The sequence below is a fragment of the Botryllus schlosseri genome, chromosome 2 (genome assembly GCF_051294905.1).
Source record: "Botryllus schlosseri isolate E-star chromosome 2, Bs_hap1, whole genome shotgun sequence".
In the NCBI taxonomy this organism is placed as follows: domain Eukaryota; kingdom Metazoa; phylum Chordata; class Ascidiacea; order Stolidobranchia; family Styelidae; genus Botryllus; species Botryllus schlosseri.
In genome coordinates this window covers 28,132,917-28,277,095 of record NC_137237.1, presented here as the reverse complement: position 1 = coordinate 28,277,095, position 144,179 = coordinate 28,132,917, and the positions used below count along the sequence as shown (strand labels likewise).

Below are 144,179 nucleotides of genomic sequence, written 5' to 3'. Positions count from 1 at the left end.
GCTTTCTTGACTACTTTGACCACCTCTGATCGCTACAGTGAATCAACTGAGATGGTGGTAGAGCCACTGGCGTAGCAGCATGTGCTGCTGCCCCTGGCTTTCGCTTAAAATGCCGCCCCCTAAGTAGACCGCAACTAATATCAATATAGATCAGGGGCGGGCAACATACGGCCCGCGGACAGTTTTCCGTCTTACATGATGATGTGGCCCGCGGCCCCAGTCTTCCGAGATTCCCCACTACCTGCTTAGTGCTTACATACGTTAAATTTTAGTTACTGTATGTCATTATACACATGTATATACGCATTACGCAGCAAGCGAGGGTGACGCTAATACGCGTCAGTTCGTCGAAGCGAGAAGACTTATTGCATTATCGGCATTTACGATGTACTGAACCCTAATGACATTTGTGGTAATCATGGTGTCTGTCGACTACAATGGTCATTTACACCAGGCCGATATTTCTTATTTTTGATTCTGTAACCGTCGACTTGTAGCACAGCACACATGCAGGCTTCTGTAAGACACCGTTTGCCACTTTCAAATTTCGTAGAGGCCGCCGGCCGCATGAATTCAATATCGAGATAAAATAGGCAGTTGTCTCGTTACCTACTAAACCCCAATGAATTGATATCTTAGAACATTTGGGGTACCGGGCTTATCGAACGCCTTGAAATCCTAATTGATGATTGCACCGTGTGTTGATTGATCAGAGAGAAGCAGACATGGTGGTGCTAGTATGACAATGCTGTTCTCAAATCCACATTGTCTTAGTCATTATTGGCGAGAAATGGCTTTAAAGTTACATTGGTGTCGTTAAAATACCGTCATTAAATACGATTTATTCCTTGTATATGTGGATAAATGGGCGGATAATGTATCGATTCAGAAATCCGGCCGACAAGTTCCTAATTTTCCAATATCTGGCCCGCCGACTGAAGAAGTTGCCCGCCCGTGATATAGATTCATGTTCAAACAATCTTGTCAATAAAAATAATTACAAGTAATACGCCGCGTCTCAGCCTCACCGTCTCAACGTTAATAAGGTCAAAAATATTAAGGACAAGAAATAGCGAACGAATGTATTGTGCAAATAGAAAATCAATAGCCTTAACTTTTCGGGCTTTGCCGATGAAAAATCAGCGATAATATCCTCAAATTCAAGATTTTGAACGTAGTCTCTTTCTATAGACCAGTGGTTCTCAACCGGGGATCCGCGGACCCCTGGTGGGCCACGAAGCATTTTCAGGGGGTCTACGAAGCCTCTGGTCATTGTAAAGTCATAAGTAACTTACTTTACATTTTTTAATTAGGAAAAGCATGGGACAGTTTTCGCTTCGCTTCATAATTACTAAAACTTTAGGACTCACGTCATTAAAATGTTCGTCTGAGATGAAATATCCGACTGTGCAAACTCATTTTATTGTCAACTTACCAATGGCATGCCGATGTAAACATATATTGCTGTTTATAAATGTTTTGTTAAGGTTTCTGAAAAATTAAATGTTGAAGATAGCAATTTGGATTTGCAGTTGTCAGTCGCAGCAAATTTGTAAACATTCGTTTGAAATAGAAGTTCCTGAACTTGTTTCCTGATCTGTCCCAATGAAGGAATTGAAACCGCGCCGCCACGAAGTCCATTTTCTTCTGTGATATAACCACTAAATGCCTTCAAGATGAGATGCTAGATAGAATTGACTATATAGGCTGCGTGGACAATGGACATGATATGTTCATTACAAACACACACCAAAAGCTGTCGTCATGCAGAAGCGTTACGCGTTGATATTACATTCGCCACCAATCTATCTTTGTGGAAATGGACTTTCGGCACTCGTTCATATCCAATCAAAGACGGGAATTTTCAAGACAATAAATACAGGTGGAGAATTCGTTTCGAAATATTAAAAGTCTACCCAATTTCGACATATATAGTGTGATGTTATTTTGAATAAAATTCATTTTCTGGCTGTTTATTACTAACCTAAAATCAATGTTTGCACGAGACAGTTGGCGGTTGCACGATAATTGAGGGTGTCCACGGGGGTCTGTAGCGGTCAAAGTGTTCCGCGAAGACAAAAAGGTTGAGAACCACTGCTATCGATAGAGATGATAGCCGATCATCATTCTAGTGCGGGGCGGATCGACAAATTCTCTGGTCCGGCTCCGATCCGGTTGTTCAATTCTCTGGTCCGGCTCCGGCCGTATCCGAAAAAGTACTGATCCGGCTCCAATCCGATCCGGCCAAAAATGAAAAAGTCCGGCCAGAAATCCGGTCCTACTCGGTACGGAGGTTCCGTGAATTGATAAATATGCCTCGTTTATGTTCACACTGGCTTGGAGGTTACTTACGTGTGGTTGGTTGGTAGTTATATAGTTATAAAAGTCATGCTTATCCATATAAAAGTCATGCTTATCCATATAAAAGTCATGCTTATCCATAAAAATTCTGGCCGGATCAAAAAAGTAGTGATCCGGCTCCGATCCGGCTCCGGCCGTAAGAGAAAAAGTACTGATCCGGCTCCAATCCGGTCCGGCCAAAATTGTAAAAATCCGGCCGGATATCCAATCCGGCTCCGGTCCATGCTCCGCACTACATCATTCATGGTAGAACGTAAATAAGACTTAATCAGTTTGAGCTTTGAGAAGCTCCTCGCACAGCCCTCAATTGAAACACCAATGGTCAGATGAAGTTCCAGACACGAGTATATATAAGGTGTCGCATGCAGTAGCTTTGCATTAACTAACCAACCATTGTTAGGAACACGCGCCCTTGATGGCTATTTCGGAATGGTTCCATTGTCATGTTAACATATTAATTCGTGTTTTCGGAATTAGCGTGACACTAGCTTTCGTTTAAGACCAGTTTGATTAAATTTTAGCTCACGGGACGCCAGCTATAGGACTACCAAATACGCTGCTTTAACCAGCTGTGTACATTGTGTTAGCCTCATTTTGCCGCCCCCTTGGAGCCTGCCGCCCCTGGCGCAGAGCCAGAACCGCCAAGTGGCTGCTACGCCACTGGGTAGAGCTAGAGATCTTTGGTCACATTGAATTTAGTACTGAGTTCATGAATGTATTCCAAACAAAACAACCCATATTATACAACGTTCATGTGAGATTGCGGGTCACAACACTACACGGCATCATCCTTTATGACAGGGGCTGGCAACATACGGCCCGCGAAAGGATTTTGTCCGTCCCGCGGACAGTTTTCCGTCTTACATGATATAATGTGGCTCGCGGCCTCAGTATGCCGAGATTTCCCACTACTTGCTTACTACGTCAGATTTCGGTGACTGTATGTTATTATATACGTGTATGCGCAGCGTGCGAGAGAGGAGCTTACGCTTAAGTTCGTCGAAGCGAGAAGACTTGCATTATCGGCATTTACGATGTACTCAACCTTAATGTAGTTTGTGGAAATCATGCTGTTTATCGACTACAATGGTCATTTACACCAGGCTGATATTTCTTATTTTTCATTCCGTAACCGCCGACTTGTAGCACGGCACACTTCTTGGCTTTTGTAAGACGTAGGGTTACCATATTTTGGAAATCTAAAAAGAGGACACTTTTTCAAAATTTTCAGACTTGCAAAACCGGAGGAAAATCCTGAAAATGGTAAATTTTTCCCACTTCGTGGTCGGTTGACAAAAAAAGGGTCAACTTTCTCGCTCAGCGCCCAAAATACCGTTTTCCCTTTCACATTATCAGTTGGTTGACTAGAAAAAGGTCAACTTTCCAGCTCAGCTCCCGAAATAGCCGCCGGAGCGTTACTTCAGTGCTAATTTACTGTCTCTCAGTCGATTTTGCCATATATCTGACCAAAATTCTAAAAAAAATAGGACATTTGGGCGTCCTCCGAGGACACTTTCAAAATAGTCAAAAAAGAGTTCAAATCCTCTTAAAAGAGGACGTATGGTAGCACTGGCGTAGCAGCATGTGCTGCCGCCCCTGGCTCTCGCCTAAAATGCCGCCCCCCCCCCCCCCCCCTAAGTAGACCGCAGCAAATTTCGACATAGATTCATATTCAAGCAATCTTGTCAATAAAAATAATTACAAATAATATGCCGCGTCTCAGCCTCACCGTCTCGACGTTAATAAGGCCAAAAATAATAAAGACAAGAAATAGCAAACGAATGTATTGTGCAAATAGAAAATCAATAGCCGCCTCAAAGCAAAATCAGCGATAATATCCTCAAATTCAAGTTTTTGAACGTATAGTCTCTTTCTATAGACAGAATGGATAGATCTGATAGTCGATAATCATTCATGTTAGAACGTAAATAAGACTTAATCAGTTTGAGCTTTGAGAAGCTCCTCACACAGCTCGCAATTGAAACACCAATGGTCAGATAAAGTTTCAGACACGAGCATAGATATGTTGTCGAATCAAGTAGCTTTGCATTAACTAACCACTGTAAAACATCAAACGCTGTTGCGCTACGATCAAACGTGGTTTCGCTGCTCCGCACCAGCCTCTTAACCAGGGCTGTGGAGTCGGTAAATTTTACCACCGACTCCGGCTCCGACTCCGACTCCACACATTTTCAATATACCGACTCCGACTCCGACTCCGACTCCTGAGTCTTTAAACGTACCGACTCCGACTCCGACTCTTGGGTCTTTAAACGTACCGACTCCGACTCCGGCATTATTACCAATTTACTTCGAAAATTATATGCGACATTGTCGGTTGAATGACTATCATACAACCATTAAACATATGCAAACATATGATTAACGGTGGCATGCTAAATTGTTTCATTGTGACACAGCGCGAATTATCCACTATCTATGCAATTAGCATAACATTTGCTAAATATCCTTCCTTTTTCGAATTTTTATAACATGGACTCTCTAATATCCTGAAATGTATGAATCATTCAAATATGGCAGATATCCAATCCTGAATAATAAAAATGTAGATAAAAATACAAGTGTAGCTCTTGTGTATGAGTCAGCAACTAATAAAGAGATTGTGCTAACTAATTTTTTCATTGCCCACTATCCCGATTACAAGCACACACACTCTTACTACTAACAGACATTGGTCATAAAGGGAATTTAGTTTAATAGTCAAAGACCCATAGCCTATGTGTACATGTACTTAATCAAGTATTCAAGGATTGGGACTTGCAGTCTTACTTAATCATATGTTCGAACCAAACAGCTAAGCTACACTGCAAATATTTTTAATTCTGTAAAGTGGGAAGCATCGTTTGGTCATCTTTACATAATTTTGACAATTTTAAAAAAACAGCCGATGCATTTGCTATGTCACAGTATCAATGGCATCAATTTTGACTGCATCGCGAAAATGCATATTGCGATTTTCTTCCCCTCTGCAACTGAGTTGTAATTTGCAAGTAATGCCTAATTTTGTCTATATCCGGGGTGTGCAACGTTTTCGGCCAAGGGACACATGAGATTTAGGAACCATTGCGCGGGCAACTGTTTTGTTGATAACCTTTTTTTAGTCGTCCGATAGGAGCGAACCGAATTAAGTAACATTGCAAACAAGGCTTATATTAATACGCTCTAAAATTGATAACAATATGTCATGCAACTGTGCAGTGCGGAAGTTGGCCCTGGTCGCGCGAAGCGCGAAATTTCTTTGCAAGATAATGACTGAATTATATCAATAAATATGTTGCTAATATACATTGGGGGTCGCATCTGTATACCACTGGGCTCATTTGGACAGGACAGGATTATTCGACGTTTAGACATAGCAAAATCGAGGGTATCAGCGAACATGCCTCTATCATTTTGTGCAAATGTTTTGTCGACGATCTCGCTGCAAGTACGCAAGCGATGCCGCATGTTGGACGACACGTTACTCTTAACTGGGAATATAGTTAGACTCAATTCTGTGAATAATAAGTATTTATAATTTTTAGAAGGGGGCTCAAATACTGAATGCAAGAAATCTAGTGACAATGGATCATGCGAAGCACCGAGAAAAGTTTCAAGTCAAATAAATCTGCTATGAAATATTCTACTTTATGGTCATATATGAAGATCTGGGATAAATGTGGCTGGCCCTTGTATACCTCAATGCGTCAGAACTGTTGTTTTAGTCATCATCAAATTTCGCGGTCATGCTAATCAAATTTTGGTTGACCTTGCAATTGTACCTGATGTCATAAATAATTTCGAGAATTACCTCCCAGGTCACACCTAACCTTCTCGTGAGCCAAATTTGGCCTGCGTGCCACGGGCTGTCCGTGCCTGATTTGTATGGTTAATAATAATAGTGATTGGTGGTACATAAAAATTATTTCGAAAATTTTTTGAAAGCAAATGTTTTCATGATAGAAAAGTTGGAGTCGGAGTCGGAGTCGAAGTCAGGGTCATTCTCAGAAACTCCGACTCCGACTCCAGTCAGTATTTCCCTCTCGACTCCGACTCCGACTCCGACTCCAGCTATTATAGTTTTCACGACTCCGACTCCGACTCCGACTCCATCAAGCGAAAATTACCTAGACTCCGACTCCGACTCCACAGCCCTGGTTTCAACTTCTACCCACCCGGTCAGCTAACATATCTTGGTTGTACGGCGGAATACCTTTTCGTATGATGGCCAATGTTAAACCTTTGTAATAAATAATAAGTACCGTACCGGCGCAGTTTCTCGTTCCGAGAAATACGTACTGTACTCGGTTAACCTTTTCCCATCCCATGATGACGTAACACTGGTCTTAGTGAAAAAGTGAGATTATCGCGAGTGATGTCGCTAGTGAATATTGTACGTGTGGCCTACGCTTTAATGAATTAATATTTTCGCACTATAATTATTACGTCACCAAAAGCCTGATTTAGAAGCTGGTGTAGTTGCAGACATACAGTATATCAGCCCGTCTGAGCCTGCGACAGGCTGAAAAAATGACGTCAAATTGACTGTCTGCTTTTTTTCGCTAAACAATCATCATACATTCGTAATAATTGTTCGATTAGCACGAGGCACGAGGATAGTATAGTAAATACCAGCATTACAGACTCACATTTGCGAGTTACTGTTACGCAAATTTTTACCCGATCAAGGTTTAATAAAATATGGACCACAAGGGGTATAATTTTGGGTCGACACGGTGCCAGAGTTATCTGTTAATATGTATGTAGTTTTTCTTGAATTTGTTGCAAAAATCCTCCATAGTTTTTACATATCCAAGGTCGATGTGTTGGGCACTGTAGCCAATAAGCGAGACACGCAAAAAATATGGCTTTTTGATGAGAATTCATGATAAGATTTGTCCGACTGATTATTCTGAAAAACATGGTCGAACACCGTTGGTATCAGTGATGTACGGCCCAATGAGGCAGGTGAGGCAGTGCCTCACCAATCGTCTGGGTGAGTATGTGAAAATTATGAAAACCCTCGATGAGTCGATGATTTTATTGATATTTTACATTGATGTTCATAAATAACTAAATTTGAACATTTTTTCACCCAACATCGTAAATTTGCATAATTATTATTAAAAAAATACAGCGCGAAAGGAGAATTGAGGCACAGGTCACAAGATCGCTCTGGGCACTGTATAGCCGTTAACTGAGACACGAGGAAAAGTGGTTACTACACAGGCTTGATCATGTAAGTGTGTTGACCTTTCTATTAGACAAATTGGTTTAATGTCATACCTATATATGTTTGAGTTGTTTGACAGTGGTTTCCCTGGAAAGGGTAGTGATGATAGGGTGATGTAGGCGGTGATAGGGTAGTAGGGTAGGGTGCCAGGGTGATGATAGGGTAAGACACGGGTAGGGTAAAGGAAGGCAAAGGGCGCCGCCTGAACTGCTGCACCCGATATTTTTTGAATACAAATAATTTACAGAGATGAATCCACTTAAATCACAATTGTGTAAGAGTGTTATATTCCTGATATCGCTTAACGCCGTCGTTGACCGTTGGGGTGCTTTAGTCTAGGGGTGTGCAATGGTATTTGGAGATCACCCTTTCCTCCCGCGCAAGGACACATGAAGACATGAAGCTTTGGCCTACACGCAGCTGGTAATATTTTAGGGGGTTCAAGAACAAACACCGTTACAGCAGGCAGTATATAAGCCTAAATTATATGCAATTAGGGTGGCATTTAAAACAAACATCAATTTAAAACAAACGCGCGAAAGGAGAGGTACGGTAAGGCATATGTGAGGCACGGCCGGGCCGTGCCTTACCTATGACACCGCAATTCGTCGTAACTATCTTGGAATTTATGATGACTGAAATTAATCGAATGTAATTGTCGAACTGATCTCGATTCGATTTCTGAATTCTCAAAGTATTCGGCAGTAACATAACGTTTCGCCATTCGCCTATTTTTTAACAGCGACTACAGAGCTACGTTATCAATCGATAACGTGAAGCGCTATGGGGTTGTTAGTAATTTGAATTTGTAATTGTGAATGTCACTTCCACCCACGACAGTTCATTCCTCGCCGTAGATCAGTAAGAAAATGTTTATTTTCAAAACTGCACTGTGATACAGGCGCCGCCATGTCTCCTATTGTCTCTTTGATCAATCACCGTATCGTGCAATCCATGATTTCGTGGCGGGTAAATCGAAATCCGGAGTGATATTGATACAGCAGCTTTAATTTGAGGATTTTGGAAAGGGGGTTCGAGCCCCAAACCCTGAATACGCAACTGTATAAACCTCTCATAGACATGTTTATACTACCATAAGAATAATTATGCTGGTGGTGCTGAAGATTTAATAACAAGTTGCTGCAGTTTTGACAAATTATAAGCAAAAAAACAAAAATTTCGAAAAGAGCCATATCTTATGCCCAAAAGAGCCGTATATGGCTCGCGAGCCATAGGTTGCCGACCACTGCCATATGGTATACGTCGGCTATATCGGGTAGTAATGGTCTGTATAGGCTCATAAAACATGTTTTTTCGGAAATCATTTACACAACTATGGCATAATTATGCAACTTAAAAAAACTCTTTTGTTTTTTAGAAGGGCTTTGTTAAAAACATGAAACAAAGTGTTTTAAACAACCATTTGTTTTAAATGCAACCCTAGATGTAATGAACAGATATAGAAGGATGTCGAAACGGCGAAGTACGGTGTCTTTCACCACGGCCGAATGCCCGGACCTTCGGATCTTTCGCCTGTAATTCTTTCAAACCCTTCTTCTCATATTTTCATCCGCGTCCTCACATTCGTCCATCACAAGGTCTTTGGTTGGCCTTTTTTCTAAATACGTCGTAAAACTCGAGGTATGAGGGGCGAAATATGCCACTGTGATAGTTCTACCCGCAGACTCGCAACTACAGCAGTTTTATATCGCGTTTTAAGTGTCACATAGGCATATGCTATCCAATACCAGAATGATTTATTATTCCATGATTGAACCTATTAGTTGCATTAGCACTGCATATATGTCCGTGAATTGAAAATTGCGTAAAGAGCTTTTTCGTATGATTCCGATCTTCTCATGCCCATATCTCGCGATGTTCACTATTCTAATTTGTCAGGTTATATATACTTTTTTAAAAGTAAATTGGTCTCTTCCTTACAATAACTTAGCTGAAAATACATATAGTATTCATGATCAGTGCATTTCGTAATTTCCATCTCGACCTTCATACCTTCTCTTTGAATATGTAGGCTACTTGTACAATAAAGATAAGACCCCATCATGAAGAACTTCGGATGGTATGCTCTTGGTCTATAATAAAAACCTGTGATAGTTATGATTGATGCAATAAAAAACCTTGATTTGGGCCCGAAATGATGGTTGCTGTAAATGTTCAGCGATTCCCATATACTGATAATCAACCGTAGATATAGCTGCCTATGTTTAAAGTTAATACCAAGCCAAGACGGCTTCTTATCTTCTTTTGCAAATTGCTGCAATGGTCGACGAAGCCCCGCTTCTAAATAAACCCGTGCGCTTAAGAAGGGTTGATTTTGCTAGCTAGCTATTATCTGTACAGGACGAAGCTTATAGTTACTATTAGCAAAACGTTCTCCCAGCTTCGACTCAGCGATGCAACGGTAACCCGGATATAATCTTGCGACAATAACATCATAGTAATGACTAAACCTATAATATAATTTCTTGTTCGAAAAAAGATGAACTGTGTTATAGCATGTCTATCGGTATATAACACTGTAGTATGGACTAAATCGAAAGAAAACTTGAAACAAGGCTATTAGCTATCATATATCGCAGCGTGAACTTATGCTTGTTGTCATAAGAGAAGTCATTGATCTCTCGCGTATCGCATCCTTTCGAGTGTCTCTGAAGGATAGAGGCGTAGAGGGTGATGTAACGTTGAACAATATTTTGATTTCTTGGCTGACGCAACTGACTGTCAGTCTGTCACTCGTGCCCTCAAGGCGAAATCTGCCGAATGATTGTTGTCTAATAGTTATGTAAACCGCGATAGATCTATTTTTATAGTTTCTGTACTTTTTAGCAAATCCATGGTATTTCTAAATATATATAGTTGAATATAGCACGTCACTTGTGCTGCGGTGGTACGAAACTGAATGTTCCTGTAATGATAATATGACCTGTAATTGATAACCTATGTTTATAAGTTGTCATTTTACCATGTTCATTATTCAATGCTCATTGCTCTGCTTACACTTATTGGTAGCCTTTGAGTGTGACAGATTCATCCCGAGTCTTCTTTCGCAATATATTTGCCTCATCTACTTGAGTAGAAAACGACCACAATTATATCTATATTCGTGTTTCTCACCCCGTTTTGCGCTATAATACTTCTTCAGTTTCCGTGAAATTTTCTGGTACCCCCTGTCTACAATGATTGGCAAAAGTAAATACAATTGTAGTGATAAAACAAACACTCAATGTATTTAGAACTTGCGTGTTGAATGCACAAATTGCATATGTGCATTGCTCACACTAAAACGGCCTTGCCAAGTTTAACATAATTCACAACACACAAATAATAATTAGTCATTCAATTTAACCTACTAGGGCGTTTTTGTCGTAGATTTTCGTCAATGTTGGGTTGGGCGAAATGGAGTACCTGAGTGATTCAATTGCTAATCGAGAATTAGGCTTCGAGTCGAGTGTCACTGCTTTTGACGTCATAGCGATGTGGATGACGTGTGATAGCTCGACCTTTCATGCGACCACAAAGGAAACAATAACAGTTCTACACCACGTTAAAGATAATCTGGTATTTTTCTACTCTACCTGTGTCACTGCACTTGTTAACGCTGCCGTATGGACAGCCTATAATTTTACACTGCATTTTAACCCTCTTCTCTGGTGCTTCGTACCTGTACCCCTCGTTAAGAACCCCTGATGTTATAGTTCTTTTAAGTTTTGCAGCTGAGGTAATGTGATACCATGGAAAACTGAATGGGATAGAACGGTAACTGCGTGGCCTGTCAATCATTTCCGGTCGGGTGATAGTGACCTCACGAGTTGAGCAAATTCGCGCTAGTCACAAAACCTTAGCATTGAGAAAGTTTCTGTTTTCTGTTAGTGATCTTTTGTGACATTTGACCTTATAGTAGGTGTTTTGCAGATATGTATTGGTGATTCATTACAACTATCGAATATTGGAAATGCCTGGTTGTAATACTATAGTCGGAAAAATAGTAATTCAGTACTGTCATGGGATCTGTCTTATTATTATTATAAATATTTTAATGTATACTCATTTATACAGTATATCTATTGAAATTATGGCCTCGAAAGTCAGTGATGTTGTTGAGGAATGGTACGATATTCCTCCGGAAATTGTCCATGAACTGCTCTTCAACGACTTTGACGAAAGCAAGGACACCATATCTGTTCCAAATATTATACAACAACCAGTTGATCTTGCACCGTTGCTGCGCTCCATTTGACCGTATATCTATATCTTTTGCAGATCTGTATTGGTGATTAAATACAACAATTGAATATCGGAAATGCCTACAAACCGTTGTGCCGTCCCTGGTTGTAATACTAGTCGGAAGAATAGTAATTCAGCACTCTTTATCATTTACAGGGTGGATCTCGCGAAGAACGAACAGGAAAAGCAGCACCGATCGCAACTACGTCGTTTTATATTGTCAATGCGTGATTCTACTGATAGCAGAGATAATATAATCAGTCAGCTCGATAGAGAATCGTGAGTTACGGTATTTACATTGTTTTAACAGAATATGATCTACCATATATCTATTGGTGGTATGGGAGGTGTACGGCTATATTGCCGGCATGATATCAAAGCTGGTAGCTGGAATCCTGTGACTGATAGGCTCTGTTGTTACTGGCATCATGCTATGATTCTTTTATGGACGATTTACTGTGTTTTCAAGAACCCAAATATGTGATCGACATTTCCGACCAGAAGATATTATAGCGGCAGGTGCTTCTGAAAAACGTCGGCTGAAGTTGGGAGCGACACCTTGCCTCAATTTGCCTAAAAAGTCTGCATCATTTTCTTTCCCGCCAAGGAAAGAGCCAGCGCCCAGTAGTAAAACTGTAATCCCCACGAGCCACGACCTATGTTCCGCCCTGCGTATGGCTTGCTCCGATCCTAACCCTTGTCCAGTTCACTGATTTACAACCACACCATGTGCTGCCGTATATATTTATTTTTCAGATGCAGTTGGAAACGGGCAATATTGACAAGCCGCAAGACCACGGACCATGCAACGATGGATGATGAATATCTTTAAACTGTCACTGACATCAAACCCATTTGCTAGCTATGAAAGGGTCACGGCGACCCGGAGATCTTTCATTTTAACCGGGTTTACACTTTGGTCTCCACGGTGTCTTCATGCACCAAGCAGTCACTTCCAGTTGTGCCCCGGATAGTTTTGCATAACAGGCTAACATCTAGCAAATGGTCAATACACAATACCACAAATAACTGTTGAAATGTGTTTATTTCTTGAAAGGATTGCATGAAGTGAGATATAATAGCAGTTAACAATGCCTTATGGCTACATAGCCGGAATGTAGTAATATTGTGCCCTCCGTTTCGTATGGTAGAGGGTTAGCTGATATACTCATCGTCATTGAACCGTCATACTTGTAATAACGTTTCTTAATGACCTGCGATGTTAAATGTTAGCACCGGAGAGAGAGGGAGTCAGCGGTGCAGGCAGAACGTGTAACCTGAAAAATAATGCATAGCGTATTAGAAAGCATCCATGGCACTGGTGCTTATCTTAGGTCATATTCATAGAAACTAGATGGGAAGTAATTAAAAGGCGAGATACATGCTAATGTATAACTATGAAATTGCAAACAAAACAATTCATCATTCTTTACTCAATATTGGTTTTCCCTTTAAATCACCACGAGTACCCTGGCTTTCTTTATTCGACTCTCTTCGTTTTCGAAGTTTACTAACTAGCTTCTTCGTGAAGGAGTGACCCAACACTCTGAGAAATAAGCTAATGATATAATCTATAACTAGTTTGGAATGGACATCAGAACATGTCGCTCTGTTGATGCTGCTTGTGAAGTTGAATACGTACGAACTTTTGATAACTCTGTCCTGTAAAATTGAAAAGTTCATTAACTTTGGGGATTTGCTGCATTCCCTTGTAAACTCCCTGTAGACTCTCCTAAGAAGAAAGAGCAGCTCAGCGCTTGGATAAATAAGTGCCCTGGCCTTCCGCTCCATTAGGGGGATCAACTTGCCAAAGGGCTTACCAGTGTTATTTGTAATATATTCAAGCAAAGATCGGTCTAACTGGTCATTGAATTTTCGAATCGCCTTTCTCAAAGTAAAACCAGCCATGTATTCCAAAATATCACTCTCCCTTCCAGAAATACTGGCAGACACTAATGACTCAGGCTGCGGTGCCTTTATTCCATTATCAATAATTCTTTCCATGAGCTCAAGTAAAAATTTGGCAGAGAGAAGCCTGTCCTTTGATTTTGTGAATGATATTGGATCACCGCAAACCTTACTGTAACTCATCACAAGATCATCAGGATTTCCGTTGGAGTTCATACTGATAATCCAACCCGTAGCTAGTTCAATACCTTTTTCAGAGAGTACTGGCGGGTCTTTGAAATCCAATGAGCGCAGCAGCGGTGCAAGATCAACTGGTTGCTGTATGATATTTGGAACATATATGGTGTCCTTGCTTTCGTCAAAGTCGTTGAAGAGCAGTTCATGGACAATTTCCGGAGGAATATCGTACCATTCCTCAACAACATCACTGACTTTCGAGGCCATAATTTCAATAGATATACTGTATAAATGAGTATACATTAAAATATTTATAATAATAATAAGACAGATCCCATGACAGTATTGAATTACTATTTTTCCGACTAGTATTAAAACCAGGCATTTCCAATATTCGATAGTTGTAATGAATCACCAATACATATCTGCAAAACACCTACTATAAGGTCAAATGCCACAAAAGATCACTAACAGAAAACAGAAACTTTCTCAATGCCAAGGTTTTGTGACTGACGCGAATTTGCTCAACTCGTGAGGTCACTATCACCCGACCGGAAATGATTGACAGGCCACGCAGTTACCGTTCTATCCCATTCAGTTTTCCATGGTGATACGATACCAACGGTTATTATCATTATTACAATAGCGTCCGGCTCCAAATAGGCCGTTCAGCGATCATTAGTGATCGAGCTAAAATACGGATAGAGCGAAAGTGATGACGTTTTTAAACGGGAAATTTCACAGCCACATATACATTGCGCAGACTGACCGTCAGATGACAGTGGGGTTTGGAAAGTTGATCTTGCGCAGTCAAGGTGTGAGCTAGCACACCCGATTTAAATTGTAACTTCATTTATCACCTCTGTTTCATTCGTACTTCAGCTATCGTGCACTCACATGACAATCAGCGACTGTGTTACTTTGATGCCTTACAAACGCAGAGTTGCTAAATGAATTGTTATTGTACAATGTACAATGCACATGCATTAAGACCAGTAGTTCATAAATTTTTGGAGACGCACCCCTTGACGGCGATACAAAATTCCAACCTTGCCCCTTATTGTCAAGTCACAAAATAATCAAAAAGAGCAACGTACATGGGTGTTTGCAAAAACAGGTATAGTATCGCGATATTGATGGATATAGCTGTTGTGGGCAGACTTGGACAACTAGATAATTCTAGTTGTCTAATTTCACTGAATTAGAATGAAATGCCAGTAATCTAATTCTAATCTAATTTGGAAAAGCTGAAAATTTTCTAGTTGTCCAAGTCTGGTTGCCGGAAGCCTAGCCAAACGCATCCGATCCCATACTGAATTTTATTTTATTCGAAAGCGCCGAAAGTAGAACAGTGCAGAAATGCATGCGAGAAATTTTCCAAGGGTTTAAGAAGCGATAGGTAGAGATAGGTAGAGTGCACAATGGTAACTTCCGTGAAAATCTTCTAGCTGCACTTCGAGTACAGTTGCTTTTTGAGGAATATATGACTGTTGCGAAAATGTTTTTCACACTTTCAACTTTGATTTCAGACCATATCATATTAAGAGCGCAGTGACTCCTTCGCAATTATAAGCAGAGGTGGTCAGTAACGAAGTACTTCTACTTTTTCGAAGTACTCAAGTAGTTTTCTTCTACTTCTGGTACTTACTCAAGTAGAACTGAATTTCATTACTTCTACTTCTACTTCATAATATTTTGTGATCTACTTACTTACTTTTCGCTATTTTCAGTTTGTCAAGTAGAAGTAGTTTAATCCTCCAATCAGGAAGATAGCCTGAGAAATTTCGGGGCTGTTTTCACGGAGTATCGACATTTAATTTTCATAAAAGTTGAGTTGTTCCCAGAATTTTCGTCGCGCTTCGCGCGCAGAGAAGCGGGAGTAACTAGTATGATTTCACGAAAGTATTGGTGAATATAATTTAGTAGCGGATTGGCGTGGTTCCGTTCACACCGCATTGTCGTCCTTCGCCATATCAAGTATTTCATCACAGTATATATGGCTTACCATAACGTTTGAAACTAATGTTTCGCAATCTAGCATTTACTTATCATATTGTGATCAAGCTGTCCATGGCGTGTCCTAATCTCGAAAAGTGGACTTTTTTTGTTTTTGTTTTAGAGCTGTTTTAGCATACCAACCTTCGAAACTTTCTGGACTAAAGACATTAAATACATGTTCCATTTTTAGATTTATATTTCACTTTCATTTTCCAGTACCATATATTTTGATTTCTAATTTATATCAGTTCTTTTGTCTGGATAACGTACATGTTGAAGTAGAAAAACAAGTGTGGTAATATCTTCAATTTCCATAAATAAAGCTACACAATATAGCATTTTAACGTTTACTAATCGCACAAAGTGTTTGCACCGTATCCAACACAACATCTCCGTATTGCTCTTCGACTAAACTGCAGGCCTTATAATATGGGTGAGTGCGCAATACCATGATATTTTCTAAAACGTGCTTTTTGAGTAAACAGAGGATTAGTATCGCATTTCCATATCAATACTATCATTTTCATCCCATGATGTGGACGAATGCTTATCGAAAATTGGAGACCTGCTGGCATGCATCAATATAAATCAAGCTCGACACCTTTTCGCATAGCTCAATTTGCACCTTTTTACCATGTGAGCGAATCACGATCGTTTTCACAACTACTTACTTACTTGAGTACTTTTAAAGTCAGTAAATTCTACTTCAACTTCAAGTAGTTTTAGGTTGCTCATGGAATAAGTACTTCTACTCGTACTTGAGTAGTTTTTTTCGTCGCTACTTCTACTTCTACTTGAGTAGCTTTCTTGACTACTTTGACCACCTCTGATTATAAGTCACATAGACATCACTATCCATGTAAAAGTCTCTAAGCCGATACTTCAAACTACCTGATAATAATCCGTTTTGAGACAAGCTATCTCAAAAATACATCTCTGGGTTCAAAAAAGTTTAAAATGTAACATGCTTACCATTGTTTTGAATTATGACGGAGTATAAATATTAATTTTGGTAATTAATCGACACTTTTTCATTGCCTAATTTCAATATATCCACTGATCGCCATGTCTTAATAATGTAATTCACTGCTTTCAATTTAGAAATACAATTATTACGCCACACAATATAGGTAAAAAATGTTGACTCAGCCCGCTAATGTATTTTCTACTTCCATTTGGCCCGCGGGGAAAAATAATTGCCCACTCCTGGTCAACGGAGTCATCTTCACCGTATATTTTCAATTTTCAATAGCACTCCAGTGTGACGTCACAATTTTAAGACTCGAGACGTCATGGCTAAAACAACAACAAACATTCAGTAAAAAACGTGTTTTAAAACTGGCATTGTTTTACATATATTTGTTTTAAATTGATTTTTGTTTTAAATGCACCCCTATTCACAATGCCTGATTATGAAATTTGAAGATCACTTTCGCTGTTTTGATGAATATTCTGATCAATTCAAAATATGGCCAAATTGTGATGATATGAAACGATGAGAAATAGTCGAAAAGACTTCTTAGAAGTCTAAAATCAGACACAGTTCTCGGCAACAAAAAGAATAGGGGCCTACACATTACTCCGCCATTACTCGTATCATTTGACGTGCGTGAGAGCCACAAAAATGCGTATTGAATCTTGATGAGTTAGTGAATTATGTGATATACTCAACGATAGTGCTACCATACGTACTATTTCAGAAGGATTTGTCCTTTTATTCTTACTTATTTGAACACGTCCTCAGAGGAGGCCCAAACGTCCTGTTTTTTGAGAATTTGTCCTCTTGTTCGAAAATTTCGGTTAAATGTATGCAGAAATTGGACTGAGATATAGGAAATCAGTACTGAAGTAACGGTCCGTCGGGTCTTTCGGGAGTTGCTGCGTTGATGATCTTTTTTTAGTCAACCAGTCAACCAACGGGAAATGTAATAAAAAGCGGGTATTTCTGGAGTTTAGCCGGAAACGTGACCTTTTTTTTAGTCAACCAACCACAATCTCGGAATAAATTTACCAATTTTTCCGGATTTCATTACGGTTAGGGTTGCATTTAAAGCAAACACTTTGTTTAAAACATGTTTTAAACCAGGGGTCGCCAACTCAAAACGGGTCGCGGGCCACTTTTCAAATTTTGTAGCGTGTTGGTGACCCCTGTTTTAAACAGTGTTTTAAATAAAGGCCTTTTTTCAAGTTGTAAAATTATGTCATAATTGTGTAAATACTTTCCAAAAAACATGTCGTATGAGCCTACGGACAATTACCACCCGATATAGCCGACGTATATCGATATGGGATGGTTGGAACCCGCAAAATAGTCGGTTCAACATTAATAGTACAGATATCTCGTCCAAGGAGCTATATTTACCTTATATTTCAATTGTCAATGTCAAACCCCTATGACGTCACAATTGGATATTGGGACGTCATGGCTTAAAAAAACGTGTTTCAAATTAGGGCCTTGTTTTAAACGCTTGTCTTAAATTGATTTTTCTTTAAATGCAACCCTAACTACGGTATATTGTAAGTCTGAAAATTTTGAAAAAGTGTCCTGTTTTCAGATACCTAAAATTTGGTAACCCTACTCAACAATAAAGTTGCATCATTGCGGTTAGAAGTAAATTATGTGTATGTTATCCTGTATTCCTGTGATTGATGCCACATTTGACATCAGAAAAACGAGGACGGGCGAGTGCTCCAATTTTTATAATACTTGGCTTGGTAGTAGGGTTACCATATGTCCTGTAATTGTCCTCTTTTAGGAGGATATGTCCTTCTTTTTAAGAAAATCGAAAATGCCCATCGATAATGCCTATATGTCCTCCTTTTGGCAATTTGTCTGCCTTTATAGCTTTGACAGTGAGGCAACAGGCCACACAGGCACAACAAAAAACGCCCTAAATGACGCGAAATCTGTAATGTGAATATTCGAGAGGCTCTTTTTGATTTTTACTTTTTAGTCAACAGAAGGGTATTTTTATAAAAATAGGTCATGCGGGAGTAGAGTTGGGAAACGACTCTTTTTTAGTCAGCACACGCGGATTTCCCGTGAAAATTCCTGATCAGTATTTCTCTAGTCCGGATCCCGAAGTATGGTAACCCTCCGCTTGGCACGATGAGGAATAGTAAATTACGGTGCATAGCCGGGACACCATATTCCAGAACTAGCATATAGGCCTATACAGCAAGGGTCGGCAACCTACGGCCCGCGGGCTGGATCCGGCCCGCCAAGCGAAATCGTCCGGCCCGCGACGAAATAATTAGTTACCACAAGAATACGGCCCGCCATTTCGTAATGAGTTCCAATCTGCAGTGCAGCACTGCAGCACTGCTTGGTAAAAATGCGGCATTGCTACGATGTAAGTATCCTACGTCGTATTGGTCTATTGTTACGCCATAAAACTGATGCGAAGGCTGTTGATTAGTCGCCTATCTCGTACTAAAAGTAGGAGATGGAGAATGTATGTAGAGTAGACTAGACCAGTGCTTATAAAGCGTGTGTATCGCGAAACCATAGGTATACCATACTTTTTAAGGGGTTGCCACTCTGATAGGGTGCGACATTAAAGGTGCAGTTCCTCTGCTTCAAAAACGCTTGGAACATCTCAGACGCAATGACAAAATCTTAAACTTTCCGTTTCATTTGAGATAACCAGCCTCCGTAGGTTGGTCATCTGCAGTTTAATTCACCAGAAGACATTGTACGCCAAGACAACAAACCTGAATAGTGTTTTGGACACAGTGGGGTAAGCTGATTATGTCTCACAAACTTGATCACCGACAGTTAGCCTACCCCATATATTGCTAGAAGCAGAGAATCAATATGGCGATGCCCTGTATATCTGCCATGTTCGCACATTAAGTCGAGCCGCTATCCTTGCACGAGTGTATGAACTGAGAAACGAATTAGCAACTTTCCTTGAAAATACGAACATCGCCGACTCATAATCTTGTCATCGAAAATGGGTATCTAATCTTGCGTTCGTAGTACATTTAACGTCACATCTAACAAATTGAATTTGCAACTTCAGGAGGAAATAACTGAATACATGAGATGTTGAGGCGCATTCGAAACAAAACTGCGACTCTGGGAATGTCAACAGTAAAAAGAAAATTATGCTCACTTTCCTATACTGGTGGAGAGTAAACTTTTAGTACCAGCACTAGTATACCTTTGTAACTGTGATACGAAATTTAATTACTGAATTTCCACCCACTTTTCCGACATTCGTTCTGTACAAAATAAATTCTGACTACTCAGTACTCGGTTTAATGTCAGCGTCAATACCGTTGCCTGAAAATTTCAAATGGGCCCTTTTGAAATGCGATGGAGTTGAATTGAAAGACAAATTTCACACAACGAGCATATCGCTGCATGACTTTGACAAAGAGTACGTTCTTGAAATGGGTCTTTATCCCAGCTTGACCAACAATGCAAAAGAAATGGCATCGACTTTTGATAGCACGTACGCATGTGAAAAATAGTTTAAAACAATGGAATTCACGAAGAGCAAGCTAAGATCACGTATTCTAATGCCCATTTAGAATGTGGTTTGATTGTTGCTTCATCTGACTTGTTATTAGAAGTTGAAATTCTTTCACAAAGCATGCTGCGCCAAGTGTCACATTTATGCTGCGTTGTTGAAGTGTAAATACATGTGTTTTGCCCTTTTTGTGATTTGTATGATTGAGATTGTAGCAATGTAGGGTACTCAACCGACGTGAGCGTTAAAAATAGTATCAAGAAAAATTCCGGCCCGCCGAAAAGTTGTGCACTCGGAATTTGGCCCGCGACTAGCAAAAGGTTGCCGACCCCTGCTATACAGTAACAACAGAATTATGTACATTATTTTATATCACAGTTTACAAAATTTACGTATAGCCGGCACAGTCTACCTACCCTCTACCACTAACCCCATCGTGGTAAAAGCACTGAATCCAATATTTCATTATATTAATATTCTCTCATTTTTGTTCGGCTTTACCTCGTAGCATTCGCAGCATCGGATCAGGAATCAGTTGCATTGTGACTGTGAGGCTGAAGTTTTGCGTCCGATGCAATTTATGTCGCGATCCTGGCACAATCCTAGACAACACTATATCGCCACCGCGTGTCGCTCAGCCAGACGTTTCATCAGTTCCGTCGTAAAGGTGTAACAAGCTGCGGTATCCTCTCTTAAGACCCGAACTTCATCAGTCGATACTCGACAGTTTAAAATTTAAATTGAATCCGCTAACTTTCTTGCACTCTAACCAGACCGGGGCGTGTACCACTTACGCAAGGTAGGCTGCCTATATATACTCCGACAATCTTTCTCAGGCTACCTGATTTCTAACATCACCAGCAAATTGCAGCGATAACACTGTCATAAAACAATATAATGATTAGAATAAGTACATTACACAACGAAGGGAATCTCCTAGTTAAGACGAGCATAACAAAGAAGACCGAAAAAAGGAGAAAATATCCACCGTTTTAAAACAAACATTTGGGTCGCGATGAAATTCACAAGGCACAGTTGCGTTGTTGGAAGTCCTTCATGAAATCGACTAATTGCTCCGTTTCCTCGATCGTTATCGAGTTATATAAAGAAGCTCTGATTCCGCCGACGCTCCTGACAAAAGGAAAAGGTTTCCGATCATTTCAACAGCAGCGGGAAATTTGATTGTCCCTAAGTGTCAAAGGTCAAATGAGTCACAGTTGCTACTCAAGAAGTAGCCGCAACGCCGACTATTTCTACTTAATCACAAGTAGATGCAACCGTGACGCCACAAGTAGGTGCAATTTTCGAAAATACATTCAGTCATTGCGATACAGGGGACCCTTTCGCTCAGTCATCAAGAAAATTATGCATGTATATTCCAAAAATAGAAATGGAAGTACTCTAAAACACAACCTCCTAGTACGCACAGGAAAACTCAACACTAGAGTCATAGGAAAAAGTATCTATAAATGCTTCGTTACGCACCGGTGGCCCTTCAGCCCCATCATATTCTCGGAGTCTGTTTCCTCCAGAAACTTCTTCTCAAGGGCCGCGTCTCCGCCATTGATGCGAAAAGGTACGTTCATCATACTGCGACAGTTTTCATCGACAGGGCAGCTGAACGCAATAGTTCTTTCAGTATAACGGGTTACACGGTCAACGGCGGCGCGACCCTAGCTATGCTTATATTCGCATTAATGACGGTGTCGAGTACAGCGTAATGGTACGTTCCACCGCCGCACCTTGCAACAATATTGGGTTGCATTTTCATCTCGATCGACTCCAGAATCCCTACGCTGATTGTTCAAGGTATATTGATGCTCCTCGTTTCCCTAGACCACAGCAAAATGAGGTAATGCCAAAATGCGACCGCCCATCAAACATGGAGAATCTCGGTCTGGTGTAAAATGACCGCTGATGTCTATAAACCACGAATACTATAACAACGCATTATATGATTAATCTCCCCGCCTAGCTTAACAGTCACAGACGTTAAAATACTTCCCGTGTCAAAATTACCAAGCTCTTGGTCAAGGGTGAATACAGAATGACATTTTTAGCAGCAGGGCAGAAGGCGGGCGAATTCAATACTTTGAATCTAAATATGGTCCCTGCTACGAATCCAAACCTGGTAATAATGTCATAGCAAAGTCCAGCCCGAGTTCATCATCGAACTACTCGGAATAACTTGAAAGTAGCATGGAAATTTACCAATTATCGAAAAATGCCACGTCCAATAACAGTAAATTCAAATACGGCAAAATTTTTTAAATTGGTTTGTAAAAATTAAAATCCGCGCGCATCCCTGCACTAGGGACATAGCCTACATAAACCAGCAATAACGTGGCGTCACGAATGCGGAATGTGTTACAGTGATGGTCAAAATAATCTTTGCCTTCAGCATTCAAAAAAACTTTGAATGAACGATCTGCAGAAGTCTTAGCTTACTCTTCCCGACAATAGCATTGAGTCACAAATACGCTTATAATCTTTTCGTTTGAAATATTTGCTAATATATTTAGTCGGCGTAAACATTTGACGTAACGGACTAAAATGAAGCTACAATGTGAAAACGAGCCTTTAGGTCTGGCGCGATGTAGCACCAGAGGTGTTAATGATGTCAGTCATTGAACTGAACTGAACTACCGGCGACGCCGGTAACATCGATACGTCACGGGATGGAGGTAAACAAAGTGCCGTACGGAAATGGAGCGCTTTGAAGCGTGGCCGACTGCATAACAACCGTCCGTGTGTTGATAATACGTATTACTTCCGGCGTCTATGGCACAGGTGAGCAAGGATTTGGATTTGCCGTGAGCGGATTCGGATAATGGAAATATTTCTGGATTTATGACTGGAAATATTACATCCGTTCAGCTCTGGCCGACGACATGTGCTTCACTACTTATTCGTACATGAATAAAACGCACGCAGTTGCGTATTTCGTAAGCAGGTGTCAAGATGACTCAGCAGATAATTTATTGCAGAAACTGTTATTGAGTACTGTACGGCTAAGCAGTACGCACTGAATTCAAAACTTCCGCTCATCTAAGCGCAGAGACCCAGCGATATGTTCAATATACAACGGAAAACTCGCCGAGTGAGAATGATCCGAAGACACATCCAGCTTTGGCACTTTCGTGATCAGAAATAATGTTAGTACATAGGTGGTCCATATATCATGCAAAGCGAGGTAAATACAACCCGTCTAGACATTGTGGTTGGGTTGATTGGTAATTCCTAATTACGACGCCAGTACTTGCCGTGATAAGCCATCATCGCATTGCTATCGGATTAGGGAAGCTACGCAATGACACTCTTGCAAATTTCATTTACCTGTAAAATCCATTTGAGTTGTTGATGGCAGAATATAACAAATCGCTTTTGATGCAATTCTGCTTGTATAACCGAGAGACGCCTCCAAAAGATGAAGCCCATTTCAACACGAGGCCCATGATGTAAATCCTGATGTCAATAACATCGCAGCGAGTTAAAACGCGTGATGGAAACATGGTCTGAAGGACGTTATTTACCCGAAGCACGATGGCGTATTGAAGAGGGAGTTAGCGTCGGCTTGCGTTTTGTAATTCAAAACTGACGGGCATTCCGGCACTGCTAAGCCTAACAAGTCCTCGCGTATGATAACAACAGTGACACCAGCGCACCCGATGTTTTTCTGCGCGCCCGCGAATATCACGCCGAACTGCAACGAGACATTGCACAACATTGAGATGGATAGTCGAAAAGTTGTTATAAGTTTACAGTATACCTTGGACACATCGACGGGTCGAGACAAAATGTTTGAAGACATGTCTGTGACAATAGGCACTCCCTTCGTGTCCGGTACATCAACGAACTCGACACCGTGTACTGTTTCGTTTGCGCAGTAGTATACGTACGAAGCGTCTTCATTGAAAGTGCATTGCGGTATTTCTGAAAAATTCCGACATTTAGCATTCTAACAACCCTCTCAATTACACATAACATTTTAATGCATACTTGTGTAGGTATCTGATTTTGGATGAACGATTCGGGCTTTGCCGTACTTCTCGGCCTGCAGAAGAAATGCACGGTGTCATTTTTGGTAACCTACTTAATCAGGAAAAGCTCACCTCTTTAGCAGCTTTCGCTGACCAAGTGCCGGTGACGATGTAATCAGCGGTTCTGCCTGGTTTCCTCGCAATTAGATTCATCGCGACTGCGCTGAATTGCCCACAGCCACCGCCTTGTAGGAAGATGATTTTGTAGTTATCGGGGATATCACTGTTTGAAACGAGAACAGCGAGATTGCAGCATGATGATGACGCGTTCACTTAGCTCAGGGCGTACTCACAGTAGCGTTCTCAGCGAGTTTTTGGCGTCGTTTAGTATTCCGGCAAATTCTGTCGATCTGTGACTCATTTCTAAACGAAAGAAACGGTAAGCGATACAATCATTGCGTTTGAAATTAAGCGAATTTACCGAGCACGCTGAGACCTTTCCCGTCAAAATTCATCATTTCGACTTGCACTCTCTCGAGAACCTACGAACCAATGATTACATTACATTCCTGGAAAGACTTCGACCACGTATGGTACTTACCGGCAAGGGTAATTTCGATGGTCCTGCATTGAAATTGACTTTTCTACCAGCAGCAGCTTTGAGCAAACCGTTCCTTTGATTTAAACAATCCATATTTTCACAAGTGAGATTTATAAACGTTATACAGTACGGTACAGATGATTGATCCTGTCAAAAACATTCGATTACGAGAGGTGATATATAGAAAAACGCTGAGCTTTCGGCGTTCCAAGCGACCTTACTGCTGCTTCCTCACCATCACCTCAGAGAAGATGGTTACAAACAAATGACGAAAGTTTCACAAATGTTTTTTTTTATATAAAATGCTCTGAGAGAAAAGCGGCAAAGACTTTTGTCGTCATAATTGATGCTTTGAATGAAACAGCTGATTGAAAGAGAGAAACAATATCACTCAAGCGAAGCAGTATTTCGTCATGCTTTTCTCATCACGCTTTTGCGGCGTGATCCCGCCGTGTTATATAAATCGTTAAATTTAGGAATGTAAAGGGTAATTTTCCACAGACAGCATTTTGTCTTATGATAATGTCGTGCACAACTAAAAACCAACATAGTAACACTTCTAGTTTGCAAAATGGCATGGTTCTCTCAAAATTTATAAACACGTGAATGCAGCACTCCCATCAACATCGATAAACGATTGATTTATTCTTCTGCGATCAGTCCATAGCATCAACATATCACCACTGAAACGTGTATAAACTGCTGGTGTTGAGGGCTAATAATTATCAAACATGTAACGTCAGGATCACAACGACAAGGATCCTCAAAAAATGCAAAGTCACCGTAACCTGCCCATGTGTTTGCAATGAAAGAGGATATAAATAGATATAGATCGGGATTCTTCAATAAACTCATTTCACAACATTTTCTGACGACCTTTCACTTACATGAACATGGGGCAATTGTTGCGGCTCACCACTATTCCGACATGAGACAATGCAAAGTATCTAATCGATTGTACGTATAAATAAATACTAGCCGGCGCGACCGGCTCACGTTTGTGAGATATCGATTTCGACGACAGCTCGCGAGCTGCAACTTATCTACATTTTATTATTGTTTTGTATTTCGGACGAGGTGCGAAAATATTTTATAACTAATCGTCGTAAGTATAGGACTAGGTCAAGGTGCGCATTTGATTTGCAATCTCCACCAAGGTCTTCAGTTCATTCCCACCGTCACGATCTTATTATGCTTTGAGAAGTGGCAAAGTCGTGAAAATGGGTGTAGGTGGGGGCAGCACCGTAACTGCCGCACCCCAAACCCCCCAATTGGGGGGGCCCGAGCTCGAAGGGGGCCCCAAATAATTTCGAGAATTAGCATAAATTATAGAGTATTTTTTGAAAATTTATGCAATTTTTTCCAAAATTTTTCGCGCTGCGCGCGATTTAAAGTTGCCAAATATCTTGATTATTTGGTACTTTTCCCCCATGAAAAAACACGCAAGATTTATAGAAATGGACATGTCGGCGTTGGCCATTAACACGCCACTACGCACCAAGATATATAACGATTTAGAGCTTATTCCATGCGACTCCAAGAAGTGTGCCAGAACGATCGGCAGCGCGAAAAGCTTGGCCGAAACGGACTGCCCTTACGCAGACCGAAAACTTCGTTATATATATACAAAATAATAGGTTTAATTGTCCATAGGCGCCTAAATGACTGGCGCCATATGTTCCTGCCTTGGCAATCTGAACCTCATAAAACAAATACCATCCAGCAGGAAAAATATATGCCAGTGAAGAAATAGCAATTTGAAATCGTGTGCGTCTTTTAGTTTAGTACGTTTAAGCGATTCTATATTTTTGATATAGCAGACAGGAGGTCACGAAATAAAATCATGTAACGAAGTCATACCAACGGGTCCGCCCGCCCGAAGATGTTTAATTATTATTTACGGGCCCTACAGTTTCCGGTAAATCTGATAACGTGAGCAGAGAGGACAAGATATTGATAGCAATATTATTGCAATTCCCGATCTTATTGACCGATTATATAATGAATTATCGAAAATTTTCGCGCTTCGAGCTGGCTCACTAAACAGTGCAGCTAATTTCGTGGCAAAAGCGAACACTGTGATGTTTATCACCCTATGAGAACCCAAAACCCAATTTTTGTGGGGGGGCGGGCTGATGAAGTGCTGTTTCGTTCGTGCCAACGGGTACGCCCGAAGACGTCTAATTATTATTGGGCGGTCCTACGTTTTAAAACAGACCTCGCTCAGCTCTACCGGTAAATCTGATTACGTGAGTAGAGAGAGGATCAAAATTGATAGCAGTCTATATGTAATTCCCGATCATATTGGCGGATTCAATCATGATTTACTGAAATTTTTCGCGCTTCGCGCGTCTAGGCGGGAAAAGCTGACCCACAAAACGGATACCCAATGCTCAAGTGAAATAGCGTCAAAAAGCGGATAGCCGAAGGGGGGTCTGGGGGGCGAAGCAGCCCCCCAGAAGTTATGTTTATCACCCTATGGGGGGCCCAAGGCCAACGTTTTGGGGGGGGCTGACGAAGTGCTGTTACGGCCCTGGGTGGGGGGACTGTGGGGCTGTGGAGGTAGTCAAATATTTGATGAGTTAATATATGAAACTCCCTCATAAAAAAATGAACCCCGTAGGGTGAGCAGCACAACTACTGGGGGTCATTTCCCCTAAGATCTCCCATACTTCACGGAAGATTTCATCACTGCCCAGTGCCCTTTACACATGGAATTCAACCTTTCCGTAGCGAACAAAGTCCGGCATTACACGATCCACGAGCTAGCTGGAATAGGTAATTGCGCGGGCGCAAGATGATATGTCAAAGTGGTCAAGATAGCAATACTCAAGTAGAAGTAGCAGTAGCGACGCAAAAAGCTACTCAAGTAAGTAAGTAGTCTTTAAATCAGTCATGATACGTTCGCTTGGACTGTCAAAAGCTGCTAATTGAGGTATGCGGAAGGTGGAGAGAGCTTATGATTTATATTGATGCGTCCCCGTGGGTATACTTTTTCGACAGCATACAAGTATTCGACCGCATCCTGGGATGCAAATGAAAGTTTTGCAATCGAAAAGCGAATTATATCTTTTGTTTACCTGAGCATCATGTCAGAGCCCTCCCCCCCCCCCCCCCGTAGTACAAGGCCCGTGATTTACATGAAAAGCAATACGGAGAAGTTCTATCGGATACGGAGTCAACGCTTTACGCCAGAGGTCTCAAACTCAAATGTGCTCGCGGGCCAATTTCCTAGTTTTGGTGACGCCGCGGGCCGCAGTATCAATGATAGGGATATTTAATGGCTTTATTTGACGGGACCTTGCAGACAGGCATTCCAAAAACATCGTGGAAATGTAATTTACTATTGTACTATTAACGCTTTTTGACACGGAAAAAAATCACATTTTCAAATATTTGAATAAAATTGTTTTTGTGCCGGGCAGAATTTTTTTAATGAACGAGTTATAGACATCATGTGAGAGGATGCATTCATGACGTCGTAAAACTGTCGGGTTATAATATTGCAGCTAGTGGACCTATGACGAGCAACAACTTTATTTAGACTATTTTAATGAAGATTGATCTGATATCAGAGCATTTGAGCGGTGTAGCCTAATCCTATGGTTTTGATATCGTCGTGGTAATTATAGGCTATTGTTACTGTCATTGCCAAACACAAATTAAGTAAGCATAAGATTTTGCCTTCGATATATCAATAACAGCTTAAATACACTCATTATTGAGCCATAGTAATAGCATTGCTTCTTAACCATTTTAGTGATCGTACCCCTTGTGCTTCCAATAAGATTTCCCGTTGCCCCTGTCCATTTTCAACACAATTTCTGATGGTACCTATTTAAATCAGAAAGATCATTCACAAAATCGCGCGCAGCGCGAAGACTATTTTCCAGTTGAATAAATTGGCCAAGAAAAGATTCCACAGCATATGGGCCTACAAATTCTTCAATGCATCTCTTACTTCCTGATGATGGTGCTTCGTACCCCGATGGGGTCTACGAGCCCTGGTTAAGAGCCCCTGAAATAGAAATGTCCAATCGGCGAAGAATTCGTTGGTGTTACAGCTGTAGAGCGTACTACCACCTTATTCGCCACCGATAATTACATGGATAAAGGGAAAAAACAACACGCAGCGTTTAACCAACTATATACGTCACGGGGGTAACAGAATACCCATGGTTGCCATACTGACCTGATTAAATATGATAAATACCCTACGCAACGCAAGCTACGACCTTTTGATGTATTACTATTCCCCATGAAAGTTGCATAGATTGATGCGTCCGTAGGATTACCAAGTCCCCATTCCGAGTCGCAAGTCCTTCTCCGATTTCAGCGTTTGACCCGAATCAACTCGAGTCATTTTTATTTAATCACCCAGTCAATCCGAAATCAAGTAATTTTACGAGAAGGTCGCACCAAAACAAATCACAATTTTCATTCGCGAATCATCAACGGGTCATGTTTTATCATCATGAACTAGAAATGTGACGTAATAGCTGATCTTCTACCACATGGTAGCTTTTAAAAGTGATGTGATAGTGATGTTTGTTGGGATTTCAGTGATTTTCATAGTAGTTTTTGCGTGAACTTTAAGTTCTTATATCTAAAAAGATATATGACACTTAAATATATTGTTGATTACTTGAAATTCCAAAATGCCGTCGCGGGCCGCACAAAATACTCTCGCGGGCCGCATGCGGCCCGCGGGCCGCGTGTTTGAGACCTCTGCTTTACGCGATGGGTATACGGTAAAAAAAATATGGCAGATCGTAAAAATGATATATTATTCAATTTTATTGCCGGAAAATAGAGGCAGCACTTGGTTTTAAACTTCAATATATGTTCTCCAGACAGAAGAGCTGAAATTAAATAGCTCGTAGTAATGGTAACTCCGAATTGAAAGAGAAATACAAATACCTAGCCTATAGTATTCCAAAATGCGAAAAATATATTCCATTCTTTTGTCCAAAAAACTTCAACGGTGGTCTGCTAACGCTAAAATAAGTCGAGACCACTTGCTAGATTGCGAAACGGTTATTCCAAAAGTTTTGATGAGTCATATTTACTGCGATGAAAGATGTTATATGGGCGGCAATGTGGTGTGAACAGAACCACGCAACCCGCTACCTAAATTATATTCATCGATACTTTCGTGAAAATATATTTGACACTCGGCGCGAAGCACTACACGAAAATTGTGGGCTTGATTCTTAACTTTTGTGAAAATTAAATTATTGTTGGAACACCGTGAAAACAGCCCCGAAATTGCTCGGTCCCTCCCTCTAAGTCAGACCTGGACATTCTACGGATCACAGGCTAATGCGGCCCGCGACAAAATTCCGATCAGCCCGCGAAATGTTACTTATAATGAAGAACATAAAACCTACTTTAGGACCAAAACCATTGGCGTATAAGCTGAGTCAGGTATATTTTACTTTGAAGCCTGTTTAGTGTTTATTCATGCACCCGGAGTCCAGGATTACGAAGCCTGTCGTATACGTAGTCCAGCTCCAGTCTCAACATAAAGCCAACAATATGTCGTATCAATAAAAGTCACAAGCAGACTTGTACAAACTACTGGATTTTCAAAAAGCGCAACTAGAACTAGAACTAGAACTACTCAAGTTTTAAAACTCGCAACCATAACTAGAACTAGAACTACCCGATTTTCAAAATCCGCGACTACAACTAGAACTAGAACTACCAAATTTTCAAAATCCGCAACTACAACTAAAACTAGTCAATTTTCAAAATCCGCAACTACAACTAGAACTTCAACTACTCAATTTTCAAAATCAGCAACTAGAGCTACAACTAGAACTACTCAAAAAACCGTTAGTTAGTTGACCATCAACTAACTAAATGGGTAGTTTGTACAAGTCTGCCAGAGTAGCTTTACTGAGTCCTACAGATTACAACTATAGGGTTGCATTTAAAACAAAAATCAATTTAAAACAAGCATGTTTAAAACAAGGCCCTTGTTTAAAACATGTATTTTTCATTGTTTTTTTTAGTCATGACGTCACAAATATTCAATTGTTACATCATATTGGATTGACAGTAACAATTGGTGGTTAATATCGCTCCTTTGACGAAATATCTGTCCTATTGCTGTTGGACCGACTATTTTGAGGTTTCCAACCATCCCGTACCGATATACGTCGGCTATATCGGCTGGTAATTGTCCGTAGGTTCATACAACATGTTTTGCGGAAAGTATTTACAGAATTAGTGCATAATTTTACACACATATGGTATGCCCACATGTGGTAGACTTTTGTTTTGTGACTCACTGAAAATTAAGGGTTCTCCGAAGCCTTGTAGATTAGCGTAGGACAGACCTAGGCATTTTACGGCCCGCGGGCCAAATTAGGACTATACGTGGAAAATGCGGATGAAAAAATGGCCCAAAAGACCCTACTTCATGTTGATTTACGAAATAATTTGGAGTCACCTTGGAGCTTTTTCCATTTTGAAAACTTTTGTTCCATTTTTTGCAAGAAACTTGATTATAATAATGCTCATCAAATCATTCAGCGTGCCATGAAAAATCATCCTGCGCGCCACTTTTGGCACGCGTGCCACGGGTAGCCGACCTCTGGCGTATTCTATATTTATAATCAAATCGATATAACATGGATTAATTCAATCGGGATTATGATATAAGCATTCATTTGACTGAAGCGGCGAGAAGACCAATTCAGAAAACCTGCCATCGAAACTACCAAAACAATAGGAAGTGTGTTAACCACGTAATTCATTGCTTTCAATTCATAAATTATTAAAAATACATACTCCGCCGAATATAGGCGAAACTTCTGACTTAGCTAGCCAACGTATTTCCTGCATGTCAGTCTCAGAAAATAGTTGCCCATCTGTGACGTATAGGGGTTCCCAAGTCATTAAAGGTTTAGAACCGCGGTGAACTGGATTTCATTCTAGTCAACACATTAATTTTTATTTTATCCGAAATATCATACATTGAATCGATTTTTCAAAAGAAGGGGGTTTCGAGTTTGAAATGGGAGAGATTTCGACCCCAAGATGGAACCCGCCGGCTACGCCACTGTTAGCAGTGATGGCTCTGTGCAAGCAATGGCTGCACGTGCACAAACATGATTCAACAGAACACCGGCATCTCAATTCGCCCAAAACCACGACACGTGTTGTTTAGTTGTTCGACAGCTAATATTTCTTTCAAATGTGCAACTATAACTACTGAATTTTCAAAATCTGCAACTATAACTATAACTATAGAACTACTCAAAAAATCGTTAGTTAGATGACCATCAACTAACTAAATGTTTAGTTTGTACCAGGGCTTTGGAGCCGGAGCCGGAGCCCGGAGTCGGAGCCCCGGAGCAGTGCATTTTCGCCGGAGCTGGAGCCGGAGCCGGAGCTCTAAATAAAATTCAGCCGGAGCCGGAGCCGGAGCCGGAGCCAGTTATTTGAGGAGTAGCTCCGGCTCCGACGTATTTCATAAAATGCTATTATGCAACAACCACATCTGCTGATTTATCGTAATTGAACAGCCGGCCTGAATTTTAATGCAGTGCACAGCAATGGCATATAGAGTAAAGTGCGTTCTAGTACAACTATGATGTTATCGACAACTGACAAGTATGACGTCACAAGCCAGCACGGCGGCACCTATGTCTTTGTTGCTACATCGGATGTTACTGACGGCTGACAGACTCTAGTCTAGATTACTATAGATAACTAACCAAGGGGTAGATTAGTAATCTATATAGACTAAGAATGGCGAACCTTTTCGGCTAAAGGGGCACATGCAATTGACGAAGGAGTGCGCAGCCCACTAGCCGCGCCAAGCGGGTAAAAATATTCAAAGTTTATAAATAAACTAGGTCAATGATATTATTACTTGAGTATATTGCGGGTCTACTGTATACCGCCCGCTAGGCTCAGTTTGCAAGGACACGACTATTCGGCGTCTGGCCACATCGATATCGAAGGTCTCCGATAATATGCGACAATCATTTTGTGCCTATATTTCACCGTCGACGATCTTTATGCGAGCGCAAACGCGAAAAGACTTTCTCCCGTAATTGCGAATTAAGTTAGACTCAATCGGGTAAATTAGGCTTTTTTTCCATTTTCAGTAGGGGTAGGCTACCAAGCAAGAAATCGTGTGACAATTATAAACGCGAAGCGTGAAGAAAAATTTCGCTACTATTTTAGTTTATTGTAATGTACAACGATTTGCTGAAAATGTGACTGGACCCTGGATCTGCCAATGCCTCGGAACTGATATTTTAGTCATCAACATCCCAAGTGTCGCAGTCAGACTTGTAATTTTTGGTTGGCATTGCAATTTCACAATTTGAGCAATTCATTTTCGATAATATAATAGGAAATTACCTCGCTGGCCACGCAAAACCCTCTCGCGGGCCACATTTGGCCCGCAGGTTGGCCACCCCTGATATAGACAGGCTGTGTGAATATCTCTTGCTGCTATCACTCTCTCTCTACTAGTTTCCTTAAACGCATGAGCGTTCTTGTCTTCTTGTTGTTGTGATTATGCGACGTGCGTGCATGTATGTATTAGCACCCACGTCTTGTGAGTTGTTGGAGCAATAGGGATTAGGCTAGTCGATGCAACTGTTCTTTTGTATTTCAGTTTGATCATTATCATCATCATCATCATCAATAAATGCAAAGTTGCACACAGGCCCATTCGATAATTTCAGAGCCGGAGCCGGAGCTGGAGCCGGAGCAGTGGTAATAATGCGGCTCCGGAGCTGGAGCCGGAGCTAATGTATGATAGAAGAAAGCTCCGGAGCCGGAGCTGGAGCCGTTTAAATTTACGGCTGCTCCAAAGCCCTGGTTTGTACCAGTGTTGGGATGACTCGAGTCATGACTTGACTCGAGTCAGACTCGAGTCACTTTTTTCGTATGACTTGACTTGACTCGAGTCACGTTGCTAAAATGACTTGACTTGACTTGACTCGGCGCATCAAAAATGTGAATTGACTTGTGACTCGGAGCAATATGCACGAGTCAATTTCAAGTCATCAAGTAATCGGTGTCGATAAAAATCACTGTGTCTTGCATATGTCGGATTGCTCGCGAGACGCTGGTGTAACCCATGAGTGCGACCAACCAATCAATAATCCTGCGTTTTACTTAGCCTCCATCGTTCTCTTACAAATGAATTGACCGCAAACGATGCAATCGAAGCTTACAGCTTACGTTGTCCTAAATTAGTAGTAAAGTAATGTAATAGCAAAATGTCTATTTCTGTTCTCTGTTCTTACCTTAACAAAACCTCTTGTTTTAATGAAATTAAATTCGAATATAGTTTATATATTCCTCAACCATTGGCGAAGGCTCGAATTGTATCATATCAATTTGTAAAAGGGTGGTGTATTGCATCTTATCAATTCGTTTCTTTATTTTGGCTGGTAACTATAAACTGAGGCTATGCAATTACTTGCATAGTTAAGCAGTTCTACGTATATGTGATCGATGACTTCTTGCGTGTATATTCAACTATATATTCGTTCATCGGTTCAGAAACACTGACCACTCAATCTGTATTTCAGGCAGCTAGCAAAAGACAATGACGTAATCATGCCTCATACTTTGAAAAGGCAACTTGACTTGAATTATGACTTGACTCGTGACTTGACTTGACTTGACTCGACTTGACTCGAGTCACCTCCAGAAATCGAGTGACTTGACTTGACTCGAGTCACCTTCGAAAATCGATTGACTTGACTTGACTCGAGTCAAAATGTGCAATGACTCGAAATGACTCGTGACTCGAAGGTAGTGACTTGATCCCAACACTGGTTTGTACCAGTCTGGTTCCATGCAGTATAGTTCAAACCTAGGTTTGTTGTCATTGCGAAAGTAGGCTGCCTAATACACCGCGGCCTGTCCTTTAAATAACTACACGTCATACTTTTCCAAATCCCTTTCTTGCGAATCAAGTCAATCAGTAAGACAATGTTGATCAGTGGCTATCGTCATCCAAAAAATTTCAAAAAGTAAGGCGGATGCTGACGGCTGAAATTCAAAGACAATTTGGCGCTCAGAATATTTGTTTACTGAAGTCAGGGGTAAACTCGTGTTTTTGTATGTGTTAAGGGGGCCGCCGAGTGTAATTTGAGGCGGCCATCTCATCAAGGTAACGCATTCTCCGTATTGTTGCCAAGGCCCGAAGGGGGCCTGGATGTGCAACTGATAAATCGCTATTCAAAACTCAAAAGATTTTGTGTTCTAAACATACAAGATATGTGGAAGCTTGAAATTGCCAAGTTTATGTATCAGTCCTCGGAATCGCACAATCACAGCATACACGGGTCCTCGAAGAACAAATGATCAAGACGGAATACAAAGACACGCATCGTCATAAAAAGTATGCCGGGCCTGCAGTATGGAACAGCATCTCGCCGGCTATCCGTATTCAAATCGAAATACAAACACTTTCTACTGAATCAATCCTAGTTAGCCATCAAGATTACCGGACCACAATTTGACATATCGACCTCGCCGACCCACACATGCATCATTCATTTTCGTCGCTCCGTTTTATGTTTATCCTTTCTTAAATCAATACACGCAAAAAGGCGTTGTATCGCTCACGCATATGTATATATATACTTTTAAACTACACAAGTGACGGTGTATAGCCGCAGTCTATAATATTACAGGATAGAATACGGAACATAGAAAAGTTGAAAAATGATATGGTGCAAAACAACACCCACCTACATGTCCAATTTAAGCCTGCTCGAATTGTTGGTGATTAATATTAACGTATAAACGACATTTGTTGGATATAGATCAATCAATCAATCAGTTTTATTAATATTTTCATCATTTCAAAACAGCACAAAACTGCGATACAATGAAAAGATAGGAAGGTGTCGAAATGACTTGAAGTAGTCTTTGAGATCAGACACCCACCTTTGCCTAGGCCAAGTAAAGAAGAGGAATGCATGAAAAGTGAAGCAGAGAATATAAAAGGCAAGCGACAAAATCAGGTGGCATGCGGCGGAAGGCGAGATCGATGTTAGGTCGTGGTCCGGTAATCCTGCCGGCTGACCAGTAAATCATACAATACGGTTTGTTAAATATGCACTGGGTAGTGGGTACTGTGAGCACTGAGTAGTTTATAGAACACAGATACATTGATATTATATCACTTTACTACTTGTTTACGAAAACGCGTTAGCTGGTAATCTCCAATCACTGCTTTTGCGGTCAATTAATTTGTAACATAATGGAGGCTAGGTAAAACGCACAATCATTGAGTAATTCAGTGATTCCCGAACTAACTGCCGCAGCACAGCAGAGTGCTGCCAGTAAGATAATCTCAGGTGTGCCGTGAATCGTTTTTGAATTTCGTATTATTATTTAAAATAAGACACGCAGACCAACACATACTACTTTTGGCGCCGCGACTGCTTCAATAGCTGATAAATGCTTACATGTGCCAGGGCTGTGGAGTCGGTAAATTTTACCACCGACTCCGGCTCCGACTCCGACTCCACACATTTTCAATATATCGACTCCGACTCCGACTCCTGAGTCTTTAAACGTACCGACTCCGACTCCGACTCCGACTCCTGGGTCTTTAAACGTACCGACTCCGACTCCCGACTCCGACTCCAGCATTATTACCAATTTACCTCGAAAATTATATGCCACATTGTCGGTTGAATGACTATCATACAACCATTAAACATATGCAAACCTATGATTAACTGTGGCATGCTGAATTGTTTCATTGTGGCACAGCTCGAATTATCCACTATGCAATTAACATGAAATAAAGATTTGCTAAATATCCTTCCTTATTCAAGTTTTTATAACATGGACTCTCTAACATCCCGAAATGTATGAATCATTCAAATATGGCAGATATCCAATCCTGTATAATAAAAATGTAGATAAAAAATCCAAGTGTAGCTCTTGTGTATGACTCGGCAACTAATAAAGAAATTGAACTTACTAATTTTGTCATTACACACTATCCTGATTACAAGCACAAACACTCTTACTACTAGTAATAGACATTGGTCATAAATGGAATTTAGTTAACTAGTCAAAGACCATAGCCTATGTCGAGTCTACATGTACTTAATCAAGTATTCAAGGACTGGGACTTGCAGTCTTTCTTAATCATTTGTTCGACCCAAACAGCTAAGCTACACTACAACTATTTTTAATTTTGTCAAATGGGAAGCATCGTTTGGTCATATTTACATATTTTTACAAATTTACAAAACCAGCCGATGCATTTTCTCTGTCACAGTATCATGGTATAATTCCAAAATTTGCATCAATTTTGACTGCATCGCGAAAACGCATCTTGCGATTTTCTCCCCCTCTGCAACTGAGTTGTAATTTGCAAGTAATGTCTTTTATCTATATCAGGGGTGGGCAACTTTTTCGGCGAAAGGGACACCTGAGATTTACGAACCATTGCGCGGGCAACGGGAATGTTGATAACCTTTTTTAGTCGTCGATAGGAGCGAACCGAATTATGAAACATTGCAAACAAGACATATATTTATATTACTACGCTCTAAAATTGATAACATTATGTCATCCAACTGTGCAGTGCGCAATCAGGCCCTGGTCGCGCGAAGCGCGAAATATTTTTGGAAGATAACGACTGAATTAGGCTATAGCTATATCAATAAATACGTCGCTAACATACATTTTGGGTCGCATCTGTATACCACTGGGCTCATTTGGCAAGGACAGGATTATTCGACATTAAGACATAGCAAAATCGACGGTAGCAGTGAACATGCCTCTATCATTTTGTGCAAATGTTTTGTCGACGATCTCGCTGCGAGTGCACAAGCGAAGCCGTATCTCCTAATTGCGAATATAGTTAGACTCAATTCTGTGAAGAATATGTATTTATAATTTTCAAAAGGGGGCTCAAATACTGAATGCAAGAAATCTAGTGACAATAAGTCATGCGAAGTACCGAGAAAAATTTCAAGTCAAATAAATCTGCTATGAAATATTCTACTTCATGGTCATATACGAAGATCTGGGATAAATGTGGCTGACCGCTGGATACGTCAATGCCTCAGAACTGTTGTTTTAGTCATCATCAAATTTCGCGGTCATGCTAACCAAATTTTGGTTGGCCTTGCAATTGTACCTGATGTCATAAATAATTTCGAGAATAACCTCGCAGGCCACACCTAACCTTCTCGTCTGCCAAATTTGGCCTGCGTGCTACGGGCTGGCCGCACCTGATCTGTATGGTTAATATTAACAGTGATTGGTGGTACATAAAAATTATATTTAAAATTCTTTGAAAGCAAATGTTTTCATGATAGAGAAGTTGGAGTCGGAGTCGGAGTCGAAATCATAGTCATTCTCACAAACTCCGACTCCAGTCAGTATTTTCCCACCGACTCCGACTCCAGCTATTATAGTTTTCACGACTCCGACTCCATCAAGCGAAAATTACCCCGACTCCGACTCCACAGCCCTGACATGTGCCCATCAGAGTTGGATCAATTGTAATTTGTAATTGTAATTGAATGTAATTAATTACATTTTTCAATGTAATTGTAATGTAATTGTAATTGAAGCATTTTTATTTTGTGTAATTGTAATTGTAATTGTAATTTGACAAAAATTTTGCTCAATTACAATTTCAATTACATTAAATTGCTATTGAGACCTGACAAGCACAACCTAAAACAATTGACTTATAATGCATTCTCTTTAAATGTCGACAAGTAATTTGGTGGATCCATTCGCGGAAGCCCTTGACTGCGCCCTTGCGGGCGAAGTTTTTTTCAATATTTTTACCGCTATGCTGGCCTCGGCTGCCATTGTATACAATTTTTATATTACTAACCAACGGATGGATTCGCAACACGTGACTCACGATTGAATACGCCGAGAAGCGAACAGCTGAGCCGGCTAAAAGCGGCAGAATTGATATTCGCATAGCTGGCGATCCAAGCGTCGAAATTTTATATGTATGGACCTAATCGAAAGCTAGTGTCGCACTGATTCCGCAATAAAAGTATATTTCCAGGCAATGGTACCATCCCAAAATAGTCGTGAAAGTCTGGGAATCGGCATTGTTCTGAACAATCGCTGGGCGTAATTGGTAATTGTTGTGGTCATGCTGCTGCAGCGCTCTCACTTTTCAGAACAGTCGGCCTTAAACAGCTATTTTGAAGCAGTTACATTGCCCTGACGAGATTTTATTTTGTATTTTCGGAATTAGTACATCAATAGCTTACGATAAAGACCAGATGCATCAAATTTGGACGCATGGATCGCCAGCTCTAGGACTACAAAGTTTGGTGCTTTTAGCCGGCTCTGCAGTATGTTTGTCGGTGCATTCATCTGTGACTCACATCTTGCGCATCTATCAGTGGGTTGGCAATCTACAATACGATTTCAGATCACGATGCTGCATCGTTAGTTCGTCTGGCTAACTAACCATACCACTGGATATTATATAACGTCTTATCTGACAAAGCACGGTTTTGTTTTCACTCCTCATCCTAATTCCTACGTCCCTCGATAAAAATAATATTATATCTTTAATTATATACTATAGACGCAAATCCAACACGTGCATATATTATAATACTTTTTCAACGACATACTGCACCCTATCCTTAATCCTAAGCAATGTTCCCTCTAAGCTGCGCACGTGCGCAAATGCGCAGTGCTTTTACGGTCTCTGCGCACAGAAAATCCAAGTTGCGCACAGAAAGTCCGAAGTGATGACCTTTTTTTTAGTCGTTACGCACTGTTTTCCAAGGGTGTGCACAGTGAATTGGTGAGTCTGCGCAGACCCATCAAAAATTAGAGGGAGCATTGATCCTAACCCATAGGAAATTACGTAAATTACATTGTACATTTCCAATTACGTGAGCCATAATTACCGAGCATTCAAAACTCGCTTATATTACGCCACAATGACATCTCACATAGCATACTATGTACGCACATAAACGCATTTATTACAACACAATCTGAACTAGACTTGAATTGTTGTTAAATACGACGCTACGGTTGTCAAAGAGCACGGTTGAATTTATGATTATTAAATCACATGTTCAACAGCAGCAAATATAATTGTAATTGTAATGTAATTGAAACATGCAAGGAGTAATTGTAATTGTAATTGTAATTTGATATTTTTAGCATGGAGTAATTGTAATTGTAATGTAATTGAAACATTCATGAAAGTAATTGTAATTGTAATTGTAATTGAACTGAAATAATGTAATTGATCCAACTCTGGTGCCCATATGGCCATGAAACCAATCATGAGATTGTCGATGAGAGTAAGGTAATGGACAAGTTATATAATTGGGCTGATGTCTCTAAAAGTCTTTGATTCGTTTCGCGCTCTTAATGAATCAACTCTTAAACAGAAATTCGTCCCACAAATCATGAGCACATTGTCTGGACTTCAACTTGCAATCTGCAATATGACTTTCCGGTTAACAACTTCTTTAGATGGGTAGTTAATCAATTTGAAAGCAATGAACCAAGCAACCTTTTTGCAGAATATGAGCATGAGCAGTTCATTAATTTACGAACGCCTGACGGTAATTTTTGACCGGCTTGCCGAGCATTGAATTTGATAAAATGGGTATCAGTCGAAAGCTACCGTGGTACTGATTGCGAAAATATAAATTAGAACCCCCCAAAATCAGCCTCGAATATTGCATTGTAACGGAGTTTGGTATTGTGACGCAACCATGCCGTCGGGGAGCAAGTGAGAAGCTGCGCAAACCGCAAGCGTATTGGCCATTGTTGCGCAACCGATTGAGCATTCACTCTCTCTCGTGCGCAGCACTTGCTCCTGAGCTGCCAGGCCACATTGTCGCGTCACAATGCCAAACTAAGGCCTTGCGGTTCCTCGTCGCATTCCTTGTACGTACCATATTTGCACTGGTGTGACCAATGAATGGATCCATCTATCTATTTTATATCCAACCATGTTTTTACGAATATATGCGTTGCTAGAATAGAGCCACAACGATCTGTAATACAATACATCAAGTATAAAATGCTCGCTAATCAAGCATCCCACTGAATAAAGGTATGGATTCGGAACTACTAATTTGGTACAACATGACTGCTATGGCCCGTGAGCGATCGAAAGGCTCGAATCCGGCCTGCGAAGCGAATTGAGTTCGACACCTATGGCGTCAGAGCACTAGTCGTGTACACATGGTCCCTGGACTATACAAATTTAACCACAAACCAGAAATGCTAAAGCCAGAATATCATGTGATGATATTGTTATTGAAATCAGTAGAAAAACACATTACATCACATCAAGAAATATTATTAAACTGATGTTATATTCTCTCTCAAACAAGGTCTATACAGAATTAAAGTCAAATAAACAGTATATTCATATTGAAATGAACCCGAATATTTTTCGGCTGACACTCGTCAGGGGTAATCGTCAGCAACTAGTAGAGAATTGGAAAGAACATTGTATATCAACAATCGTATCACAAAATATGACGTCACCAGCATGAAAGAGAGAGCGTTCAATGTACTATTTTTAGGTGGTACACGAACTCCTTTTGTTGACAGAGTTTTGGTTGGTGTATTTTGATAAAAGTTGATTCCAAGGCACACAAATGGAATTGTGAGCGACCTCGCCCTACGATTCGAAATCGGTCGTCTCGATAATTATTCGCACAAATCGGATTATCCAACAGATGTTTGCCGAATTAAAGTCGCAGGCAATGGATCTACAGGAAAATGTCATCCCGAAAAACGTGCTCAGTAAAGAAGTACTTCGGCGCATATTTTTGGAGTGCTCAAGTCGGCATAGTCTACTTACTCAAGCGGTTACGTTTTAGGATCGTTATTGTTTCCACTCGAATTGTTTTTTGTCAAAACTACTAACTTTGGGGGTTTTGGATTTAGTCAATCTTAAAGTAGCTTTGAAGTGCATCACTGATGTGTTCAATTGTAAATTTCCAAAAACTGCACCTATTTGTAGTGTCATCAGTTATTTTACGTTGGTCTTGAAGTCAGATCTTGCAATTCCGAAATTAGTCACCTCCGATGAACTGCTAAATGCATGCGATCTATGGACCAAATCTACTTTCTAAAAATTCTTGATTACTTTTGGCATGTCTTGGAAATGGCTACTTGTACTTGCAATTAAGTATCAATGCTGAATACTTTTAATCCTGGAATAATCAGAAGACATGTTACCATACCTTCACTCCGTAGGTCAGAATGTAAAAGGCATAAGAAGGGTGATTTCAAATAGCAACAGTGGAACAAAATTTTACAGATTGCATTTAGCACAGTCTGGTAGCATCAAAATTAAAGTCTTGATGTAGCACCACCGGCTATAACAAAGGTCTCTCCTGTGATGAAGGATGCGTCATCGGAGGACAGGAAGGAAGCACTACCGGCACACTCATCTGGTTCTCCTAGCCTGGAAAAGTGCAATTTGGCATATTCAGAATGGCAGCGCTGACAAAGAACGTTTCTACCAATTTGAATATACCATTTGTTCATGAACTTTCATCACATCATAATATATAATGATACCGAAACTCACTTCATATGATTGTAAAAGGGAGCTCAGCCTACAGAGCCACTAAACCAGTTGTTAAAATATTAATACTTGGCATGAAGAGTTCTACAGTCGACCTCGCTTAATTCAAACACTGGATAACCTGGACAAACTCTATATTCGGCCAAAATGCTTGGATTCGAAAAATTCTTCACTTAATTCGGACACAGGCTCGCAATTGTTATCATTAGGCTATGCCACAATAAACCAGGGGTCTCAAACACATGGCCCTGGAGAACACTTTGCACGGGCCGCATGGGCATTTTGGATTTTCAAGTATTCAACAGTATTTAACTGCAACATATCTCTTTTAGATTTGAGAACTTGAAATTCACTCCAAAAGTGGTCCAAAAAACCTTGAATTACTCACCAAATTTCAATATCGCAACACTTTTTAAAAACTACCATGCGGTTGAAGATCTGCTATTACGTCACATTACTTGTTCACGATGATAAAACATGACCCACTGATGATTCGTGACGTGATTACGACTTATGCCCGATGTTTCGTAAAATTACCCGAACTCATACAGACTGGCTGATAAAAAAACTGACTCGAGTTGAGTCGATTCAAACGTTATATCAGAGAAGGACTTGTGACTTGGAACGCCGTGAGTTGGTAAAGCCATGAACGCAACAAACTATCATGAGGTATAGTAATATATCAAAAGGCCCACACAAGCGTTGCGTGTAGCGTAGCCAATTTCGCTATCTAACCAGGTCGGCGTGGCAACCAAGGACATTCTGTTGGCTCCTTGATGAATAGTTAGTTACATCTTGCGTGTCTCTATCCATGTTATTATCGCCATTTAATGTGGCGATTGACAAAGTGGTACTCTTGCGGTAACACCAATGGATTATTAGGCGTCAGACATTTCTTTACTATGACACACTAATTTTATATTCATGTTGTTATTTATCTGTTCCAATATTCGAAGGTTAATCTAACGCTGATTTAATTTGACTTTGGCAATGACGTGATCAATAGCCTACTTATCAAGAGCATGCCCGAAACCTGGGTTGGGTTACGTTGTTCTAATGCACTGACATCAGATCAACCCTTGTTAAATTCTAAAATATTCTACCTACAATTGTGGCAAGTCAAATGTCCACTAGCTGCAAAAATGTCACGCGACAGCTTTTACGATGTCATGATGCATTCGTACCCTTGCATTGTGTCTATATCTTATTATTCTGACAAATGCCAAGTACAACAACACTTTTATTCGAATATTTAAAAATGTGATTCTTTTCGCGCCAGGCTTGAATAATACGATAGCACATCACATTTTCACGGTGTGTGTGAAATACCAGTCTACAAGGTGCCGTCAAATGGGGCCTACTTGGAAATACATTAAGTACCCCTATTAATGATGCTGCGGCCCGCGACGTCAACAAAACCTAGGAAATTAGCCCACGAGCACATTTCAGTTTGAGACCCCTGCAACAAACAGTACTTCGGTCGAATAACATGATTATGGTGAAACAAAGTCGATCAACCCATTAACAATCGACAATGAGCTCATAGAAAGCCATGGCTCTTACTTCGGTAAAATTGCATCCTTCTTGCAAAACACAATGGTACAGATTAGTTTTCTGCCTAAACGGTTTTTTGTTTTGTGGAGTACGTTTATCGTGAGAAAATAGTCTTTCAGCCCTTGAAGAATTACCGACCTACTCTAACCCAATATGTGTGTTTGACACAATAATAGGCTATACTAAATAGTATATGGTAATTTTTGAAAGTTTGTAATCGAAATACAGTACGGTACTGTACAATACAACTAACCTGAAGCTATACCTCTTGCGAGTTTTATGCGATCGGTGCCAATTACTGCAATACAGCGCAGCAGCAATTCATTAAATACGAAACGTAACAGCATTTTCAATGCGCTGTCTGCCTTTATGCATGACCATTGTAACATAATTGATTTTTCGATTAATTTGGACAAAGCCGTTTCTCTACTTAATTCAGATGAAAATAGATTTTCACTACACGACTCGAATCGGTTGGGCCCAGATTACGAATACATTTACAGAGACTTGGAAATTGGGGAAAAAAATGGGGTTTCATATTTAAATAGAATAACGAGCCCCACCTGTTCATTGGATTTGTTGACTCTGCGAGTTGCCTCTGTTCTTCATTGGCCCACAGCTGAAACAAAGCAGCATCAGGCATTAGAAAATGACGACATAAAAAGATTCAGCTCTTACTGCGCCGCTGAACTTGGTCTTGATAATTCCAGGCGCTAGACAGTTCACTCGGATATTAGACGGCGCCAATTCCACGGAGAATGCCTTGGTCATACCTTGAGAACATGAAAGAAATAATCATAAGAAAGCACCAGTACCTTTGGGAATAGCCAGGATGAGTATTTGGGGGAGGAAAATATATTTAAACAACATCATCACTTCACAACGTCCGGCTCGAAAATATGACGGAGTACCAGACCACGGTTTAAGCTTTCTCTGCTCACTCACATAGCATCACCTTGTAGCACTTTTGCATCTTTACCTAGATACCGATCACATACATTTTAATTGTGTGAAATCAAAAGTATTTTCGAACCATTAAAGACAATTTTTAGCAGCATGGACATGGTCGAATTTTGAGATAAGAGGCTGAAAGCGTAATGTCAATATCCTTTAGACCAGTGATTCTCAACCTTGTTGACCTCGGGACCGGTGAATATTTTAGCTACAATGCAACTCAATGTAATATTGGAAATTTTATTTAATGCAGTCTTTTTGATGCAAGACATTTGCAAGTGGTCCTAATGAAGTTTAGAAGCTCGCAACATCATGCTATAGACCAGCCCAGCACTAACTTGATAGTGATTATTCAGTATTGTTGGAGAGAAATACGAATTTGCTGTTTACTATAATACTATAGTCTCCATTATACTGCCAAATGTCGCATAGTTGCAGGGTTGTAATGACTCGAGTCATGACTCGACTTGACTCGAGTCAATTTGTGTATTGACTCGACTTGTATTCGAGTCATTGTGCATGACTCGAACCAAGTCATATGACTCGAGACTAGGACGCTCAAGACAGACATTTCATTGTAACTTCAAAGAATAGTAACATAACCACATTATTGGTATTTCGTTTATCAGTCCTGATTCTTGGAAAATAAGGCCAGAAACTGTTGGGAATGGGGAAAATTACGGTAATATGAATGCGAGCCATTCTATATCACTCGGGCAGAGTTGAAAAAAGTGGGTTGAACGGGAATGAACTCAAAATTGAACCGTGAACACAATGACTTGGGACTCAGACTCGACTCGGTGGCGAGTTGAAAATGACTCAAAATTATGTAAGTGAGATTGACTTGTGACTCGAAACCTTGTGACTTGTTTACAACCCTGCATAGACCAGCAGTAGACTGAGAGTGATTATTCTGTATCATTGCAAGGAAATGCGAGTTTGCTGTTTACAATAGCCTCTATTATACGGCTAAGTGTCGCTTAATAGCACTGTCGGAAAGTTTGTTTAAAGGTCTCCGCAGAAAATGCCCGAAACGAGTTGTTACTTTTACACAGATTCACACAACACATGCACCATTGTGACGTATGTCCAAAGAAAGCAGACAATGAACTCTCTATTATGGCATGATGCAGAACAATATGTTGCGATTTGAAAATGGATGTTTTATTTCTCTACTTAATCAACAAACATACTTCTCTCACTTTAGAATTAAGACAGAAAAATCTATAAAATTTGGAGGACTGGCAGAAAACTTGCCACGGAACGGCGGTTGAGAACCACTGCTTCAGACAGTGCATAGACCTATCGTCCACAATTGAGTTCTCAGGCAGCCAGGAATGCAAAATCGCTATTATGCTGATGTGGGTCGAGCAGAAAAAGAATTTGGCACCCATCTGTTGGAAACAATACAAGCAAGAGGGAATTATGCTGATTAGTCATAGCCTGAATATTGCAGTTGAATTTTTAGCCTGATTTTTGCGCGAAACAATTTGTTTAAGATTCTACAACAATTTACACGCAAAGACAGTTTAAAAAAACAAATTAAAGAAATTCCTGGTCCGGTTCAAGCTCGACAAGTGTCAACTAGAAGATAAAAAAACCTGGCCTGATTTCATATCGGATCGAAATTACTTCACAAGCACAGACTGAAATGAGCAAACGCAAAAATTATGTGCACAACAAAAAGATTTTCATTGGAATGAAATTGATGCGGTACAGTTGCTGACACAAAGCTATGCCTAAACTTGAGAGTAAATTCAGTAACACGATATGAAGATTGTTGCTTGATTAAATTTGGGCTTTTCCTCGAGTTGTATTAGCTTGAGCCAGTTTTAGTGCAAGACTTGGGATAACCAACGTAGTTCGGTAGTTAGTGTATTGGTTTTGCAATTCACATGCCTGGGTTCATACCAAATCGCCAACGTCAAACAAAAACCCAACAACTAGCGAGCATAATTCATTTCAGTGCTAGTCACAAGTCCAGGGAAATGGGTAATTTAGGTAGGAAGGCGCCGGGCGCAACATATCGAAAATCAAACTATAATGCGGATTACTGGCAATTCTTGCTTCCGAAACATCCAAATGACAAAGAAGAAGCGGCTTTTGGGAATTGAGAATGCAAGTGTATTTAGGTTCAGGAGTTGAATCGACTCGTGTATGACGTATTTTACATTTCATCAGGCTTGTAATGACTCGAGTCACGATTTTTTAATGACTCGCCTTGATGCAAGTCATTTTCTCAAAACACGGAACTGACTCGATACGAGTCAATCAGTGTATTGACTCGACTTGGGCTCGAGTGATTGCGTATGAATCGAACCAAGTCATATGACTCGACACTCACACCGCCAGGACCGATATTTCATTGTAATTTCGATGAATAGTTAAGTAGCCACACTATTGGGATTTCGTCTATTGGTACTTGTACTTGAAAATGCGACCACAAACGGCTGAAGTGAGGATAGTTAGTATCACCAGACAGAGTTATAAAAAGTGAGTTCAACAAAAGTTTAACTGGAAACTAAGCAGTCAACACAATGACTTGGACTCGGACTCGAGTCATAATGCCATGACTCTGACTTGACTCTCTGACTTGGACTGGGCTCGGTGATGGATTGAAAATGACTCGAATTCACTAGAGTCAAAACCATAAAAGTGAGATTGACTCCTGACTCGGAGCCTTGTTACAACCCAGCATTTGATCCGTCAAATTAAAGTTGTTTGACGTTATTATTTCCTTCAGTGTACTTGAAAATATTCAAAAAATTAACTTTTTTCTGCCGTTATGTGTGTCTGTTGTGGTTTTCACTAATTTAACGAAAACCAATCTTACCAAGTAAAGCAGTCTTGCTTATTGAATATGCTCCAAGCATCGGGAATGGAATCAGCCCACCAATCGAAGATACAAACAATATCGATCCTTGGCTGTGAAAGCAAGATAACTTATCCCGTTACCAGCATACTTCAACTATTCGTATACGCATATGCAAACTACATTAGGGCTGTTAATGAGGTAACCGTAAAGTTAATTTCATGTGCTGGAAAATTTGAGAATTTTTCATTTTTCCTCTATAAATCCAAAGTTTTATGATCTCGTAGCAATGCTTCTACAGGCTGGAATCGAGCCAGATTGAATGTGCAGCGTTTATTATGCAACACAACAATTTTATCAGGGAGCCAGTAATTTGTTTACAAAGTTACATTTTAACAGTCCTAATGTTTGTATTAAACCCAAAAAGATAGATTTGGGCAGCAACCAAGACAAAAACAGATGTGCAGCATACCGTAATTTTCCGAATATAGTGCGCCCCCATGTATAATACGCACCCTTAAAATGGCGTGTAAATTCTGGGAAAAAGCCTGTACCCATCTTTAGTACGCACCTTGCATTCGTAGTACAGTACATGAATAGTTGTGTTTTAGTACACGATGTTGTTCTGTTTTGCAATGTCACTGTCGAACAATGATGACATAACGATCGCTAATCATAATACAATTAATGGCATTGTCACTAAGCGAGAGTAGATAGTAGCCAAAGCCTGCGATGTCGGCGACGCGATAGTTCAGGCAAGCGACACCAGACATCTTGCGCACGAGGCCTATTACAATTACAGATGCGATTGCTCAAGCCAACGGTTATGTCGGGCGCACCAGTCCTGTTGGAGATGCGACTGATTACGCAAGCGATTATATCTTGCGCACATGGCCTCTTGTGTATCATGCGATTGGTAACGGTAAGGCCTGTCGTTGACGCGATGAATCAGCAAGGATTGCCGCGCATGCTTGTAGCAATCAGCGACCTAATTTCGCTCGCGTACAAACAGCAAACTAACTCAGCAGGAGATCGCGTGCTGTGCAACACGCTTTTCGTTAATTGGCAACACGCTTCTCTATTTGGCAGCGCGTTATAGGCCTACTCTATAATACGAATTAAGGGATACGATGGCTAGAGGTGATGCACGATTGGAAACAAACATGACGAAAGGTGTGATTTCAAGTTTTTGATCGAGGGAGATTTTTTTCAAGGCTTGCTGTACCCATGTATAATACGCACCCCCCCATTTTAGGGCAAAAAATCGGTAAAATTTTGCGCATTATACATGGAAAATTACGGTACTCTGTGTTATGTATCATCACTAGGGCTGGGCAAGGTTGCACAGGCCTGATATAGAATACAGAATTCATACATTACCCTCTCTCTTCCATGTATGGAACAGTTTCCTTCACTAACATAAAAGCCGCTTTCACATTGATTTCCATTATTTTATCAAAGGACGCTTCCGGAGTCTAAAACGAGACATTGGAATACAAGTAGAAAATGCATTCCATCAAAAGAGAAAACATTACATACAGCGGACAGTGTCCCAAAAAACGGATTAACGGCAGCATTGGATACCAGTATGTCGATTCCACCGTATTCGGCAACAGCCTGTGAAATGAAGGGTTGAAGATTTATAGCCAGATTTTCGACGTCAATAGGCCTATGCAGGCCGTGTTATTTTTGGCATATGCCAAAACTGCCAAAAATAAGTTATTTTTGGCATTTTTCGATTTTTATTTTTGGCAGTTTTGGCATCGTCCTCTAAATAGATAGTTTCAGCCACGAATTAGTCACAAAAACACTTTATTTGGGCTAGTTTATCAAAAGACACCACAAAATGTGCAGCATCCACGTATAATCAGTGCCAACAAACAATAAGAAGAAGAAAAAACCTAACGATTTCATAGGTTAATAATATCAAACGAAACCACAAAATGTGCAGTATCCATCGGACTCGGTGCCAATAAGCAAAAAAAAAAAGAAAAGCCTAACAAACACGCTCAACAGCTGATTGTTACAGCTGTTGAATAGACTTAAATCGTTTGCACTGTTAACAGTGCTGCCAAGCTCAGGTCAGCTAAGTTTCTCCTAAATTCATATCTCGCCCACCGAATCTGAGAAATATCGGCTTCAACAGTAGCCGTTGAGGGAAAGAATGTTGCCAGTCATCCACAAAAGGTTTTAAGAGCTTCAAAATCTTTGGAGAGCCGAACCGGATTCCATGCATCATGAAAAGAGATCACTTCGCCAGTGCCATCGATCTCATCGCGGAAGGAATTTTCTTCCCGATCCTTTTCAGGAGTTTCCTGTGTTGTCTCTCAACACATTCTATTTAGTAGCCCGACTATCATTTCTCCTTCAGTCTACCGATATATATTCGGAGGACTTTTGTCATTTCAGGTGGCTTTAATATTACCAACTCGCATGGAAGAGTCCGGGGAAGGTTAGCTTGTTTAAGAACATTGACGCAACAAGACTGTCTGGCAAAACGAGACCATGCAGCTCAGAAATAGCCAGACAGTTTGTTGCGTCACAATGTTCAACTCGATCACAATGCAAAAATCGTGGTTGATTTTGGGGGTTCCAGCTCCATGAGCAGAATATAATTTATATTTTAATAATCAGTACTGCGGCAGCTTCTCATTGATACCCGTTTTATCAAATTTAGTGCTCGACAAGCCGGTCCAAAATGGTCGTAAAATTGCCTTTGGACAAATGGAAAGTATGACGTAAACCAAATGCAGTCAGCCGTTCAATCACGCTGTGCTCACACCATTTAGGACACCATGCTTTCACCCCTAATGGGTGGGCTGGACCCAGATTAAGAAACCTGCCTTTCACACACGCTCTTCTCGCTTGTAACGCGGTCCTGTTAACACAACACCATGAACGAAATACACTATTTGGCAGGCCGTGTTATTTTTGGCATATGCCATAAATTGCCTATTTTTGGCATTTTCAAATTTTTATTTTTGGCAGTTTTGGCATCTGGCTCCTGAAATGCCAAAAATAACACGGCCTGCCTATCAGCGGTCAAGTGTTCCAATATTCAGGATATTGTGAATTCAAGAAAAACTGGTATCATTGCGTAACGACCATATAGTTCAGAATCAAAGTCACAAGCATTGAGTCTTACAAATCAGGGTTACAATGACTCGAGTGACAATTTTTTATTGACTTGACTCGAGTCATTTTCCTAAAAATGATAAATGCCTCGACACGAGTCAATTTGTGTATTGACTCGACTTGTAGGCTACTCAAGTCATTGCGCTTGATTCGGACAAGTTAAATGATTAGACAAATTCTATATGACTTACTCCAGTTTCATATTATCAGGACTGATATAATTGAAAAATAGGCCAAGAAACTGTCTTTTATCTGTTTGAATAAACATGTTTAGAGTGAGAAAAACGCTATAAAAAGCTATATTATGAATCCGACCCCTTCAAATCCACCCAGGAGTTTTCCAGTCTGAGTGAGTTAAACCATGATTTGAACTCGATACCAAACAGTAAAAACTATGACTTGGACTCGACCGGTTGCTCCTTGACTAGGACTCAGTAGTGAGTTGAAAATAACTCGACTTCACTCGAGTCAAAACTGTAAAAGTCAAATTGACTTGTGACTCGTAACATTGTGATTTGGTTACAAACCTGTTTCAAATGAACCAATACATACCGCCGGAAGCCTATTCTGACCAGAACGCACCAAATGGGATCACATTCTCCAATCTGGGATGGAATCACAGCGATCAAATTCAACTACAATCTGGCACTTACATGCACACACTTACACTAAAACTAACACCTTAATTAAGTTACATTTTGTGCTGTTTTATTATTGCTTAGATTTGATATGAAGTCACCAATACAAAATCACGCATGACATAGCGTCATATGTAGGGCATGATTTATAATTATAATCATATCACTATAGTAGCGTTTGCTCGGCTACAATATAGTGAGATACTTAGGAATCTCTATAATTTCACTCCTGCCCAATAAAATTGCAAGGAATGTAGCAATGCCTATTCCAATATGTTGACATGAAGCAAAACAGGTCACTGCAATCGACTTTATCCTAGCTTAGGGTATCTGATAAATGATCTTGAAAAAACATCATCTATCAATATCTAGTTACACGTGCCACACTCAAAAACACCCTGAAATACATAAGCAAGCAAGCTAACGTATTGATGTTGCATTTACTCAACTCTTATACACATCCATATTTAAGGTCAGGTCAAATTAAGATAGTTAGACAGGGATTGCTCTCCTAAAAGACATCATACACAATTGAGGGTGACAGGATTTTCCCCCGGCCGACAGAGCCAATTTGCGGTGTGACTAGGAACTAGAAACTGGTCCGTGGACATAATAGCATGCGACACTTTAGCATGCGACAATTGGGCATGCAACATTTGAGCGTGTGGGTAAAATATGTGGATAGGGTCGGGAATGGTTTAGATTGAGGATTGGGCTAGGTTTGGGGTTAGGATATATATAAATGTTGATTTCGGGATTAGGGTGCGGGCTAGGGTAAGATTTGGGGTTGCGAAACCACATGCCAAAGTGGTGCTAAAGTGAAACATGCTGATCTGTCGTTTTTCATTGTGTCGCATGCTCATACGTCGGGTAACCCTAGAAACTGTATGACAATTGGTATTTTAGTATGTGAAATTGGCTTCATTAAATCATCTGCTCAACATTTGTCAGGCAAAAGTGATGATTTTTCAATGGATAGAAGTCAACCCAGTTCCATCATAACGACAAAACAATATCAACTAAAGGCGAATGAGAAAACTGGCATTTGCGATGCGCTAGTTTGATAACGCTACGTAACGGCACGCAATAGCCATAGTCGACAATCAATGCATGCTGAAATCAATGCATTCGACGACATTTACTTAGTCAGCTTTTTAGCGCACGATTCAAAAGAAGTCCACATGATAGTGAGTTCCAGGTGCCACAGACACCAATTGCATACTGGAACTATGGGAAGTATATTGTCGAACAAACTGCGATTGCATGAAAATTTTTAGTAACAATATATCAAAAAATGTATCTCACTTTTTCCAACAGTGCCTTCCTGTGATCCGATTTGCCGACATGACACACAGTACCGCACACCGTTAAATTCTCTTTCTTTAATTCGTCCAGAGCTTTATCAACATTTTTCTGTTTGCGGCTACTGATTACTACTTTAGCTCCATCTTGACCCAACCTCTTCGCTATGGCAAATCCTATCCTGCACAAAAGAAATTTTATTCACATGATGTTGCGGAGATTTTGAGTAACTCCTGACCCTTCTGTCGAGGCAGTAACGATTGCAACTTTTCCATCTAGTTTTGCAGGAGTCGGCGTGCTCTTCGACAATGACCTAGCGGCAGTTTTCACAATTCCCCGCGAAGATAACTGCGAAATTGTTCTATTGGACAACATGATTAAGATGTAATTCTACGAAAAATAACAGGAAAATACAATAAATAACAGTAGATACGTGTTACAGGTTTCTACCGTATGTTATATTGGCATAAAACGACATTGGGTTTCGATGAGGGAGAGATAGAGAATCGTTTCAAATTGCCGACCAAACAACAGCAATAAATTCGTTGCAAAGCTCCGATATCTGATATCAAGATCGGCTCTCTGCCGACGTAGGTAGACACAAATAATCCTCACTCATGTAGGGTATTCGAGGTGTCGTACTAGATGTATATATGCTAACACAGCAGGCGCATTTTGTGCTTTACTTGCAAGTCAGTCTAGTAATCCTGAGTCTACTCGGCTTTCGCATTATACTATAAAATGCTGCACGGGGACACTCCCGCATTTATTACGTTTGATGAGCAATGAGCTGAACGTATGCTGGATTGCGATCGCCCCGTGGTTTCCAAATGAAGCTGCAGCTTGCTGCAAATCGTCGGCAATGCGCCTGCGCCGGGTTAATGATCAACAGAGATCACGTGACCAGGACCACGACCATCCAAGCAAAAACAACTGTAAAGTCGCATATGCAGCGAATCGTGCGGGCTGAATTCATACCTGTACAGCACAATGAGAGCTTTATGGTGGCAAGGCGATTCCAAGACATTGTCTTATGCTGAAAATATTGAGGAGCCAAGCGTACAAAAGCCGGACGATGTGAAAATCAAAGTTGCGTTTTCCGGCAAGTTTATTCATATCGCTATAGGCTCCCAAATAAGCGATTATGACAGTGATACAATTAGCAGCAACTGCGACATTTCCAAAATACTTGCATATTTCAGGGATCTGTGGCTCTGATTTTCACTTCATGTCAAATGAAATGGGCAAGTTCTCACCGAAACAGGACGGAGTCGTACTTGGCCACGAATTTTCGGGAACTGTCGTCGAAGTAGGATCTAACGTGGGCAAGTTTAAGGTATGTAACCATCACTCAAAAAATGAACTACAACACTGAGTTATTAATCCTTAATTCCATACAGCAAACCCTAGGTATGACATTTGGTTACGACAGTGGTTTCCAATTGGAAGAATTCCCACTAGGTGAGATTTAGAATTTTTAGGGGGCTTTAGGATTATAAAAGACTTACCGAACGAATCATTTTTACGGAAGAACTGTGTCGTGTTAAAATACTTCTTTCCGAGTGTGTTTTCCTTTTCCGGATTTCTTGATGGATTTCTACCTTTGATATATTCCATATCCTTAAACTCTTGGTAAAAGCACCGCTCGCGTTACGACGATTTTGTGTTGCCCACGACAGTCCCCTACAAGCGGGAAAAAGTCACACCTATTCGATCATAACGACGCTGCTTCTGTAAGTGTTTCTTTTTTAAAGCCAACATATTCCCGATCATGAAAAAACATACCAAATGCAGTTAGGGATGGAAAAGATCACCTGATTTTGCTAGTCTGGCATTCAAAAACACCAGCAAACTAGGCTAGCCTACTCATCGCGTCATCCAACCAACCAGCCAAATTTACTTTTCAATTTTTTTTTCACGAACCCAATGTAGGTGCATCTGTTTGAATAATTGGCCGCGATAATGCCTCAGACAATTTCTGTATAGGTGGGAGACCATGTATCTATAGATCCAAATGCATGCTGCGGGGTTTGTAGTTGGGCTAGTCGGCAAACTCCACATTTTTGCGAAAAGAATGAAGCGATTGGAGTGAAAAGAAACGGCGGATGGGCAGAATACTGCGTCGTTCCCGATTCTTCGGTAGGTAAATCTTCATTTACGAAATCGAGGTTGTAATTATGATTTAGTCTACTGCGTGATAGGTTTACCAGCTACCTCCCGAAGTACCTCTTGACGCCGGTGCTCTAAGCGAGCCATATTCATGCGTTTTACGGGGCTGGAAGATGATGGACAAGCTCCCTTTAAAATCGTCGAAAGTGTTAATTCAAGGAGCTGGTATAATCGGATCAATGTTTGCGTGTTTGTTTTACGTGAACGGGTACAATAATGTTACTATCAGCGAGCCACACGAAGGTAGACGGAAGACGTGTTCCGGTAAATCTGATTATGTCATTATCGTCGGTGTATTCGAGTCGGTATAATTCCTTCTATTTGCAACATCCAGCATTAGGTCTCGGATATGATGTCATCCACCCCCAAGAGCTCGGTCTCCTCATGTCAGGAAAAGATGCTGACTCCGACGGCTTCGATGTAATCTATGATTGCACCGGGAATTGCAAGGCGGTACAAACGGTTTGTAGGCTGCATATAGGCCTATATGTATTGAAATCGCTTATGAACACCTATGGCTGTGGGGCACCAGTGGGGAACTACTAATTTCCTAGTATAGCCATTTTTCAGAATATTTATGACGAGATGCATCATATGAAATTACGAGGCAGACAAAATTTTCATAATACTTAACAGTGATTATAATACTTCCATCCACTCAAGACACACGTATAAGATGTAAAATGCGACACACAACACAAATGCGGTGGAAAGTATATAGAAAAGACAGTAACAGGGTATTAAAACTTTTTTGAGGGATATGGCCCCTAAATTTTTTGAGTGGTTGCGTGGACCCACTGTTGTGATCTGGTTTACGAAAAAAATTAAGCACAGCGAACAATTCTCAGTTGCTGTCCTTGCCGCTAAATTTGGTAAGCTGATGACTAAATTAGAGGTCATCACTTTCCCCTAATCACAGTCTGATTGCCAGTTGGAGAGCAAGTGTCGACCGAGTATGCATCGTGCATCGTCCGTGTGGCCGGCGGTGAGCATTGAAAAGAATAGAGAGATAAGTCTAAATATGGACAAGAAAAATATAGTTTTATAGTTGTAGCTTTAACGTTGACCTTGTCGGACCGCAGTTTAAGAACTCATGAGATATGAGGAATTGAGGATCTCGAAACTACAGAATATGGTTTATCGATCCAACATGTCATATTCCCACCCGCCTACTAGTGGTAATAGCCCTATCTTTCCGCTGTCTTCCATTTTGGCGATTTCCTATGGCTCTTATCATTCCGTTTCTGGTATTGGTCCTTCGACGGGTCTTTTCTTTAAAACCACTACCAGTGGTTCACGGGAATCCCAGGCGTTCCATGAACCAGTGTCAGGCATTCTTCGAGGTGGGGTTTCGATCGTCCTTCCGAAATACTGTTCTATCTCCAATATTTATTAGCTCATTTGCAATTAGGCAAGGTATCACGCTGTTGCGTTTGCTGCGTTTCGACCGAACAATACGGTGGCACTTGCTAAAACGAAGCCTCGCATTTCAAACTGGTCTATAAAAGAGAATAGCAAAATTAGCCACGCTGATTTGCAATAGATATTTAATGTAATTTATTCGTATTCAGTAAAATTCATACTATAATGATTTTGTTCTTTAAACACTCTGTTGATATGCGCAGTTCATTTTGTGCACCAGTAATATATAGTAATGTATTGTATAATATGTGAAGTGAGATGTTTAATGTGGTAGATTTTCGTTTTTCTGATTCTGAGAAAGTTTGAGGTTCCGCGGTTATTAAAGGTTGAGAACCACCTCACTATATATTCTCCAACCATTTTTCTACATCTGTTTAGGCCTACTTACCATAATCGTTACCATAATCGATATTTTCTTTCCGGGCGTTGATTTGGTTTCATCACTCAATGTGTTTCGTCGATATTTATATGTTATAGTATTCAGCATAGGCAACTGAATGATTTGCTGAATATGTTTTTTTATCCAGCTGTCACGAATGGTAATTATTGTTCATTCATATGAGTGGGTGGTGCGCCAAACGCCGATGCGTGTGCAGTGCACGCCGCGCATGTTGTTGTCAATAAACAAATTCATGAAAATACAGGGGAAGAAACGACTTTCCCATTATGGCGTCATTCGTTTTCGATGCGTCAGAATTGAAGTTCGTGACGTCACGCCAGTATTTATAAAAAAATTGCGCATCAAATTTTTATCCTGGCCCGTGGCCATACTTGTACTTCTGTAGGCATTTGACTGCATATTCCAGAACTAGTACCACCTTCATCAGACTTGCCAATAATATGGCGGCGCGCAAAGTGAGGATCCCGCTGTAACGTTTTCGGCACATTTTGCACATCCATCTACTTACGAACCATTGACTTCGTTTCGCAGACCATCGAGTTGGCGCGGCGGGGGGCCTTCATATCGATGTTTGGATGTTGTCCAGCAGGTGAAAAAATTGAAGTGGAGCCGTTTCAGATCTACTGGAAGGAACTGCGCATCACAGGGTCGTTTATCAACCCGTTTTGCTTCGAGGAAGCGGTGAACCTTTTGAAAGATCTCAAGGGCAAGGAGCTATTGAACCTGGACAAATTGGGAGTGAGAGTGTTTGATTTGAAGGAATACGAGGAAGCGCTGAAATCACTGAAAACTGGGACCGCGGCTAAAGTGATGTTTAAATTGCAATAATTAGAATTGACTTGTTGATTTCGAGATGATAATTAAACGAGTGTCAGCCGAAAATATTCGGGTGTATTTCAATATGAATATATTATTCAGTTGTACTGGAATTCAGACATGTACGAAATAAACTCAGGTTTCCATGTCGAAATCGTCTTATCCATGAGGAATAGTCACAAAAAATCTCTCTCATACGAAGATTATATTTTCCCACAATGGCTAGCTTTTGACCATATATTTATGGCGAAAACGATTTCCATATTCCATTTCAAACTCCACCAACCATATCCTGAACATTTTATTTGGCATTCATCAAGACTATGACTAGAATTTCATTACGTTATGCCAGTGCTTTTTGAGCACCATCCACATTTTTTACACCTAGCGAAAATTGTTACACAAAAGGAAAATGAAGACACTTAACAATACTTTATTCAGATGTGTTACAAGTAGGCTATCGGTTTAGGTCAGGCGCGGGCAACATCTCCAGTTGGTGGGCCGGATGTTGGAAAATTGAGTACTTGGCGGGCCGGATAGCTGAATCCATACATTATTCGCTCATTTATCCACATATACAATCATCATCATCATTGGTTTATTAGCAATTTTACCGGTTCAATACACCACAAAAATGCGATACAAAGAAAAGATAGGAAGGTCTCGAAGTGACATGGAGTAGTCTATTGAATCAGACACCCACCTTGGCCTAGGCAATGTAAAGAGGAGGCATGCACACTGAATGAAAAGTAAAGAAGTAAAGTATAAAAAAGGCAAGTAGCAAGAAATGGGGTGGCATGTCATGGAAGGCGAGATCGATAGGTCTGTCGTGGTCCGGTAATGTTGAGGATGGACTAATTAATATTCACTTAGTAGTAATTGCTTGTATTTCGACTTGAATGTGGACATGCTCGTCGACTGTCGGATGGCCGGCGGGATACTGTTTCACACATCGGGTCCGGCATATTTGATGGAGCGATGATCTTTTCGGCCGATCATATGATATTTGGACGACGTGGACGCGCGTGTGTTGTACTTGTGCGCTTTTGATTCCGAGGTAAAAAAGTCATTGAAATATTCAAGGAATAAATCGCATGTAATGAATGTATTGTAACGACAGGAATGTCATTTCAAAGCCATTTCTTGTCGATAATGACGAAGACCATGTGGATTTGAGAACACCATTGTCATAGAGGCGCCGTGATGTCTTCTCTCTGATCAATCAACACATGGCGAAATCCTTAATTAAGATTTCAAGACGTTCGATAAGCCCGGTACCCCAAATTTACCAAGATATCAAATCATTAGGGTTGAGTACAGCGTAAATACCGATAATGCAAGTCTTCTCGCTTCTACGCGTAAGTTCCATTCTCGCATGCATTCTCGGTAATGGTTTTCTCGGTATTGGTATAGAACCCCCGCGGCCCTAGTCTGCCGAGATGGTTCTATACCAGACATGGGGTGATTACTTCATGAATGTAATCGATTGGGATTACGATTACTTCTGAATGACGCGATTACGATTACGATTACGATTACAGCAAAATCAGGAAGTAGTCGATTACGATTACATTGGAAAAGTAATCACGATTACTCACGATTACATGTATTTGGCATCTTAGAAGCTATGTTGGAAGACAATATATGGATTGCGCTGAAAAGGCCTAATGAGACAACAAACTCCCTTTAAAAAAGATGCGTCATTTGTTCGTTACGTCATAATGCATCCATTGCCCATTTTCATAGAGGTCAATTTATCGCGCCCAACGATTTGCATTCTTGCCAGGGCCATAACTGCCGCACCCCAAATTTTCCAATAGGGTGGAGAGCGAGATCGAAGGGGACTCAAAAAGTATTTCGTAAACCAACATAAGATATAGAGTATTTTCGAGAGATCTAATTAACTTGAAAATCCACTCTAGATCATAATGATTGCCAACCGCGGGTTCGAGAGCCGCATGTGGCTCTCAGCTAGCCAACTTGCGGCTCCCCTTGACGTTGGAAAATCCAAAAAAAAAATAATAAAAAATCAATCTATAACAAAAAAATTGATATTCAAAAATTTCACTTGCTTTGCTTGGAATCTGGAGTTTATAATTTAGGGTGAAGACCAATTCCTTTGGTTTCGAGTAGCGATTCTCTACTCAGCAACGATTTCGTTACTCAACTCACGTCAAAAAGTATGCTCACATTCAAATGCGTCTTGATCGGCACTCAAATTTAAGTCTGCTCATCACCAGACTTAATTAAGCAGAGGTGGTCAAAGTAGTCAAGAAAGCTACTCAAGTAGAAGTAGAAGTAGCGACGAAAAATCTACTCAAGTACGAGTAGAAGTACTTCTTCCACAAGCAACCTAAAACTACTTGAAGTAGAAGTAGAATTGACTGAATTTAAATCTACTCAAGTAAGTAAGTAGTTTTGAAAACCGTCTTAATTCGTACGCATGGACTGTCAAAAGCTGCAAATTGAGCTATGCTGAAGGTGCAGAGAGCTTGATTCGTATTGATGCATCCCAGTAGGTATCAATTTCAGACAGAATAAGCATTCTTCCGCATCATGGGATGCAAATTATAGTATTGATATGAAAATGCGATACCAACCCTCTGTTTACTAGAAGACCCCGTTTTAGAGGATATCATGGCAAGGCGCCCTACCCCTATATATAAGGCCCCAAGTTTAGGCGAAGAGCAATAAGACGAAGTTGTGTCGGATACGGTTTCAACACTTTACGCGATCAGTATACGTTAATAACAAATATTGTGTATCGTAAAATTTATATTTGAGTGTAGGTTTATTTTAGGAAAATAGAGGCATTACTACACATGCTTCAACATGTATGTACTGCAGACAAAAGAACTGAAAGTAATTAGAACTCAAAGTATGATACTTGGAATTGAAGTGAAATACAAATACCACTTCTAAAAAGCGAAAAATATATTTCATGTCTTTTGTCCATAAATCTTCAAAGGTGATCTGCTAAAACAGGTGTAACGTTAAAAAAAAGCCGTATTTCCAGATTAGCAGGATACGTCATGGGCTGCTAGATTACGATATGATAGGTAATTGCTAGATTGCGAAACGGTATTTTCAAATGTTATGGTGGGCCATATTTACTGTGATGAAATATTTGATATGGCCGAGAATACGATGTGAGCGGAACCAAGAACCGGTACGTAAATTATATTCACTGATACTTTCGTGGAAACATGTGTGTCACTCCATAACTACTGTGCGCGAAGCGCAACAAATTTTTTTGACTTTAATTGACTTTTATGAATATTAAATGTTGGTACTCCGTGAAAACAGCCCCGAAATTCCTCAGGTCATCTTTCGTATTGGGAGATTAAACTACTTCTACTTGACAAACTGAAAATAGCGAAAAGTAAGTTATTAGATCACGAAATATTACGAAGTAGAAGTAGAGAAAATCAGATCTACTTGACTAAGTACCAGAAGTAGAGGAAAACTACTTGAGTACTTCCAAAAAGTAGAAGTACTTCGTTACTGATCACCTCTGTAATTAAGTGCAGGTGGTGTTACAACACGTTTTACAACGCTATCTGACGAGCAAACCAATGAATTATTTGACTTGATTGTTAAGTTCAACGGCTGCATTGAATGAATGCTTTTTTACCATGATGAAAATGTTTTTAAGTCCTATTGTAGTTAATGTGGCCGCTGACCCTATAGTAATTTACAACTTGAGTTGCTAGACGTGCAGTCAGATATAAAGACATGACAATTTGTTTATGCGTGTCAAGAAAGTTTTTCTTTTAGTCTGTTACGTTTGAGCCACTACAATATCTTTCGATTATATAACAAACCGGAGGTCACGAATTACGTTGCCCCAGCTCTACAGGTAGGTAATTGTGTGGCGAGATAGCGCAGTGGTATAATCCACGGCTGCAACACCAGTGGGTTGCGGGTTCGAGTCTGAACGAGGTCGACTTCGGTATTCCTACCTAAGTGTTGGAGGTTTATCAAGGCTCCTCCTCGCCGCCTCATCCACGTAAGCGGTGTCTTACAAAAAGCTTAGAAGTGGGCCATGCTGCAAGTCGGCAGATACGGAATCAAAAATGCATAGAATCGGCCTGGTGTAAATGTCATGTGGTAGTCGACAAACACCATGATTACCTCAAACAAATAAACTCTACAGGTATATCTGACTGTCGCGGGCTGAGAGGGGATTAAAAATTAATAGTAAAATATTGCAATCACTAAATTTTTTGACGAAATTCAGTCTTCAACTTGAGATTACCACCCTACAGGGGCCAAAGACCAACGTCTGGACTGGGAGACGAATTGCTGTTTTGGTCCTGGTTCCAGCTACAACCCACGCTAACATGATATTTAAGCCCATGACCATGGCGGCAGGTCCCAATGTTGAATAAAGAATTATGAAATAAAGATAGGCGCCCGTTTCAAGTTAGTCGTATGAGAATAAGACACGAAGCGAACATAAAATTCAGCCTTCAATTGTCTTGCAAGCTGCCGTTACGAGAAATGGCAAAACGGCTCGCTTATGATATACACTGTAAAAAATAAAAACCTCGATTTACCGCGAAATGTTTGGAAGCACGGTAGCCAGACATTTCGTGGTAATCTAACATTACCGTTAGTCAATGCAAATTCAACTTACACTCGTCCGGTAATCTCACTTTACACCCCAGACTGTAATGTTACAGTCTCCTCCGGTATATCCAATCTACATGTTCTCCTGTACATTTGAGACCGAGACCGCCTACCTACCTACCTAAATCAGGATTACATACCAGCTTGTAAATTCACGCACATCCATACCTATCGCAAAGCAACACGATGCTAAAATATCGCAAAATTTTCTTCACACTCCCAAAACGCCATTGGAACAAACTGTATATTCATTCTTGATATCACGATGAAGTGGTAATCGATGGAAAAGTACGGTATTGCTGCTGGAGGTCTAATTCTTCTTTAGGAGACATGCAGTAACACGAGTGGTCGCAAGAAAATTTGAATTAATTCCACCACCTGCCAAACTTCCAATTGTTTCTTTTTCTCTTCCTCATTCCTTCTGTGTAACTAGTATCTTGCAGTTCCACTAAAAAGAATTCATGAGTAAGTCGCTATATAAAGCAAAGTTCCTAGCCTAGACATGACATTATAAAGACTACTAAGACAAATAGGCTAACAAGAATATACGGTAACATGTTTTGAAGTACCTGTACTGGTACATTGTGTGATGAAGGCTCCGCCTTGTACATGATATAGCAGAGATTCATGACTTACTTTATCTAATGTATTGAAGCAAAAGGTTCCTCATTTGAGGTGGCATGTGTGCCAAACAAATCCAGCAGTGGATGAAAACATCTCTATGCTATGGCCCGAAAATGACATAAACAAGCCAACAGTTTAAATTCCTCCGCGACGGAGTATGTGGTGTCACAGGTCACTATATAAGTCGACTAATATCCCAAAATAGAACAGAGAATGCGGAGAATGAAATCAAAGTGGTGTGCACATTGCACAGTCGCGGATATTCACGGTAGCAAATACTATATAGTACTGTACCTTTTACGATGCGTATCCCATTCAGCGTTCCTAGGAATCTTCCACGATCGTGTCCACTTTCTTCAAGTACAACAAGCTTCGCCCCACCCTTTGCTCAAATCTCAATAATGGCCAGACAACGATACGACACTCGAAGTATAGAAATTAATTTCTATACTCGAAGGATTTCGAAATAAGTCGTATTCATCCGCTGACATACCACCAATAATATTTACTGGCCACGTTATAATGTTTGACTTGGGTTATTTCTCTTTCATGCAGAAACATTTATCATTACATACAGTTTCTTTCTTTTCCATCTAATTTCGTATAAATAGATATTTATCCCAAGTGTTGTTCACTACTTACTGTACTTACTAAACGAGACGCTGCTTGTGATGTCACAGTTGTGCGTTGGCTGTTTACTACGAATCTCAGAAAACCAGTAACGCGTAACGGTAACCTATTGTAACCTATTACAGGTCGCCTTGTCCGCCATTAGCAAATGGTCAACTGAGCATGCGGTGCTGATATTTCTAGTTTCCCGAACAATATTATATAACGTTAACTGATTTCCTAACTTATCAGCCCTATCCGTAACAACGAATGTAACCAGCGAGAACGGCCGTATAGCCATATAGCATTATAATATAATATAATGGCTATGGCGTAACCACATTAGCTACGATTGTCAGTTGTTTCTTGTACCCTACTATGTACTATACTGAAATTGCTATTAGGGCCAACAATTTCCGTACGACAGACCCCAGTTTCGCGAACGAGGTTGAATCAAGTCAAATCACCACGAGAATGATATATCAGTAACATTCATTTCCACGTATATATTGGCTGCAGCGATTATGAAGCTAATCAATCTTCCCAATAGCCTGGTAAACTGCAGTTACGAGTAACTGTCAGTAATTTTGCGAAGAAATTCTGGTAACTTGACTTCACAGCTAAACTAAGGTAATATTACATATCAAAATATAAAATTACAAGCTATACGCACAGTTATTGGCTGCGACCGGTAATTCGTTGTAAAATTTACAGAGATTTCCCAGTATATCTACCAGATTTTTTACAGTGTATATATCACCAGCTGTTGATTTTTACTGCTTCGTTGTGGAAACCGCAATGTTTTATTTGACGAGTAGAAAATTTCAAATCTTTGTCCGGTGTACGTACGTACTGGATAGGCCTACTGCTCGCCAAGCAGCAACGGTCAAACTGCGTTTAACTAAGCATAAGCATAACCAAACATCAACACATAAGTTACTATTTTAAACTATAGGCAGAGCGGAGATAAATTATACTGCTGCAAGGTAGGCGTGTGGAACGCGTTGATAACCTGATATACAGCACGGCGGGTGTTCTTATAATCATACTAATGGACGACGTAGGTACATCGAATATCTATTTACTGTGGATACTTCTTACACAATGACGCGCAAAGCTAATAGGCTGCTTCTGACGTAATAATGAACCAATGATGATGATGATGATAATGAGCGGTGGCGTTTGAAAACCAGACGTTTGTGCTGTCACGAGCCTGGTATAACATCTTTCCTTGTTCACGAATGTTCAGTTTATGTCATAATCCTTGTACAAATAAAAAGTAATCGTTCTTTCACAGAGAAATCGATTAGATATGGGAAGTAGTAGATTACGATTACGATTACTTCGGAATTTTTTCGAATGTAATCGATTGCGATTACGATTACTTGAAAATGCTGTAATCGCCGTAATCGATTACGATTACTAATCACGATTACCCCATGTCTGTTCTATACCAACACCGAAAAAACCATTACCGAGAATGGACATTACCGAGAACGGCCAATGCCAAGAATCTAACTTACTGAGAATGCGTTGTCGAGAAACTTATAGCTGAGAATCGACACCGAATGCAGCAAAGCCTTCATGCATAAACACACGACCTGTATATATGCATAACATGCCTGCATTGCATTCTCGGTAATGTCCCTTCTCGGTGGGGTCCATTATCGGTAATGGCTTTCTCGGTATTGACCGGACACCGGCCGGCGGGCCACATTATCAACTAAGACGGGAAACTGTCCGCGGGCCGGACAAAATCCCGTCGCGGGCCGGATCCGGCAACAATTATTATTTACGAATTCCATCCGCACCCATCCGAATTTTTATCCGCACTCATCCGCACCAAGTTTGTCATCAGCACTGCAATTTTTTTCATCCGCACAAGTGAGGAACATCCCACAGGCTACTTGTTGCATAGACATATTACAGCAAGTAGTCTCACAATAACGACGGCTTAGGTTAGGATGTATTATATTGGTTACTCGTTAGCTTGACGATGGGAATTGGGAAAGTAACCGTCAAGCCGAGGATACATATGTACTGAATCGAGCAATATATGTAGCAGTCAAGCAAGTTACCTATAGTCTTGTGTTAGGTGTAAATATATCCCGGGAACCAAATATTTACATCATGATGCCTGCAGGGGTATGATACACCGAATACAGACGACTTCGCATAATTCGGACACTGTGAATTCACCCAATCTTGACCAATAGAGCGGTGACACGATTTTGTCCGAATAAAGCGGAAAATATATTGTTCATTCATAGTCATGTGTAAAGGCAGACAACGCATTAAAAACACTGTACTTTTGTGTACTTAAGTATTTGCAGATGTGCTATGCTGCAGCAATTGGTACTGATCACATAGAACGCATATAACCTTCCGGTTAGTTATAATGTACCATATTCCGACGACACTGTATTAATATCTAACACACACAGTCACACATATAGGGTTAAAATATTAAAGCAATTCTCCAAATACATGAAGGGCCGAAACTGTACATTCCCACTTCATAAAAGTACACCACAAAACAGCAGAAATCAAAAACTAAAAGTTTTTAGCTGGGCAGAAAATCATTTATGGAAAAAACTAACAACGCTGACTGAAGGCTAAATCCACAAAACACAATGCTTCAATGGGCCCGTACGTTTGCGCTACTGCATGAACTGACTTTGCCGGGAACTACAAAAAACAATATTGACTTCGTAGTGACTTCGAAATATCTGATTTAAGACGTAAAGACTTGGTATAGAAATGTCAAGATATGAACTTTCTTAGATCATAGTATTTGAAGTAATGGGAGATTGAAGATAATACAATTCGATGACAGCACAATGAACCATGCAAAAGAAACTTGGAATTTGTACAATTAAGTAAATACTTCTTGTGCTCTCACTATAGAGCGACATTTATTCTTCAATACTGAGTTTTTTTCGGTTTCAATAGTTGCTGTGCTTAGGCACCTATCAAACTCATAGGAGTCTGGTACTGATATGAGTCTGTTATAGGTAAAAACAGATGAATCATCGTTAAGATACACGGCGTGATAATACAATGTCATTGTACAAATGGCATTATCTTCACCAGTTCACCCCTATCTAAATTACAGCAATCTTTCGCCTGCGTGCCTAGATCGTAATTCAGCTGTTCTTGCTCAAGGGTACATTGACCCCTTGGTGGTGAGAAGCACTATTGTAGGGGGTACGAGATGCGATTCAATATAAGGCCAAAAAGAAATGGGGCTGGCGCTAAATAGCCCTGTCGCTGCAATCTGAGGCGAGCGATATAAATGCGACTTTGAGAGTAAAATATTGCGGCCTTTGGGGAAATGCGAATTTAGAATCGAGTCCGTCTCAGAAAAAGAGTTTTTCTAGTTTCGTAAAGTACGTGTGAACGATACCTATATCAAGTGAGTAGCGACAATCTTGTCCGGAAGTCACGAAATAACAACATGCATCCATAATGTGTCGAGCCCGAAGGGGGCCAAAAATTATTTCGTGAATTAGCATAAATTATAGAGTATTTTTTTGAAATTTTGACGACTTTTTCAAACTTTTTTCGCGCGGCATGCGATTTAATATTTCCAAATATCTTGGTTTTTGGGTACTGTTTCTCCAAGAAAAAAAATACGCATGATTTATAGAAATGGGAATTTCGGCGTCGGTCATTATCGCGCCACGACGCACCAAGACATAAAGTTTTAGTAGACCATGTAACATGCGACTGCAAGAAGTGTGCCAGAACGATCGGCAGCTAGAAACAGGACTTTTGAGCCGGAGCCGGAGCTCCGGAGCCGTGCATTTTCATCGGAGCCGGAGCCGGAACTTTGCATAAAATCCAGTCGGAGCCGGAGCAGGAGCAGGAGCCAGTTATTTGAGGAATAGCTCCGGCTCCGACGTATTTCATAAGATGATATTATATAAGCAACAACCATATCTGCTGATTTCACATAATTCAACAGCAGGCCTTGGCGAAATTAATAATCTTTGCCTCTTTGGCGCTACCTTTTCCTGGGGATTTTACAGCAGAGCAGTCATATATTCAATGTTCAATTTCCTAACATGAGCGCCGAGCCTCGGTATGCGATATATGCCTGTGAATATTGTGGGTATTCATCATACCCGCAATTCCATCATCAGCTCAACCTTGTTGGCCAATCGTACGGTTCGAAAATAATGATCACTATGTATTACGCGAAATGGTACAGAGGATAAAAACGTGATTTCATTGCTCATGTCGATATGATGAGCACGCGCCGTGAAATTCCATCTCATCGCTGCTATGAATCGGATGAGCCAACACTCGTTCTTTCGTGATAGTTGTTTTTAATCGGGGCGCGAAATTGGACAGTGCTATTTTGTATGCGCTTGCGAATTGGAGTTGATTACTGCGAATGATCGTCATTCACTCCAGCAAGGATTTTCGAGCGTGAATAGGGGATGGCAGAAGAGTATCCCAGAACGCCAGAACGCTGAGCAAACAATTGTCGCGGTGCGAGCCAGAGTTGGATCAATTACATTATTTCAGTTCAATTACAATTACAATTACAATTACTTTCATTAATGTTTCAATTACATTACAATTACAATTACTCCATGCTAAAAATATCAAATTACAATTACAATTACAATTACTCCTTGCATGCTTCAATTACATTACAATTACAATTACAATTGCTGCTGTTGAACATGTAATTTAATAATCATAAATTCAACCGTGCTCCTTGACAACCGTAGCGTCGTATTTAACAACAATTCAAGTCTAGTTCAGATTGTGTAGTAATAAAAGCGTTTATGTGCGTACATAGTATAGATTACTAACCTACGGTACGGTACGTAGGTTAGTAATCTATAGTACATAGTATGCTGTGTGAGATGTCATTGTGGCGTAATATAAGCGTGTTTTGAATGCTCGGTAATTATGGCTCACATGATTGGAAATGTAAAATGTTATTTACCTAATTTCCTATGGGTTAGGATTAAGGATAGGGTGCAGTATGTCGTTGAAAAACTATTATAATATATGCACGTGTTGGATTTGCGTCTATAGTAGGCTATATAATTAAAGAAATAATATTATTTTTATCGAGGGACGTAGGAATTAGGATGAGGAGTGAAAACAAAACCGTGCTTTGTCAGATAAGACGTTATATAATATCCAGTGGTCTGGTTAGTTAGCCAGACGAAATAACGATGCAGCATCGTGATCTGAAATCGTATTGTAGATTGCCAACCCACGGATAGATGCGCAAGATGTGAGTCACGGATGAATGCACCGACAAACATACTGCAGAGCCGGCTAAAAGCAGCAAACTTTGTAGTCCTAGTGCTGGCGATCCATTCGTCCAAATTTGATGCATCTGGTCTTTATCGTAAGCTATTGATGTACTAATTCCGAAAATACAAAATAAAATCTCGTCAGGACAATGTAACTGCTCCAAAATAGCCGTTTAAGGCCGACTCTTCTGAAAAGTGAGAGCGCTGCAGCAGCATGACCACAACAATTACCAATTACGCCCAGCGATTGTTCAGAACAATGCCGATTCCCAGACTTTCACGACTATTTTGGGATGGTATCATTGCCTGGAAATATACTTTTATTGTGGAATCAGTGCGACACTAGCATTCGATTAGGACCATACATATCAAATTTCGACGCTTGGATCGCCAGGTATGGGAATATCAATTCTGCTGCTTTTAGCCGGCTCAGCAGTTCGCTTCTCGGCGTATTCAATCGTGAGTCACGTGTTGCGAATCCATCCGTTGGTTAGTAATCTAAAAATTGTATACTATGGCAGCCGAGGTCAGCATAGCGGTAAAAATAAATAAAACACTTCGCCCGCAAGGGCGCAGTCAAGGGCTTCCAGGAATGGATCCACCAAATTCCTTGTCGACATTTAAAGAGAATGCATTATAAGTCAATTGTTTTATGTTGTGCTTGTCAGGTCTCAATAGCAATTTAATGTAATTGAAATTGTAATTGAGCAAAATTTTTGTCAAATTACAATTACAATTACAATTACACAAAATAAAAATGCTTCAATTATAATTACATTACAATTACATAGAAAAATGTAATATATTACATTCAATTACAATTACAAATTACAATTGATCCAACTCTGGTACGAGCTACCAATTTGTAATCATCTGTTTCGTGTATTCATTCTTGATGTCTGCTTGATATTCTGTTATTCCCGAACTATCGTGCACTGTGACTAGTAAATGTGCATAGTTTAATTCGTTACGGGCACGGCGCAATGTACATGGCACAGTGTACAGTGTACATGGCTTAATGTTAACGAGTACAGTGACAGTGTGAAAAAACGCCGCATCAGAATTTTAATGCTGTACACAGCAATGGCATGGAGCAAAGTGCGTTCTAGTGCAGGGGCGGGCAACATACGGCCCTCGAGCCGGATCCGGCCCGCGAAGGGATTTTGTCCGGCTCGCGGAGAGTTTCCCGTCTTAGTTGATAATGTGGCCCGCCGGCCGGTGTCCGGTCAATACCGAGAAAACCACTACCGAGAAAGCTATTACCGAGAATGCAATGTATGTGACTTTGCCCCATTCGGTGTCAATTCTCAGATGTAAATTTCTCGACAACGCCTTCTCAGTAAGTTAGATTCTTGGCATTGGCCGTTCTCGGTAATGTCGATTATCGGTAACGGTTTTCTCGGTATTGGTATAGAACCGTAAATGCCGATAATGTAAGTCCTCTTGGCATTTGCGATGTACTCAACCCTAATGAATTCGAGTCCGACCGAGGTCGACTTCAGAATTCCTATACGTAAGTGTTGGAGGTTTATCTAGGCTCCTCCTCGCCACCTCATCCGCGTAAGCGTTGTCTTACAAAAAAGCCTAGAAGTGGGCCGTGCTATAGGTCGGCAGTTGCGGAATAAAAATGAAGAATATTGGCCTTGTGTAAATGACCATAGTAGTCGACAAACACCATGAATACCACAAATACAACAACAACCCTAATTAATTGATATCTTGGTAAATTTGGGTACCGGGCTTATCGAGCGCCTTGAAATCTTAATTAAGGATTGCACTATAGAAATTAAACATGGAACGGCACCGACCGATTTTGCAGCTTCGTTCCGCTTCGCCGGGGCTGGAGTGGAGAATTGTTTTGCGTAAGCGACTGTAGGATTTCTGGCAATCCAAAAGCTATCTTCCCGAGCGCAGAAATTATTTAATCTGGTTTTGATCGAAAGCTACTGTTGCACTGATTCCGAAAATATAAAGTAAAATAATTATCAGGCACTGATCCACCTAGAATCCGTCCTCCAAGTCTGAAATATCGGCATTGTTCGAACAATCGGAGAGTCGCAACGGGTCATTGTTATGGTCATTGTGTTGCGGTTACCCGATTGTTCTAAACAATGACGATATTTCAGACTTGGAGGACAGATTCTAGATGGATCAGTGCCTGATCAATATTTTAATGTATATTTTCGGAATCCGTGCAACAGTAGCTTTCGATCAAGACCAGATTCAATAATTTCTGCGTTCGGGAAGATAGCTTTTGGATTGCCAGAAATCCTACAGGCGCTTACGCAAAACAATTCTCCACTCCAGCCCCGGCGAAGCGGAACGAAGCTGCAAAATCGGTCGTTGTCGTTCCATGTTTAATTTCTATAATTGCACCATGTGTTGATTGATCAGAGAGAAGCAGACATGACGGCGCCTGTATGACAATGGTGTTCCCAAATCCACATTGTCTTCGTCATTATCGGCGAGAAATGGCTGTGAAATGACATTGCTGTCGTTACAATATATTCATTAAATGCCATTTATTCCTTGTATATGTTAATAAATGCGCGAATAATGCATCGATTTAGCTATCCGGCCCGCCAAGTAGGCCTACTTAATTTTCCTACATCCGGCCCGCCGACTGGAGAAGTTGCCCGCCCCTGTTCTAGTGCAACAATGCTGTTATCGACAATTGACAAGTATTCATTGTGGCGTCACAAGCCTGCACTGCGACACCTATGTCTTCGTTGCTGCATCCGATGTTACCGACAGCTAACGGACACTAGATTACTAGATATAACTAACCTACATGTAGATTAGTAATCTATATAGACCAGGAGTGGCCAACCTATTCGGCTAAAGGGCCACATGCAATTGACGAACGAGTGCGCGGTCCCTAGCCGCACCAAGCGCGTAGAATTTTCAAAGTTTATAAATGAACTAGGTCAATAATATTATTACTTGAGTATATTGCGGGTCTACTGTATACCGCCCGCTGGACTCAGTTTGCAAGGACAAGACTACTCGGCATCTGGACATATCGATATCGAAGGTTTCCGCTAACATGCGACGGGCAATTATTTTGTGCCTACATTTCAGCGTCGACGATCTTTCTGCGAGAGCAAACGCGAAAAGACTTTCCCTCGTAATTGCGAATATATAGTTAGACTCAATCGGGTAATTTAGGCTTTTATTCATTTTCTGGAAGGGATAGGCTACCAAGCAAAAAATCGTGTGACTATTAAACACGCGAAGCGTGAAGAAAAACTTAACTACTATTTTAGTTTATTGTAATGTAAGACGATTTACTAAAAGTGTGACTGGACCCTGGATCTGCCAATGCGTCGGAACAGATATTTTAGTCATCAACATCTGAATTGTCGCGGCCATACTCATCAAATTTTTGGTTGGCCATGCAAGTTCACAATATGAGCAATTCATTTTCTATAATATAACAAATTTAGGAAATTACCTCGCGGGCCACTCAAAACCTTCTCGCGGGCGACATATGGCTCCCGGGCAGCGGGTTGGCCACCCCTGATGTATACAGGCCCATTCGATAGTTTTCAGAGCCGGAGCCGGAGCCGGAGCTGGAGCCGGAGCAGTGGTAATATTGTGGCTCCGGAGCTAGATCCGGAGCTAATCTATGACAGAAGGCAGCTCCGGAGCCGGAGCTGGAGCAATGCAATTTTACGGCTGCTCCAAAGCCCTGGCTAGAAAACCTTGGCCGAGAAGGACTGCACTTATGCTGACCATAAACTTCGATATATATAGGCCTACATACATGTTTAATAGTCCATATAGGCGCCTAAATGGCTGGCGCCGAATGTTGCTGTCCTGACAATCTGCTTAACCCCACAAGACAAATGCCATCCGAAGGGACAAATTATTTGCCAGTGAAAAAATACCAATTTTGAATCGTGCTCGTCTTTTAGTTTAGTACATTTGGGAGATTTCAATATCTCCTGATATAGCAGACAGGAGGTCACGAAATAACAGCATGTAACGAAGTCAATATACCAACGGTTCCGTCCGCCCGAAGATGATCAGAGGGGGGGGGGGGGGGGGCTGACGAAGTGATACTTCGGTTCTGGGTGTTATAGCTTCACCAACATATAGGATATAAACTAGCGTTGCCGTGTTGTGCATCGGCTTATTCGTTTGGCTGCTCAGGAAATTACGCAGGTCTCGACATATCGACTACCGATCACGTGATTCTCACCGTAAAACAGTTTTTGTTTGGAACAAATGCCTTTGAAAAAAACACTTAAAAAAATTTCAAACATCGTTTAATTATAACATAATTGTGTCGAAAAACATGTGGTATGAGCCGGATTATTTACATCCAATATATAGTCAATGTATACGTTATGGAGTTGCTGGAACTCTCGAAATAGTCGTCGATTCAACAGGCATAGCATGTAGGCTACTTAAATATCATTGGTACGATAGTCCTGGTCCACTATTTATGACAGATGGTGGGAAGCTTTTTCGTCGAAGGAGCCATATTCACCCTATATTTACAATAGCCAAGCCAAAAGATAAAAGATTCGTGACGCCATGGCTAAAAAACTATAAAAAAACATGTTTTAAACAAGGGCCATGTTTTGAATTTGTTTTGAAACGGATTTTTGTCTATAATCGGAGCGATCTCCAAGAAATACCGAGACAAATGTGGGAGTCGTATGGCATATTCAGTATCGTACACAACATTTGCTTGTTGAGATGAAATAAAATTCGAGAGTTATGAGTAGGGCGATTTTTTTTTGACATGTCAAAAAAAGTCAAAATAAGGTCAAAATTTTAGCGTTAGGTCAAAAAATGTCAAAATTGACAGAATTTTTCGCAACCTGCATTTTATTTGTATCGTAGATTTTGCACAATCGGTGAACTTATCGTTTGATATTTTACAGTTTGTAGCCTACTTTATAGGCCTACCGTGGCAGACGGCGCATTGTCTGCTCATTGTGAATCATAAACAGTCAAATGAAACAAATACGTTGACACGGTGTTATGCTAAGCTTACCGCAATATTCTAAGTGAAGCAAGACTGCGTGGGCATTGCATGGTTCTTACAAAAATTGAGATGTACACCATTGTCAGAATGAAGCAACACGGTGTGTCACCAGTGTACGCACGCACAACTTCAGTGTTGCCAGCCAATAGCTACTACAGTTGAACGTTCTTTCTCCATTCTTCTTGCTGTTGTTGTTTGTATATTCATGGTGTTTGTCGACTACAATGGTCATTTACACCAGGCCGATATTCCTTATTTTCGATTCCGTATCTGCCGATTTGTAGCACGGCCCACTTCTATGCTTTTTGTAAGACACCGCTTACGCGGATGAGATGGCGAGGAGGAACCTAGATAAACCTTCAAAACCTGGGTGGAATTCTGGAGCACTTGGGTAGGAATTCTGGAGTCGACCTGGGTCGGACGAGAACCTAAAACCCATTGGTGTTGTAGCTGTGAATTATCCCACTACGTTATCTCGCCACATCTTCATCCTTGGCAAGCTTGGTAAAGACAGACACTTTTTACCCGTGAATCAGGGATATCTAGAACTAGATATCTAGATATCCCTGCCGAGAATGCCGGAAAGTATATTTCGTTGTACTACAACAATTTTTAATTATTTTCACCATAGTACATCATGTACTGGAATTCATCATAGGGCTAAATTTTGTTAAAATAATATTTCGTCATGTAAAAACTTGTCAATTTTTGAGTCAAACAAGTTTTTCAGGGAAAACTACTTCGTAAAGGACAGACAATTCAAACCAAAAATGAGGATAAGTAGTAAAATTCTAACATTTTTTGGGAAAACACCTAATTTGCATACGTTAGGTCAAAATTTGGTCAAAATTTAGTTTTTTAAGGTCAAAAAATGTCAAAATTTAGATTTTTTAGGTCAAAATCTTACGTTTTTTAGGTCAAAAAAAAATCGCCCTAGTTATGAGTTATCTGACTTTGACCCCGTTTCTTGCATGGGATATTTTTTAGGGTTATGTTAGGTCGAAGCACCATCACGAGCAGTACCTAATTGTGACGTCACATAACAGAGTATGATTCGCCTGGTTTTGCAATTTCACATGTCTAGCTGTCACCGCATATAGTTTTTGCACCTTCATAAATATTGAGTTCCCCTATGCGTATTTAACCGACGCACTAAGACACACATGCATTAACGTTACAGCGTCATGCAATTTATTAATACAACCAATCAAAATACGTCAGTTTCGCACAGGAAATTCTTTTCAGCGTCACACACTGAATCATTGAATTGGAAATTGCTCCAAAAATGAACGCAATGCTCCTTCCCGAGGTGATTGTCAGGTTGAGCGGGCGTCCAATTGACAACGGGCCCGGAGGAGCCGTCTTCCCACGCCCATGTTCCTTCTCTTTCCAAGTCACTAAGACCGATCCACGTTTGTTCATTATTTCTTATGCCAACCAAGCGTATGATTTTTCTGAAACAGGAGTGTATTATTAAAGTATTCGGTGACAGGAATTACCGTGGCGAAATATGCCTCGGGAGTAAATAGCATATAGAGGTTGTGAAATTTCAAATATACTTCTACATTACGAACTCAAAGACAGGGAGACTATAAACTTACACTATTGGTGTACATAGCTTCGATGGGCAATAAACGCTAATGTTGTGTTACGATGATAATAATGGAGTGCCTGACGCCTAGCGGGAAAACATTACCGAAACGCATTGATATACTGCTTAAAATGTGTCAAAATTCGACGCAGAATGCAAGTGATAAATCGATAGCGCTGATAAAAAAGAAGAAAATTGGGAATGAGTAAACGCAAGTTTCGAAATGGCACCACCATTTTGGAACTTTTTTTTATAAAACTGAGGTGGTAGCCGGATGGTAATAATAACATGCGGTTGCTGGGTTAGTAAATAGAGTCCTACCTGATGTCGGCGAGGTTCTTCATTCCAGCAGAAGCCAGATGAGCACCATGTTGCTTGCAGATCTCCCTTGCCTTCTGAAACGTCTCCGGCTTCCGGAACATTCTGTACCAGCGACCGTTGTTAGCCTTTGACCATTCAGCGAGTACAATGCCTGCGTAGAGTATAGATTTAGATATGTTAATTCAGTGATATTTAATCGATTATATTGCTTCGGATTTCACGCTAAACCAATATTACACAACGCAAAAGTTTACTTGTCAGTTTATGTAGCGAAAACCGGACGCTGCCGAGTTCGTCTGCAAGCCCGTTGCAATTACACTCCTTCGTCCCCCCTGAGACAGGTTTTCCAGGACATGAAACCGTGCAAGAGTGTCCAATCAGCTGTCCTTGCGTACATGGAAACAACAACGCAATTGCAACTAACACAATGCAGAACATTTTTATTTTCTAAACTGTTACGAATTTCATTATTTTACCTCTTTTCGAATATTAAATTATCACAACGCATACCGCCTAAAAGTAATGCTATACATCTATCCTTTCTTGATAAATGCAATCTCGTAGACTTGCTGAAATTCATGGATATTCGGTAGTATCGGTCTAACGTGGAAGATTTTCACAATAAAGGTGCCATTTGTATTTTGCTTCCTTAGAGAAGGCCAAATTATATCACGAACGATGCAACGATGAACGAGAGTCGGCCCCTGAGTAATTTTATTGACTGATCAGTGATCAGCGCTAATCAATTTCGCGTATGATGAAATCATTTTCGAAATTCAATGTCATTCTATGACTGTCTCAATTTCACCATGTTCATTATCTACGATGAATTTCACCAGCCTCATACGTTTCGGGCTGGATCTATTTTGACCGACCAATTATAGCACAGCCCTCTATTGATTTAGGCTCCTTAAGGACGCTGTCTTCTTGTGGTGATTAGGTCCATATATAGGCTATATATATATATATATATAGCTGACCTGCAAAGCATAAATAATATCCAACGGATAGAAACTAAAGAAATGATGTTGCTGTACTTTACATATGTAATTGAGGTAATTAAGTCAGTAATATTTATATTGCAATCAAGATCAAGTCGAGATTACAACATTCGATACTGACTCACGATAGCTACAGAAAACAAAGTCCTCTAGCTGTTGTATGATCCTGCGTTACCAGACGTAAATCTTAAACGTGAACCCGTGTTACCGTTAATAACCGAAAATCAGCAACAAATAACAAATTGGTTGCGACGCTTTGGAAAACAAGATAATAGTTTCGTATTTGGGTGTTTCGTTGTAACTGGTACGGTAAACCTCTAGGATTGCTCAGTCTTAATTCTCTCTGCTACTATCAGGCTGACTTCATTTCCAATGTATGTATTGGGGCTTGTAGGATACGCCTTCCCGCATCCATGCCCCTTTCTTTGTCAATCTGATTGAGACCGCTTCACCCATTTTCAAGATCGCTTATCCCGACCAGAATACCGACGTAGACTGAAACAAAAACGCACGCAAAAATATTTGGAACAAGAGAAACATTGGGGTTACAGTTATAAATATATCTAAGCGAGATCATGAGAATATCTTCCCACACAGTAGCAGAGTTGGTAATTCCTAAAAAATATGGGACTGTTGGGGGCCCGCGTTTCCTAGTTGTTCCCGGGCCCAGAAGATTCCATGAGCAGCCCAACATTACCCCAGATCCTTTCGAATTTGATTACAACATCATGATGCGAAATTCCACCAATTCTTCATATCGTCATGATTGACACCTTTCGTATGAAACCAATGTTCTCTCAATACAGTATCCTGTCAACACTATTTATCAGTGCCGTAACTGCCGCACCCAAACAGCAGGTATCACCCTCAAAGGGGTAGGGAGCACTGCCAAAAGTTTAGTGGCGATACAATCTTGGCTCAAACGGCCGCCACATGTTGGCCGAAATCGTCGGTATTTACTATTTATAAGTCCAGGTGCCGAAATGGCCGGCGACTAATAGTCCTCTCCCTGTAATAGGAGCCCCACGGTACAAATCCACCCCGCAATGAAATGTGAATTCGGAATCAAGTGCGTCTCTCGAAGGGAGTTTTCGGTTGTTTGTTTGTGGTATTCGTGGTGTTTGTCGACTAGCCTATAATGTTCATTTGCATCATGCCTAGGGTTGCATTTAAAACAAAAATCAATTTAAAACAAACATGTTTAAAACAAGGCCCTTTTATAAACATGTTTTTTAATTTTTTTGTAGCCATGACGTCACGAATATTTTATTGTGACGTCACAGCGGATTGGCATTGACAATTGAAAATGTACGGTGAATATGGCTCCTTCGTCGAAAACGGCTTCCGATCACTGTCATAAACAGACCACAAATATCTTTAACCAGGACTGCATCGTTATGCAGCATTTTTACGGTCGTCGGTCATCATTAGCAGAAAACCCATACCGTACCAATGATCTATATTTACGCGCAAAAACTGTTGAACCGACGACGATTTCGAGGGTTCCAGCCACCCCACATCGTATAGGTCGACTATTTTGGGTGCAAATTGCCGGTAGTCCATGGTTTTTCGGGTGAATTTACACAATTATGGCATAATTAGACAACGTCATATCAAAAGTTGAAATTTTAATAAGAAATACTTTCACGTTTTAGTGGCTTTAAACCGGAGGCGAGCAACTTCTCCAGTCGGCGGGCCGGATATAGAAAAAAATGAGCTACTTGCGGGCCGGACTTCTAAATCGATACAGTAATCGTGTAGGTAGGCTATTTATCCACCTATACAAGGAATAAATCGTGTATAATGGGAATTTTAAGTTGAAAGCATAGAGGTCAAAAACAGTAATTTAAATAATTTATTAACGTAATATACTTCAATGCCTGTTGAAGTCAATGAGATCTGTGGTCGAACAAAGTTGTCGTCAAGATCTTTGAACGCTGGACGCAGAAACCCTCGGTAAAGACTGCACGTGAGCATCAGTTAGATTGAAACGCAACTTTGTCTGTTCATTGTCATGGTCGAAAATATTTGCTCGCAAATGTGTATGGATCCGAACAGAACAAGTAGTTTCTTGGCCACCTTTCTCCGGCAGCGGGCCACATTATCATGCGAGACCGGAAAGTATCTGCGGGCAGCCTAAAATCCCTTCGCGGGCCGTATGTTGCCCGCCCCTGTTTTTGAACTGTATTCAATCGGACAAGCAACGTATTTTTGCCAATTCCATTATTTGCGAATAAATGTGTCGTAAGAATGAAGCCTCGATTATCCGTGATATTATTTATTATACATAGGCTTGATAATGAAGCATTCCAGTGAAAAACGAAGGTATGGATTTGGAGGTAACAATTTCGCATGAATTGACTGATCTGGCACGTCATCTGTGAATCAAGCTTGCGGCACAAATTGAGTTTGATATCCCTTCTTTACGGGTTCACACCATCGTTTCCCCGACTTCTCTGCCTTTGAAAACGTGGTTTGGGAGTATCGTATAATAAGTAGGTATACTATGCTTTACCAAAACGATGATAAATATACCAGTACTTTACATACGATCTGAGGGTTTATTAATATTGGAAAAACACCTGAGATATTGGAAACAGTTTCATTTATCACATTGCCCCGAAAAGTAGTAGTAGTAGGGTTACCATACGTACTCCTTTAGTAGAATTTGTCCTCATTTTTCGCGTTTTTAAAAATTTCCTCCGAGGACGCCTAAATGTCCTTATTTTTGAGATTTTGTCCTCTTTTTTGAGAATTTTGGTTAAACATAGCTCCAAATTCTACTGAGATATCTTAAAGCAGCACTGAACTAACGCTCAGGCGGGTATTTCGGGAGCTGAGCCGGAAAGTTGACTTTTTTTTCAGTCAACTACCTCTTAATGTGGAGGAAAAAACTGTATTTTGTGCGCTGAGCGAGGAAGTTGAATTTTGTTTTAAGTTTAAAAATTTTGAAAAAGTGTCCTCCTTTCCCGCTTCCAAAATATAGTAATCCTAAGTTGTTGTTGTAGTAGTAGTAGTAGTAGTTGGCGTGAGTTAAGTAACGAAGAAGGTGCTGACTGGAGAATCACTACTCGACAGCAGAGGAATTGGGCTCCATCCTTAATTATAAACTCCAGTGTCCAAGCCAAGCAAGGGTAATTTTTGAATATTTTTTGTTATAATTCCATTTTTTAATATTTTTGAGAGATTTTCAAACGTCAATTGGAGCCGCGGTTGAGAATCACTGCTTTTGATCAATCAAATACCCGCGACAAATCGTCGGAGGAATGGCCGAATACAACTGCAATAAGTGGAAATAGAAATATTTGAAGAGCTTCTTGGAGGTATATTACCTCAATATAAAATATAATAGTATATTCACACTGAAATGAACCCGAATATGTTCGGATGACAATGTTCTTTCCAATTTTTTACTAGTCGCTGACGATTACCCGTGACGAGTGTCAGCCGAAAATATTCGGGTTCATTTCAATATGAATATACTAATCAATTTTATATAGAAGTAGAAATGGATTTACTGAACCAACGAAATTGCTATGAATGCAGCACCCGAATGCCGACCGAATGTTTGAAGGGTAGCAACGACCGATCTGCATACGACTAGTTTTGCAGGCTTCCGCTGATATAAAGAACCTCGCATCATCTTGTAACGCATTGTGTCACGTATAGCATTCCCAGCCTTGGAGCAATTTCGCATTCGTGAACTGCTCATATGCGTGTAGTGCTGTGTACCAGACTGTCCTCACAGATCCAGCAAACCGCAAATATTTAGTTTCATTTGTGAAATTATTCAGCTCTTCTTTCGAAAAAACCTTCTTAGCCCGCTTTTAAACGCCATGAAGTCCAATTGATTTACAATTACGAAAACAGAATTGCGTGATCAAGACTCTACATCAGTGATTCCCTACCGCGGCTCCAAACTACCGTCCTTGCGGCTCTGATTGACCTCGGAAGATGCCACCAACATATAATAGACAGTTGTTGGTCGTGTCTGTGAATGGTGATAGTCAATTTCCGTACATGAATTCTAAAAATGGGATATTAGTTATATCTAAGGCCGCCCAAGGCTGCTTCTGAAAACGGGGAAAGAGAATTCTTGCAAGCTAGCTTCAAACGCATGGATGAATACCTGCCAGACAATGATGTTGGCCTATCCTGAGTTCTGCTGGTCATAGAACTTTATAGATCGTCTATGTGAAGAGTAAATTTTGACTCAAGTAACGGCTCATAGTCAAGTATAAATTGCAATATTACCAATAATACTCAGCGTATAATCGCCCTCAAACTTGTACATTAAGTGCTGGAATGTATAAGAGCTACCATATAACGACATATATAGTATGTTGTAGCGACGATATGCATTTTCAGTTTATTTTAATGTATAGCACCCGCCAATCTGCGTCTATCAATGTTAAAATAACCGATAAAGAATCTACACAAGTCTATGTGCATGCTTTTGAATTAGCTGGATGGTGAGATCCAGAGGTAGTCTAGACTAGGGTTACCATATTTCAGCAACCCAAATTCCGGACACTCTTTAGCGCCCACTGGTGAATTTCAAAATGAGTTATGACGTCACACTAGCAAAGCGTTGCTTATAGACCATATAGAGGTGGTCACGATCCGGTTCAGGAGTATGTGGCTGTGTGTCTTAACGATAAGCGCCCACGAATCGTACGGCACCGGTTCGATTCCCGTCGGAGGCTCATCTGGGCCCCTCTTTCCCCGCCGTCGCCGTTTTTACGGCGATAAAAAAGCCCAGAAAAAGACCCGACCAAAGAAAGCACTCACAAGGAATGGAAAGAACTAGAACGGGCCGCGGCTTTAAAAGATCAACATCGAAAATAACTGTTACATCGGGCACTCTAGGCCGAGGTGGATGTCAGTCTAAAAAGGATCGCATCTACGTGTCGTTTGATATCCTTCCTCCTATCTGTTCATTACATCGCATTCTGTCTTATCGCATTGTATGTTGTGTGTGACTTGTTCAGATAAAAATTATAACCCAACGATTAGATACTACTCTCCGCCCACATGATCTGGTGGAGGATAATGAGTTCAAAAATACAGGTAGCGTAATTGCACATCGTTAAGTCATGTTCATGTCCTACCGATAAGATTGCTTATCAGCCTTATGCCGGTGCGCACCACGGAGCTTTATAAACACCCCACATCCTGTGGTTTCCAACCTTTTATGGTCGCGACTCCATCTCCAATTTGAAAATGTTCCGTGGCCCAGATCAAAATTTGACGAGCTTATAACTAAAAGAAGTCAGCACCTTTGTTCAGACTTACTCAACGGCTATTTTGGAAGCTGATTACGTTCAACATATTCGCAAACCCCAGAATCAAGGCAAACGACCCCCCGTTTGGAACCACTATCTTTGAATAAAGCATTTAAACGGCCTTAACGATCTCTAGGAATATACCGTTCTCCTATAATTGCGATTACAATTAGGCTTATTCCAGTAAATGAAGGTTGTTTTTATTTATATTTTATTGCAGTTTTTGCGCGGTTGGTAGTCTCCATATGAAAATCAATAAATGCGACAGTAAATCGCGCGCAGCGCGAAGAAAAATATCATGCATCAGCATAAATATTCTCAAAAAGTATTGTTTTTATGCTGATTTACGAAAAAATTATGAGCCTACGTCAAGTCTTCAAAATTACGGACATTTGGCATATTTTAGAAATTCCTCTCGGACGCTAGTTTGAACAGTGAAATTCCGGACATGTCCGGGAAATTCCGGACGTATGGCAACCCTAGTCTAGACTAGCTACCATTAAATTTTCGTCATCCACTACATACTCGAGTGTTTTCATGCGGCTTCATACGTACTCTGAAGTTTGAAATGCGGCTCCAACATCCGAAAAGGTTGGGAATCACTGCGCTATATCGTGCCAACTTTTGCTGCTTGACTATTTTATGCTTTCTTTTGTTATTTTTTATTCAGTATGTACGTTAATGATGGATGGTTTACCTGTTATTATCATTTTAATATTTTTTGTTGGCCAGGGTGGGTGTTTGTTTGAAAGACTTTTCCACTTTACATCGATTCCTTCTTTTTCACTGAATCGCAATCTTGTGTCGTTTTGAACTGATGCAAATATAAATAAACGGATAAATGAGTGGGTGACTGTGGATCTTTAAAAGCACAGATTATACATGTATAGGATTAAAACGTAATTTCTTGTTTTTCACAGTATCGCAACCAATTCCTAATTTGCTGGGAATTTACGTCAATTTAGGTTTACTGTCAATTAACGTTTATGATTTACGTCTGTCATCAGGTCAATGTAATAGCAGACTTAGTTTCTGAAGCCATCGTGAGTCAGCATCTAATAGCGTCTTAATCTCCACTTGATCTTGATCACAAAATATAAATATTAGTGACACAGCTACCGTACTACCTGTTAAGTACAGAAACGTTACCTTTATTAGTTTCAATCAGTTGGATAATAATGTTTACACTCTGCACCTAAGCTACAAGTGTGTTCAAATCAGTCAGCATATCGCTACGCAAGTATTAGCAGTAGTAGTTAAAGTATTAGCTCCCTAGGCATGTCAGACTACTTCGAAGGTAAGTGACAAATGAAGATCTGTAATGTAGGGGAGATGTGGTACCGATGGATCACTGGGACCGAAAATACTTTGAAAATTCTCTATGATAATTCCATGATTACACTCCGTGGACTTCTCTACAATTGCATGCTGGCAGAATCTTTCTTCACATACAAAAAATCACGACGTGCGCGAGCTATGAAGTCTTTGACAGATGTTTTCTGTTTTGGGGGGTGTAAACTAAATTTAGATCGACATATACATTTTTCTTTGTAACCTTCAACACGAACAAACCAGCAATCATTTTCATTGTGTAGTGTACGGCTTGTATCAGGCTATATAATGGCACCTATTATTTTTTTCGGTACCTTCGTTGCGTGGAATTTTTTTCTATTCATGTATAAAATTCGTAGGGTGGGGACCGATGATACAATAGCCAAATCAAGCGAAATAATCAAGCATACTAATCATGAAACAAATAAAACATGCCTACGTACAGAAAATCTTTATGTAATAATTGCATATGATGTTTTATCGCTATAACGAGGTATTTGGAAGTCACACTGTCGATTTTGGGGCAAAATGTATGTACCCTCAAATTTTTAAGTTCGTGCCTGAATCGAAACGTGATTTTATGACAACATTTGAGTTAATATTTATTCTATTTTTTGACGGTTGCGACCAAACATTCTTCTTTTGCTTGCTGTGGCTTAGATTAAAATACTGAGCAAGAAATGTTGTCACATCTGAGTTTTTTAGAGTATATGTCTCATAGGTCCCCGGGTCGTGTGCCATTGGACCCACCGGGTGGGGACCAATGATACGTTCGAGCAACAAATTTTGAACGTCAATAAATATTTTTTGAAAAGACGGATATTCATGTATATGTGCGCGATAGGTAGAGCTTGTATCAAAGTGCTGAGCCAGCAAAAGATCTGCTGATTTCGGCTGAACATTTTGGGGCCAGCGATCATTTTCCAATTTTTGATCCATCGGTACCACATCTCCCCTACTCCAGTATTTAGTTTTAAGACGTATATCTTGTCGGGGGGTTGTTGTTGTTGTTGTTTGCCGTATTCATGGTGTTTGTCGACTACTATGGTCATTTACACCAGGTCAATTTTCTTCATTTTTATTCCCTAACTGCCAACTTGTAGCACGGCCCACTAGGCTTTTATAAGACATTGCTTACCCTTACACGGATGAGATGACGAGGAGGAGCATAGGTAAACTCCAAGACGAAGGTAGGAATTCAGGAGTCGACCTCGGACTCGAACCCGCAACCCATTGGTGTTGCAGCTGTGGATTATACCACTACGCTATCTCGCCACCATCTCACCTGATCGAGTGAGATGTTTTTTGTCAGCGCACTCGCGCCGAAATCGACGTCTGTGACGAGATCGCGTCGCTTCGTCTGATTGCTATTTTCCGAATACAAATTAGTGATGTACATTTGTACATCTAAATGGGTCGTCAATTTGCTCTGATAAGCATCAGTACGTTCTGCGAAACAAATAATATTCGTTAGTTTTTTCGAACCACGGGTTGATTTTTTTCTTGTGCGCAGCACAGGTTTTCAGTGCGCGCATGCTGTGTCAGAAGTGCGCAATTGCGCGCGCGCGCAGCATAGCAGGAACAGTGCCCATGACCCCATTTGATTGGGGAAATATAACAACATAGCTACTTTATTCCATCGCCGCTAATATCGCATGTAATGTCAAAATAATCATATTTCATGATTGGGTGAGCACAAAATATCCATTTTCAAATTGCGATAACTTTGAGATAGGGAGTTCAATTTTGACAAAAGTAATTTTGCTGCATTTAGAATTAGATATTAAACCTATCCCTAATGGTACATGCATAGTTGAGACCCAGCGGATGACTGCGTGTTGATGTGATTGATGTGATAACATTGCCAGCTGGCACATCGTACGTCAGGAGTCCAGATCATTGTGGTACTCTCTAGACATCACTCTATGCAGTATATCTATATCCTACCCACTACTTGGATTCTTTCACTATTTTAATTCATATGCGTTTACTTTACACCAGGGGTGTCAAACTCAAATTGCGCCGTGGGCCGGATTTAAGCCTTCAAATAGCCCGCGGTCCGGACCAGTCAACTGATTCCAAAATGTTACCTCGTGCCCTTGCTTTTCAATTGCATACTTTATTATCAAGCATAATTAACTGATCATATAAGGCAGTGGTTCCCAACCTTTTTCATCTCGTGCCTCCCTTGGCCGAAATTTAAGCCAAAATTCCCCCCTTAGGAGAAATCCGCCCGATGATTAAAAAATGTCGTTTTTACCGCTCAAACACCTCTTGACTGAGAGAATAAGACGGGCGGTACCGATTGTTTGTTTCTAGCAGTGGTGTAATAACACTTTGTAGACCTCCAAAAACAATGGTCTTGGTCTCAATCAAACAAATTCTGGAAGGCTTGACTCAACAGACCCCCACAACACTTCCATTTGTGTTTTCGGCTTACCATGTACAAATTGCTAATATAACTGCTGGTCTCGAGATTCTTTTCTCAAGTTTGCGTATGCATTTGGTCAATATTATTGGTACTTTCATATATAGCAGGGTTGACCACTATGACCAGACTCGAGTAACCATTTTCTGATGACTCGATTTGACTCGAGTCATTTTCTCAAAATACGGAAACGACTCGACTCGAGATAATCTGTGTATTGACTCGACTTGGACTCGAGTCATTGTGCATGACTCGAACCATGCCATATGACTCGATACTATAAGACGGCCAAGACCGACATTTTATTGTAATTCCGAAGTACAGTAAAGTGATCACCCTATTGGAATTTCGTCTATTGGTCTTGGTACTTGAAAATGCGACAAGAAACTGCTCAAAGTGAGGAAAATTAGTATATCATAAATCCAAATCATTCAATATCACCATACAGAGTTATAAAAATGGGTTTAACAAGACTCAACTGGAAACTGAGCAGTCAACACAATGACTTGGACTCGGACGGACTCGAGTTATAATACCATGACTCGCACTCGACCCTCTGTTCGGTGACTTGGACTCGGATTTGACTCAATGGTGAATTGAAAATGACTCGACTTGACTCGAGAAAGTGAGATTGACTTGTGACTCGGAGCCTCGTGACTTGTTTACAGCCCTGATATATAACTAGGGCTGGGCACAATGATTCGAGTACTCGAATCTGAATCGAGTATTAATTTCAATGATTCGAGTCGAGTAGTAAAAGACGATTTTTTCGAGTACTGAAATTATACGCTCCTCACCACCGAAAGTTAATTTATCAACGAGGAGTTTATCAACGATCAACGAGTTCATGCTAATTTCACTGTTGAAGCCTTGAAACCTTGATTGGCCGTATCGTAGCATACGAAACATGAAGTACAAAGCTACGAACGTAACTGGAAATAGCACATTTCCGAAGTCATGATCATCCCACAATATTGTCACCAAGTGCAATGAAATCGGTATGGTCGAAAAAAATAACAAAGTATCCTTAACATGATGGATAACAGGCATTATATTCTTTGTGGTCGCTTGAAAGGTACATATCTGAACCTTGACAAATAATATTCTGCTATGACGTCATAATGAGTGATACTCGATTACTCGATTCGACTCGAAGCATTTTACGTGATTCAGAATCGAATCACTCAGGTACTCGATTTTGCCCAGCCCTATATATAACATACACGTGATCAGATTCCCTGCTGGAGCTTATTGAAATTTAGGACATCCATTACGTTTCGGTAGCATTGCATCAAGTTTAACATGTCTTTTTTCGATCAGGCAGCTGTTCACTAAAAATAAAGCAAGGCTAGCGATCTCTTTGACTTGAATCGATGTCGTTGGAATATTTTGTCACTGTCTGGAAATGTTGACTTGAAAATTTAGGAAAAATACATTCACTAGAGGCCTTGTTGTGACGGATTCAGTACAACATTTGCTCGCTTAGGATATATTTGATTGAGAGGCCGTCGCTGGACTACAAAATTGTCTTGCGAACTGCAACACATCTGAACTAGTTAAAAAAAAAACAAGAGGGAATTTATATGTGAAAAAGAGATTTCAAATTGAATTTGAGCATACTTCCAGCATAAAAACAGCCATAAAGGAGCATACGTTCGGATATAACTGGTTGACTTCATGACAGTTCGGACCAGTGGCGTAGCAGCCACCTGGCGGTTCTGGCTCTGCGCCAGGGGCGGCAGGCTCCAAGGGGGCGGCAAAATGAGGCTGCACAGTGAGAGAGATGCCTGCATCATCGTGATGGTTTGAAGACGGAGATGCGATAAGGACTTTATAGTGAGGTCATCTAGTCTGCACCCCGTTTTTTTCTCCTCCGTGATTGCTGGGCGTCTAGCGGGATAACCGCGGATACCAGTTTTCGAGTCTTCGGTCTGACCCGGCCGGGGATCGGGCCCACAACCTACCGATCAAGAAGCCGGACGCATCACCATTACACTATCTCGCGCGGCGTGTAGACAGCCGGCTAAAAGAAGAGTGCTTGGTAGTCCTTTAGCTGGCGTCCCGTCAGCTGAAATTTAATCAAACAGGTCTCAATCGAAAGCTAGTGTCGCGCTGATTCCGAAAACACGAATTAATATGTTAACATGGCGATGGAATCACTCCGAAATAGCCGTCACGGCCGATTGTTCGGAGAGTTCGCAGAAAAAGGAGAATGTCTGGCGAACAAACAGAAGATGCTGGCCTCAGTGTTGTTGAAGAATTTAGACGATGCATGTTTCAAGCATAGGACAGATTTAAACTTGAAGCTGAAACTAGGTTTACCGGCATTCACCACTTAAATGATATATTTGGATTTTTGAATTCCCACGCGCTGCTGCAAAGCGAAAGTCACAATTTATTCACCAGCGCTTTTAGAAGCACTTATGGCGACGAGGTGGACTTTTTGGTGTTAGCTGCGAAAATTGTCATGCCGTATACCTCGAATTAGGGATCATATAAAGCAGAAGATTGCTAGCTTTTCGTACAAACCAATATGAGGCCTCTAGGACAGGGGTTCTGAACCTGGGGGGCGCGCCCCCGTTGGTTGGGGGGGGGGGGCGTGAAAGCATCTTAAGCGGGGGCGCGAAGAACCGGTCAAATGAATTTTTTTCGCGCTATGCGCGATTTACCTCCAATTCGCGCGTGTTTCTCTATATATAGACCCAGTTTCTTATTTTTGAATTCTCTCATCAACAGTCAGAACCTTCCATGCCATCAAACAATCTGTTAGGGTTGCTAGCATCCCTGTTGGATCTTGTAATATGACGATACGAGGGCGCGGAATTTTTCACTATCCTAAAGAGGGGCGTGTCTAAAAAAAAGTTGCGAACCACTGCTCTAGGACGAACACAAATTAAGTTATAATCATATGAAGTTGTTCAACTTGAGATTTTAAAAGGGTTAAGAGGCTGGTGCGGAGCAGTGAAACCACGTTTGATCGTAGTGCAACAACGTCTGATGTTTTACAGTGGTTGTTTAATGCAAAGCTACTTGATTCGACACCGTATTTATGCTCGTGTCTGAAACTTTATCTGGACATTGGTGTTTCAACTGCGAGCTGTGTGAGGAGCTTCTCAAAGCTCAAACTGATTAAGTCTTATATATTTAGTTCTATCATGATTCATGAATAATGATCGGCTATCAGCTCCATCCATTCTGTCTATAGAAAGAGACTATGTTCAAAAACTTGAATTTGAGGATATTATCGCTGCTTTTGCTTTGAGGCGGCCATTGATTTTCTACTTGTACAATACATTCGTTCGCTATTTCTTGTTTTTATTATTTTTGGCGTCATTAACGTCGAGACGGTGAAGCTGAGAAGCGGCATATTATTTGTAATTATTCCTATTGACAAGATTACTTGAACATCAATCTATGTCGAAATTTGATGAGGTCTACCTAGGGGGCGGCATTTTCAAGAGAGCCAGGAGCGGCAGCACATGCTGCTACGCCAGTGGTTCGGACATGAACAATTTGGGAAATTCGTTACAATTCTAAAGTGGAATTCCTCCCTAAAAATCGCAAAATTCCCCCTAAGGGGGGAATTCCTCCCTGGTTGGGAACCACTGATATAAGGTTTCATTCAAGCAAGTCGCAACCCCTTTATAAGCGAACAATGGAATTGGCAAAAATACGATGATTGTCCGGTTGAATACAATTAAGATGAACCGATAAAACAGTTGTACTAACGGTGATATAAGTTGGCATATTTCTATGCTCCCTTTGCTGTAGTCGCAATCGGGCGTAAGCAGATGTGATTATATATATTTGAATTATATATTTGTGTAACTTATATATTTTCCATGTAAACTGCATATAACGGTTGCGCAATGGCGTTTTCGCTTCTGGGAATAGGTACTTTTTGTCCATTTTTCCATAAAACTCTGAACTCGGTGTGTACTTTTTGCCTTCTCGAATTAGAGAGAGAGCGGAAACCACAACGCCGTAGTCTGGTGGGTATATAGTGGCCTATGAACAAGCCCGACAGTAGCTGTCTTTGAGGAATATTTATAATGAAGGTATTTCTTGCAAAAATCGCAACATTTCTTACAAATATGCTGGTTAGTATAAAAAATGTTCAATCTAATCAGGATTGCTTCGCGGGCCAGATGAAATCGACTGGTATAGGCTGGATGCGGCCCGCGGGCCGTATGTTCGACGCCCCTGCTTTACACCTGCGAAATTTCGACAAACATAGTGAAATAAATCTGATGAATTTTGTATTGACTGTTGCCATGTGCGACTTCTATGTCGAAAAGAAGAGTTGATTCGATTACATAATGACAAGTCAACACAGGGGCAAGTTTTTGCAACTTTTGCAACTTTTTTTACAGTTCCGGGATCTTCCTAAATACGCAGAATGAATGCAGTGTGGTGTTTTAAACTGTTAGAAGAAGTCTTACATTGCAACATTTTGCAACTTTTACTACTTTTTCAGGCAACTTTTATCAACTATTGCTCGAAATGTAAAGGTGTGATTCAAAGAACATGCTGTAAAACTATTTCTAGTATTGTGCTCTCTTTGATTTGCTCAACAAAGAGCTATGTGATGGATTAGCTTCATCTTAATGTTAGCTATGACGCAATGGTTAGCAAGCTAGAAGTTGAAATACCACAGCGGCACAGCCAAGCCTGACACAGGGTTACCATATTTTTGAAATCTGAAAAGAGGACACTTTTTCAAAATTGTCAGACTTGCAATACCGGAGGGAAATCCTGAAAAAATGGTAAATTTTTTGCACTTCGTGGTCGGTTGACTAAAAAAAAGTCAACTCTCCGGCTCAGCTCTCGAAATAGTCACGTGAGCGTTACTTCAGTGCTGATTTAATGAATGTCAGTCGAATCTTGACCTATATTAACCTAATTCTCAAAAAGAGGACAAAATCTCAAAAAAGAGGACATTTGCGCGTCCTCCGAGGACGCTTTCAAGAAAGTCAAAAAGAGGACGTATGGTAACCTTAGCATGACTGTGCCTCAACTATATATCGCTTGATTGATACACTAACGTTACAATTTGAGGTCCTTTCCCCTTTGATGAACTGCCAGGCGAGACCGCTGGTAATTACATTTTCTCTGGGTCACCTTTTCAGGCTTTTGATTTTGGTAAAGTCGCTAACACGGACTTTTGCTGCAATGCCTTGGGTCAAGTTTGCAAACCTAGTGGCTTTGGGGTGGGGTATTGGGACTTGTTCTATGGGTTATCTCTTTGCTGTTTGACTTTTTTCGGAAAGTTATTCCCGCATTGCGTTAATTTCTTGCTGCATACCGGCAAAACATTTAATTTTCGGCGGTCTCGCGTCGAGAAATGGGAAAGTACCAAATATGACAAGTCTTCAGGAACTGACAGGGAAATGGTGTCATGTTGGTTTCAAATCAAAAGAACATAAAAAAATGCATTCAACATCGATTATAACGGAGAAAGAAACGAAGCAAGCAGATACCCTGCAAATCTTAAACTTCCCTAGTATCTCATACCCTAATATATTTAAAAGAATTATAAATGCAACTTTTTACTGCAACTTTTATTAAATTTAAGTCCAGCTTTCCCACGATTTAAGTACAACCAATACTTGCCCTAGTTATCACTCTACAAAGAGAAACTTTATAACATCTACTAGTTTATTAAACCCTTACTGGAGGACGAAATAACTTGCAATTAGAGTTTTGTGATGCTCGCCAAAACAGCTATTCGGACCTAGATCACCACAGCATCAAATCATATATGGCAGTGGTTCTCAACCTTTCTGTTTTCGCGGATCCTTTCCGGACCGTCACGGACCCCCGCGGACCCCCACGAAGTTTTAGCTAAAATATCGTGCAATGGTCTTTTGTCTTGTGCAAATGATAACCGTAGGCTTAGTGATAAATAGCAACAAAATGACTTTTCTTGAAAGTAATATCATACTATGTATATAAAAATTGTGTTAACTTTTAATATTTCAAAGCGAATTCTGCAACTGCATTTCTTGAAATACGCAAATGCAGTGTCGTACGAAAAGCCCAGATGAAGTAAAGTCGAGCTTACGAAAATCGGCTACTACAGACTCTTACAAGGACGCGTGCGAGTGCGAGAGAGAGTGAAATACCTGGAGTGGGATTGGAAGTCGTCCGCAAAAATCGTACCACAAGCAAAAGACCAAGCAAAGAAAAATATTCATGATCGGGCGCAAATGACCTTACCGGTGATAAGTGCCAAAAATTGTTCAATAAAAACAAACAAACAACAGTGTCTTAAAAATCCGCGCCTTTGATTTGATATGAACCAGTGCCGAAAATCCATTTCCACAAATGTAGGTTGTGGCGAATGTAATAATACCGCGTAACGCTTCCGACGACACATTTGGGTATGATCGCAACAAATATGGGACCAAAATTGACAAAGATTTTTTTAATGCACATATAACGTAAAGCCTGGTCATTTCTATCTAGCAACTTATCTTGAAGTTATCATGGAAAAATGGTTACGTATATCACCGGAGAAATTGGATTTTTGTAAATATTTCGAAGTCACCGTGATTGACCTTACTCATCCAACTTTTTTCCACAATCCCCTGCAAAACATCTTTAAACAGCAAAAAGTTTGTATCATTACGCTATTGGCAATTTAGTAATTAAAATGAGTCTGCCTGCACAGTAGGATATTTCATCTCAGACGACCATACTGTTGATGTGAGCTCTGGAGTTTTACTAGTAATGAAGCGGAACTGTGCTTCGTGATTTTCCGAAAAAAAAATCCAAATTCGGTTATCAACTATTTTGAGGCTTCGCGGACCCCCTGAAAATGCTTCGGGGACCCCCGGTTGAGAACCACTGATATATCAGTTAACTGAACTTTATACTTCATTTAGTTCTTCAAATCTATGTATGGCAGACCTGAACCCACAGCTCAACAATGCTGGCATAATACCCTCTAGCCCAGTGGTTCTCAACCTTTTTGTTATCGCGGACCCCTTTTGGACCTTCACAGACCCCCGCGGACCCCCACGAAGTTTTAGCTCAAATTTAGCTCAATTATCGTGCAATCGTCATCGGTTTTGTGCAAATGATAACTGTAGGCATAGTGATAAACAGCTACAAAATGACTTTTCTTGAAAATAAGATCATACAATTCATGTAGAAATTGGGTTCTATTATTTGAAAGCGAATTCTTTAACAGTATTTGTTGAAATACGTGGTCGTGTCTTGAAAATCCGCGTCTTTGATTTGATATGAACGAGTGCCGAAAACCCATTTTCACAAATATAGGCGGTGGCGAATGTAATAATAAAGCGTAACGCTTCCGACGACACATTTGGGTATGATCGCAACATGGCACCAAATTGACAAACAAATTTTTCAATGAACATATAACGTCAAGCCTGGTCATTTCTATCCAGCAGCTTATCTTGAAGTTATTATGAAAAAATGGTTATGTATATCACAGGAGAAAATGGATTTTTGTAAACATTTCGAAGTCACTGTGACTGACCTTACTCATCCAAATTTTTGTATTTTCCACAATCCTCAACAAACCATCTCTAATCAGCAAAATGTTTGTATCAATTGGCAATTTAGGAATGAAAATGAGTCTGCAGAGTAGGATATTTCATCTCAGACGGCCGTTCTGTTGATGTGAGCTCTGGAGTTTTACTAGTAATAAAGCGAAACTGTCTCGTGATTTTCCTAATTAAAAAAATACAAATTAGGTTATCAACTATTTTGAGGCTTCGCGGACCCCCTGAAAATGCTTCGCGGACCATCGGTTGAGAACCGCTGCTCTAGCCTTTATAAGGGATATGATAATACTATAACTGGAATTTTCGCTATTCATTATGTCGTGCGTATTAGTCACCCCACCTCTGCCCCACAGATGGCTAATTATTAATGATAACGGAATATAATGACTGGAGAGATTTTTTTGACATGCCGGAATAAGTCAAAATGTTGTCATTATTGTAGCGTTGGGTCAAAAAATTGTCAAAATTATTTACAAAGTCAAAAATTTTTTGCAACCTGCATTTCGTTTGAAATTTGTTGGAGTATGTTCTCTGTAGGCCTATCGTTGTAGACAACCCATTGTCTGCTCATTGTGAATCATAGACAGTCAAATGAAACAAAGAGGTTGATATGGTGTTATGCTCAACGTACCGCAATATCCTCACTGAAGCAAGACTGCGTGGACATTGGTTCTTAGATCAAGAAGCGCACGATGAAAAATTGTGATGTAGACAACATCGTCGAAATGAAGCAACACGGTGCATCACCAGCAGTGTACGCACAACTTCAATGTTGCCAGCCAACAATCGCTGCTGCTGAGAACGCTCTTTCTCCATTCTTGGCAAGCTACTTACTGATGACGGACACTTTCTACCCGAGAATGTAGAAAAGTGTCTTTCGTTGTACTCCAACAAGTTTTAATTATTTCTACGATAAGGCGTGATGCAACTATACCGGAATTCTTCATAGGTCCAGATTTAGTTAAAATAGAGTTTTTTCATGTAAAAATTTGTCAGTTTTGAAGTCAAAAAAGTTTTTTCAAGCCCTCGTAAGGGCAGACAGTTCCAAACAGAAATGAAGGTAAGTAGTATAATCCTAACATTATGTGGGAATTCGGTCAAATTAAGTTTTTTAAGGTCACAAAATGTCAAAATTGCGATTTCTTTATGTCAAAATCTTCCGTTTTAGGTAAAAAATCGCCCGAATAATAACATTTCGGAATCAGAGCCCACCAATTATTCCAAGATTTTTAAAAGGTCAGTCAAAATGATTTTATCTGATTTTGTTACGTCTTGTGATGGCTTTGTACCTGCTTGTGTCTAGACTAGATGGTCAATGCAAGCAATAAATACGCAGCGGTGGGCATGATACAGTATATCAAAACAGTAAAACTTGGCAAATCTAACATATATCGATGCACTCAGCAATAAAACAGTCAATAAAACGACTAATGGAATATACTTCAAACGCAAATGTATACTTTACGGAAATACATTACTTTTTATGGTATCGAGCATGCTAATGTCGACCCATATCTGTAAATGATACAATTTACTGAACTGACAGTACATATTGCATTGGGCACATATGTATACACATAAGCTGGAATACCAGTTTACAATCTGCTTGCCCGATATGTCTATGTTTTTTGTTATTGCATCACTGGGTTTAGTTTTCACGATTTTGCATCGTATTTTGAGTAAAATTACCGAAAAAGTTGTGTTGCACCGCAAAAGAAAAGATGCGGTTCGAGATGTTCCCTGTGAACATCGTCACTGGTTTTATGGAAACGGAAGATATTTTTCTGCAGATGAGCAGGGATTAAAGAACGAGATCGCGACAGTCAACAAATACACAACATGTTATCAAAGATGGTTCGGACCTCTTAGATTATCTGTAGCCGGGTATCATTCCGACAGCGCGAAGGCACTTCTAAGCACGAACACATCGAAGGCTGACTTTCAGTTTTTTCGACCGTGGATAGGCGATGGCTTGCTAAGCAGTAACGGAGAAAAGTGGAAGCGTAACCGGCGGTTACTAACACCTGTATTTCAATTCGAATATTTAAAAAGATATGTGCCTTGTACAAACGATGTAGCGATGGATATGATGCATAGATGGAAGTCAGATATGGGAAGCTCCGGATCCAGAAGCATTGAAATGTTTGAAGAAGTCAGTTCAGCGACGCTTGATAATTTATTGCGATGCCTGTTCTCGAAAACGTCGGGACGTCAAACCGGTGAGGCGAAAAGATATTTGAAAGCCGTGCAATACTCACCAGATCGATAGCAGACAGACTTCGCAATCCATTCCACCACTCTGATTTCCTATATTTCCTCAGCTCTGCCGGAAAACAGTACCAAAGAGAGCTGAAAATTGCTCACGATTTTACCGAAAAAGCCATTCGCGAAAGAATCAGTGAAATAAATCTCAACTCCGATCACAAACTACCGACTGAATACGACTTCCTTGACGTAGTGATGGCGAAAGACGAGGAGAGCAGGGGATTGTCTCACAAAGAGATACGAGACGAGCTTGATACATTTGTATTCGAAGGGCATGATACTGTGACAAGTGGGATATCGTGGGCATTTTACAATCTAGCTTTATACCCAGACCACCAGGAGAAGTGTCGTGATGAAGTAGTCCGTGTATTGGTGGAGCAGAGCGCGTGGACTGGTCTCATTTGCCGAAGTTCTGTCATCTCACGAAGTTCACTAAAGAAAGTATGCGTCTGTTCTCACCTGTTATGGGAGTGAGCAGGACAACAAAGCAATCTACAATATTGCCTCGTGGATTCTGCTCGAACGAACTCGCTTCAGAAAATGAATTGGATAGTTCAAATGTCATTCCGAACAGCACGACCCCAACGGTACGGCTATTCGCACTGCACCGCAATCCTCAATTATGAAGAATCCAGAAGTATTTGATCCCGAGCGATTTGATCCCGAAACATGAGTGGGAGGTCACCTCATGCATATGTTCCTTTCTCGTCAGGCCCAAGGAATTGCATTGGGCAGAATTTCGCAATGAACGAGATGAAAGTATTATTGGCGATTGCATTGACAAAGTTCAAGTTCACCGTGGACACGAGCTATCCGGAAGACCGGAACTACGACTGGATTCTGCTGTTATATTGCGCTCAACAACAGGGATTCATTTGCTGGTGGAGGAAATATAACGTCATTATCGGTAATAGCTGTGCAATATATGTCATTATAATTGATAAGTTTGTCTTAAAGAATATATCCGTCATCTGTGTGATCTAATGCAGCACTTCACAGTCTGTGGGTCGCGCCCGAAACATCATGGATACATTCAATTTCCGATTAGTTATAATCGTACATTGTGGATCGTTTTTTTGGCCGGATACGTCATCGTTAAGTTTTTGAGCCTTTGCTTTGAATAGTCTTACCATTACTCTCATTCACCAGCTCAGCAGATACCACTGGCTTGTGAAGTTCAGTGCTGACGAGTAGAGAGGATCCCACTACGGCATATTCCGACCTTCCAGACGGCAGCGATGTCAGAAGCTATCCAAATAGCGTTTTTGTTTCTCGTCTACAAACCGGACATTGCAGACTAGCGGCACACCCATTCCAGAGTGGTTGAGATTATTTTCTCTCTGTGAAGCGATCGATAGTCATACAATACTGGTACAGAAAATCCGACTTATTCCGTTCGTTTCATACCGATGCATGCGTGAAACTTAAAATTCCGATTGCATTAATTCATGTAGGCCTTCTTATGCTCTACTCCGGCCGCCGAGTTCATCATTTCATGTTCCATTAATTATCGTCACTGGTCGACGTCATAGAAAGCAAATACTGGAAAAAAGATTATGGTCCGTGGTTTACACGGCCGTATACGGGGACAAACGCCACTCCCAGCTCACCTCAAATAACAATGATAATAATTGCAGACCAGCACCAGTAACAGAAAACGACGAAGTAAAAATCCTGTGCAATGTACCAGTCATACCTGATCGCGAAATCAGGAGTAACCACCCAGATATGAAAATATTGAAACTAAAAAATCAAAAGGAATGAATATTCATTGAACTTGCCGTCCCAAACTGACCAAATCGTGCACATAAAGAAAGCGGAAAACAAATAAAAATACGCCGAGCTCAAAATGGAATGTGAGAAAACTTCGCGATGCAAGATACACATTGTATCGGCGGTACGTCGGTAGTCATTGGCGGTACAAGGCATGGCCAGCAAAAAAAACATGAGATTCCGAGAAACACCCGATTCGACATGATCCCAAAGATCACTTAATTGGAAGGTGTAGATATTCTTCAGGGAAACCTTGAATGAAACACTGAACTAATTTACACTTGTAGTCGAAAAGGATAGCGTAACTTCTGTAATTTCGATTCTTCAGTTTCATTCTCTCTATCGTCAGCAAAGTTGCCAATTCCTCATCTACCACAATTTCGAAATCTCACATCTTCACGTATTGCATAAGAATAACAATTTCACTATACTACTGAAATTAAAAGTTTACTTTAATCTCTACATTTTCCTCAGGGGTCAGGTTGTTCCAAATTGTGATATGACTGTACAATGTACAAATAATAAGATACGTGGCTAGGGTTGCATTTAAAACAAATGGTTGTTTAAAACACTTTGATTAAAACATGTTTTAAAGAGTGTTTTAAACAATAACCTTAAAAAATATGTTTTTTTCAGGTTGTAAAATTATGCCATAATTGTGTAAATACGTTCCAAAGACATGTTGTATGCCCTGCTGATAATTACCACCCGATATATCCGACGTATACGATATGGGATGGTTGGAACCCTCAAAATAGCCGGTTCAACAGCTATAATACGTAGATAGTTCGTCAAAGGAGCATTATTTACCCTATATTATCAATTGTCAGTGTCAATCCAATAAGATGTCACAATTGAATATTCGTGACGTCATGGCTTAAAAAACATGTTTTAAACAAGGGATTTGTTTTAAACATGTTTCTTTTAAATTGATTTTTGTTTTAAATGCAACCTTATACGTGGCACTGTCTTGGATGCTTCTTGAGTAAAGCGGGTGAATCAGTGAATTCATTAATGTGTTGCAGTCGGCGAAGCAAGCGTTATAGGTATTGCTGAAGTTCTACATTGGTTATAGGAGTCGCACTGTTCTAGTAGTTTAGGGTTACCATATTTTTGCGTAGCAAACTCCGGACACTCTTTTGCGCCCACTAGCGGATTTTAAAATGAGGTATGACACATTGTCTATCAATATGACGGCACACTACCAAAGCTCTGCCTATCGACCATTGGTGGTCACGATCCGGATCAGGAGCCGCTATAACGTTAAGTCGGTGCATTTACGTGGTTGTTGTTATGTTCGTGCATTTTACGTTGGTATCGTTTATAGTCTCTAATTTGTCTAGGATTAGTAATTACCGCCAATCATTACTTCCTCGTGTGTCGTTCTTCGTATTTATACCAGTGTTGGAATCAAGTCACTACCTTCGAGTCACGAGTCATTTCGAGTCATTGCACATTTTGACTCGAGTCAAGTCAAGTCAATCGATTTTCGAAGGTGACTCGAGTCAAGTCAAGTCAGTCGATTTTTGGAGGTGACTCGAGTCAAGTCGAGTCAAGTCAAGTCAAGTCAAGTCACAAGTCAAGTCACAATTCAAGTCAAATTGTCTTTTCGAGGTATGAGGCGTGATTACGTCATTGTACTTTGCCAGCTGTCTGAAATACAGATTGAGTGGTCTTTAAATTTGAACCGATGAAGGGATATAGAGTTAAATATACACGCAATTAAGGCGCTGTATCGCTCACATAGAAGTAGAACTAATAAACTACGTAAGTAATGCACAGCCTCAGTTTATAGTTACCAGCCAAAATAGAGAATATAGAGAAACGAATTGATAAGATGCAATACATGACCCTTTTGCAAATTGATATGATACAATTCGAGCCTGCTCCAATGGTTGAGGACTATATAAACTATTTTCGAATTCAATTTCAATGAAACGAGTGGTTTGGTTAAGTTGAGAACACAACAAAAATAGACATTTTGCTATTAAATTACTTAACTATACCAGTGTTGGGATCAAGTCACTACCTTCGAGTCAGGAGTCATTTCGAGTCAATGCACATTTTGACTCGAGTCAAGTCAAGTCAATCGATTTTCGAAGGTGACTCGAGTCAAGTCGAGTCAAGTCAAGTCAAGTCACGAGTCAAGTCACAATTCAAGTCAAGCTGTCTTTTGAAAGTATGAGGCAATGCTTACGTCATGGCATTTTGCTAGCTGTCATAGATTCTGAACCGATGAACGAAAATAAAGTGAAATATACGCAAGAAAGCGTTGTATCGCTCACATATACGTAGAAATGCTAATCTACGTAAGTAATTATACATAGCATCAGTTTATAGTTACCAGCTAATACAGAGAATAGAGAAACGAATTGATAAGATGCAATACATTACCCATTTACAAATTGATATGATACAATTCGAGCCTGCGCTAATGGTTGATGACTATATAAACTATATTCGAATTCAATTTCCCAAAGACAAGAGGTTTGGTTGAGGTATGAACAGAGAACAGAAATAGAATTTTTGCTGTACAATTACATTACTATACTAGTTTACGACAGCGTAGGCTGTAAGCTTCGATCACTTCGTTTGCGGTCAATATATTTTTTAGAAAACAACGGAGGCCCAATAAAACGCACGGTTTACACCAGCGTTTCGCGAACAATCCGACCATAAGCAAGATACAGCGATTTTTATCGACAGCGATTGCTTGATGACTTGAAATTGACTCGAAAAATTTTGCTCCGAGTCACGAGTCAATCCGCATTTCTGAAGCGTCGAGTCAAGTCAAGTCAAGTCATTTTTGCAAAGTGACTCGAGTCAAGTCAAGTCATATGAAAAAGGTGACTCGAGTCTGACTCGAGTCATCCCAACACTGAACTATACTATAGTTTACGACAACGTAGGCTGTAAGCTTCGATAACTTCGTTTGCGATCAATATATTTGTGAGAAAACAATGGAGACTCCGTACAACGCACGATCATTGAATGACTGGTCGCTCTCACGGGTCACACCAGCATTGCGCGAACAATCCGAACATATGCAAGATACAGTTAATTTTATCGACACCGATTACTTGATGACTTGAAATTGACTCGTGAATTTTGCTCCGAGTCACGAGTCAATCCACATTTCTGATACGCCGAGTCAAGTCAAGTCAAGTCATTTTAGCAAAGGGACTCGAGTCAAGTCAAGTCATACGAAAAAGTGACTCGAGTCAAGTCATGACTCGAGTCAAGTCATGACTCGAGTCATCCCAACACTGATTTATACCCTGTGTTCTGTTGTCTACGAGTCTTTCGTTTAACTGCACTCTGGATCGTGTAGCATCTCTTGAAGTTATTCTGTTGGTAATATACTGATTTTATATTGCAACCTCGTCGTATAAGTCATTGTTCAAACATGATCAAGAACATAACAGCTGTGTCTTGTGGCCAGGCTCGAACCAACATTTTTCAGCCACCTCCTGTCCACATAAACACTAATCTTGAGCTCACCATAGGGTAATCGATGTAAATTCCGGGGTCTCACTATATACATCTGGTTTCTATATGCATCTGGTCGTAAATTTTGTGAATGAAATCAGTCTATAATATATTGCTTCTTCCCTGTATTACTATAATATTTTAATCCTTTCTCTGCCCATACATGATCATGATCATAATTAGCGGTGGAGCTGGTGGAGGATGATGACTTCGAAAATACAGGGAACGGAATTATACATCGTAAAGTCATGTCACGAAGATAAGACTATTTATGAACCTAAGTGCAGATCCTGTGGGTTTCAACCATTCATCGTCGCGACTCCGTTTCTAATTTGAAAATGTTTTGTGACCCAGCTCAGAATTCCATAAGCTTATTATTACTGAAAAACGGTCAGCACATTTGCCCAGGCTTACTCACGGCCTATTTTGGAAACTGATTACGTTCAACATCTTCGCGAACCCCAGAATAAAGACAAACGGCCCCCAGGTTTAGAGCCAATATCTTTGACTAAAGCATCTAAATGGCGTTACCCGACTCTAGTAATACACCGTTTTCCTGTAATTGCAATTACAATAAGACTTATTTCAGTAAATGATGGTTATTTTAAATAATTTTTGATTGCATGTTTTGCGAGGGTGGTGGTTCGCACATCAAAATCCATGATTGCGACACTAAGTCGCGCGCAGTGCGATAAAAAATTTTAAGTGGCATAAATCTGCCCAAGAATAATATCGTTACTGTTGATTTACGAAAGCATTTTGATCCTATTTCAAACCTTCAAAATTCCGGACATTGAGGCTTATTTTAGAAATTCCTCCGGGACGCAGTTTTAACAGTGAAATTCCGGACATATCCGGGAAATTCCGGACGTATGGCAACCCTATAGTAGTTTCCATTCTTCAACTGAAATTCGATTTCAAGTACACGAACCAGTGATTCCAAAATCGGGCGCTGCCCGGAATTGTCAGGAGCTTATCGGATCTTTTTGGAATTTTGGATATGAACTGTGCAAATATTCAGGGGGCATGCAGACACGCATAGCCTATATGACGTAAAATCCCCAGCAGCTTCAACCGCTGATAAAGGAGCACAAATGACAGGACACCAATAATGGTATTGCCGATAGGTAGGGTAGGCTATTCGATAGAGTCACAATAGAGCTGCTATCTACTTTTCATCATGTTAGTTCTGGACGGTGTGCAGCACCGTCCCCATGATGTAGTCTGTAGTGGTATTATCCCTAGTCAGGTAGACCTGACCTCAATGCAGGGTCAGGAAATAATTCTTAACGATCATGTTTTGATACACTCTTTGACTAGAAAGCAAGCTCCAATATTACGGGTGGACTGGAAAATATAAGGTGAGCATGAGAAGTATTGTGATTGTTGAATGCAACATTTGATCGGTCAACAATAAGTACGTATTAAGTAGCATGAAGTCGCCGTACAGAAGCAGAGACGACTATCGAATATAACATAACGATGTATTCAGCAGTGAAACTTTTCATAAAATCAATAATATATATAATAGAATATGCTTTGTATGGCACGAATGTTTACTTTACGCGAAGATACTTGCTTTTCTGATGGTATGTAGCATGCACATGAACTCATATTTCATCGAGTCGGCTATATAAAATTTACTGAGCTGCTGTATATGAATGCAAAGAGAACACAAATACAAGTCTATACAGTTACCGGCGGATATATGTATAATTGTATATGTTTTTAGTCATCGCATTACGGGATCTAGTTTTTGCGATTTTGCATCATACTACCAGTAAAATTGCCGAAGATGTTGTATTAAATCGCAAAATAAGAGATGGAGTCAGTGACATTCCGTGTGAACATCGCCACTGCTTTTATGGAAACTGAAGATATTTTTCTGCAGACGAGCAGGGATTATAGAACGGGATCGCTACAGTCAACAAGTACTAAAATTGTTATCGAAGATGGTTCGGACATTTACGATTATCTGTAACCGTGCCTCATTCAAACAGCGCAAAGGAAGTTTTAAGCATTAACACACCGAAGACTGACTTCCGGTTTATGCGTCCGTGGATAGGCGACGGGTTGCTTTATTTGTTTGTGGTATTCATGGTGTTTATCAACTGCTATGGTCTTTACACCAGTCCAATTTTCTTTACTCTTATTCCGAAGCCGCCGAGTTTTTATAAGACACCGCTCACACGGATGGTATGGCGAGGAGGGGCCAAGATAAACCTCTAACACTTGGGTAGGAATTTTGGAGCCGGGTCGGACTCGAAGTCACAACCCATTGGCGTCGTAGCCGCTGCTTATACAACTACGTTATTTTGTGACACTCGCGATGGCTTGCTAAGCAGTAATGGAGAAAAGTGGAGGCGGAACAGGCGATTGCTAACACCCGTAATTCATTTCGGATATTAAAAAAGATATTTTCCTTGCACAAAGCGGTGGATATGATGGATTGATGGATGTCAGATATTGGAAGTTTTAGATCCAGAAGCATTGAAATGTTTGAAGAGCGACGCTTGACAATTTATTGCGATGCGTGTTCTCGTAAACGTCGGGATGTCAAACTGGTGCGGCGAAAAGTTATTTGAAACCCGTGGAACTTATTATTCGATCAATAGTAGACAGAGTTCTTAATCCATTCCACGTACCACACTGACTTCCTATATTTTCTCAGCTCTGCCGAGAAGACAATACCAAAGAGAGCTGAAAATCGCTCATGAGAAAACCATTCACGAAAGAGTCAGTGTAATAAATCTGTTCCCCGATTACAAACCACCGACTGAATACGACTTCCTTGACGTAGGCCTAGCCCTACTATTGATGGCGAAAGACGACGAGAGCAGGGGATTGTCTCACAAAGAGATTCGTGACGAGCTTGATACATTTGTATTCGAAGGGCATGACACCGTGACAAGAGGGATATCGTGGGCATTTTACAATCTAGCTCCATACCCAGACCGCCAGGAGAGGTATCGGGAAGAAGTAGTCAGTGTATTGAGTGGAGCAGAGCGCGTGAACTGGTCCCATTTGCCCAAGTTGAGTCATCTCACCAAGTTCCTCAAAGAGAGTGTGCGTCTTTTATCACCCGTTGTTGGAGTCACAAGAATGGCAAGTCAATCTACGTATTGCCTCGTGGATTCGACTCTAACGACTTAAGTGCAGAAAATGACGTGAGTACGAGGTACGAGGCTAACAGTACGGCTATTATCATTGCATCGCAATCCTCAATTATTGGGGAATCGAGCAGTTTTTGATTCAGAGCGATTCGATCCAGAAAATATTGCATGGAGGTCACCCCATGCATATGGGCCCTTCTCAGGTTCAAGGAATTGCGTCCGACAGAATTTCGCAATCAACAAGATGAAAGTACTATCTGGCTATTGCCTTGACGAAGTTCAAGTTCACCGTCGACACGCGTTATCCGGAAACGAGATTGGATCTTTTTATTATATTGCGCGCTCAGCAATAGGGGTTCATTTGTTGGCGGAGAAAATATAATGCCATTTTCGATATAAGCTGTGTAATATATGTCATTTTTGCTGTTCATTCGTCTGTCTTCAGTTACCTAAACGAACTTATGATAAAGAACTTCACAACGTAGTGTTGTGGTATATTCCACAGCTGCAACATCAATGGGTTGCGGGCTCGAGTCCGACCGAGGTCGACTCCAGAATTCCTACCTAAATGTTGGATGTTTATCTAGGCTCCTCCTCGCCATCTCATCCGTGTTAGCCGTGTCCTATTTTTTTTTTGATACTATGACTAATTTTGAAAATTACTTTGCGGGCAACATGTGGCCCACGGACCACAGGTTGGCCGCTTCTCTAGCTCCAACGCTATAGTCTGTTATTATCAGCCAAAACACAGGATCGAATACGAAGCCTCGAGAGTGGAGAAGTTGAAATAAATTGATATGGTAAAATACACTATACCCGCATCTACACATCCGTGTTAAGATAAAGTCATAAACTGTATTCGTTCGATTGAAATCATAAGAGAGAGAGTCCGTAAAGGTGAGCACTGCGCAATGTAAGAACTGAGCCGTCTAAGACAGTGGTTCTCAACCTTTTTCACCTCGCGGACCGGTAAAATTTAAAAAAATGTCTGGCGGACCGGTGAACTTTCAAAATTGAAATGAAGCCAAAATGTAAAGTATGCAACCGTTTTTTGCATTATATGGTGCTAGAGAGTGACATTTAGAGGGTTTTGATCGTATTTAATTAGATTCATGATTGCATCTATGTGCTTTTATGGTGGTGAGTCTGCCGAGTCGAGGTAAAATTGCCCTGTTCAGATAAACGTGCTTCCGCCGAGAGTCATTTACAGTCTTTCGCGCCGAAGGCCGTGGATTTAACCGACCACGCCAACACTAATAATATTCTTCTCTTTGACAATATCGAGAGAAGAAACGAATCGGAGTCGAACCAAGCACCTTGTCAAGCTACCTTGCTCATTGTCCACTGCCACCAGACGCGGGCTACTCTGGCAACTACGTATGCAATGCTTGCCGCAAGAAAACACATTACAGCAGCTATACCCGCCATCCGCAATTCCGGACCGAAAAAACACTTCGTCAGCCCACCCCCGAAAACATTGGTATTGGGGCCCCCACAGGTCGATAAGCCAAAATTCCGGAGGCTTCGCCCCCAGACCCTACAGTTGGGTGGATGTTTTCACCTGTACTCATGAGCACATCGATTCTACTCAGCGTAGGCAGAGAGTTCACGTAGCTTAATCGCGCCAATAGCGAAAATTTTCGATCATTCATGACTGAAGCGGTTTTCTCGCGGCCGAATTTTTGGCCCACCGTTCGGAGTCCCATGTTAACCTAAACTTCATTATGTGTTGGTACGTCATGGCGCGGTAATGGCTGACGCCGAAATGCATATAAATCATGCGTATTTCTCGGAGAAGGGCACCTAATCAGCAAGACATTTAGGGACACTAAATCGTGCAAAGCGCGAAAGGAAAGTGAAAAATGTTGGAAAAAGTTTCAAATTTGATGTTTCATTTACTTTATCAATGGACAAGCCTTCGACATTGCATCTTGAAATTAAAGTATAAAATTGTAATATACCTGGCGGACCGGCAGGAATGTCGTCGCGGACCGGCGGTTGAGAACCACTGGTCTAAGAAGCAGATATGTTGCTATCAGATTAATCTACTTACCACTAACGACCAGGTAAGCTGTGATCATTTCGTTTGTAGTCAATATATTTGTGATGTAACAATGGAGGATCAGTGAAACGTACAATTAGTGAATGACTGACTTGGTTAACTTTACTAGGTTACCCAATTTGCAAATCCTTCGGTTCTTACATAACGTTGTAGCAGCAAGCTATCCAGCAATCTTGAATGCGGATGGCTATGTCTGCGGGTTGCATTTGTAATTGGGTACGTCATTTCCAAGGGAGTTCATTTCTGGTCGATGACCAGGAAGACAATTTGAATTTGATAAAAATGAATTGTCCTATACCGGCGTCGCCATGTCGGCTTTGCTCTCTGAACAATCATTAAACAATCAACGCATCCTGCAATACAAGATTTCAATATAGGCGTGCGATGCGATGCGAATGATGATTCCGTCCGCAATCAAAATTTACCACAAAGTGGCGGCAAGACTAATATTTAACATGCGAATTAACTATAAAATTACATATATATCATAGAGGCATGTCATATCATTAAAAGATCCTTATATGGCACGTAAGCATTCCAAACCCCTACTCCACAGAGTTTTGGTACCTGTTGAACAATTAGGGAGTCAAGTTACAATATTACGGACGATCCAAAAATATAATGGAGGGAAGTAAAAACTTCTTGTATTTGTTGAATAGCACATGCAGTCGGTGGTGTGAACATTAAATATGCGTTAGGTAGCATAACATCGCGATACGGAAGCTGTGAAGCCTGTCAAATCTAACATATCGACGCATTCAACAATAAAAGTGTTCATTAAACGACTAATGGCATATACAGCAATAGCGCGAATGTTTATAGTACGAGAGGATAATATAGTCTTCTGGTGGTATGCAGCATGCTCCCGTCGACTTTCAGTTCATAAATTACAAAATTTACTGAACTGACACTATATGAACATAAAGAGGCAAAAGCTATATAATACCAGTTTACATGTTACAGGTGGAGATATGTATATGTTTTTAGTCATTGCATCACTGGGTGGGTTTACATTTCGCGTTTTTCCTTCGTATGATTGGTAAAATTTATGAAGAAGTTGTATTACACCGCCAAAGAAATGATGTGGTTCGAGATATTCCTTGTGAACATCGCCCCTGGTTTGATGGAAACGGAACATATTTTTCTGAAGACGAGCAGGAAATAAAGAACGAGATCAATACAGTCAACAAGTAGCTACTCAAACTGCTATCAAGAATGGTTTGGACTTTTTAGATTATCAGTAACCGGGCATCATTCAGACAGCGCAAAAGCACTTTTAAGCACTAACACACCGAAGATGGACTTTCCGTTTTTTCGCCTACTGTACGGATTTTTGCATTGCACCGCCATCCTGAATTATGGAAGAATCCAGAAGTTTTTGATCCTGAGCGATTTGACCCGGAGAATAGGAAAGGGAGATCACCTCATGCGTTTGTCCCGTTCTCATCAGGCCCGAGGAATTGCATCGGACAGAATTTCGCAATGAACGAGATGAAAGAACTGCTGGCGATTGCATTGACGAAGTTCAAGCTCACCGTTGATACAAGTTATCCTCCTCCGAAAATGAAGCATTCTGTAATATTGCGCTCAAAGACGGGGATCCATATACTAGTGGAATATTATAACTTCATTATATATTGAAACTACATATAGATTACGTATAAGGCTATACCATAGTGTCCTATATGGTGTCGACACAAGCAAATCTCACGGCTCAGTGAAATTGTATCACGTCACAATTTGCATTTGGCTACAGGCAATTTGACGGTCATTTTTGACCGGCTTGCCGAGCATTAAATTTGATAAAACGGGTATCAATCGAAAGCTGACTCTGCACTGATTACGAAAATATAAATTTTATTCTGCTCGCGGCCCTGGGACCCCCACAATCAGCCTCAAATTTTTCATTGTTATGGAGATTGGCATTGGGACGCAACAATGCTGTCTGGTGAAACGAGAGAGTAGCTCAAGAGAAAAAGAGCGGTCAGCATTGTTGCGTCCCAATGCCAATCTCCATAACAATGAAAAATTCGAGGCTGATTGTGGGGGTCCCAGGGCCGCGAGCAGAATAAAATTTATATTTTCGTAATCAGTGCAGAGTCAGCTTTCGATTGATACCCGTTTTATCAAATTTAATGCTCGGCAAGCCGGTCAAAATAGACCGTCAAATTGCCTGTAGCCAAATGCAAATTGTGACGTGATACAATTTCACTGAGCCGTGAGATTTGCTTGTGTCGACACCATATAGGACACTATGACTATACTCGTGATCGATATGACATTGATATGATCATTTCATGGCTGTAGTCGTAGACTTGTGGAAATCGCAATAAATCATCAAGCACCATCAATATGTTCGATACTAAATTATAACATGATGAATTGTCTATCTGTGTGTGTAATTATAGGACAGACCCACAACAGAAGACTACAGAATTCCTTCCTAAGTGTTGATGGTTTATCTAGGCTCCTCCTCACCATCTCATCCGTGTAAGCGGTGGTCTTATAAAAGCCTAGAAGTGGGCCGTGCTACAAGTCGGCAGATACGGAATAAAAATGAAGATTATCGTCCTGATGTGAATGGCCATAGTATTCGACAAACACCATGAGTAAAACAAACAACAGACGTTATAGCGACGTGAAAATTGTACTACATGGAAAGGGTTCATAGGGCACAACCTACAAAGGTTCGTTTGTGAACGTGAACCTCCAAATTCCAGAGGTTCACACACAGAATGTGAACGTGAACCTCTCACGTTCACACCCTCCATAGAATTTACTTCAATCGCGCGAATGTTTGCCTTACGGTGCCTTTCTGGTGGTAGGCAGTAGGGATGGTGACAACCCGTGAAAGGTTCAGGTGGGGCCTACGATACTTATCGTAGGCCCCGGTTTAGGTTATTGTGATCCCAACCTCTTTGAAAGGTTCTGCGTGAACGCGAACGTGAACCTATGAAGTCACATGACGCCATATCGCTAATTCCAACCCTACATTTCCGTGAAGTGATATATTTATGTACACTAGGGCTGTTCAAAAATAACCTTTTTTCATGAATCTTTCTGGCTACGTGATTAAATCGTTAGGTTGCCTTAAAAACGACGCACACCAAATTTGAATTCATTCCAACCAATATTCGCGGGTTACGTAGAGTTTGAAAATTTTGAATTTGCCCAAAAACGCAAACAATTTTTTTTTCCAAATTTTTCTGCCAACCCCATGAAATTGTTGGGCTGTCTTCAAAAACCATGCGAAACAAATTTGACTCAATTCCAAGCCGTAGAAGCGGAGTTATTTCAGTTTTTATTCGATGATTCTGTGATTATCCTTGATTGGTGGATAATCCAAGAATTATCATCGAAAAACTTCGTGGCAGCAAATGTTGATTTATGTTTAATGTTCATAGTATAACCATCCGACAGCGGTAATATGGTTTCATTCCAGTCATCATTAGGAACCAAGTCGCTGATATTGACACCCGATTCCGAAAGGGAGTTCTTCTTAGAAGCGAAACCGGCAATGCGAAACAGTTATATGCAGGCTACAGTGAAAACAAAATAGTCACGTCTGTATTAGTTTGGACACGAAAGTTCCCCGGCCTCCACATAAACCCGAATCGCGAATTAATACTGATGAACCAAATTCCAACGTGCGGGTATACTAGAGATAAATCTCTATTGTGTTACTCACAGCGCATATACACCCAACCCAGGGCTAACGCCAGATTACAGCCAAAACAAAGGTAGCATAGAGATATGACAGCGTGAATCGTCGATAGAGCCACTGTTTTAAAGGTTCACACTGCAATTCCAGCGGTCAATCACCGTACTTTTGCTAAATCGATTGTTTCCCAATAAAGGTCTTACAAGAAACGAATCCCTATGATCCGTAACATAACATAATCTACTATCAGGTACACGGTCTTGATGATAAAGTATTCATATGAAAACATGGGCACAGATTTTGAGGTATCAATTTGAAATAATTTGACTGGTCCGGCCCGCGAGAGATCTGAAGGTTTGAATCCGGCCCGCGACGCAAGTTGAGTTTGACACCCCTGAACTAGAGAAATCAAATGATATAATATTCCCATAAAATCAATATCTTCCGTCGCTTTTCCAACAATTTCGACGAGGTCTTGCAAGCTTACGCCTTAACGGTCCATGCCAGACCGGACAATGTATTCGGTGTCTGACTATAGCTACATTGATATTGAGCAGTGTGTAAAATGGATTTCTATACTTGCTTCCGATATCACCCCATTAACAAGTTATATTGTAGCCAACCCCCCGATAGCACGGGTTTGTCTTTTTAGGATACAAATAAAATCAAGATTGATCCCGTGCGCCTGCTAGATATTTTATATTAGACAACGATGTATTCTTTATGTCAATTGCATTGATTGATTGAATAAGCATTATTGTCTGACTGCCTACATGTGGCCTATTTCTCTCTTGAAATTGTGTAACTTTGGCTATAGCCCACAGCAGATAGTCACTAAACATTCACCAACGGAAAGCTGGAAATTTCGAGCAAACTTTTGTAACAAAGCCATGTATAGACTATAGCAGAGGTCTCAAACTCAAATGTGCTCGCGGGCCAATTTCCTAGTTTTGATGTCGCCGCGGGCCGCAGCATCCATGATAGTGATATTTAATGGCCTTATTTGACGGGACTTTGCAGACAGGCATTGCACAAACATCGTGGAAATGTAATTTACTATTGTACTACTAACGCTTGACACGAATAAAAAATCCCATTTTCCAATATTTGAATAAAATTGTTTTTGTGCCGGGCAGAATTTTTTTAATTAACGAGTTATAGACATCATGTGAGAGGATGCATCATGACCTCGTAAAACTGTCGGGTTATAATATTGCAACTAGTGGACCTATGACGAGCAACAACTTTATGCAGACTATTTTAAAATATACTGAAGATTGATCTGATATCAGAGCATTTGAGCGGTTTAGCCTAATCCTATGGTTTTGATATCGTCGTGGTAAGTATAAGCTATTGTTACTGTCATTGCCAAACACAAATTAAATCAGCGTAAGATTTTGCCTTCAATATATCAATAACAACTTAAATACACTCATTATTGAGCCATAGCATTGCTTCTTAACCTTTTAGTGATCGTACCCCTTGTGCTTGCAATAGGATTTCTCGTAGCCCCTAACCATTTTCAACACTATTTCTGATGGTACCTATTTAAATCAGAAAGCCCACTCACAAAATCGCGCGCAGCGCGAAGATTGTTTTCCAGTTGAATAAATTGGCCAAAAAATATTCCATATCACATGGGCCTACAAATTCTACAATGCATCTCCTACTCTCTGACGTGGTGCTTTGTACCCCGATGGGGTCTACGGACCCTGGTTAAGAGCCCCTGGAATAGAAATGTCCAATCGGCGAAGAATTCGTTGGTGTTACCGCTGTACAGCGTCTACCACCTTACTCGCCTCCGATAATAACATGGATGAAGAGAAAAACAACATACAACATGTTACAAACTATATACGTCACGGGGATAACAGAATATCCATGGTTGCCATACTGACCTGATTAAATATCTATATACCCTACGCAACGAAAGCTACAACCATTTGATATATTACTATTCCCCATGAAAGTTGCATAGATTGATGCGTCCGTAAAATTACCAAGTCCCCATTCCGAGTCGCAAGTCCTTCTCCGATTTCAGCGTTTGACCCGACTCAACTCGAGTCATTTTTATTTAATCACCGAGTCAATCCGAAATCAAGTAATTTTACGAGAAGGTCGCACCAAACCAAATCACAATTTTTAGTCGCGAATCATCAACGGGTCATGTTTTATCATCATGAACTAGAAATGTGACGTAATAGCTGATCTTCTACCGCATGGTAGCTTTTGAAAGTGATGTGATAGTGATGTTTGTTGGGATTTCAGTAATTTTTATAGTAATTTTTGCGTGAACTTCAAGTTCTTATACCTAAAAAAGATATATGGCTCTTAAATATATTGTTGACGACTTGAAATTCCAAAATGCCGTCGCGGGCCGCACAAAATGCTCTCGAGGGCCGCGTGTTTGAGACCTCGCTGGACTATAGAGTGGCCCGAAGTTTAAATGCAGGGAATTTCAACCAAAGATGGTGTATGGCAGTGGTTCCCAACCGCCAAAGGAGTCCAAGAGACGAAAAGGGTTGGGAACCATTGGTGTATGGTATAATGACGTGTAAATTGTAATATATGTAAAAGGTTTACTGTGCAGAACCTACCAAGTCTCGTTTATGAATTTGGACTTCTGAATTTCTGAGGTTCACACACAGAATGCGAACTTGAACCTCACGTTTACACCATCCCTAATAGGCAGCATATTCCTATGGTTAATAATTTACCACAATTTACTTAACTGACCCCTGAGCCACACAAACATATAGAGAGGCTGAAGCTGTAATATCAGTTTATATGCAGCATGTGCAGATATGTATATGTTTTTAGTCATTGCCTCATTGGGTTTAGTTTTCGCGATTTTCCATCGTCTTAGTGGTCGAATTTTTGAAGAAGTTGTGTTACACCGCCAAAGAAGTGATGCAGTTCGGGATATTCCGTGTGAACATCGTCACTGGTTTTATGGGAACGCAAAATATTTTTCTGCAGACGAGCAGGGATTAAAGAATGAGATCGATACCGTCAACAAGTACTCAACATGTTATCAAAGAAGGTTTGGACCCTTTAGATTGTCCGTAGCCGGGCATCATTCCGACAGCGCAAAGGCACTTTTAAGTACTAACACACCGAAGATGAACTTCAAGTTTTTTCGCTCGTGGATAGGCGATGGCTTACTCAGCGCTAACGGAGAAAAGTGGAGGCGCAACAGGAGATTACTAACACCTGTATTTCACTTCGAATATCTAAAAAGATATCTGCCTTGCACTAACGATGTAGCGATGGATATGACGGATAGATGGATATCAGATATGGGAAGCTCTACATCCAGGAGCATCGAAATGTTTGAAGAAGTCAGTTCAGCGACGCTTGATAATTTATTGCGATGTCTGTTCTCAAAAACATCGGGCTGTCAAACTGATGAGGTGAAAAGGTATTTGAAAGCTGTGAAGCATATCACCCGGGCAATAGTAAAAAGATATCACAACCCTTTCCACCACATGGACATCCTATATTTCCTCAGCTCTGCAGGAAGACACTACCGAAGAGAGCTGAAAATTGCTCACGATTTTACCGAGAAAGTCATCAGCGAAAGAGTCAGTGAAATAAATCTGAACACCGATTACAAACCATCGAAAGAATATGACTTCCTCGACGTATTATTGATGGCGAAAGACGACGAGAGCAGGGGATTATCTCACAAAGAGATTCGAGACGAGCTTGATACATTTGTATTCGAAGGGCATGACACCGTGACAAGTGGGATATCGTGGGCATTTTACAATCTAGCTTTATACCCAGACCAACAGGAGAGGTGCCGGGACGAAGTAGTCCGCGTATTAAGTGGCGCAGAGCGCGTGGATTGGTCCCATTTGCCGAAGTTCACTCATCTCACCAAGTTCATCAAAGAAAGCATGCGTCTTTTCCCACCCGTTGCTGGAGTGATAAGGGAGACAAATCAATCTACAATAATGCCCCGCGGATTTGGCTTGAGCGACTTCAGTACTGAAACTGATGTTGCAAGTCAAAAGGTCTTTCCAAAGGACACGAGGTTACTTGTACGGATATTTGCACTTCACCGCAATCCTCAATTATGGAATAATCCGGAGGTTTTTGATCCTGAGCGATTTGATCCCGAAAACATGACAGGGAGATCCCCTCATGCATATGTCCCGTTCTCATCAGGTCCGAGGAATTGCATTGGACAGAATTTCGCAATGAACGAGATGAAAGTACTGCTGGCGATTGCATTGACGAAATTCAAGTTCACCGTTGACACAAATTATCCTCCTCCGAAAATAGAGGATACTGTTATATTGCGCTCAACGACTGGGATCCATATACTAGTCGAAAAATTGTAACTAATTATTTATTCAAACAACATATATATATGACGTATAAGGCTACTCTTATATGGGTATGCCTCTCTTAAAAAATGCTTGTGTCTTTACAGTGATTATGATCATTTATGGCTGTATATAGTTTTATGTATATGTGGGAATTGTAGTAAATCATCAAGCACTAGAGATATGCGATCATAAATTATAATATGGTGATAGCTGACTTGTCTTCATGTGTTTGGAAATAGGACAAAGCCATGCCAGTTACAACGCTGAGCTAATTTTAATTTGACAGCATTGACGTGTAATCTGACTATAGAAAGTCACGTTGCGTAGGCTATATCATTCTTCTGGCGGTCCTGACGTCATGTAGATTACTTTGATGCAGGGTTCGCCAAAATGATGCGGCCCGTGAGGTTATATTTTGCGGCCCGCGATGTGATTTGAGCTTTCGGAAGAGGGCTTAGTAAAGCATTCTGACAACGGTAATTAATTCCCGTTTCAAAAAATAGCTGTTGCTGTTCAGAGTTAACTATTCTTCTGTGCCACACATCACTATCACTATTGCTCAATAGCTGAAACCGCTTCTGCGATGATATAAACAGTCAATGGAGAGAGAATCATATTATATGAATGGGGATATTACCTTGTCGTGCAATGGCCCAGACACTGCCAAAGACAGAGACGTTTAGGCTTCACCACAAGAACATACATTGTGAGGTGATAGTCATTCAGCTCGTACCGTGTTTCGCTAGCCCAAATACCGATTCTTTAGTCGCTGACAGGCGTTGTCATTGTCAGGTATCGTGCGCAGCTCATAGTTTAAAATAAAAATGACGATCCTGATACTTTTTATTGTATTTGTATTTATTAAAATATCATTTCTTAAAATATCTCCATTGCATGACATTTCATAATGCATCCCAGAACATATTTCGTCCGGCGTTAGTAAAAGTTTGGTTGAAAATCAATTAATTTGTCATGATTCAAAACATCCTCTCCCTGTCCACCATCACTTCGGAAATCGCGACATAGCGTAAAGTAAACAGTCATATCAAGCAAACGAAGCTACCATGAACTCATGGTCGTGGTGCACGAGTCCTTAATTGGCGACAGGCGCAACTGTCGTTGCTGCAATTATCGTAATGCACAGGGATGTATAAAGGAACAAACAAATCAATAGTTCTACTGTGCGAGGTGGTTGCGAGTCGCGCTAACAAGTGTCAACGTACTTTTCCGTCCATGCTTTCACGTGAGCGGAGAATATCTGCTTGCAATGTTACATTCATTCCACAGTAGTTCAAAACAAACAACCAGTATAGAAGTTACAGGCTATTCATTATCGCCATTTACGGCCTGTTTTCTTTGTCGGATATTTGATGAGTGATGGGACTTTCAACGAATGCTTACGGTGGAGGACTGAAAAGGAAATAGGGTGTTACACTTGAAGCTGCAACTACGTTTTAAATTTGATAAAGTCTGATATTGAAAGAGGAATATGCGAAACATTTTTTGTCAGCGGGTGTTTACCTCAGGAAGTCAGTGTATTAGAATCGTAGAAAGCAGATTTTCACGATTCGCACCATCCCATTCCATCGTTGCGATATCGAAGTTACTGATGCGTCATCGATGCTTGACTTTCGCGATATTTCTGGCACTCTCAGCAGTCAGGCAGAGGAGGAATTTCGGGTAGTTGTCAGCTGATATTATCCCCACTCAATGTATGTAGGCCGACGATGTTGCTTCAGCATTCATGATATTTCAACAATATTGTTGGCCTTTTGGCACCAGACAGATATTTTATATTATGAGCCATGACAGGCTGTCCGAATTTTAGTATGGCCAAATATCGTTACACGCACTTTACTTACGTGGATCACATGACTAAGGGGAAACTGGAGAAATCTCCAGCACTGACGTAACCACTATGGGATCTACGTCGGTCCAACTCGAAGTTACGGATCCTGGCATCGCAGCTGTGGACCGTACCACTCTGCTATCTAGCCATCCGCGTCATCACATAAACAGTTTTTGGCAGGGTTGTAATGACTCGAGTCATGACGATTTTTTGCTGACTCGACTTGACTCGAGTCAATTTATCAAAGTACGGAATATGACTCGACTCGACTGGAATCAATTTGTCTATTGAATCGATTTCTACTCGAGTCATTGTGCATGACTTGGACCAAGTCATATGACGAATGTTCCATCTAAGCTGTGCGCGTGCGCGCACTGCTGACAAAGTCTGCGCGCACACAAAAATCTTTGCCGCGCACAAAGAAAACCTACTCTGGTTCGAAAAGAAAGTATCAATATATCTTTCGCAGAAGGCACAGATGATCATCAAACCAATGTGACGACCATTTCAGATGTACAAATGTACATCACTAATTTGTAATCAGTAATTCGTAATCAGGCGAAGCGACATCATAAAAAACTTGAGTCCGATTCAGCGAACGTCAGAGTTTCGTAAAATAAGGGATTCCAGTCACACTGATGACCTTTTTTTAGTCAACGCCACACATTACAGGAAAATGCGGGTAAGGCCAGCGGTGGTGACCCCCATGTTACGCACTCTTGTCCAATCCCAGTCGACAAAAGTGTGTATATTCAATGCCGAACCAGGCGAAGACAGGAGAGGTGAACGCACACGTTTTGACACTACAGTGAAGCGGCACCTTGATGTATAGTAACTGATCGATCTCGAATTCAAAAGATCGATTCTTCTCCTTTCCATCGATCGGCGGGCAGAGTGGTGTCAGCGTTATTAACCAATCAAATTGCGCATGATTATCACGCGGCTTCACCGCTTTGCCAGGTTCGTGAGCACTTCAGCGTGGAGTCATTGTGATGTCATAAGTCATCGGATGTTGTTTACCAACGGCTGCACTCTTGAAGTTTGAATTATCGTCCGTACCGGCGAATTTTATTTCCGAGACTATAGCGTTGGAAGGGAATATGAATTAAGTTCTTCGTTGAGATAAGTTGAGCAAATAATAGTTCGGGTTTTTATTGAAATTTTGTACATGCTTGCTTATATGTGTATTGGTAGTCAAATGGTGTTTCGAATAGGAGATTAGTCATTAATTGCTTGTTTGCGGTTGGCTTGTAAAATAGAAAATGCTGACTTTGACTTTTCAGTAGCCTGAAATGTCAGGTTGGCGGCAGTTAACGTCAAGTGCTCTGAACGTAATGCGTACTACCAGTCCGTTGATATTTTAATGCTAAACCTCGGAAGAGTGTCGTTACCCCTCGCCCCTCGTGTTGTGGTTATGGCGTTGACATCATTTGTTAGTGCATTCATTAGTGTAGGACAGGGGTCACCAATGCGGTGCCCGCTGGCCCTAGGTAGTCCGCGAGGACCAGATGAGTAGCCCGCCAGCCTGTTCTAAAAATAGATCGAATAGCAGCATTTACCAATATGCGTCGGATTATTACCAGTGAGATTTTAAATATGTATATTGATTGATTAAGTTTGAATCGCACTAACATGTTACTTGCAAATGACAATACATACAAATAAACACTTGAAATGATGACATCAAATATCCTCAATTACAATTAGTAATATACCAACAAGCAAGGAATTCGAAGACGTAAGATACGGCGCACTGCCTATACAGGCGACATGACGGAATACCATCCACGGTCTTCTTGAAATGGCGGGGATTCCTTTGTGGTAGCTCGACGTTCAGGACAATGCCAAAGTAGTAAACAACATTAGGCCTACTTAGGTAGCAGGTAGCCGTGAAGTACTAGCAAATTTTCAATGTCTGTATGCAGTGGCGTATCCAGGGGGGGGTTAGGGGTTCGGAACCCCCCCCTTTTCAAAATCCTAAAAATTGATGTAAAATATAGCCTCTAGTATTTGCTAATTTATTAGTTTAACATATTCGTTTTTACGTATGAGAAGGCGAATATGGCGTGTTAATGTTATTTAAGGGGACTAAAACCCCTAGCAAATCTTGGAATCATGCGCCGAATTAGTCGAAAGGATAAAATAGGTCGTTATATTTCGCTAATTCCATACGAATTCTGCGCTTGTTAAGCTACATTTCAGCAGTAGTTGCTGACGTTCTCAACTTTCTTCCCTCGATTTCTCTCTCGCCTTGCTAAAACGAGAGACGCATTTTAGGAAAATCTAATCTAATTGGCCGACGCGATACGTAATTGCAAAGACGAAGTTGACGGCAATCAACATCGCCCGCGAATTCGCTGGGCGCTGCGCCTGCTCGCCTCGAAATCCTAATTAAGAATTGCACGGCGTGTTGATTGATCAGCGAGACGCAGACACGGCGGCACCGGTACGACAATGCTATTCTCAAATCCACATTTTCTTCGCGATTATTGGCGAGAAATGGTCTACGATTGACATTCACATTTCAAAATACAAGCCTAGCAATCCACGTTCCCGATTATTAGGTGGCTTGCTGGCGTCCAAATACAGGCCTGTGTTGTCGCTGAACGGGAGAATTGAGTAGGCCTAGTAGTAAAGTCAACCTAATTATATCGGCTGACTAGTTTCTCTGTCGATCAATTTATTATTATCCCAGTGTGTACTCTGTATTAATTATATATATATATCGTCTTTCAATTAAATAAACGGGAAACAAACGAACATCAAGATAATGAGTTTTCGGCCCTTATTAACTGACTGACTTGCGTATTTGCAATTAAAGTCGAATTACCTTCGCGCGTACTACACGCTCAGCCGTAAGGCTAGTAAAGCCATCGAAAAGCACACATTCGTGTACGACGTACACTGTTCACACCTCTCCCCACCTCTCTGTGGCGATTGCGATCGCCCTCGTTTATGCTACCGCCTTATTCCGCGCTTGTTCGTCCGCTGCGATACTACCGACCGTGCGCATAATATCGTCAAAACCCAACAAAATCGCGCATCTCTGGCCGGAACTAGGCGCTTGGAGACGGGCGGCGTTTGCTGGCTCATGACTAAATGTGAGCAATTACGAATTTCTTTCAATCATACCGTAAAAGAAACGCGATTTTCAGGCATGTCTGTATCGTATTCGTACATCTCCCACTCACCGCAAATCTCTTTTTATTATTAAACTATACAATATCGTAAATATTCGCCATGGCGTGGAGACGAGTAATTGTAATGATGACGTCATAATAGCCTATTTCGTAACGCAAAACCCCGCCCTTTTTCGCGCTCTGGATACGCGCCTGTCTGTATGCCCATTGCCCATTACCTATTGCATCTTATGAGACAGCTTGTTTCTCTTTCAGTCAACGCAGTTTAGTACCATGTCTCCAACTTTCTGTAATCGTTGCTGTTGTCCGATATAATGAAATTTGCCATGTCTGAATGCTGAGCAGTTGGAGATTGAAATTGTAACGCTGCAAAATGACCTCGACCTCAAAGCCCACCAGGCTGCAGCAAACATTTGGTGCCTTGTTGACACGGAAAATTAGCCTACAGTGGTGCATGCGCAGCGGCTACGAAGGTTGAAACCGTGATTGCTTCAACGTATCGTTGTGAATCAGCCTGTACGGGGTGCGTACATGAACTGCATCAAAATAAAAAACAGAACACGCCTCACTAATGCACATCTGGAACACACACTCAAAGTTGCAGTGTCAATTTACATACCAGAGTACAGCGCACCAGTTAATAGCATGCAGTGCCAGGCTTCCCACTGGCTAATACAAAAACAGATAACATGATGTCAAGTCAAAAGTGTGACATGATTTATATTAAAATTTGAGTTGACTGTTGTGTATAATTTATACAAAACATAGTGCCCAGTAATTCATGATTTCCTTAAAAAAATCTTAGTGGCTATCTATAGCTAGTTGAGACGAGATGTTTTGATTTAAAAGACTCTGTTCGAAGTCTTACCGCAATGTGATTCCTGCCTAGCGCTATGAATATCAAAGCGGAAATTCAGTCTGACACGGGTAAACGGCGGGTGTAAATGGTAGCCCGTTGCTCCTACCAGTACCAAGAAGTAGCTCTTGGTTGCAAAAGATTGGTGATCCCTGGTGCATGCTATGTATATTAACGAAACATGGGATATGCTCAAACCATCTATTGTCTCTGTCTGCAATATCTGTGACTGAATGTACAATCGTTGATGTTCGTTACAACGGTTAGCATTTCAACTGTTCAGCCAAATACTATGTCTGGCAATAATTTCTGATTAAAATTTGTGATATTCAGTTCAATTAATCTACCAGTTATTTTGTTGCTATAGTTAGCCTTTATTTTAAGATGGAGACTGAAGCCACGAAGTGATTGCGATATGCCCAAATATCCGTATAAGTCTGATGGTGAATTGAAAAGAATGCAGCGTTGGCGAAGGCAACAGTTTATAAAATATCGTCCTCCAAGCATTGGTTCAACCTGCAGCGACTGTCCATGATCAGCCGATTATCACTACTCGACTACTCGTGATATCTGGCTGACAGTAAATCGCTCGAATATGAGATCAGTGGAATAACCCAGATATCAGAGACCACGCCAAGCCTAAACTTGGGATAAATCATTCACAATTGGATTCTGAATGAAGATAGCGTGCCCCACAGTGAGCTGGCTGCTGATGGTAGCTCCGCGTTGCCTTAATCCTATTATTTCCGCCAAGGCACAAACTGGTTTGATAAACCAGATCTGGTCTGTATTTCAATTCAAGAGCAGGAATAGTTGTATCAAACTTGTCCCGACAAGAAAATCTTTCTGTATCTCGATTGAAATCAATGTGATTTTTTTTGGATTTTAAATGACTGTCTGTCTGTATTTGACCGGTATTTTGAATGTATGCTCGTGCTGGATTTTATTATAACTAACACAATAATGAAAACATATTGCCAAATTGTGATGTCTTGAAACAGGTTGATATATTTGCCAGAAAGCAACAACGATTCAGGTAGCTATAGGGTTACTAGCGGTTGTAAGCTGCAGTAGCGAGAGGGTTAATGAACGGCAACAAAAGGTTTAATGAGTCTGCAGTCGAAGTGCGAAAATTGTATCTTTTGAAGCATCATTTTGATATCGAATGCGCATAATACGCCGGGCGATCGCTTCCCATTTTGTTGACTGGGAGGGACCGCGCTGTGAGATTGTGAGATTGCACAGTCATATATATGCGTATTTACTAGGGATGGTGTGAACCTCTGAAAGGTTCAGGTTCGTGTGAACTCGAACCTATTTGAAAGGTTCTGTGTGAACACGAACGTGAACCTCGTGACGTCACGTGACGTGATATTGCCAATTCCAACCCTTTCTTTCAATGAAGTGATAGACTATGTGCCCTATATTAATGTATACACGATAGCTAGCGAAGATTCGGCCCACGCAATGTCACAATGCTGAAGTACATATAGGCGTTTTAAACATCGCTAAAAGTATCAACTGCGGTAATCAAATGATATAATAATTGCATAAAATCAGTACAGTCCGTCGCTTTGCCAACAATTTCGACGAGGGCTTACCAAGGAATATAAGCTTACGCCTAAACGGTCCTAGTCAGACCGGAGTCTGAGTATTGCTACATTGATATTGAGCAGAGTGTACAACTGGTTTCTATACTCGCTACCGATACCACAAACAACAAGTTATGCAGCAGTAGCAAGCACGTTATTCGCACGGATTTGGATTTAATGATACAATAAAGATATGAAGTCAAGATTGACCCAGTACGACCGTTCGATTTTTTACATCAGAAGACGATATCAATGTCATTGATTGGTTGAATAAGCATCATTCGCTGGCTACGTATATAGATTGCGGGTCAAGCTCACAGCAGAGAGTCACTAAATATTCACAAACGGAAAGCTGGATATTTCGAGAAAATTTTTGCAACAAAGCAAGTAAAACTTTTAAGGTTGTCGAGGTACATGGTGCATGCTCGTTTAGTGTTGATTTTCTATGCTGCCATCACCATGCATGGAGTGGCCCGTAGTTGAAATGCAATAAATTTGAGTCAAAAATCTTATAATGGAGTGAAAATTGTAATTTACCAAAAGGTTCACAGTGCAGAACCTTCCAAGGTTCTGTTGTGAACGCGAACCTCTAAATTTCCGAGGTTCACACACAGAACGCGAACGTGAACCTTACGTTCACACCATCCCTAGTATTTACCTAGATCAGTGGTTCTTAACCTTGCCACCAGCGCCCCCCAGGGGGCGCTGGCGATTTTGAAAGGGGGCGGAAACGCTCAGGGGGCGAAATGGGGGGCGCTGGGCTCAGGGGGGCGGTATGGGGGGCGCTGGAGAAAAATGGCTTCGCAGTAGATGATGTGGTGATGGGACATATCCTTCATGAGTATTCAGAGCAAATTAACAATGAAAACTTCGTTACATATAGCCTTCAAAATACATATAGGTTTAATTGTCCATGGGCGCCTAAATGACTGACACCGAATGTTCCTGTCTTGGCAATCCAAACAACCGGAAGACGAATTCCATCTGGCAGGGAAAAATTATATGTCAGTGAAAAAATACCAATCTGAAATCGTGTGCGTCTTTTAGTTTAGTACGATTGGGCGACAGGGATATTCCTGTTGGGCGATATCCCCGTTGAGCTATTCTATATTTTTTGATATTGCAGACAGGGGGTCACGAAATAACATCATGCAACGAAGTCATACCAACGGGTTCGCTCGCCCGAATATGTTTAATTATTAATAACGGGCCCTACAGTTTCCAAGAAACCTCACAATGTTCGCTTCAAGTTTTGATGAGTCTGCGCACACTCAACAACTCACTGCCCTGACCCTTGGACAACAGGGCGTAACGATTAAAAAAAGGTAATAACTCCGGATTTATTGTGCGCAACGTAGATTTTCTGTGCGCAGAGACCGTGTCAGCACTGCGCACGTGCGTAGCTTAGAGGGCACATTGCACCTCACTCAGCTCTACCGGTAAATGTGTTTACGTGAGCAGAGAGAGGATAAAAATTGATCTCAACTTACATGCAATTCCCGATGATATTGACCAATTCAATCATTAATTAGTGAAATTTTTCGCACTTCATGCGACTAGGCGAGAATAGCTGCCTGCGTAAATGGACACCCAATGTAGATACCTAATAGGCTATCAGCAAATAGCGGACTGCCTAATGGGGGTCTGGGAGTGAAGTCCCCCGGAAGTTTGGTTTATCACCCGATGGGGGCCCAGGACCAACTTTTTTTGTTTGGGGGGGGGGGGGGGGGCTGACGAAGTGCTGTTACGGCCCTGGTAACGAATAATTGTATCTGCAGGCACGCCCGAATATGTTTAATTATTAATTACGTGCCCTTTATTTTCCTATACAACAGCTCACTCAGAGCTACTGGTAAATCTGATTACGTGGGCTGAGAGGATAAGAAGTTTATAGCGATGTGATTACCACCTATTCATTCATCCATTATAGAAAATTCTGGTACCTAGGGCGACCAGGCCACACAAACTTTGCTGACCATCGAAGTCACGCCATGGGATTCGTGGGGGCGAAGCCCTCAGAAGTTTGGTTTATAACGCTATGGGTGCGCAAGGCAATCGTTTTTACGGGGGTTGAAGAAGTGCTGTTACGGCCCTCCCTCTTACTCATTGTCTTTATTACATTCCTGACAATATGAAGTTGGGGGGGGCGCTGGAGCACAATAATTTTTGAAAGGGGGCGCTGTAAGAAAAAAGGTTAAGAACCACTGACCTAGATAATCAAATAACGTGGCATTCATTCAATCAGTTTTACGTCAACCACCTATTGCAGGTTTGAAATAATGAGTTGGAATATAATATTATAAATTTATTTTAAAGTCCAATCATTTTTTGTACGATTTTCGCCTGTCAGCAATTTTGTGCAGTTTCTCGAAAGGTTACAGCAATGGTCTGTCATAATATGTTCATCTCATCTGCCCTTGTATCTTTCTTTTGTTGTTTTGATGTCTTGGTGGTACCTCTCCCCTCGCTAATCATCAAAATGATCAGGAAATATACCAAGATGACTGAACAGGAAGTGAACTTTTATGCTCATGTTTGTGACAAGTTTTCCATAGGCAGATACGAACTTTCGGACCAATTGCTTGTAGTTGGGTGCTTTGTAATCATCTCAAAAGTTTTAGGAGAAATTCCATGCAGTGAACTCCTCCTATGAAATTGGAATCTTTCATCGGTATTCGAATCTGAAATCGATCAAAGATTTAAGCGTCTCGTTTGATAGGTTTACTAGGTATACCCACCTTGTTGACTCAGCGGAAAATTATCCATTTACAAGTCAAAAGAAATTGCACGCATATGAGTATTGTAGGTAAGCTTTTCAAGCACAAATTGTTATAGCTTTATACTCCTCGTTAATCTTCGTAGAATCACCAATTGATAAAGGAGAATATGTATTTCCGTTGCGCAAAGAACAATTTTTAGGCTTGACAAACAAATACTTCGCATCACGTCATGTTAATATGGATAGAATTACTGAGAACTACATGTACGCAGTATAAAATTAGAAAAATCTACGATTTTCTTCCGACCAAGTGAAATATTCAACGGTGAATACAGTAATTTTAGGCTTTTTTAGGGGTACAAATATCTTCTGAACAAGAGCCAATCTGACAAAACTAATGTGATATTCGTAATCAGCAACCCCTAAACCCCAGAAACGGCTCTCATATGTTCTGTCAAAAATTTTTCATTTTTTTTGTTGACCAGTGTAATTTTCGACAGATATCGCAAGCGAAACTCATGTCAACTCCGTCCTGTTTCAGTTCTACTCCAAAAGGAACCAATAAAAGTCCATTACCACAGTTTAAATGGCGAGAAGCATTTACTTATGATATCGCAAAAGGAATGTAACGTACAAGCTACGTACAGCTGATACGAACATTGTACTTCGCACGGTATTGCACAAACTTGACTGTTTATGATGATTGTTAGTCATTTGGTACATTTTAATGCGGATCTGGTACACCCCCGTCCCCTCCCCAATCTGAGTGGTAAAGCCTTTAAAATTTTTGGTACGCCCAAGTACACCCCATCTGAGTGGTACACCCTTTCAAAATTTTAGTACACCCTGGGGAGTACGATACACCCGATTGAAGAGCCCTGTTCTATTGTATTCTTATTTGGCCTGCATCAGAATTCTTCACGGGCCGTATGCAGTCGCGTGACGGGCCGTATCCGGCCCGCCGGTCGTATATTTGACAGGTCTGATATAATTTTAAGTCGATGCATTAATGTTGTTGTGTGTTCTGCAGCCCCCTCCCGCCCAAAACGAACACTAATCTGGGGCCCCAATCATAGGGTAATCGATGGATCATCTGGGAGCTTACTATAGGCATCTGGTTGTTAAAGTTTGTGAATGAAATCTGTAACAAATATCGGTTCTTCCATATATTAGTATGAAATCTTAATCCTCTCTTCACCTAAGTGTTCGGAGTAAGCGGCAGAGTTGGTGGAGGATGGTGAAATCGAAATAAAGGGAGTTAATTGTACATCGTCAAGTCATGTTCTTTTCTCCCGGAGAAGTCTATTTCTGAGCCGAAATGACAATTCGCACCAGCTAGTTGCATATCCGGTGGTTTCCAACCTTTTATGGTTGCGACTCCCGTGCCAGATTGAAAATGTTCCGTGGCTCAGCTCAAAACTTGAAGAGCTGATTGCTATAGTAGGTCAGCACCTTTGTTCAGATTTACTCACGGCCTAATTTAGAAGCTTGCTACGTTCGACATCTTCCCGGTCGCCAGAATAAAGGCAAACGACGGCCAGGTTTAGAACCACTGACCTTGACTGAAGCATCCAAACGGCCTCAATCGACTCAGGGAATATACCGTTATCTTATAATTGCGAATACAATTAAACTTATTTCAGTGAATGATGGTTATTTTTATTTATTTTTGATCGTATTCTTTGCGAAGGCGGTGGACCCCATATTAAATTTAATAATTTTTGCGGATTTCCGTACACCGCACGCACCACAGTTGTTTGTATGGCGTTTTCATAGTTTTCATAGTTTTCTTTTTTGTGTTTATTTCAGTTCTATTTCTTTTTGTGAAAGAAACGTAAAGTATTCAAGGTGAGTTCAACGCAAGTTTAAGTTCATTTAGTTCTTTTGTTAGCTCATTTGGTATTTCTAGTCTACTTTTCAGAGTTCTACGTGTTTGATTGTAGATCTCCTTGACTACTTCTTTATTTTGTTCCATCTGATTTCCTTGATCTAATTTTTTCCTATGTTGTATCATTTTTTGTTTATATATTTCGAGTATTATTCTAGCTTGCTCTCTTTTGGTTTCTTCGTTCTTTATGATAGTTTCTTCTTTTAGTTCAATTTGATTCCCATCAGTGATGCGACTCAGCTTTTCGAGTATCTTTGTCGCTGTGAAGCAATCGTATACAATGTGTTTCACTGTTTCCAGATGGTTTCCGCATTTCCTGCACTAGGCGATTGCTATGTCCCCTGATCTTGTGTTTAATAAAGATTTTTCTTTACTCTTTGCTCCGAAGAGGTAGCATTCATTTGCGATTCGGTAGTTGTAGTTACTTTTTCTCTATTACTTAGTAAATCTTTTAGGTTCATGGATGGTGTATTTGCCTCCAATTTGCGGCTTTGGTGTTCTTCACCTCGAAGAGTTTTTTGGTCGCAAGGCATATTTCTTTATGCGTTGCTTAAGCATTCTTAACCATTCTTCGATTTCCCATTCCTGGTCTTCATAGATTCCCATCATGCTTCTCCATTCTTCTGTTAATTCTGTATTGTGTGGCATATTATTTGTGAGAAGATTTTTGTTCCATTTCCTGATAGTCGGTCCTAATAGGTTTAGTTCGTGGTGGTGCCAAAATTCTGCTGGTTCGTCTAATTTCGCCAGTATTCCATTTTTTTCGAGTTTTCGTGTTTTAGTTTTTGCCTCTAAATGCGGTATTTCCCCCCTCCTTCTTTTTATGTTTGGTTAGTTTCTGTATTGCTACTATTTCAATTTTTTCAGGCTGCCACACAAAGTTGAAGAATAGTTTGTTTAGAGTTGCTATCATATCGTTGCTGGGTGTGCTTGTCTTCGCTTGGTGTATGATTTTAGACGTCAGCACGGTGTTGAGTATTAGCTGTTTGCTATACCAGCTGAGGTCTCTTTTACTGTATTCGTATAATTTCCTTCTTATTATACTTGCGTAGTTTTATACCAGATTTCTTCTTTTTTGGTTTCTTCCATGTATTGTCCCACTACTATTATTCCTGGTTTAATATGATTTTTCAGGATATTAAGTTGGAAGATCTCGGTTTTGTTTTCGTTCAGTTCTTGGCCGCTTACGGCTCGCTGTAATCTGAACTCTTCCTGCACCCACTTTACCGATTCGAAATCTTTCGTGAGTGTGGTAACATCGTCTGTGAACTGTTGTATCTTCACTTCGTGCTTTCCTATCCTTATTCCTGTTACGTTTCTATTTTTCCCTATTCTTTCTGCTATCGGTTCGGCCTCTAGCGCAGGGGTCGGGGACTTTTTTTGTGCTAAGAGCCATATTGGCCCTATTTTTTTCCATTTTAACTCCCAAAGAGTCATACAAGCCAATCAACTGCTACGTCACAATTGAAAATTCGTGACGTCATGATAGCACTAATGCACTAATGCGAACTCACTACATGGGATCCGTATTGTATACCACATTTTCTTTGTAAAAACTGGTATTTATTGTTAGAAAATAAAGCTCGAATCGAAAGGTAAGGCACAGTCGGGCCAAGCCTCACCATTGATAACGCAATTTATCGTAAATAGCTTAAAATTTATTAAAACTGATAATTATCAAATGTAACTGTCACACTGATTCCGAAAATCTAAATATTGATCGACTTCTCAATTCTCAAAGTCTTCGGCGGTAATATGACTTTGCGCTGCACGCGCACATTTTACCGCGGAGATACTTACCAATCAAGAACGTGGATAGCTATGGCGCTGTTTGTAATTGTAAATGTTACGTCCAGGATAGTTCATTTCGCGCCGTGAATCAGGAAACAATGCGCATTTGAAAACTGCATTGTGATATTGGCGTCGCCATGTCTGCTATGCTCTTCGATTAATCAGGGTATTGCGCAATCCAAGATTTCGATTCGGGTACCTCTAATTCGCGAGTGATATTGGTCGCCGGCGCGACGGTAACGTAAATTTGAGGATTTTGAAAAGATCAGAGCTCCTACATCTGAAGACGGCATTGTCTTTACCTCTCCAAAGCATGTTTATACTGCCACGAGAATAATTATTCTGGCCGTGAGGAAAATCTACTAACAAGTCTCTGCAATATTGATCAATTCCGTACAAAAATTAACTTTTGGCAAAGAGCCATATCTTTACCCAAAAAAGGTATATATGGCTCGCGAGCCACAGGTTCCCGGACACTGCTCTAGCGTATAAAGGTAAATACTTAGAGGACACACTTGCTTGAGTGCCCACTTTAGTCTTTTTTTTTCTGTAGGAGCTCAATTTAGGTACACTGTGTTGTCAGAATTTTGGTATAGCGTTTGTATTAGGCTAGTGATTTTAGTCCCGAAATTCAGTCTTTCAATCGTGTCAAAAATATATTTGTGTGATGCCTAGGCAGAGGCGGTCAAAGTAGTCAAGAAAGCTACTCAAGTAGAAGTAGAAGTAGCGACGAAAATATCAACTCAAGTACGAGTAGAAGTACTTCTTCCACAGGCAACTTAAAACTACTTGAAGTAGAAGTAGAATTGACTGACTTCAAATCTACGTAAGTAAGTAGTTGTGACAACGATCGTAATTCGTTCGCACGCAGGGATTGTCAAAAGGTGCAAATTGAGCTATTATGCGAAAGGTGCCGATCTTGATTCATACTGATGCATACCAGGTAGGCTATTCAATTTTCGAAAGCATAAGAATTCGTCCGCATCATGGCTTGAAAATGATAGCATTGATATGGAAATGCGATACTTATCCTATGTTTAGTCGAACAGCACGTTTTAGAAAATATCATGGTATGGCGCACTTCCCCATATTATAGGGCCCGTAGTTTAGTCGAAGATCAATACGGAGAAGTTGTATAGGATACGGTGTAAACACTTTGCGCGATTAGTACACGTGAATAAAAAATATGGTGGATCGTAAAAATGCCATATTGTGTAGCTTTATTTCCGAAATTAAAGGCATTACTACTACACTTGCTTTTATACTTCAACATGTATGTTATCAAGACAAAAGAACTGATATTGAATAGAACTCAGAGTATATGATACTGGGAATTGAAAGTGAAGTATAAATACTACTTCTAAAAGCGCAAAATGTATTTCATGTCTTTAGTTCAGAAAGTTTCAAGGGAGGTATGCGAAAACAGCTCTAAAACTAAATAAAAGTCCGAGTCCACTTTTCCAGATTAAGACACGCCATGGACTGCTAGATTACGATATGATAAGTAAATCCTAGATTGCGAAACATCAGTTTCAAACGTTATGAAGAGCCATATTAACTGTGATAAAATATTTCATATTTGTGAAGGGCGACAATGCGGTGTGAACGGAACCACTCCAACCCGCTACCTAAATTATATTCACCAATACTCTCGTGAAATCATACTGGTTACTTTGTATCCACTGAGCGCGAAGCGCGAGGAAAATACTGGGATTTACTCAACTTTTATGAAAATTGAATGTTGATACTCCTTGAAAACAGCCCCGAAATTCCTCAGGCTATCTTCCTGATTGGAGGATTAAACTACTTCTACTTGACAAACTGAAAATAGCGAAAAGTAAGTAAGTAGCTCACAAAATATTACGAAGTAAAAGTAGAAGTGGTGAAAATCAGATCTACTTGAGTAAGTACTAAAAGTAGAGGAAAACTACTTGAGTAGTTCGAAAAAGTAGAAGTACTTCGTTAGTGACCACCTCTGAGCCTAGAGCGATTTTTTTGAAACGTCAAAATAAGGTAAAATTGTAGCGTTAGGTCAAGAACTTGTCAAAAGTGTCCACCAAGTCAAATTTTTTTGCAACTTGCATTTAGTTTGTATCGTAGATGTTTGCACTGTCGGTGAACTTATCATTTGACACTTTACAGATTGTATCGTACTTTGTATGCCTACCGTTGTATTCACATCATTTCGTAGTGATTGCGATATTTCAAAATATGTGACACTAAGTGACGTGAAGGACGCTGTAGCATAAATCTGCTTCAAAATAGTATATTGTAGTTAGTTGACTGTCAACTGATCAGATTGATAGGTTGTACTAGTCTGAATCGGAGGGGAAGTCGATGGCGGTACCTGCGGTACGCTCAAACTCCAAACCTCAAAAGTTGATCCAGTACTGCGATGCCGCGAGCTATTGATCTCTTTGATATGGCGTCGCAAGCAGGGTCGTAGCTGCCGCACCACAAACCCTCAAGTGTGTGGGGCGGGGCCAGCTCGCTGCGTTGCTCGCGATTTTATGTATAATGCAATTTGACGCTTAATGCGCGACGAGACAAATGTATTCTGACTTTTCATACAATAAAAACTCTCGATTTCAAGTACAGGTGAAAAGGCGTGTCATACAGAAGTTTGGTTGAACAGTATGAACACTGAACACTATCTAGATGGGGCTTAATCCCGACGTTTTGTTTTGAAGGGCTGATGAGTGCTGTTTCGGTCCTGAAAGTAAGGTCATAAACGTTCAGAACCACCGATATACAGATGTACGATCATGTAAGATCTGTCAGAATCTTCAAGAACCGTATTTGCGTGTTATGATGGATCTGAGAAACTAAGTAACCGGTAACTATGTACAAAGTACGTAGCCTACATTGTACAACTGTACACCGTGATCACCAAACAAAAAGTAACATCCTTGTGACATGTACTGAGCTTAAGACTATATTCAGCGGTCGGATTCAGGCGGTCACATCGGTTCCATAGAACCAGCTCTCGAAATCTTATGAGATCAGTGAAGTAGTCCGCATTACTACTGGTCATTGTCAACGACTTTGTGTAATAGAACAGGCTGAAAAAATGATTTTCAGATAGGAGAGGCCGACAAAAAATTGAACCCCACCACAGAGTATAGCTATAACTATTTCGAAAGTTGAGTTGAGAATTGTGATGTCACAACGTTTTGCCTTCACCCCTGACAGCCGTATAGGCTGTAAATCAGGGACGAGCAATTTCTTCGGTCGGCGGGCTTGATATGGGAAAATGAAGTACTTGGTGGGTCCGATTACAGAATCCATACATTAATCGTGTATTTATCCACCTATACAAGGTATAATTCGTGGTTAAAGTAAACTTTAAGTTTAAAGCATACAGACCAAAATAGTATTTAATGAATTTCTTAACCTTATGTACTTTCATAGCTGTTAAAGTCATTCAGATATCTGTGGTCGTTCAAAGTTGTCAACAAGTACTTTGAACTCTGGCTGCATGTCGGATGTAGAAGCCCTTAGTAAAGACTTCACGTGAACATCAGTTGGATCGGAAAGCAGTCTTGTCGCGTTAATATTCATGGTCGAAAATGTTTGCTCTCAAATGTATAGACCCGAACACAAGTGGTGTCCTGACCATCTTTCACAGGTTAGCAAAATTGGATTCATTCTGTGACGCATAAAATTTCTCAATGCTTTCAGATTAGAATTTCATTTTAAGGGTAGAAACTCTCTGCGGGCCGTTCAAAATCCCGCCGCGGCCGGATCCGGCCTGGGGCCGTATGTTGCCCGCCCCTGTTGTAGATATTAACCATGTTCGTACAGTACATGATGTAGGCCTATATGCTTTACATTTTAGTAATGTGACTTGATTGGTGCATGACTTAATGACGAACAGTGCGAACACCAAATAGTGTGTGAGACGCAGCCGAACCTATGCCCATTGCTTATGCTTGCTCATTCACGATTTAGTTCGCGCTGCACAAAGCCTATAATGTAGCCTACAAGCACATTTGCACATTGTACAGTTTATACACTCATGCTTGCATAGTGCACAACTATGTCACGTTCTAGACTCCATAAAATCACAATGTATACAAGTAATTGGTAAAGAGGCACCGAATTAGCCTACTCATCTCACTCAAGGATGGCGGTAACAGCTGGTTATTACATATAATGATGCATTCATCAAATATTGTGTTGTGTTTCTAGTAAACCCTATAGACCTCATTGTGGATGTGTTCTGTTAGTATTGGTCCCGTAAGACCAAAATCACCATTCACGGCTGTTTCATTTCCTTCTTTGCTGAACAAGCCACACCTCCATCCACCACCCGTGGCGTTAAACATTAGGCTTACAAGGCATACACAAACCTATTACGTTGGTTGGGACATAAAGTAAATAACGATCTATGTTAGCTTAGGAGTTAGCTAACATTATGTAAACAGGTCGGCCAGTAAAGCAACGCCTGACTTTGAGAAATAAGTATTCACTCTCATGACAGTAACTTCTAACAACGGTCGGTGCAAGATGACGTATTTGTGCTGACACGGAGCAGATACTTCACGGATTTACGTGGCTGACAGCTGAGTATAGGCGCATCAGCGTCTAGTTGAGACAGAATAATCGTAGCTATGCTGATGTGCATCACAGACAACCAGATTCATGCTATGCCATGGAAATTGATTCTATATATGTTCATGTTCAATTGTTCATGAAAGAGCGTAGCCAAGCACAGTGTGCGATTCAAGCATTGTTGCATTTTGATGATTCGATGTTACTATGACACATTAACAGATCGAGAATATAGATGTAAATATAATATTATTGCGCTCACATGGAATATCGACTAACAACGTAGCCTATAAATTAGGGGTGACAAACATACAGCCCGCGAAGCAATTTTGAGGAAATGAAAAAAGCACTCGTTAATATTCAGCACATATCTAACAAATGCTTAGATTTTTAGGAAGAAATACTTCCATCAATTAATCCAACAGCAAATGTCGAGAATGTTCATAGGCCACAATATAACAACCCGACAGCGATGCTATGGTTTCACTCTAATCACCCTTAGGAACCAAGTCGCTGACATTGACATCCACTTCCACAGCGGCACAATGTGCTCACTGAGGTTAGAGCTTTGGTAAAAATATGGACCAAAAAGTAATTCTTCACATAAGCTCAAACATCAATGCGAAACTGTTATGCGCAGGTTACATGGAGAATAGAATAGTCATAGAATATATTATCACGTTTATAGGCTTGGTAATAAGGTGTTCAAGTGAAAAACAAGAGCATGGATTTTGATGTAACATTTTAGAATCATTTGACTAATCCGGCCCGCAAGCGACCTGAAGGTTTGAATCCGGCCGGCGACACAAGTTGAGTTTGACACCCCTGCTATATATTAACAATACGCACGTACGATAATTTTGTTATATATTGGAGCGAGTTTCTGGTAGTGAAGAGTGAAGACAAGACATGCTAAATGTGATTCTCTTTTTATGGATTGTCGTGTTAAATGTGTAGACTAGCTCAATGCTCTTCAACCTTTTTCGTCGTGGTACACCCTTTTAACGTTTTCTCAAAACTCGTACACCTATGAAACAGATTCCGTATAGTAAGCCTAATCTACGGGTGTTCAACCTTTGCAATTCACGGACATATTTCGATTACATTTATAGCATATAGGGCCGCATTACAGCGGAGAGTCGCCATGACCCATCTGGACGACAAATGCTCATGCTAAATTGGCTAATGGGAACTTCGCACCGCATAGAGCCCTTGTGGTGTGCTTTGGCATCGACTTCAGATATACCTTTCGTATAAAAGTTTCCAATTGTAGAAGCAGAACACCCCGCATGCTTACTATTGTGTACCAAATTCGCGAGTACAAATATTCGGAAAAGTAATTGGGAACCACTTTCCAGTCGCGCCGAGCGCGAAAATTTTTTCAATCTCGTTCATGAATTTCGTCGATAATATTGGTAGTTTCACATATATATTACTGTCAAATATTTATCCATTCTCAGCCCATGCGATCAGATTAACCTGCAAAACTGATATAGAGGTGATATCTTTGAAAATTTTGGACACAAAATCAGTGATGATGCACTTCCGGTTTATTATTAACCAGTATGTTGCACGATGTTATTTCTAGACCTACCATCATGATGCAGGATTGTCGGTGTAGTCAAAATTTATTGGAATCGCCCAAACGTAACAGAAAAACCTTCATTCGGGAGACGCACACGATTCTAACTTGGTATTTCTTTATGTGGTGCATTATTATCCTCTGCGGTTCGCATTTGTACGGTGGGTTCAGATTGCAAGGACACTATTATAATAAAAAACGAAAATCCAAGTTACCCTGAATCGTGAGCGGCATAAAGAAAATTTTTAAGTTGAATTAAAATCTGGCAGATATTACGTAACCACTTCCTTGATTCAAATTGAACATTGACGGCCACTATAATTTGATTTTGTGTGTGCGGTTGCATAATTATTGTTTTACAGCTGCGCGTGGCTGGATGTCCACAGGTTGACCAAATCGAAATAAATATGAGCAAGGCTGCAACAGTGCAACGTATAGGAAATGCTAAATAGTAATTGGGGCTCGAGGTTACCTGACCCCGATCTAACACAGAGATTTTCATATCGACCCACGAGACTCCCTGGCTGCGCCTATACGCGATTATGTGTAGTGCGCTATTTATAAGTATCTCGCAGAAATTACAAATTCAAAATGACTGAGCTATCGTGGCGGGTTAGTCTAGAATCACTATGGACAGATATCGCAAGCTGAACACATGCTAAATCCACCCTGTTCTACCACAAAAGGAACCAATAGAAGCATCTGCTTATGACATCAGAAGATGAATGTAATTTGCAACTTGCATACAGTTGATATGAACAAAATGTTCTGAAGCGTAAACGTACCTATTTACTGTGATAGCTAGTCATTGGTCCATTTTAATGCGGATCTGGTGCACCCCAGTACACCCCATCCAAGAGGTACACCGTTTTAAAATTTTGGTACAACCTGGGGTGTACGATACACCCGGTTGAAGAGCCCTGTACTAGCTATTATACCGGCTAACGTAAAAACTGAAATCCTAATCCAATCCCGGTCAGACAAAATTTCACAAATCCGGTTTTCCAAATCCTAATCCATGCTCATCTCTGGCATGAATCTGAAGCAGAATGGATATTCGCTAGACTTCACAGATTTCGTCCGGACCCGGAGTCGTAGGTTTGGAATATCGTACGGTCGGATTCGATCACAGTCAGCCTATGATATGGCCCACGGGATTATCACAGGATTATTAGTGAACCACATTGATATTGACATTCCATTCAGTTTCAACGATAAATAACAATCAGCTTTCTTGGACCCACTATAGATAACTAACCTACGGTAGGTTAGATATCTATAGACCTACGTCCTACATGAGTTTGTGTGCAGTATTTTCAAGTGGTCGCAGTATATGGATCAGAGTCATGCTCAAATCTAAATTTCGTTTCTGAGCCCGAATCGGATTTGGAGACCCTCTTTAGGCAGATGGATCGGAATTAGAATGGGAAATTTACCGCTCTGCTCTACCCCATACTGCAATGTACATTTATACATCAATATGGTCGTATCGGTGTACTGGTGCTGGTGTAATCCGAAACTAACCAAAGCATGTGCATACTGCACGATGGTGACGGATGACATAATAACGAGTATAGCTATATCTCATAACGCGTTGAAAGTAGCTTACATAAATATTTTATAGGGCTATGAATGCTTCAACATTTTTACAGCCTCTTCGTTAATTGGGCACAATATGAACAATTGAACATGATGACAACGCAACCATAATTCCCTTCTTACTAACTCGCTTGTAAATACACAAGCCGCCATTGTTCGCGTGGAGTCGGCACAAGCAATCCGGTAAATCTCGTAAAGATTCAATAATATTTGAATCGAGCACATACGCATCGCACGAGAGCGGCTACCTCGCGATTGCGACATTAAATCTTTATTTGAGTACAAAACATACACTGTTTATAACTTAAGCACGATAAACAAAGGCGCGGCATGGAAAGTGGGCCAACAGCGATGCTACGCGCGATCGTTCCTAGTTAGGAAGTTCGCTTGTTATTTTACGTTAAAAGGTTGATTAGGGGCATCTTTTGAACTAATAATATTCTATTAGTGAGCTGAATGGATGTAAACATGCATTTGTCAGGGACACGGATAACATGTTCGCAATCGTAATCACTGAGGAAAGATGAAGATCATTTGTGGTCTTTATTGCAGAATTCAGGACAGACTGTGTCAAAAGGAACTGTAATACCGAAGGCTACAAAGGCCCAGCAATGAGCATACTTCGACCCTAATAAGATACGAGAACGCATGCAGATTGGACGCTTAAATTTCTGGATTAGTTGGTAGTATACTTCGCAGCTATTTTCATGGTTTTGAAGACTTACAATTATACAGACCGATTTATGATTGTTCGTGTTCATTGCTCGCGCACAAATACAATTGCATTGAACCACAAATATTATCACCTTGGCAAATTCGTCTTCAATTTCAGCGTACAGGGGGAGCGGAAATCAAAGACGTAGTTTTGTATTTTACCTTCATGACTTTACTGTCACATGTAGCTATTTGGCCAGTAATGTAAGCGTGCAAACAGTTTGGGTAGACTTCATAAGAGTTATTTATACATAGATTAGGAAAACTGCTGATAGCAGAGTCTGTGCCAATATTGGTTTTACGAAATGAGAATTGTAGATAGTGATGGCTATAAGTAGCGAACACCATAATCACTGTACGACACTCTCAGAGAAAAGATTTATATGTAATCACATCCAAAAGGTGGCACACAAAAAGAGAACCTTTACCTCGGAATTCAGAAATCCCGTTCTAGGTTGTCGATCGAATATTTCACCGGGCGATATCCTGCGAAAATGGGCCGTACTGGACGCAGGTCACGAATCACACTGATATCGTCGTGATGTAAATGACCACCGTAACGGAAACACAGTGTACACAAAAAATAACGCAAGAACTAAACGCAACCAAGCTCTGATATACAAAGCCGATAGCAGGTGATTTGAACCAGTCTGGTGATAACAATAATTAACAGTTGATCGTTGGGTTTATTACTTCCGGCGTTGTGACCATGTGCATAATTGGACACGAAGGTAATGAAATTCGTAAGCATTTGTATAGCTTACCTTAATGGGAATGGTTATATATTGTACAGGCTATAGTTCCAATCATTAATATGTGCGGAAGAATCGCCGATCGATTAGAAATCAAAACAAATCCGATGCGACGTCACACTAAGCGTTGGAAAGCTTTGTTTATGTCACGAGTCCTTTTTGACGAAACGCCTCAAATCAACCAAAGCAAATTTATCTGTATTCAATGCGTAGTTCTGGAATCCCCTGCTGCGAGCAAATTACCGAGAAATGGCTTTTATTTTTGGAGGCTAGAGTTTATCTGACTTCGAGTCAACAAAAACGATTATACGTGGGAAATTATGTTTTGTGACATGAGTTGTTACAAAACGTTCTTCCGGACAGGAGACTATATCTGAAGGAATTTGCAGACAGCGAATCATTCAAATTTTATATGTGGACTAATAGCCAATCAGTGGAACACACGCGTAACTTGGGCTAACCATACAACTAGGCCGCAGAAATTTGTGAGACCAGGACCCAGAAAACGTATACAAGGGACTGTTCATTGACATTGACTCTACAAGGTAACCAATGCCGACTTTGCGACCGGCCAAAATGTGCATGGCCTTGCGTCCCCATGATTTCGGAAATATTGACTTCAATTTGGTTCGTTACTCACGATATATTCTCGTTGCCGGATTTGCATGCCCAAATCATGTTATTGCTTTGATAGTATACAAATGAAATCGGGCTATACTTGTTTCAGTGACTAGCACGAGTGATATGTGCTTGTGATAACTCTAGTTCATTAAAATGTATGTGGCGCATTGACGCTATAGGAAATCTCATGTGAGAATCTGAATCCATTGCAACACAAGTCCGAATACGCTCATATCAAATCCATATTTATATCCAATCTTTGCTTATGGCTCACCTCTGATATCAATACATTTCTGTTTTAGTATCTTAGCGATTCACAATAAATTGCTAGTGATCTAATTTGACCTGAAATGAAATCTTACATGCTGTGATAATGCGAGTGTTCGTGACATTCGGTAACACATACCGCTGGGCCGTAGACGTCCCGCCGGAGGCGACGGTACAAACTGTTAAGGATATCATCAGTAAGAAGACTTTCTTTGATACCCATGATAACAAGAGGGAAGAGAAATTTTTGAACCTCGTATACGGCGGTGAGTGATATAAAAATTGTAAGCGTAGATGGAGATGGTGATCTCATAGTCCCCAATATGTTTTGGACACAAACGTGTGGTGTTACGAGATTCAAATTAACTAGACACGAATTCGAAACTTACGATAACAAGTATACTATTCCAAATATAATAGCAGAGCTCGGAGATTCCCTAATGCGTCGACAATTAACATTATGTCTCCGTGATCGATGCTCGCAGTGCTGAAGAGTAGGGGTTACAATGATAATTTCTGGAGCATTGAGTCGCTAACATCATGACGAAATATAGGAAAATATGTTCGGCAGTGGACAAAACAAAGTATTACATAATGTTACCGAAATCCTTTGGTGGACTACCGCTGTTATCACAAACTATCCCGGCAAGATTCAAAGGATGATGTCCACGATGCTCAGTTTCTCTGTTCGTGATACCGCTATGGTACGTCTGGAATCTTGCTTACCTTCCAATGAACAATTTACAGGTGCATCGCTCCACGGTGAATGGATACTGCAAGACATCAGCATAAACTCTGGGGCAACACTGGCATGCGAGATCAAAGTAATTAAGAAGCCATCACTGAAAGTATTCTTAGGATACTCTGGCGACATCCTTGAGATCATGGAGGAAATCCATCCATCAACGGTAAGTATCAGAGATCGACGGCATATTGAATTACATAAAACAACTGGATAATATGGTCAGTGATATCCAGAGGTGGTCAGTAACGAAGTACTTCTACTTTTTCGAAGTACTCAAGTAGTTTTCCTCTACTTCTGGTACTTACTCAAGTAGTTAGAATCATCGCTACTTCTACTTCATAATATTTAGTTATCTGCTTCCTTACTTTCGCTATTTTTCAGTTTGTCAAGTAGAAGTAGTGTAACCCTCCATTTAGAAAGATAAACTGGGGAATTCTCGGGCTGTTTTCACGGAGTTCCAACTTTCAATTTTAAGAAAATTTAAGTCCCAGAATTTCCGTCTTGCTCCACATCAAGTAGATCTAGAGTTACAAATATGTTTTCACGAAAGTGAATATTATTTGGGTTGCAGGTTGCATTGCACAACATAGTCGCCCATATGACATATTTCGTCACAGTACATATGGCCCATCATAACGTTTGAAACTACCGTTTCGCAATTTAGCATTTACCCATCATATCGTAATCTAGCAGCCCATGGCGTGTCCTAATCTGGAAAGTGGGCTCTGACTTTTTGAGCGTTCAGTTCTTTTGTCTGGATAACATATGTGTTTAAGTTAAAAAGCAAGTGTAGCATTGCCGTCTCTTTTCATAAAATACAATTGCACTATATGGCATTTTTACGTTACGCCATATTTTTTATCATCGTATACGAATCGTGGAAAGTGTTAACATCGCATCCGTACAACTTCTCCGTATTGCTCTTTGACCAACCAAAAAGACCGTAATATGCGTGAGGGAACATGCCATGACTTTTTCTAAAACGGGATGTTTGAGTAAACAAAATATTAGTGTCTCATTTCCATAGCAAAACTATCATTTTCATCTCATGATTCAATCGAATGCTCATGCTGTCGGAAATTTATACCTTCTGGGATGCATCAATATGCATTGTACAAGAAGCTCTCTGCATCTTCCGCATAGCTCAATTTGCAGCTTTTGAAAGTCCATGCGAACGTATTATGACCGTTTTCACAACTGCTTACTTGCTTGAGTAGATTTAAAGCCAGCAAATTCTACTTCTACTTCAAGCAGTTTTAGGTTGCTTATGAAAGAAGTACTTCTACTTCTACTTGAGTAGCTTTCTTGACTACTTTGACCACCTCTGGTGATATCTTGCAAAAGACGTGATTACTCTTTCCAAATCGTAGCAGCAATATAAGTGCTGCCGCTAAATTAAGGCTATAGTGTGATAATAAAACTCATTTTATAATATGAACTTACGGATGCCAGTGATTGGCACGAGAAAATGCACTGCGACCTCGCTTCGCATACATTTTAATTATTACGTCCCCAATCTTTCGGTGCTATAATTTAACCGTGACACGATCTCAATATCCTCATAACTGCAGCTCCTTTTTCTATTTTCTTCTTGAATGACCGCTCTTATCTAAAGACACCTACCGCATCTTGACTGCATTATGCCGGTGCGCGATCGCTAACAATGTGTCATAACTAGAGCGATTTTTTTTGACATGTCAAAATTTGTCAAAATTTTGTCAAAATTGTAGCGTTAGCGTTAGCGTTAGCGTTAGCAAAATTTGTCAAAATTGTTTGAACAGTCAAAAAAATATTTGACCTCTGCATTTCGTTTGTATCGTATATTTTGCACTGTAGGTGAACTTATCATTTGATATTTTACAGCTTAGGAGCTTACTTTATAGGCCTACCGTTGTAGACGGTCCATTGTCTGCTCCTTATGAATCATAATGGGTCAGATGAAACAAATAGGTTGACATGGTGTTATGGTCAACGTGCAACAATATGCTAACTGAAGCAAGATTGCTTGGTCATTGCATGGTTCTTATATCAAGAAGCGCATGATGGAAAATTGTGATGTAAATCGTATATTCGGAATGAAGCAACACCGTGTGTCACCAGCAGTGTACGCACAACTTCAGTGTTGTCGGCCTACAACTGCTGCTGTCGAACGATCTTTCTCCATTCTTGGCAAGCTACTTAGTACGGACAGGCACTTTCTACTCGAGAATGTAGGAAAGTATCTTTCGCTGTACCACAACAAATCTTAATGATTTCTACCATAATACGTGATGTAACTACTGGAATTCTTCATGGGGCCAGATTTCAGTAAAATAGTAGTTTTTTTCATGTAAAAATTTGTCAGTTTTTAAGCCAAAAACGTGTTTTCAGGCCAAACTACTGCGTAAGCACAGACAGTTCCAACCAGAAATGAAGATAAGCAGTACAATTTTAACATTATGTGCGAAAACATCTAATTTGCATACGTTAGGTCAAAATTTGATCAAAATGCAGTTTTTTCAGGTCAAAATCTTGCGTTTTTTAGGTCAAAAAAAATCGCCCTAGTCATAACCATGTAATAAATCTCTGTTCATGCTGATTAAACCGCATTGATTTTCTTTGCGCAAGTGAATTCGCAAATTAAACTGCAATTTTGTTTCATGCACTTTGTTCATCGTTATATTTGCTGACCGGCACGACGCTATACTTTAGTTACGTGCTCATTCTATTTTAAAAATTATTAGTCTTTTAGCTAGGGTTGCATTTAAAACAAAAATCAATTTAAAACAAGCATGTTTAAAACATGGCCCTAATTTAAAACATGTTTTTTTTATTGTTTTTTATGTTTTTGGTAAAGTCATGACGTCACGAATATTCAATTGTGACGTCCTAGTGGGTTGACATTGACAATTGAAAAAATAGGGTAAATAAAGCTCCTTTGACGAAATATATGTACTATTGCTGTTGAACCGACTATTTTGAGTGTTCCAACCGTCCCATATCGATATACGTCGGCCACATTGGGTGGTTATTGTCCGTAGGCTCATGCAACATGTTTTTTGTAAAGTTTTTGCTCAATGATTGCATAATTTTACAACTTAAAAAAGCACAATTTTTTTTTGAAGAGGCCTTTTTTTAAAACACTGTTTATAACATGTATTAAACAAAGTGTTTCAAAACACCGTTTGTTTTAAATGGAACCCTACTTTTAGCAGTTCCCAAAATGCAGATCGCAGATAACAATTTTGGATTTGATGTTGACTTACCCACCAAGTTCAACCGAATGTGAGCTCGATTACAATATACCCATAGGTTAGCTTCCTCGTTGGGTAGATTTTCGGATCCTAGATATGCATGCCATCATATCGGTGATTACCTCCAAATTTTCCGTTTAATAACCACCACCAACAACAACAACCACAGGCTTCCATCGGTCACATTCGTTCTCTCGTATCAACGAAAACTGGTCTGCCGGTTTCGGTATTCCGGTTGTGCCAAATCAGCCCACCCCTTCAAAAGTTACCGAAAATATACAACGACATCACTGTGGACAAGTTCAAGGAATTGTACGATTGTAAAACAATGGGAGACTACGGCTTGGAGCTCGGATCCCTCGTGAAGCTTGAAATATGGGATGGATGGAAAGAATTCATAAATGCGTCTTTAAAAGGTTGGGATGATATGTATGTAGTGAGAACGGAGCGAGAATATTAATATAGAATTCAATGAATGAAAACAGCCCTGTTTATACCTTCAAATTATTGAGAACAAATTATATTGGTCTTTCTATACAAATACTTTTAGTCTAATAAGTATTTTCATCTAGATTCCCATAAAGAGCGAATGGAACTACTCATCAGCTGATAAAAATCGCCTAACCTACTACACACTATATATACTGTGCTGGGAGATTGGTACACATTGGTTTTAGTATCTAACAATCTTGTCCTTGACTCCCGACTATGGCGAAACAATGTTTTGAACAGAAGATACTAAATAATAATACCTAGGATTGAGAATGATATTTTGGGTTACCCTACAAACTCTAGCTAAGCAGTCAGTGATTTAAAATAGTCTACAATCGCACCAATGTCGCTTCGTAAGTAGTTACCACCAGGGCTTTGGAGCCGGAGCCCGGAGCCGGAGCCCCGCAGCCGTGCATTTTTACCGGAGCTGGAGCCGGAGCCGGAGCTCTACATGAAATTCAGCCGGAGCCAGAGCCGGAGCTGGAGCCAGTTATTTGAGGGGTGGCTCCGGCTCCGACGTATTTCATAAGATACTATTATATATGCAACAACCATATCTGCTGAGTTCACATAATTAAACAGCGGGCCCTCGCGAAATTAAGAATCTTTTCCTCTTTGGCGCTTCCTTTTCCGACTAACCATGTTCCTGGGGATTTAGCAGCAGAGCAGTCATATGTTCAATTTTCATACGTTAGTGCCGAACCTCGGTATGCGAAATATGTCTGTGTATATTGTGGGTATTCGGCATACCCGCAATTTCATCATCAGCACAACCTTGTTGGCCATTTGTATACGGTTCGAAAATAATGATCACTATGTATTACGCGAAATGGGAGAGAGGATAAAAACGTGATTTCGTTGCACATGTCGATATGACGAGCACGAGCCGAGAAATTCCATCTCATCGTTGCTATGAATTGGATGAGCAAATACTCGTTCTTATCGTGATGGTTCTTTATTCGGGCTGCGAAATAGGACAGTGTTATTGAGTATGCAATTATGCATGCTAATTGGAATTCATTACTGCGCATCATTGTCATTCACTCCAGTAAGGATTTTCGAGTGTAAATAGGGGATGGCAAAAGAGTAGCCCAAAACCCCATGGTATTTTATGTTGGAGACAAATTACTGATTTGAATCGCGATTTCCAATTTGTAATCATCTGTTTCGTAGACTTGTAAATGTGTAATGTGCATACTGCATAGTGCATATAGTTTAAATCGTTATGGGCATGGCGCAATGTGCGTGGCACAGTGTTTAATTCGATTATTCGATTCGTTTCAATGGGAAAATATTATATTCTGATAAACTTGATCGACACCGGATGGACTGGTAGCGAGTGCACCAAGATCGAACGTCAAACCATTGGCTATTTGGTACAAATCGAATTTCTATTGATCACGTCGTTATATCCGCCCTTATTGCTCTTACTAAAGTTACAGTTGAATAATAATCGCACATTTATAGATTGAATTGAGCTGCATTACTTTATGTTAACGAGTACAGTGCCAGTGTGAGTAAAGTGCGTTCTGGTGCAACTATGATGTTATCGACCATTGACTAAGTATTCATTATGTCGTCACAAGCCGGCACGGCGGCACCTATGTCTTCGTTACTGCATCCGATGTTACTGACGCCTGACAGACTCTAGATTACTATAGATAACTAACCTACGGGTAAATTAGTAATCT

At 40.6% G+C, this 144,179-nt stretch overlaps 6 protein-coding genes, 1 long non-coding RNA gene and 1 pseudogene across 9 annotated transcripts in view; 4 read left to right on the top strand and 4 right to left on the bottom strand.

The window, feature by feature from the left end:
* Positions 1-12,871: 12,871 nt before the first annotated feature.
* On the bottom strand, positions 12,872-14,527 carry LOC145434360 (uncharacterized). The gene is made up of 2 exons (XR_013913355.1): positions 13,996-14,527; positions 12,872-13,116 (listed from the first exon to the last, which is right to left on the bottom strand). It is a non-coding gene; the product is annotated as an uncharacterized LOC145434360 (long non-coding RNA).
* Positions 14,528-21,277: 6,750 nt separating this feature from the next.
* LOC145434359 (phosphoserine aminotransferase-like) lies at positions 21,278-25,171 on the bottom strand. The gene is made up of 10 exons (XM_080311724.1): positions 24,982-25,171; positions 24,862-24,922; positions 24,734-24,803; positions 24,513-24,663; positions 24,400-24,454; positions 24,170-24,333; positions 23,934-24,103; positions 23,737-23,865; positions 21,886-22,017; positions 21,278-21,531 (listed from the first exon to the last, which is right to left on the bottom strand). Exons 1-10 carry the CDS (start codon positions 25,072-25,074, stop codon positions 21,423-21,425), a joined length of 1,134 nt encoding a protein of 377 aa, XP_080167850.1. The 5' UTR covers positions 25,075-25,171; the 3' UTR covers positions 21,278-21,422.
* Positions 25,172-42,211: 17,040 nt separating this feature from the next.
* On the bottom strand, positions 42,212-53,364 carry LOC145434358 (dehydrogenase/reductase SDR family member 4-like). 2 transcript variants are annotated; one of them, XM_080311721.1, is made up of 8 exons: positions 53,187-53,364; positions 52,952-53,129; positions 49,413-49,490; positions 49,254-49,348; positions 47,895-47,986; positions 44,786-44,880; positions 44,671-44,726; positions 42,212-42,430 (listed from the first exon to the last, which is right to left on the bottom strand). In XM_080311721.1, exons 1-8 carry the CDS (start codon positions 53,321-53,323, stop codon positions 42,316-42,318), a joined length of 846 nt encoding a protein of 281 aa, XP_080167847.1. In that variant the 5' UTR covers positions 53,324-53,364; the 3' UTR covers positions 42,212-42,315. The 2 variants fall into 2 exon arrangements, with proteins under 2 accessions (XP_080167847.1, XP_080167848.1); XM_080311722.1 differs by having other exon boundaries at positions 52,952-53,124; positions 53,187-53,361.
* A 516-nt stretch (positions 53,365-53,880) lies between these two features.
* Positions 53,881-57,909, top strand: LOC145434356 (uncharacterized). 2 transcript variants are annotated; one of them, XM_080311719.1, is made up of 7 exons: positions 53,881-54,050; positions 54,151-54,284; positions 54,935-55,087; positions 55,150-55,381; positions 55,452-55,579; positions 56,049-56,102; positions 57,471-57,909. In XM_080311719.1, the coding sequence occupies exons 1-7, from the start codon at positions 53,939-53,941 to the stop codon at positions 57,765-57,767; spliced, it is 1,110 nt and encodes a 369-aa protein (XP_080167845.1). In that variant the 5' UTR covers positions 53,881-53,938; the 3' UTR covers positions 57,768-57,909. The 2 variants fall into 2 exon arrangements, with proteins under 2 accessions (XP_080167845.1, XP_080167846.1); XM_080311720.1 differs by lacking the exon at positions 56,049-56,102 and having other exon boundaries at positions 53,882-54,050.
* Positions 57,910-75,096: 17,187 nt separating this feature from the next.
* Positions 75,097-76,394, bottom strand: LOC145457744 (C-type lectin TsL-like). Its single transcript, XM_080336022.1, has 3 exons — positions 76,068-76,394; positions 75,814-75,964; positions 75,097-75,355 (listed from the first exon to the last, which is right to left on the bottom strand). The coding sequence occupies exons 1-3, from the start codon at positions 76,249-76,251 to the stop codon at positions 75,109-75,111; spliced, it is 582 nt and encodes a 193-aa protein (XP_080192148.1). The 5' UTR covers positions 76,252-76,394; the 3' UTR covers positions 75,097-75,108.
* An 18,615-nt stretch (positions 76,395-95,009) lies between these two features.
* LOC145459818 (cytochrome P450 4F4-like) lies at positions 95,010-107,737 on the top strand. The gene is made up of 5 exons (XM_080338348.1): positions 95,010-95,662; positions 95,716-95,948; positions 96,372-96,566; positions 103,593-103,985; positions 107,394-107,737. The coding sequence occupies exons 1-5, from the start codon at positions 95,010-95,012 to the stop codon at positions 107,735-107,737; spliced, it is 1,818 nt and encodes a 605-aa protein (XP_080194474.1).
* Positions 107,738-112,528: 4,791 nt separating this feature from the next.
* LOC145434355 (cytochrome P450 4F12 pseudogene) lies at positions 112,529-114,303 on the top strand (annotated as a pseudogene).
* A 23,724-nt stretch (positions 114,304-138,027) lies between these two features.
* LOC145434354 (protein ANKUB1-like) overlaps positions 138,028-144,179 on the top strand; it is a 15,686-nt gene continuing 9,534 nt past the window's right edge. The window contains exons 1-3 of the mRNA XM_080311718.1: positions 138,028-138,284; positions 138,766-138,926; positions 142,166-142,412. Coding sequence (XP_080167844.1) covers positions 138,125-138,284; positions 138,766-138,926; positions 142,166-142,412 — 568 coding nt within the window. The 5' untranslated portion in view covers positions 138,028-138,124. The remainder of the gene's footprint in view (positions 138,285-138,765; positions 138,927-142,165; positions 142,413-144,179) is intronic.

What these genes read in the sequence shown, in the direction of transcription:
- LOC145434359 (XM_080311724.1), bottom strand. Translation starts at nt 25,074, where the DNA reads ATGGATTGTTTAAATCAAAGGAACGGTTTGCTCAAAGCTGCTGCTGGT. An exon ending in CAGCGAAAGCTGCTAAAGAG is followed by an intron (nt 24,455 to 24,512) that starts GTGAGCTTTTCC and finishes TTTCTTCTGCAG; the next exon opens with GCCGAGAAGTACGGCAAAGC. An exon ending in ATGGGGCTGAAGGGCCACCG is followed by an intron (nt 21,532 to 21,885) that starts GTGCGTAACGAA and finishes TCCTTTTGTCAG; the next exon opens with GAGCGTCGGCGGAATCAGAG.
- LOC145434358 (XM_080311721.1), bottom strand. Translation starts at nt 53,323, where the DNA reads ATGTTGTCCAATAGAACAATTTCGCAGTTATCTTCGCGGGGAATTGTG. An exon ending in GGAAGGCACTGTTGGAAAAA is followed by an intron (nt 49,491 to 52,951) that starts GTGAGATACATT and finishes TTCATTTCACAG; the next exon opens with GCTGTTGCCGAATACGGTGG. An exon ending in TCAACAAATCCAATGAACAG is followed by an intron (nt 42,431 to 44,670) that starts GTGGGGCTCGTT and finishes GCACTTTTCCAG; the next exon opens with GCTAGGAGAACCAGATGAGT.
- LOC145434356 (XM_080311719.1), top strand. Translation starts at nt 53,939, where the DNA reads ATGAGAGCTTTATGGTGGCAAGGCGATTCCAAGACATTGTCTTATGCT. An exon ending in AATCAAAGTTGCGTTTTCCG is followed by an intron (nt 54,051 to 54,150) that starts GCAAGTTTATTC and finishes TGCATATTTCAG; the next exon opens with GGATCTGTGGCTCTGATTTT. An exon ending in TAGACGGAAGACGTGTTCCG is followed by an intron (nt 55,382 to 55,451) that starts GTAAATCTGATT and finishes TGCAACATCCAG; the next exon opens with CATTAGGTCTCGGATATGAT.
- LOC145457744 (XM_080336022.1), bottom strand. Translation starts at nt 76,251, where the DNA reads ATGTTCTGCATTGTGTTAGTTGCAATTGCGTTGTTGTTTCCATGTACG. An exon ending in TTCGCTACATAAACTGACAA is followed by an intron (nt 75,965 to 76,067) that starts GTAAACTTTTGC and finishes TACTCTACGCAG; the next exon opens with GCATTGTACTCGCTGAATGG. An exon ending in AAGAACCTCGCCGACATCAG is followed by an intron (nt 75,356 to 75,813) that starts GTAGGACTCTAT and finishes CTCCTGTTTCAG; the next exon opens with AAAAATCATACGCTTGGTTG.
- LOC145459818 (XM_080338348.1), top strand. Translation starts at nt 95,010, where the DNA reads ATGTCTATGTTTTTTGTTATTGCATCACTGGGTTTAGTTTTCACGATT. An exon ending in GAAATATAACGTCATTATCG is followed by an intron (nt 96,567 to 103,592) that starts GTAATAGCTGTG and finishes ATATTTTCTCAG; the next exon opens with CTCTGCCGAGAAGACAATAC. An exon ending in CACCAAGTTCCTCAAAGAGA is followed by an intron (nt 103,986 to 107,393) that starts GTGTGCGTCTTT and finishes AACACACCGAAG; the next exon opens with ATGGACTTTCCGTTTTTTCG.